The sequence below is a fragment of the Triticum urartu genome, chromosome 1A (genome assembly GCF_056163025.1).
Source record: "Triticum urartu cultivar PI428250 chromosome 1A, HENAU_Tu73, whole genome shotgun sequence".
Taxonomy (NCBI): domain Eukaryota; kingdom Viridiplantae; phylum Streptophyta; class Magnoliopsida; order Poales; family Poaceae; genus Triticum; species Triticum urartu.
Window position 1 is genome coordinate 267,213,722 of NC_141873.1, and position 144,179 is coordinate 267,357,900.

Here is a 144,179-nt window from a genome sequence, read left to right on the forward strand (position 1 = left end):
CAAAAATAATACATCTTATATTTATTTCTTTGTTCATGTATACTGCTCATATTAATCCTTTGTTGTGGACTAACTGTCTTTATTGCCAATGCAGTGCATCAATCACTACGAAAACGACGTTGATGAGATAAATTATGTAGCATTTGCATTATATCTTCAACAATTTTGTATACATACTAAACCATATATACCATTCTTAAGAAGTTGTTCTCCACTACTGTCAATCTCACTTCCGTAATAAATCATAGAATAGCCCAAAGTCTCACCGGCCCCAAGATCAGGACTGTTGGTGGACTTCCTTGATATAGATAACCAATACAAACATAATATTACATCGGGTTGAGCCAGAGTGCTCTACAGTCTGTTACAAACTTGTAACACAGGTGGCGGCGGAGTATGACATTGGGTGACGGTGATATAGCACCGACACAATAAAGTAAACCAAGCGTCAGGGTGAGACTTGACTATTTTCTTTGTGTAGCGGGAGCACTAGTGGATGATACAAGTGGTAGACTCCAAATCCACAGGTGACTGTCTGGGAACACCTCTATGTAACGCCCCGTATGTAACTTGCCATATTTGTTTTCCAACTCTTGCCATTTTCAGCACTAAGTTATGATATTCCCTTGTGGTTGGGTTTTGTCTTCGTTTTGCTTTTTTTTCCATGACATCATCTCATATCATGTCATCATGTGCATCACATTTGCATACGTGTTCGTCTAATGCATCCGAGCATTTCTCCCAATTGTCTGTTTTGCATTCCGGCACTCCTATGTCCTCCGGCGTCCCCCTTTTGCCTCTTTTCGTGTGCGGGTGTTAAACGTTCTTGTATTAGACCGAGACTTGCCAAGCGGCCTTGGTATACTACCGGTAGACCACCTGTCAAGTTTCGTGCCATTTGGACTTCGTTTGATACTCCAACGGTTAACCGAGGAAACGTAAAAGCCTCGTGTGTGTTGCAGACCAACACCTCTCCAAAGTGGCCCAAAACTCACCTAAACCCCCTCCATCCTCTCGGTCGTTCGATCACGATCGTGTGGCCGAAAACCGCACCTCATTTGGACTCTCCTAACTCCCAGAATCTATAAATAGGTGCTCCCCTCCGAAAATTCCCGCAGTCCAAACCCTAGCATTTTCCCTCGCGCCGTCGGACAACTCCTCATCCACCGCCGGACACGTCCGCCCCGCTCCCCTGTCCAATCCGCAGCCGCCACGTGGGCAGCCCGCGCCCACATCGCCGCCTGCCCGCCCGAGCCCGGGTCGGGCCCCCTAATCAGTGGTGTTAATTAGTGGTGACTAGCACAAGCATGCAAAGTAGCTCTCATGATGTTGCTGATTTTAGGGACTTAGAATACTTCTAAGTCTTTTCCCTGATGTTATTTTTATGCCATGTATTCTTGTTGGTACAGAGTGATCCATGCCTCTTTTGAGCATGTTCAGTAAGGATGATTTTGAGATATTGTTATGCTCTATCCATCCATGTCTTTGTTTGCAATTATGGAGTACCCTAGCATGACTCAATCTTGCTCTACTTTTGCTATAAAATGTTCCTGGCAGAATGTTTACGTGTTAAGCAATTTTGCTGAGGTTGTTGTAGTTGATCCATGCATGATATGAGTTTGGTCTTGCCATGGTTGGCTTATTGATCGTGTCTTCTTGCTGGGTGTATGCTTAGTTTGTCATGCAATGCCTTGTGGTGAGTGCATCGAGCTCGCAAACATGCCTACGTAGCTTTGTTTTTGCCATGTCCAGTTTTTCTCCTAAGTCTGAATCTGTTAACGAAACTTGCTATGTTTACATGGGTGCCATTGTATTTTCTGTTCCCTTTTGGCTTATGATCAGTAAAGGACTTTTGTTATATGCTTTGAGTAACTTCATGCCATGCCTTGCTTTTCCATGATATGTTCCTGTAGCATGTTTTTATCTTGCTCTAAACATTGCTTCCTGATGTTAAATCCTGACATGTTGTTATTTTCACTAAGTCTGTGAACCTGATATCTTTTGCACTTTTGCCATGCTTGTTTGAACCTGCTATTTTGTGATTTAGCCGTAGCTCAGTGTTCATGTTTTGTCAAGCATCTTGAGTGGATCACTGCAACGTGCTTTGTTGCTATGTTAGAGAGCAGTAGCTTAGTTTCTTGATGCATTTTAGATGGCATTGTGCTGTTAATCGCAGATTTGTGCCATTATTGTTTTGCTTGCCATTTGCAAACCGTGCATCCGATTCCGGTGATCTTTATATCGATTTCGACCGAAATCAACTCATCTTTCCAGCGGCGCTCTTGGTTTGCCAAGTTGAGGCCTGGTTCAACCTTTTCCTTCCGGAGCACGCATATGCATTGCATATCACATCCCGCATATCATGCCAAGTTTTGCATCATGTTGCTTACGCATTGCACCGCGGTTGATCGTGGTTCCCTTTGCTTGTGTTCTTGCTTTTGGTAGAGCCAGGAGACGAGTATGTGATCGAGGAGCCCGTTGAGTACGCTTACGAGGATCAAGCTTACGTCAACTCGGAGAACTTTGCAGGCAAGATGACCATACCCTCGAAATCACTTCTATCTTTGCTTGCTAGTTGCTCGCTCTATTGCTATGCCTATTATATGATACCTACCACATGCTTTATCATGCCTCCCATATTGCCATGTCAAACCTCTAACCCACCTTGTCCTAGCAAACTGTTGTTTGGCTATGTTACCGCTTTGCTCAGCCCCTCTTATAGCGTTGCTAGTTGTAGGTGAAGATTGGAGTTTGTTCCTTGTTGGATCATGTTTATTGTTGGGATATCATTATTATATCTTGCTTATTTTAATGCACCTATGTACTTGGTAAAGGGTGGAAGGCTCGGCCTTATGCCTGGTGTTTTGTTCCACTCTTGCCGCCCTAGTTTCCGTCATACCGGTGTTATGTTCCTTGATTTTGCGTTCCTTACACGGTTGGGTTATAATGGGAACCCCTTGACAGTTTGCCTTGAATAAAACTCCTCCAACAAGGCTCAACCTTGGTTTTACCATTTGCCACCTAGCCTTTTTCCCTTGGGTTTCGCGGACTCAAGGGTCATCTTTATTTTTAACCCCCCCCCCCGGGCCAGTGCTTCTCTAAGTGTTGGTCCAACCTGAGTTTATTCTCGAACGTGCTTTGCCTTCTCTTGTTGCTCTCATTTGCGTATGTTATCCACCATATATGCTAGTGCTTGATGCAGCTCCACCTCATACCTTTTACCTACCCATAAGCTTAAATAGTCTTGATCGCGAGGGTGTGAGATTGCTGAGTCCCCGTGACTCACAGATTACTTCCAAAACCAGATGCAGGTGCCGATGATACCATTCCAGGAGATACGACTGAGCTCAAGTGGGAGTTCGATGAGGACTCAGGACGATACTACGTTTCCTTTCCAGACGATCAGTAGTGGAGCCCAGTTGGGGCGATCGGGGATCTTATGCATTTGGGGTTGTCTTTATTTTGGTTCCGTAGTTGGACCTTGTTTGTATCTGGATGATTGCAATGCTATATTTATGTATTGTGTGAAGTGGCGATTGTAAGCCAACTCTGTACCTCTTTGTTATTCAGTACATGGGATGTGTAAAGATTACCCCTCTTGCGACATTGCCTACAATGCGGTTATGCCTCTAAGTCGTGCTCCAACACATGGGAGATATAGCCGCATCGTGGGTGTTACACTCTACGTGTTGGGCTCGCTAGCGCAGTCCTCCTCTGCAAGCTCATCCTCATCCGGGTCTAGCCAAGACAATAGCCAGGGACAAGCCTGTGAGTACGTTGGAATGTACTCGCAAACATTATGAACAAAAGGTATAACGAATGCAAATGCTCATGATGGGCTATGCTAAATGCACATGCTGACTGGAATTAGATCATGGCACGATAATGTCAACCTGGTGTGGATAAATAATCAAATAACAGTAGTGACAACCAAGAAATTTAAAGTGGAACATTGGGCGTTAGACCGCCCGAGAAATTCCAAGAAAAACGACAAACAGGTGTCTGAAAGCGACACCTTGTAAGGTCTTTGACAAGAAATGCCAGACGGGTGTCTGAAAGCGACGCCTCGTGAGGTCTTTAAAAGAAATGCCAAATGGGTGTCTAAAAGAGAATCAGGCGAGACAGGACCTCCCGAGAATTCAAGCGACGCCACGAGAGGTCTTGAAAATAAAAATGAGTATCCAGGTAGTCTAGACATCCCAAGTGACACTCAGTACAGTTGAATAATAGAAACAGGTTAGTCCACCACAACAATAATATTCATGACAGCCTCGGTGGTGACCATAGTTATCCTGCAAGATGAATCAAGCTTAATTTAATTATTTTCCTCCAAAGACTGACACCGGGTCCAATACTTGACCCTTCCCAACTGTGCTCATGACCGTGGACACGGCTATTCGAATAGATGTAACTCTGCAGAGGGTGTACTCTTTACCCACATGTATGGAATTTCTGTAGCCAATGTTTAGACCTTGACTAATTTCCATTAGAGTTTTTGGGTTGGAAACACACTTGACCAGCACACACCCGAATAACTTTCCAGATGCGAGGAATCACCCAAAGCATCTTTCAAGAAAAACTCTAAGTCCGGGAGACCATCATCTCGAATAGCATGGGATCACTATTAATACGCACGGATTACAAGGGGTGCCCCCCTCTTGTCCCAACCGGATACACCCATGCGCCTTGACCCAATGACTGACATTAGTCCATGGCCGTGGAACCCTCATCGTGGCCTCTCTAAGTGGTGTGTACACAGAACGGGGTTAACAACTTACTAAATCGCACTCCCCTTGCAGGAAGACAAGTGGCAACATGGTGTGTAGTTAGGCTTAATGGAACAAGACTCGACTCTAGGTCGACTCAGGAGGTGTTGTTATTAAGACTGGCATATCTCTCATGCCACAATGACACTGTCGTGTCATAGCACAGCCCGTGCCCATCGGCACGTCCAAGGCAGGAGATACACTCCTGGATTCTTACCACATTCATACGTTAGCAAAAGGAAATATGATGAATGCAATAATGCTCACATGACATGCAACAGGGCTCATGCAATAGTGCTCAAATTGACGTGACTGGTGCATGCTTCTACTATTACTACTATACGGTGCAAAACTACTCCGATGCAACCATGCAGGCAATTCATTATAACCCAAGTCCAATAATGCTTGCCTTGACCAAAGTAATCAGCAAGAGGTTCTTCAAAACTTCCGGTATAGTCCCCCTCTTTGTTTTCTGAAAATAAAAGTCCAACTTCAACTTTTTTGCAACAGCACAAAAAGTTGTCTCAAACTATTTTTAAATAAATACTAAAATAAACTAGAGTGAAAAACAAGAATTTCAAAAAAAAGAATCAACTGAAACTGATCTGTGGTTTAAAAGTTATTAAGGATTTAAAACCAGGGACCTCTTTGTAACAAAATAACTGCGAGCGGGTCCCTGTGGTAATAACTGAAAGCGCCTCAGATAGAAATACGCTTCCCAGAGAAGAAAGCATAAAGAGGCAAAAGACGCTTTCGACAATCTCTATCTCTACTACTATTAAATAAGCAAACATATTCATCTCTAAACGTACCCAGCCTAATTTACACATAACACTCTCAATCAATTATAGCCTCACGATCTGAATCATTTGATTATATCTAGCCGTCCATATACACTAATCGTCAGCCAAAAGTGCGTTTAGCGATTTGAGAGAGCGGACAAAAACTCTGCCATCTCGGTACGATCCGCAGCCGCGGCCCCAACAATCACACATGAAAAAAGGAAGCAGATCCAATCGAATCCCCTCACCCTCAACGGAGCGCTGCACCTCCGGCTTGTGGCGTCAGCCTTCTCTCCCTCCTCACCAGATTTTGTCTTCGCCATCGAGAGGTGTTAAGGGAGGCGCACGCGATGCGACAACGGCGGGGAGAAGCGGCGCATTGGCGAACAGCCGGACATCAGCGCATGTGCAGCACATAGCAGCGGCGGCTGTAAGGCCATGGTGGACGAGTAGGTGGTGCGGCTGAGGGCGGGAGAAGAGAGGCTGGGCGGCGCCGGAGGCGGAGCTCGGCCGCAAGCGTGGCACGCACAGGGCAGTGCCGCGCGAGCGCCCTGCAGTCGCATCACCGAGCGGCAACCCCGCCGCCACACTACTGCACGAGGGCAGCGCCACCGCATCGCCGAGCCACAGCCCGGCCGTTCCCGGCCGGAGGTCGCCGACGCCTTTCCCAACTTTTGGATTGGCACCCTGATCGGACGCCTCCCTTTTGGTTAACATGTTTCTATGAAATTGAACATTTCAGTAACATTCTGCTGTGTGTTCACAACTTCACATTAATTCAGAAATTGTATGTATGAATCGACTGCATCCGATGATGTGCTTCTCCTGTTCCCTTGAAAGGATTGCTGGATGGAAAGATGTTTTTGCTTTCAGGATTTCTGGTGTGTGTACGACCCTCTAAGTAACTCTTTTTCATCTCATGCAGCAGCAGAGGCTTAGAGGAAGGCGCTGCAGCGTGGATGCACGTGGGATGCTGCAGGTTAAAGTCATTTTAGTTTGTTGATAATTTGTCAGACGTAGATTGTAAGTTATATAGCAGAAATAGATTTTAATTTGTGTATGGTGTGGATTCCAAAACTAATCTGCTTGTACCGAATTAATGTCTTGTACATAAATTTCCATGATGAATCTTTTTGCAAGATACATGTGCCAAAGAGGAGGAGAGTATGAAAAGATAAAGGAGTCAGGAAGGACCGAAGGAGAAATCATATGTGAGCTTAATTAATGCTTCCTAATCAGTATGCTTTTCATATTGCCGTTTATTGAACTAATATACTTTGCTTTTGATTAAGGATCTTGACAAGGCACCTAGCTGTTTTTATTTTCTGTAGCTTTTGTTGATCTTCTCCTTGTTTGGATTAAATTTCTCATTGATTTCCTATCCTTTGCAGGAACATGAACCTGATGATGACCCATAGTTGGATGTATGTGAGAGGTACAGGTGTTAGCTCATAAGCATATCAGAATACAACATGACGTGTATAATTATTCAGTTATTGTTTTTATCCATGCCTCAACAGCCAGACCAAATTAAACGACAAACTGCAATTATATGAAGACCCATTACATACACGACCAGCCCACCTGTCATCGCGAGACAAGTTAAAAGTGAAGCAACTAAATGTTTGGGTCGAATGTTGTTACTATTGGTTTCTTCAAGGGTAGTAACTTTTACCCAACATATGCCACTTTTTTAGGTTAATTGACTAGCCCCTCTTTTTATAATGGTCCAGTCAATTAAGAGAAAAGGGGAAAGAAAAATGTATGACGACACAAGGGCTATCAATTACAGAGTGAATTACATAGCCTGCAACATTTGCATCCCTGGCCCTTTTTATGACCCTACAAGGCTATCTCTATGAGCTGAACAATTACAGCAGAGGACACACTCAAGTTCAGAGTTTAGAGCCTGATGAGCAATGTTGTGAGAACTTATTGATGATCTGCCTATTTTCCGTGAAATTTGGACGTGTTGGATGGTCCATGTGAGGTTCTCCAAGAATTGTTTTTCCTCATTTTTCTGTTCTGGTAGTATGATGGATTTTGATTAGATAAGAACCTGCAGTTTCTTTAGTAAGTTGGGATTAAGAGTTCCATATATATGCGCCAAGAGAGTGTGTAGGGAAATCATGATATGACCATTCTTGAGTTAGTATTTTCTTGTGCATTTCAATACCTACTATTAATTATATTGTTTTTCCTTCCTCAGGATCCACAAATTGTCAAGCACACATGCTACAACCATCAACTTCTGGGATATTAACTATCTAACTTGGCAATGTTCACAAAATGGTTTCCATCATCTATGCGATTCTGTTTCCATTATAGCTGTTTGTTTCTCCAATGACTATGTCTACTGTTACGCACGATAAGAAATCTATTCAGGCTATGTCACTGCATCCAAAAGACTTGGTACCCACGAGTTCGTTTTCCTATTATGTACATTGCTGGAAGCCTGGAACCTTTAAAAAAATTATAACCTTACAATTCAGTATTTCATATGCCATCTGATGATACAAGGTCTTCACAGGAAAAACAATGGCACTAGCCCTTTTAGAAAACAAACAGAGGATTTTTGGGCGAACCCTCACTTTTAATGCAAGTTCACTGGACGACTACCATATCTTTATGTACCATTTGATTGCTTGGATGAAGTTTTTTTGCGGGGGGTTGCTTGGATGAAGTTGAACGGGAGATCCCCATCAGCTTTTAGAAGGCATGATTTTGTTTGGTTGGTTTGGTGGACAATACAGGTATATATCCCATTAAAACTAATATAGCTCCAACCAGGGCAGAACCAAGTGGTTAAAAACTGAGTGAGCCGAGACATTTCTTGACGCGACTGGTTAAGCTTAAATTTCCATGTGATATTCATTTCTTAAGTAATAAGGAGCTCCATGCAAAGTTCTGCACCGAGCTTGAGCCAGGAAAGTTAAGTAGAACATAGTCTGATGATCCATTGACAAGGAAATTTAAGCGAACACAGTTGTTGATGGGTGGCTCTGCTGTCCCCAATGCTCTTGCTCTTGGATCATTACTCAAGCATATCTTTGTATACACTGACAAACCGTGGGCTAGGCAATATTCGGTTCAAGATGACCTGGATTAATGATATTTCCGTTATCATTTATTTCTTTAATGAAGAAGCTTTAGTCGATTTCAATACATTTTAAAGGTAGTTATTTTTTTATTGGAACTAGCAGTTGTAACGAACATTTTGTGCCTTAGTAAGAATTTTTGGTGTTGAGATTTTGCTTTAGAATATTGGCTCACTGCCATTGATATGTTTATGTGAGGCTTTTTTCAGTCATAAAAAACATCATCTTCCTTATTAACAACCAATGAGAAGACCTAATGGATGGAGTAATATATATTGTGGTCTGTATGCAACAACATGGCCACAATTGTGTCTCACCTTTGAAAATGCAACTTGAGCGACATCAAAGAATTGTGTTTCTATTGAACACTTTTGTGATACATTTATTTTGTATTTGTGGAAATCTCATTGGCTCACCGTATAAGACGTGCATTGCACGTGCAAGCTTACTAGTAACCGAAAAGAACAGAATACTGACAGGTGGGCCCCACCCGTCAGGTTTGAAATTCAAACGCCCTCTACGTGCGCGTGTACAGAGGGGAAGTGGTGGTCACCGGCATTTCAGGATGCGGCAATGGTCGGGACATGTTCGGGGTGGCATGCCTCGTCGGTGGGTGGTGGTGGTGGTGGTCACCGGCGAGCACCAGAACAACGGCGAGGTCAACTCAAACAGACGGCGGCGTCGGGTGGTTGTGGGCTTCACCGGAGAGGGCTCCGGTTGACGAATTGGAGCGCAGAAACAATCACATGGTGGATTAGTGGGCTACTAATGAAGTTTTGGTGGAGGAGATGGCCTAACGGCAATGAGAGGCTCTCGGATGCCGCGGCGGATCGGGTGGTCGGAGGTGGGGAAGATGACCCTATCGAGGTCGGGGCAGTGTGCGGGAGGTCGATTGAGTTGGTGGTGGAGTGTGTGGGTGATGAACGAGGCTCGGGGTGGCCTTTTATAGGCGATCCGAGTAGGTTAGTGGCGGAGTGGATCACACCGGAGTTAACTCCGACCGGCGAGGTAGGTTTGGACGGCGGGTGCGGTCGACGTGGAGTGGATGAGGTTGAGGGAGTCTCTCGAAGCGCCAGCGTGACGTCCATGAGCTCCACCACCTAGTCCCGATGTCGCGATCCCGTTCAACCATGGCGGGGGGCGTGTGGCTCCGGTGACTGATAGGCAGGCGCGGGGTGGTCTGGACGGTGCGCCAACGCCGTATGGGAGGCGACGCGTGGGGAGGAGATAGGTAGGGGAGCAGTAGGGGAGTGAAGGCGGCCGGTAGCCGTGCTGATCCTGTTCGGCTGCCGCTGTCGAGGGCAGTGGTAGGTGTCGTGGTTCTAAGTCTGACAGTAATGTAGGGGGTAGGTATGGAAAGGCAAGATCTTAGCTATGGAGTAGTTGTAAGCACACGAGGTTTACGAGTTCAGGCCCTTCTCGGAGGAAGTAATAGCCCTACGTCTCGGAGCCCGGAGGCGGTCGACTGGATTATGTGTGTATGAATTATAGGGGTGCGAACCCTTTACACTGAGGAGGGGAGTGGCTTATATAGAGTCCGCCAGACCCCTCCGGTCCTTAGTTATGCAGGGTTTCGAATACATTAAGGTCGGGCGTTATTGGTAACGCCCCTAATAAAGTGATATGATGACCATAAAAGCTACTTAATGACCGACCGTTAGCATGCGGAGTGACTTTAGGTCTCCTGGCCGTCGAGTGGTTGGATCTTGGTCGAGTGATTGCTTCTTGGTCGAGTGTCTTCGAGTCTGTCGAGTGGAACACCTCCAAGTCGATTGAAAGGTGATTTCTTCTAGAGATGTCTTTGGGTAGGGTAGTTAGGACAGGTCCATGACCCTACCCTAGGTACATAGCTTCATCATTAGCCCCCGAATGGATCAAGGTTTGAGTGGGGAAGGAGTTGAGAACTTCTCTGACTCATTTTTCATGCCATGAGCATATCTTGTTTCGGATCAATGAACCTGAGTGATGACAGCAACTTCCTTTTCAGTCGCCTTGATCCATTCTTAGTTTTTTGTCGAGTGAGATTCTTTACTTGAAAAGCTCCGAGTGACGGTGTGGAGGAGATCTTCCATCTGGCAAGTTGTTCTGCTGCCCGCAGATTTCGCGGGATTCGAATTTTGGGAAGCGCGCGGGACGGGGGAGGCCGCAATAATCAGATGGGATAGGGCGGAGCCGCCTCGATCTCCGCGCCACCTTTTTCGCCACGTATCGCGCGCGCGATTGTTACGGGATTTGACAGGATCGTCCGGGCCTACCAGTCAGCCACTCGGAAGCGACCTCATATAAGGCGTCGGACCGAGGTTTCTTGAATCAGTGCGTTCTCATTTCCTCTTCTCCTCTTCAGGCTTCTTCGTTGCGCTCGCTCTCGCCCCAGCGCCGCCGCTTTGTATGCGTCTCGCCAGCGACGATGGGGAAGGAGAAGACGGCGGCTCTGGAGCGGGCGAAGAAGGCGACGGCAAAGGCAAAGGGGAAGGCGACCAGTCGGGGTGGATCTTCCTCACGAGCCGGCCTGCCGAAGGGCTGGATCCAGGGCGACTGGATCCGCTCGGCGATCCGCCAAGAAAACCTTGACGACCTAGACGACGGAGGACTGATCCCCCATGGATCGGCGCGGCTTTCGGGGAAGGAATCCGAGCCGCAACCTCGGGAGGGTGAGCGCATTCTCCTTGCCACCCACGTCGACTGTGGATTTTCCTTGCCTCCTCACCCTTTCTTTCGGGGATTTCTGAATTTCTTTGGGGCACAACTCCACCACTTCACTCCCAACACAATCGTGTATCTCGCTGCTTTCGTGTCTTTGTGCAAGAATTTCTTGGGTTGTCGGCCTCATTGGGGTCTTTTCAAGCACATTTTCACCTGTCGTTCTCAGACGGTGAAAAAGGCCAATCCGAGTGACGAGAGAACACAAGTGATTCAGATGTGTGGGGGTCTTGGTGTTCAGATGAGAGGGAAAAGTTCCTTTCCGGCCATGATTCTTCCCGACTCGGTCCGCGGATGGCAGTCGGCCTGGTTTTACTGCAAAGACCAGCCGACGCCAGGGCAGTCGACTGGCCTCCCTCCTTTTACCATGGCCCGAGTGAGGAAACCCTCCTCTTTGAAGGTGCTCCCGGAGGAGAAGGCACAAGTTAGGGTGCTGGTCGAACGAGTGGTCCAGCTTATCCGTGATGGGGTCACTGGTATGGATCTCTTGGAGGTTTTCCTTCGGCGGCGCATCCAGCCTCTTCAAGCTCGAGACCATCCGATGTGGATGTATTCGGGTCTTGACGACACCACTCGGATTCACCCGGAGGAGGTCGATGATGACACAATGGAGGGGTGGCTGTCGGGCATCACCGAAACAAGGACAACCCCAGGGGAGCCAGGAGAGTCCCTCCATTCGACCAGTCCCACGAACCAGAAAAGGTCTGATTCTGAGCTTTTGATTATAATCTGAATTCACTCACGCAGCTGTCTATACTGCGTCGACTGACTTTATTCTTCCTGCTTCCTTTCAGGCCCTTATCAAAATGTACTCAGTGCCCAATGGAGAGCAAGAGCAAGATCTGGAAGGAGAGGCGAGCGGCGGCGACAGTGGCGAATGGCATTCTAACGGAGAAGAGGACGAAGAAAGCGACGACCCAAGCGACGAAGAAGAAGTCGAGTCGCCTCCTCGCAGGGAGAGGCGATCCAAGCTTGACCAAGAACGACCGAGCGCCCGTGAAAAGGCGATTGCTCAGACTGGTCAGTCTTCAAAGCGTCCTCGGACATCTTCACCAACCCCAACCAAAAAAGTGTCAAAGCATCTCAAAGTTGCAGAGCAGAAGCCTCGGAAGGCGTTGCCGAAGATTAAGATTGACATCCCCGTCGCTTCTGTGTGAGTGTCTCCCTTTGTATTCACTCGACGCTCCGTGCTGTTTATTTTTTTCTTGATTTAACCAGACGAACTTTGGAATTGGCAGCGCTGCTACTTCCGGGACCTCAGCTTACAGAGATGAGGACGAGGTAATGGAGGATGCAGTCACTTCCAATCTGGGTATGATTTCTGTCATTCTGTCTTTATTTGGTCGACTCAACTGCAATGTGTACCATTGGGTGATGTGATTTTGGCGATTGATCTTTGAACAGCTCCTAACATTATTGACCTCTCCGATGATGATGAAGAGCCTGAGAGGCTTTTGACGAGGAAAAATAGAAAAGCTCCGGCAAGCAAGGTGTCACAGTCGACGCCGATGGCGAAACCAGTCGTTCAGGACGCTGGTGATGCCAATCAGGGTTCTGTTACCTTCGCCGTACCATTGTCGAGTGCCCTGCCTTCTTCGTCGACTGCTCAAGCTCCTGCCAACCCACCTTCAGTTTTTGCGATCCATCATGTCCCAGAGGACGAAGTGAATGCTGCCAAGGAAGCCATACGCCAGGAGGGCATTATGATGGAGAAGGTGAAGATGGTGCGGGACGCCAGTCAGGCCGCCTATGACGCCAGCTCGGCTCTCCAAAGCAATGTTCAGGTTAGCTGGTCACCGCTTGTTCTGTTAGGATATGCTATCTGGAGACTCTCTTTCCGAAAATCTTTACATTTGTACACCCACTGGGTGTGTTGATTGAATTTTTGGACTAGTGGGGGCACGCTGAGTGCACCCACTGGGTGTAGTCCCCGAGACTACGGTGGACTGCTGGCAATCGACTGTAGTCTTTGTATTTTGATTCTTTCGCTCGATCTAGTCTGGCCGTGTCGAGTGTAAACTGGTAGCTTCGCTCTTCCACTCGGTCTGGGCGAGTGGGATCAGAACCGGTGGGGGCACGCCAAGTGCACCCACTAGGTGTAGTCCCCGAGATCGCGGTCGACTGCTGGCAGTCGACTGGGGTCTGAACGGCTTGTTGTCCACTTCTTTCTCTTTTTTTTACTCTCTGCACTCGACTCCGGCAGGCCGGTCGAGTGGGATCAGAACCGGTGGGGGCACGCAAAGTGCACCCACTGGGTGTAGTCCCCGAGACTATGGTGGACTGCGGGCAGTCGACCGTAGTCTTAGTATTGATTGTCTTTGTCGTTTTTCGCTTAAAATAACTTCCCCTCCCTGATTGCAGAAATCTTGTGATCTTGGAGCTCGCTTTGCTGACTTGGAGAAACAGCAAATCCAGCTAAACCTTGACTTGGAATTGGCCAAGACAGAGCTGCAAAAGGCCAAGGACGACGCCAACGGTAAGACGAGCTTGTCGACTGGTTTGTCTTAGGCTTGAGTACCCTTCTGCTCTTTCTGAATCAAGCACCATTTCTTTGCAGAAAAACTGAACGAAGCTCTGGTGAAGAAGGATCAGGATTTGGCTGCTGCTCAAAAGAAAGCTGACGACAGAACCGCTCTGTCTGAACAGAAACTGGCTTCAGTCGGCCAATTGTAAGAAGAGAACGCCAAGATGAAATTTGCCCTGAACGAAGCCAACAAGGAGTGCACGCGCTTGAAGAAGGACAATCTCAACCTGTATGAGAAGATGGAAGGCATCGCTCGTAGGAGGGACGATCTGGAGAGCTATCTGAGGAGCCTTGCCAAGAGGTTGTTCATCAAGCTTGAAGGTATACATTTTGTTCCGACTGATGTTTTTTTTGTCGACTCAGCATACGAAAATTGACTTATCCTTGGATCGTGAATGCAGAGTCTTGCCAGAACTTCAAGGAGGAGACTGGGCGGATTGAGCCAGGTTTGGACCCCATCAACTCTCCCGTGAAAGATGAAACTGCCATGAATCTGCTCCGACTGGAATCCCGCATCGACGATGTTGTGGACTACTTGGATCGACTGAAGGTCGCCACGTCACGGATCGACACAGCACTTTGGCCAGGGGCCACGCTCCAGAATGATCTCGAGTCCCTGATGACTCGACTTAATGAGATCTCTGGTCGAGTGCAGGAGTGGAAGAAATCTTCTGCCCGGTGTGGTGCTGATGTGGCTCTGTCTTTGGTTCGTGTCCACTGCAAGGAGGTGCGACAAGATAAGCTGGTAGCAATCAAGGTCGCCAACACCCAGAGGCATGACTTCCGATCTTTTATGGAGACTTTTATTGCTGCAGCCACTCAGATCGCCGACGGCGTCGACCTGGACGAGTTCGTCGAGCCTGCCAGTCCTTCTCCTGCGGAGTGAGCAAACTTTTATGACCCACCTTAAATTTGCCTCGGAATGCCAAGTGGTTTTTGTAACCGTTAAACTCTTTTGGGCTGAATGCCCGAGCACTTCGATCTGCGGTCTGGAACCTTTAGGATTTATCTGAACTTGGTTTATTGTTGAATATCTTCATGAATTCTCCGTCGAGTGGAACTCGTTCTTCACTCGAGACGACTTTTTGTATTTGTGGCGCAGCTCCGAAGGAGAAGGTAGCAGTCGACCTGCACCTCGTCGTCCTTGCGGGTCGGGATGGAGAGCACGTTGTATTTGTGGCAAAGCTCCGAAGGAGAAGGTGGCAGTCGACCTGCACCTCGTCGTCCTTGCGGAGTGGGATGGAGTGCACGTTGTATTTGTGGCGAAGCTCCCAAGGAGAAGGTGGCAGTCGACCTGCACCTCGTCGTCCTTGCGGATTGGGATGGAGCGCACGTTGTATTTGTGGCGAAGCTCCGAAGGAGAAGGTGGCAGTCGACCTGGACCTCGTCGTCCCTGCGGATTGGGATGTGTTTCGTACTTAGGCGAGTACTGGACTGCAGCTAAGCCTCCGAGTGGGAGGGTCGCTCTCCACTCGGTAGGATTTTTCAAACTTAGGCTAGTACTGGACTGCAGCTAAGCCCCTGAGTGGGAGGGTCGCTCTCCACTCGGTAGGATTTTTCAAACTTAGGCGAGTACTGGACTGCAGCTAAGCCCCCGAGTGGGAGGCTGGCTCCCCACTCGGTAGGATTTTTTCAAACTTAGGCGAGTACTGGACTGCAGCTAAGCCCCGAGTGGGAGGATGGCTCCCCACTCGGTAGGATTTTCAAACTTAGGCGAGTGCTGGACTGCCATTAAGCCTCTTAGTGAGAGAACTTAGGCGAGTACTCGACTATAGCTAAGCCCCCGAGTGGGAGGATTGCTCTCCACTCGGTAGGATTTTTAAATACTTAGGCGAGTACTGGACTGCAGCTAAGCCCCCGAGTGGGAGGCTGGCTCACCACTCGGTAGGATTTTCAAATACTTAGGCGAGTACTGGACTGCAGCTAAGCCCCCGAGTGGGAGGCTGGCTCACCACTCGGTAGGATTTTCAAATACTTAGGCGAGTACTGGACTGCAGCTAAGCCCCCGAGTGGGAGGCTGGCTCACCACTCGGTAGGATTTTCAAATACTTAGGCGAGTACTGGACTGCAGCTAAGCCCCCGAGTGGGAGGCTGGCTCACCACTCGATAGGATTTTCAAATTCTTAGGCGAGTACTGGACTGCAGCTAAGCCCCCGAGTGGGAGGCTGGCTCACCACTCGATAGGATTTTCAAACTTAGGCGAGTGCTGGACTGCCATTAAGCCTCTTAGTGAGGGAACTCAGGCGAGTACTCGACTGCAGCTAAGCCCCCGAGTGGGAGGATTGCTCTCCACTCGGTAGGATTTTTTCAAACTTAGGCGAGTGCTGGACTGCAGCTAAGCCCCCAAGTGGGAGGCTGGCTCACCACTCGGTAGGATTTTCAAACACTTAGGCGAAATGGGTTCGCAGCTAAGCCTCCGAGTGAGAAGCTGGCTCACCACTTGGTAGGATTTTCAAACACTTAGGCGAAACGGGTTCGCGGCTAAGCCCCCAAGCGAGAGGCTGGCTCACCACTCGATAGGAAATTATTTTTGCAAACTTAGGCGAAACGGATTCGCAGCTAAGCCACCCACTGGGGGATTTCTCACACAAACAAAAACAATAACAATTACTGGGAAAATTATAACGCTCTTGTCTTTGATAGATAAACTACAGAAGTTTTTCTTATTACATCTCATCCGAGTGAGAATTCAAGTATAAAAGGGGCGGAGCAGCTCTGCATTCCAGGCTCGTGGCTCATCAATCTGGCGATCGACATTATAAAGGTGGTACGCTCCATTGTGGAGGACTCTGGTGACTATGAAGGGACCTTCCCAAGTAGGAGCGAGTTTGTGTGGTTTCTGTTGATCCACTCGGAGGACCAAGTCTCCTTCTTGGAAGGCTCGACTCTTCACATTTCTGGCATGGAATCAACGCAAGTCTTGCTGATAGATGGTCGATCGGATCATGGCCATTTCTCTTTCCTCTTTCAGGAGGTCGACTCCGTCCTCCCGGGCTTGTTCTGCTTCATCTTCAGAGTAGAGCTCGACTCGGGGTGCGTTGTGAAGCAGGTCACTCGGCAAAACTGCTTCGGCTCCGTAGACCAGAAAGAATGGGGTTCTTCCAGTCGATCGGTTCGGGGTTGTCCTCAATCCCCAAAGGACTGATGGAAGCTCGTCGACCCATGCACCTGCTGCGTGCTTGAGATCGCGCATCAGTCGGGGTTTCAGTCCTTTGAGAATTAAGACGTTTGCCCTTTCCGCTTGTCCATTCGACTGGGGGTGAGAGACTGAAGCATAGTTGACTCGTGTGCCTTGAGAGGCGCAAAAGGCTCTGAATTTGTCAGAATCGAAGTTTGACCCATTGTCAGTGATGATGCTGTGCGGAACTCCATATCTGAATATCAACTCTCTGATGAAACTGATAGCAGTGCAAGCATCAAGATTGATAGGCTTAGCTTCAATCCATTTGGTGAACTTGTCGACTGCCACTAGCACATGAGTGAAGCTGCTCCTGCCCGTTCTCAGAGGTCCAACCATGTCCAGTCCCCAAACAGCGAAGGGCCAGACGAGTGGAATGGTTTTTAGGGCCGACGCGGGTTTGTGTGACATATTGGAGTAAAACTGACATCCTTCACATTTGTCGACTATCTCTTTCGCCATTTCATTCGCCCTTGGCCAATAGAATCCCGCTCGGTATGCTTTAGCCACAATGGTCCGAGAGGACGCATGATGACCACAGGTCCCCGAGTGGATATCATCAAGGATTATCTGACCTTCTTCTGATGTTATACACTTCTGACTGACTCCAGTCGCGCTTTCTCTGTACAACTATCCCTTTATGACTGTAAAGGCCTTGGATCGACGGACGATCTGTCGAGCCTCTTCTTCGTCCTTTGGGAGTTCTTTCCTTAGGATGTACGCGATGTACGGTACCGTCCAGTCCGGAGTGATGACCAACACTTCCATGATCAGGTCGACCACAGCTGGAACTTCAACTTCAATCGGATCTGTGGCACTTTTTGGCTGCGGGGCCTCTTCAGTGAAGGGATCCTCCTGAACTGATGGTGAGTGGATGTGTTCCAAAAACACATTGCTGGGAATGGCTTCTCTTTTTGAACCTATTTTCGCCAAATCATCAGCTGCTTGATTTTTCGGTCGGGGTATGTGATGAAGTTCTAACCCCTCGAATTTCTTCTCCAGCTTTCTCACTGCATTGCAATAACTAGTCATGGTTGGACTTCTGACGTCCCACTCTTTCATCACTTGATTAACCACCAAATCTGAGTCGCCATAGACCATGAGGCGACGGACGCCGAGTGAAATGGCCATGTGCAACCCATATAAAAGTGCTTCGTATTCTGCTTCGTTATTGGAGGAATCAAAGTGGATTTGAAAAACATATCTGAGCTTATCTCCTCGGGGGGAGACCAATACTACTCCGGCACCGGAACCATTCAGCATTTTGGAACCGTCGAAGAACATGGTCCAATGCTCCGAGTGAACCTGAGTCGGCAGTTGTTGTTCAATCCACTCGGCGACGAAATCTGCTATTGCTTGGGACTTGATAGCTTTCTTTGCCTCAAATCTGATATCTAGAGGAAGGAGTTCAATCGCCCATTTTGCTACTCGACCAGTTGCATCTCTGTTGTGCAGGATCTCTGACAATGGAGCGTCGCTGACGACTGTAATGAAATGATCGGAGAAGTAATGAGCAACCTTCTTTGTGGTCATATAAATCCCATATACAAGCTTATGATAATGAGGATATCTTTGCTTCGACGGGGTCAAAACTTCAGAAACATAATATACTGGACGCTGAACTTTGAATGCTTTTCCTTCTTCTTCCCGCTCGACCATAAGTACCGTACCGACGACTTGTCCCGTGGCTGCGATGTAAAGCAGCAAAGGCTCTTTGCTTATTGGAGCAGCAAGCACCGGCTGGGTGGAGAGCAGAGCTTTGAGCTCTGCAAACGCCGCATTAGCTTCAGGAGTCCACTTGAACTTGTCTGACTTCTTCATCAACCGGTAAAGAGGCAATGCCTTTTCACCGAGATGAGAGATGAATCGACTTAAAGCGGCCAAGCAACCAGTAAGCTTCTGGACGTCGTGCACTCGCACAGGATGTTTCATCCGGAGTATAGTACCGACTTTTTCTGGATTGGCGTCGATTCCCCGTTCGGACACGAGAAAACCGAGTAACTTTCCGCCAGGAACTCTGAATGTGCACTTCGATGAATTAAGCTTGATATCATACCTCCTGAGGTTGGCAAAGGTTTCAGCAAGGTCAGTCAGTAGGTCGGAACCCTTCCGTGACTTGACCATAATATCATCCATGTATGCTTCCACATTCCGACTGATTTGAGTGAGCAAACACTTCTGAATCATCCTCATGAATGTGGCTCTGGCATTCTTGAGGCCGAATGGCATGGTAACATAACAGAAGCACCTGAATGGAGTGATGAAAGCTGTTTTGATCTTGTCAGGTCCATACAGACGGATCTGATGGTACCCGGAATAGGCGTCTAAAAAAGACAGTCGCTCACATCCCGCAGTCGAGTCGACTATCTGGTCAATGCGGGGGAGAGGAAAATAATCTTTCGGGCAGGCCCGACTGATATGTTTAAAGTCAATGCACATGCGAAGTGACTTGTCCTTCTTGGGGACCATGACAACGTTGGCGAGCCACTCGGAGTGGTAAATCTCTCGGATGAACTCCGCTGCTAAGAGCCGAGCCACCTCCTCACCCTTTCTCTTCTGGACGGCGGACCGTCGGAAATGTTCTTTGACAGGTTTCACTTTTGAGTCGACTCGTAGGCGGTGCTCAGCCAGCCCCCTGGGAACACCCGGCATGTCAGAAGGCTCCCATGCGAAGATGTCCCAGTTCTCACGGAGGAACTAGATGAGCGCTTCTTCCTAGTGTTGTTGAGATATGAGTCGGAGCAGCACTGGGATCGGTCGGGTGAATGTGAACCGGCTTCGTTTCACCAGATGACTGAAAAGCTGATTCTGTAGCGGGCTTCTTGGCTCGCAACAAATCGCTCAGGTCTGCAGTCTTCTGGTACTCCTGCAGCTCCACCACTGCCATCTGAGCATCAGCAATCTTTGAGCCTTTCTGAAAACACTCTTCTGCTTTCTTCCGATTGCCCGTAACAGTGATCACACCTTTGGGACCAGGCATCTTCAATTTGAGATACACATAACATGGTCGATCCATGAAGCGTGCATAAGCTGGCCTGCCCAGAATAGCGTGATAAGCACTCTGGAAATCCACAACTTCGAACGTCAACTTTTCTTTGCTGTAATTCTTGGAATCACCGAAAACCACATCAAGAGCAATTTGGTAGAGTGACTCAGCCTTCTTCCCAGGAATGACTCCATGGAAACTCATGTTGCTGGTACTGAGTCTGGACATCGGAATGCCCATCCCTTTCAACGTCTCACATACAGTATGTTCAAACCACTGCCACCATCCATCAAGACTTTGGTCAGTCGAGTGCCTTCAACAATTGGGTCGACCACCAAAGCTTGCCTCCCAGGGGTGGCAATGTGCGTTGGGTGATCGGACTGGTCGAATGTGATGGCAGTCTGAGACCACTTCAGATAACTGGGTGTCGCCGGAGCAACCATATTCACCTCACGGTTGATAACTTTCAGTCGACTTTTTCTTTCAACATCAGCAAAAATCATCAAGGTGGAATTGACCTGGGGGTATCCATCACCACTGTCCTCCTTGTCCTCAACTTTGTCCGACTCATTTTCCTTATCTTTGGACTGTTTGCCCTGGAACTGCTGGATCAAGAGCCGACACTGTCGAGTGGTATGTTTCGGGTAAATGAGCTTACCCTCTTCATCTTTCTTGGTGTGGATGTGACATGGCAAATCCAACACATCATTTCCGTCTTGGTCTTTAACTTTCTTGGGGTTCCAAGGCCTTTTGGGTTTCCCCTTAAACTTTCCTTGAGTTACAGCCAAGGCTTCCCCAGGAGCAGCTGGCTCGGCTTTCCGCTTCTGTTTCCGATTGAAATTTCCTCCTCCGGTTTCGTGGGCGACTGACTTGTGCTTGCCACTCCGGAGTCGATCCTCATCTTCACCATTAGCATACTTGGTGGCAATCTTCATCATCCGATTCAGAGGCATGTCTCCGGTTCAACCGAATTTCAGATTCAGTTCTCTATACTTGACGCCTTCTTTGAAGGCACAGACTGCTTGGTGATCAGGCACATTCTCTACCGTGTGATGTAACATGATCCATCTCTTGATGTAATCCCTCAAAGTTTCATTCGGCTTCTGCACGCAAGACCGCAGTTCCGTCAGCCCTGTCGGTCGCTTGCGTGTTCCTTCAAATGTGGTGACAAACACTCGGGCAAGATCTTCCCAAGTGTAAATGCTGCTGGGTGCTAACTGATTCAGCCACGCTCTGGCCGAGCCCTCCAACATGAGAGGCAGGTGCTTCATGGCCACTTCATCATTGCCACCGCCAATCTGGACAGCCACTCGGTAGTCTTCAAGCCAAGTATCGGGCTTGGACTCACTAGTGAACTTACTGACTCCAGTCGCCAACCTGAAGTTGGGAGGAATCACAGCGGCCCTGATGGCTCTACTAAAGCACTCTGGCCCCGAAACATGTACTCTGCTGCTGGTAGGTGCATCTCTGTCGTGACCTTCTCGGTGAGCTCTGTTCCTGTCGACCAAACCTTGAAAGAGAATGTATCTCGCATCAAAGCCTGGTTCCCTGGGGTCGACTGGAATCCTTCGCCCAACACTATGAGGGCACCTGTCATCTTGCTATCGAGGCACATACGATCCACTCCTCGGGGGAGGGGTAGGCACTCGACGTTGATCATCACGATCGAATCGGTGATCATACTGCTCACGGTTCCCGTACTGATCACGCCGGTCCCCACGTCCCTCACGCCTCGGGGCCGATCTTGGGCTATGAGCCGACTGGACTGTGTCTGCAGCAATGGATCTGCTATGAATCCTGTTCCGTGACTGAGAAACAGCAGAATTCTGGTCTCCTGCTGCCCGGAGTAACGCTCTGATCTGCAGCAAGCCTCTACCAGCCTTTGAATGGGAAGGTTGAATCGACTCTGCTATACGGGCTGCAGCTGCTAAATTCTAAATCGGAGTTCGATATACCTGCGGGGGCGGAAAGAGCTGACGTCGACTGGATTCTGGAATCCGTTGTCGCGCACGCTCGTCGAGTGCTCGCTGGAGGTTCTCCAGTCGAGTGCGCTCAGCCAAGTTTGCCAGGCGCGCGTCCTCCAAGGCACGAGCCTTGGGGGTTTCTCCAATGATAGGAGTGTGCAGTGCATCTATGTTCCGGCGACGAAGTTCTTCTCTCTGCAGCGACGTGAGAGGCTCGGGGAGATATTCCTCATGGGGATGCGACGGGTCGCCTCCACCTGCGCCTCCGTCGGTGCGGGGAAAACTGGGAGGACTGCGCGGTCCATCGACCATCAGAACCTTCGCCGCCGGATCGCTGCTGTCGCACTCGGATGCGGTCTCTGCGGAGCCAGTCGAACAAGCCGTAGAGGGATTCGTCGGGTTCGATCGCCACGACTTGAGGGGTGGCCGACTGGCGTGCCACCGTGTGTCTCACCCACCGCTGAAGTCTCGACCGACCGGAGCACTTGCGCCAGCGGGAAACAGGGAGGGAGGACAACACAGGTGCCGACCGATAATGGGTCGACGGTTGCCGCAAGAGGATGCCGCGGACGCACGCGTGAAAGTGCGTTGCTCCGTGGACAGGGAGTGCGTCCACGTCGAGCGGAGCCTCCTGAAGCCAAGCGGAGTCGTCGGCGATGAACGTGAGCGCGCCGAGACGGATCTCGCGGCCCTCCACCAAAACTCCGCCAAAAACCATGATGATTTGGGTCGGAAAAGATCGCAACTCCTCCAACAAATCGCTAAGACACCAGCCCCACGGTGGGCGCCAACTGTCGTGGTTCTAAGTCTGACAGTAATGTAGGGGGTAGGTATGGAGAGGCAAGATCTTAGCTATGGAGTAGTTGTAAGCACACGAGGTTTACGAGTTCAGGCCCTTCTCGGAGGAAGTAATAGCCCTACGTCTCGGAGCCCGGAGGCGATCGACTCGATTATGTGTGTATGAATTACAGGGGTGCGAACCCTTTACACTGAGGAGGGGGTGGCTTATATAGAGTCCGCCAGACCCCTTCCGGCCCTCAGTTATGCAGGGTTTCAAATACATTAAGGTCGGGCGTTGCTGGTAACGCCCCTAATAAAATGCTATGATGACCATAAAAGCTATTTAATGACCGACCGTTAGCGTGCGGAGTGACTTTAGGTCTCCTGGCCGTCGAGTGGTTGGATCTTGGTCGAGTGATTGCTTCTTGGTCGAGTGTCTTCGAGTTTGTCGAGTGGAACACCTCCAAGTCGATTGAAAGGTGATTTCTTCTAGAGATGTCCTTGGGTAGGGTAGTTAGGACAGGTCCATGACCCTACCCTAGGTACATAGCTTCATCAGTAGGTGCACTGGCTAGCCACTGTTCTGGCGTCATCGAGCGGCCGACTAGAGGTGACCCGGCGACCCATTAATGAGGAGAAGAGGCGTGGACGAGGAGAGGATGCGGTGGAGTGCAGTACACGGCGTCGATCTCTCCCTCTCTATCCATTTCTGAATTTACTGAAGACACTGAAAATTGACAGTGGTGAACAGTGCATGACAGGTGTTTGATAAAATGCCAGAGAGCTCTAGGCATTTTAGAAAATTTTGAGATTTTTTGTGGTGATGTGTTGATGCATAAGAGAGTGTCTGGCAAAATTTCAGAATTGTTGGAGCAAGGAAAATTAGGTTTTGACCATGAAATGTGAATCTGGTCAAAATTTGAATTGCACTAAATTTGAAAATTTTGAACTATGGAAGCCCATGTTTTTGGTGAAATGGGTTGTGGGTACTGTCTAGTTGCTGGTGTAATTTTTGTGGATGCAGAGGAGTCACCTAGAATGCGGTTCCTTTGTAAACCAAAGAAACCTTGATAAATATAAATTCCACCTTGGGAATTTATTAAATATGAGAAAAATATTTTTTGTGAAGAGTAAAGATGTTGGACACTGTCCTAAGATGTGAGGAAGACTAGGAGAGGAATTTAGAGTGACAAAATAAATTTTTGGGAAGAGTTAAAAGTATTTGAAAGGAGTGAAGTGACCAAATCCCTGGAGTATTTTTAAATGCCACAGTAAATCCTCCTAATATGAGAAATGATTTTGATATATTAGATAAAATAACCAAACCAAAAACTCATCCAGATAAAAAAACCATTTTAAAATTTTGAAAATCCAAGGGATAATTTTGGGGTGTTACAACTACTTCCTATTCTCTCACCATACACAATATCCACATCAACGATGTGCCACGTCATTATTCAGTTTTCAAAAGTAGTCAATCAGTCTTCCACCTTAGCAAATCTGCTACCTCAGCAAAAATATATTTTTTAACGAAGTAATCTTTTTTTGACCCGAATATATTAAAAGTAAAAAGTTACAAGTTACAATGTACAAGTTACATGAAGGCCCAAGGGCCTATCCAATACCAGCTCTAGGAAACATGAACATTATATTAGAAGTTGCAACTGATCCAGTCTGATAGCTCTTGGAAGTATTTTTCTTTCACTTTGAAACGGAGAAGTTTGAGATCTTTCTTGAAGTAGAATCTCCAAGCTTGTACAGACTGTTGGTGTTGTTTGAAGATTTTATCATTTCGTTGCTTCCAAATGTTCCAACTGCCCAACATGATTATCTCTGAGGCAAAGTGCTTGGGAAGATGATCTTTTGCCAAGTTTATGTCTTCGTAGATTGATGTCCCTCTTTTTCTCCCTGGAATAATGGTATGCAAGCAGTCTTGAGCAAATTGGCAATCCCAGAATAGGTGCATTGGTGTTTCTTCAGCCCTTTGGTTGCAGTTTGGACAAGAGGCATTATCAAGGTGCATGCCCTTTCGTTGTGGTATGCAAGCAGTCTTGAGCAAATTGGCAATCCCAGAATAGGTGCATTGGTGTTTCTTCAGCCCTTTGGTTGCAGTTTGGACAAGAGGCATTATCAAGGTGCATGCCCTTTCGTTGTAGCAGGGACCTAGTATTGATTCTGCAGTGCGCCATCAGCCAGATGAAAATTTTATGCTTGAACCTGCTAGAGGAAGACCAGATCATTTTGAAGAATGGATGTCCTTCCTCATCTCCCATCAGATTATTGTACATTATCATGGAGGAGTATTTGTTGGATAGACCATTAGAAGTCCATGTATCTTTACCACTATCATCAATCTGTGGGAGAATCTCTTGCAAAAGATTGTACTGCTCATATGCTATGGCTGACATTGGCAAGTGAAAATGCCCTGTAAGATCATTGAGTATACTAAAATTATGCACTGAGATGGAGTCATCTATTGCAAATGAGTGGAGTTCCGGGAATTTGTCTTGGATGGGTTCTCCTGCCCAATTGGTCTTCTACACCGACAAAACAACCCATCTATTAATAGGAGCCGAGACGCCTGTTAATCTTCTCCCATGATTCTGTTACTCTTCCCACCAATCTATCCCCCGGACTTGTTTGCATCTTTCCCACTACCATCCATATGGTAGAAGACATGCAAGGAAAATATTTTAACGATCGGCGATGAGAGAAGATGATGGCATATTACTTTCACCGTACCACAGATCCGTCAGTTAGAGAACAACCTCTAATAAACACAAACCATGGATTCAAATAGGGTCAAAACATATAGATTACCTTCAGTAACATGTCCATGCTATGAGAGTGCATCGTTCAGAGAACTTTCATTGGTGCCATACTGCCATGGTGTACCATAGGACAGACCTGCTGCTGAGTGTGGAAGAAATAGCAAGCAATAAAAAGACCATGAACTGTAAGTTAGCAATCCTAACATTTACATTTATACTTAAATTAGCTAGGTTTGCAAACTGCGATCCGGGAGGAGGCACCCATATCTCAAAACCAATAGGGCATTTGTGTTCGAACATGAAACAAGTTGACAATAAATGGATATTTTGGAACATAAGCAGAAAACAACAGTCCGATTTACCAGCTTTAAAGACTGGAACAATGGCAGGTAGTATCGTTTTTCTTCCCCAGTTCAGCACCAGCGGTAAACCCCTAAAAATAATACCCATGACAGTAGGGAATCAACAGCAAGACAGTGCATGCATGAGATTGAAAAAGAAGATTTTACACAAGGCGTTGCTAGTGACAATTATGTTTTGATTGAAACAAAAGAGTGTGAACCCAAGTTGGAAGAGGGCAAAACTATTATGCGTTCTCTATAAGCAAACACAGCCATGCGCCGTTGCACCTGCCTACCCATCGCATACGACCAAGGGTTTGCACCACACATTTGCCTTCACTACACCCCATCGTAGTTGCTGTCGTTCCTGGGAGCAGGGTGAGCCGGCGCTCCATTCGCTGGTCCAGGCGGAGTGCCAATGGGTTTGTTATCAAGACTAACACCATTGGAAATATAAAAAAACAACAAGTAAGAGGATATGGAGGAAGAGTAGATGGCGGGTGGACCGGATGCTCGGAGGCAGTCGCGCGATAGCTCGCCCACGGCTGAACGCCGGCGCATCAAGGGCGAACAGAGAACTGCAACGGCGTCATGAGGGAAAGAGAAACCGCTAGGTTTGATAGGAGATATTTTTTTGAGACAACTCGATAGGAGAGATAGGGGTCGAACCTGTATGACGTGGACTGTTAGGAGCGAACGGCAAAGAAGTGGGCCTTCCATGGCCCGATTAAGGAGGAAAACCAAGGTCGTTCTGCGGAGAAGCGGCCCGCGAAATGGTATGTGCGTCGCGCGAGCGACCTAGGACGCCTAGAGCTGATCTGAATCGTAGATTCGAGGATCTGATGGCTGAGACAGTCAAATTGCTATGGAGGCTCCTAGCTAGCTGCGTTATAGTGTTCTCAATTCCTTGGCCTACGAACCCACACATATAAATTCACCTCTTTGTTGGGCCCAATGATTGGTGTTGCATACCTTGCAGACCCCCACCACCACCGGATTTGACATCGAGGAGTTGCGTCGTCCCTGCCATCAATGGACTCAGATGGCGAGAGTTGTGCCAGTACCATGCGTAGCCTAGCTCCACCGCCCTTCCCATATACCATCTTCAAATCTGTGTAGACCCCTCCCATGTATATGTAACTAATGCAATTGTTTTATCTTCGTTCCCATCGTCACCACAAATACGAGCACATGCCTGACGCCTTTGCTGGAGATTCACCAAGTTTCGTGTTAGCTGGGACACACATCTGCAGCCGTAGATGTCACCTCCCCTCTCTCTGTCCTAGGTTCTCCATGCAGCCTCTTTTGCTAAGGTGGAAGACTGATTGGCTACTTTTGAAAACTGAATAATGACGTGGCACATCACTGATGCGGATAGTGTGCATGGTGAGAGAATAGGAAGTAGTGGGGAGCAACTTCCTAAAAATGGTAGATTAGTTATTGACACACATATACTGCTGGTACAAAGCATGTTAGCTGGGACACATCTGCAGTCGTGGACGTCACCTCCCCTCTCTCTGTCCCAGGTTCTCCATGCAGTCTCTTCCTCACAGCATCTGTTGATTAAGCACCCGCCATCCATTGTTTACAAGTTTGTGTGGATTTTCTGTCTTGGAAAAATTCATGCCTTGGACGATGCATAGCTCAATTATAGAATTGTATCTGAGATGGAGGAGCTTGATACGCTGATTGTTTGGAGATTTTGCTCCTAAATTTTACATGCCCCGATACAAAATTTAATCTCATTTCTGTTCCTTTAGTTTCTGCATTTTTTTAACTCTATGTCAACAAGGTATTTGATCACAATCCAAGTAGGTCATAGGTCTGTTTGTATTTGTAGAAATTTTTAATCTATGTCGATCAGTGACCCTCTTCTGTTTTTACAGGCCACGGTATCCTAGGCTCCTAGAAAATGATCCACGGAATGGGAGTGCATCATAGATTCATAGCAAGATACAGTTTGCCTTGATAGTATCCTAGAGAGCATAGAGTGAATAGACATCTACTGGAATATGGTCTATTGTCTATCTCTCTTTTCTTATAAAGTTGTAAGTTTTTACGTGGAAAATAGGAACAATCGTGTTAATTTGCGAGTTATATATCAGCATATGTTGACTAGTTTTCAATTGAATTGTACAATCTTAATCTTACTTCTATATATGTGTGCGAACTGATTTTTTGTAATGAACTGATTTTGTAAATTTTGGTAATTGTCTTTGCAGCAAAAAGTTTGTTGTGATGCTTACCATTTTCTTGGCAACTCAAACATTGTGTTATGAAGTTTCAACTCATGTGTTGCCACTAATGTTATCCCATGTAAATAATAGAGTTCATTGTCCATAGCCAAATAATGAACTTATTCACTTTTATCTAGATCTAAGAACCATCCAACATAACATCAAATCCGTTGAGAACTCTCATAACAAGACCTTCACGACATAGATGTTGTAGTGACAATAAATGTCATTATTGATCACTATAAAGTTGCATCTACTTATTTGTGTTTGCAATATTTTTTTCGAGAGTACGCCAAAGGCATACTGTATTTTTATAGAAGGCAGCAGAAAATTTACAAGAAGTTTGAAACCACTGCGAACAGGGCTCAAAACCAACACCCACACCAACACCGCTAGATATGCTAAAGGACTACTCTCTCACTAAACTTATCTCTTCAACGATGCTCTGAACTAGTTGCGATGGTGTGAGTTGTTGGTCCCTCCTACCAAACACTCTCGCATTGCATTGCTTCCATAAAGCCCATGTTGCCATGATGAAGAGTGAGTCAAAGCCACGCCTTGATTGCCTACTGATCGGAGCCCTAGTATCCTTCCACCATTGCGTCAAGGTGTCATGCGCGGTCGGCGGTGCAACGTTGATTCCAAAGTGCTGCAGAGTAAGGAACCAGACCTCCCGTGAATACACACGTTGTAGGAGTATGCGATCCACGTTATCCTCGTCTTGCAGACATGTATAACATGCCAAAGTGTGATCTTGCAATCCATGCCTTGCACGCCTATCCGAGGTCCAAATGCGATACTATACGGCTAGCCAAACGAAGATTTTGCACTTGAGAGGTGCCCGGCACTTCCAGATGAAGGTTGCCGGTTCAAACACGACCAATCCCATGCATAGTCTTTTATACATAGATTTGGCTGAGTAGCTGCCTGATGCATCACACGGCTAATAGAAATCATCCTCCATCATGTTATCTATGTCTAGCTCAGCAATAGCTTGCTGCAACACATACAACTGCATGTGCATGGTGAAGTTAAGGGTTGTCTGAATATCTTCTTCCCACCTGGCCTCTCCCATCGCCTGAAACACCGTACGCCTGTTCTTGATTCGCGTGGGGACAATGCAAGCTAGGGCAGGGGCGATCTCAGCCGCAGTCCGTCCATCAATCCATCGGTCCCTCCAAAACAATACCTTCTTCCCGTTACCCACCTTGATGTGCACAAGACCGTCGAAAACCTGCCATGCATCATCGTCCATCATGAGGCCAAGTCCTTGCCATGGCCGCAACTCATCAGTTCTCCGTAACCATTCCCACCGAGTGCGCAGAGCAATTGCTTGTAATCTTAGGTTCTTCACTCCCAATCCTCCATAACAATACGGGCGACATATGGAATTCCAAGCCACCAAACATTGCCCTCCATGAGTTTTATCCTTGCCAGCCCAGAAAAAGGATCATAGCCATGAGTTGATGTCTTCAAAGACCCATACTGGCGCTTCCAAGATCAGGAGCTGGTGAATAGGCCTTGCGGCAATTACTGCTTTGACCAGAATGAGTCTCTCGGGCCTCTAGATTAGCCCACGCTGCCATGCCGGGATGAAATGCCTCACCTGATCGAGCATGGGCTGCCAATCCGGCTTGGTAAGTTGTGATATGGCAAGTTGAATACCCAGATATTTTCAAGGGAATGAACTGATAGAACATTGGAGCATCCCCTGTACCCTGTTGCAATCGATCGTCGAGCCACAGATTAGGATGGCAGAGGATTTTCTGTAGTTCATCTTGAGGCCCGAGGCCTCACCAAAGATCTCCAGAGCGGTGCGCACAAAATGCAGATCCATCTCCGTGGGCTTGATGAACAGAGCAACATCATCTGCGTAGATGGATAGACATTGATTTGAAGAGATTCCTGTGAATATGCTAATGGCACCCACCTCCATTGCCTTACTAATAAGAGCCGATAAAACCTCCATCACAATTACGAAGAGGAGGGGGGATATAGGATCCCCCTGCCTGAGCCCACAAGCATGCGTGAAGCTCCTTCCAGGTATTCCGTTCACCACAATCTTGGTAGTTGCCGTTTGCAGCAGGGTTGCAATCCAGCTAAGCCACTTGTTCCCAAACCCTTTCTGCCTGAGCACCTCGAATAGTAAAGGCCATGACAGTGAATCAAATGCTCTAGAGATGTCTAATTTGAGGAAGACCCCCTTCTCTTTTCTGTTATGCATCTTCCTAGCCACCTGACGAACTAAGAGGAAATTGTCATGTAGATTCCTTCCTGATATGAAAGTCGATTGATTAATGGAGACAATTTCCTTCATCCTTCTTCTAACTCTATTTGCAAGCAGTTTCGCAAAGAGTTTGCAAAGCTATGCGATAAGCTTATTGGCCTGAAATCTCCAAACTCCTCTACGTCAATTTTCTTAGGTATTAGCACTATGAGTGCCTTGTTGAGCATAGCAAAACCACGTCCGTCCCCCACATAGAGCTTGTGGATAGCTGCCATGATATCTTGTTTGATCACCGACCATGCCTTTTGGTAAAATACCCCTATGAATCCATCCGGTCCCGGAGCGCGATCGGTGGGCATATCCTTAATCACCTCCCACACCTCTTCCTCGGTGAACATGACCTCGAGATCCTGCAAGTCCAAAGCTTCCAAGCCCAGCTACTGCAGGTCCAAAGTGTATCTTCTAGCATAGCTGCGCCCAAGAAGACACTCAAATTCCTCTGTAATAACCTCTTGCTTCATGTCCTGATCTGTTATAATCTTGCCTTGGTGTTTGATGTGCGTTATGAAGTTCTTTGCTCTTCGGCCATTAGCCATAGCCTGGAATAGCTTGGAGTTCGCATCTCCAGCTTGGAGCCATCAGATTCTCGAACATTGCCTTTGGATAGTTCTCTCCAAGGATGCGAGCCCCAGCATGGTTTTCTTCAGCGTGCGACACAACCAAAGCTCCTCCATGGTCAACTATCTCCTCTCTTGTACTTGATCGAACATGAGAATGATCCAGTGGGCCACCGCCATGAGCAGCTTGACGTTCCCAACTTTCCTCTGCCCCCAAGCTTGCAACGCAACAACTGCATTCCTAAGCAGGGCATCTAGCCTCTTAAAGGGATCGATGATCGCCTGATCACACACCCAAGCTTGTCCAATGGCTTGCTCAAACCCATCCAACTTAGCCCAAAAGATCTCAAAACAAAAGCGCCTTTTTGGGTTGCACATGGCACTAGTGGCCAGGTGTAGCGGGGCATGATCAGAGACTCCAGTCGACATGGCATGAAGCAAACTATCCGTGTAGTGCAGCTCCCAATCTACCGAAGCGAGGACACGATCAATCTTGGTGAGTGTTGGATTGTCTCGCTCATTTGACCAAGTGAACTTCCTTCCATGCATATAGAGCTCCTTGAGCTCGTGGTCATCAACGAACGACCTAAATCTGTTCATCATGTTCCTATTGAGATTCGTGTTATTCTTCTCACTTGCTCGTAAAATCATGCTAAATTCCCCATGGCCACCCATTGTCCTGGGCACAAAGCTCTTCGTGCGCTCAACTCCTCTAGGAATGCAGCTTTATCCTCACCCCCTGTGGCCCGTAAACTCCGGTAAACCACCACATGTTCCCCTCCTTTGTAGTCACTCTGCCAGTGATACAATAAGTATCGGCCACCACATTATCCATGGACGCCACACTGGAGTCCCAAGCCAAAAGGATGCCACCACGGGTCTCTGACGCTGGCAAATAAGCAAAAACCATCAAAGGATGGCCCTATGCATTGCATAACATCATATTGATCGATTACATTGAGTTTTGTCTCCTGCAGACACACCACGTTAACTTTTGTCGAGACGACGATCTCCCTAATCGCCTTTCTTTTTGCCAGGTTATTTAAAACCCGCACATTCTAGCAGAGAATCTCCAGGTTGTGATCCATTGGCAAGATGATCACCAACACCCATCCTCCGCACAAGAGCCCTCTCAGCGTGTGAGTACGACCGTCGTGTTTGCCCTCTCCAATTCTTCCTTGTGTAGCATTTCCTTTCCGAATATTGCTGCAAAGATCCTTACGTGTTGTTCCCTCAAAGAAGAGTCGAACAGCTCCCTGGGGCCTTTCACCGTATCCTCGTCCACGTGAAGATCATCCGTACGAACTCCAAGTGCTTTTAGTAGCACATTCTCAGCCGGCGTTGCTTTGGATGGGTTTTGTGCCGTTTTTCTTCGCAACCCTGGTGGCTGGGCGTGGTGTATAAGGCTCAGTCTGGGGGCGTAGCTGTGTGGCCTGCACTTCCCGCATCAAAGGTGGGGCCAACTTCTGTATTATGCTCGTGCAAAACGCCCTCATTTTGCTGTATGCGGCAGCCTCCAGCGGGGTCATCCCTTGCACGTCCTCGCCAGAACGTGGCATGCAAGCTAGTTGCATGGATTGCTCATCCCCCGATGCATGCAGCCCAATCATGGTGGGGGCCGGTTGCATGGGTGGCTCCTTCTCCGAGGCATGCACACCAATGTTCGATTGCACAGCTGGCGTTGGCGGGTCCCCCAAGTCGCCGCACACCTGCACATGGGAATCAGTTCCCAGCTGCCCCAGGGACGCGGCCTCAGTCACATCCAAATCAGTCCCATCCCCGCGAGCCTCTTGGCTAGCCGCATCCGGACCCACATGGTCCGCACTCATGCCTAGATCATCAGCATGCATGGCCCCATCTCCGCAATCCTCCAATCCGCCCGGTGCGCGGATCGCGACACCCATTGGCCCCCCATTGTGGTGGGATCCTATGCCCGGTGTGTTAAACCACCCACATCCTTGTCCTGCTCCTGATCAACCAGCTAGATCACTGTGACGCCCCCGATTCAATCGTACACTAATCATACACGCAAACGTGTACGATCAAGATCAGGGACTCACGGGAAGATATCACAACACAACTCTACAAATAAAATAAGTCATACAAGCATCATATTACAAGCCAGGGGCCTCGAGGGCTCGAATACAAGAGCTCGATCATAGACGAGTCAGCAGAAGCAACAATATCTGAGTACAGACATAAGTTAAACAAGTTGCCATAAGATGGCTAGCACAAACTGGGATACAGATCGAAAGAGGCGCAAGCCTCCTGCCTGGGATCCTCCTAACTACTCCTGGTCGTCATCAGCGGGCAGCACGTAGTAGTAGGCACCTCCGGTGTAGTAGGAGTCGTCGTCGACGGTGGCGTCTGGCTCCTGGGCTCCAACATCTGGTTGCGACAACCAGGTAGAAGGGATAGAGGGAAAGGAAGGAGAAAGCAACCGTGAGTGCTCATCCAAAGTACTCGCAAGCAAGGAGCTACACTACATATGCATGGGTAAATGTGTAAAGGGCCATATCGGTGGACTGAACTGCAGAAAGCCAGAATAAGAGGGGGATAGCTAATCCTGTCGAAGACTACGCTTCTGGCCACCTCCATCTTGCAGCATGTAGAAGAGAGTAGACTGAAGTCCTCCAAGTAGCATCGCATAGCATAACCCTAACCGATGATCCTCCCCTCGTCGCCCTGTGAGAGAGCGATCACCGGTTGTATCTGGCACTTGGAAGGGTGTGTTTTATTAAGTATCCGGTTCTAGTTGTCATAAGGTCAAGGTACAACTCCAAGTCGTCCTATTACCGAAGATCACGGCTATTCGAATAGATTAACTTCCCTGCAGGGGTGCACCACATATCCCAACACGCTCGATCCCATTTGGCCGGACAAACTTTCCTGGGTCATGCCCGGCCTCGGAAGATCAACGCGTCGCAGCCCTACCTAGGCACAACAGAGAGGTCAGCACGCCGGTCTAAATCCTATGGCGCAGGGGTCTGGGCCCATCGCCCTTTGCACACCTGCACGTTGCGAACGCGGCCGGAAGCAGAACTAGCCCCCTTAATACAAGAGCAGGCTTACAGTCCAATCCGGCGCGCGCCACTCAGTCGCTGACGTCACGAAGGCTTCGGCTGATACCACGACGTCGAGTGCCCATAACTGTCCCCGCGTAGATGGTTAGTGCGGATAGGCCAGTAGCCAGACTCAGATCAAATACCAAGATCTCGTTAAACGTGTTAAGTATCTGCGAACGCCGATTCAGGGCCAGGCCCACCTCTCTCCTAGGTGGTCTCAACCTGCGCTATCGCTCCGCCTCAAAGTAACAGTCGGGGGCCGTCGGGAACCCAGGCCCACCACTACCTGGATGGAGCCACCTGCCCCTTCAGCCCCCATCTCCGAACAGTATCATAAGTAATGTAATAGTATAAGTATATAGCATATGCCCGTGATCACCTCCCGAAGTGATCACGGCCCAGTAGTATAGCATGGCAGACGGACAAGAGTGTAGGGCCACTGATGGAACACTAGCATCCTATACTAAGCATTAGGATAACAGGTAAAGGTAACAACAGTAGTAGCAAGGACAGGCTATGCATCATAATAGGATTAACGGAAAGCAGTAACATGCTACACTACTCTAATGCAAGCAGTATAGAGAAGAGTAGGCGATATCTGGTGATCAAAGGGGGGGCTTGCCTGGTTGCTCTGGCAAGAGAAGGGTTCGTCGTCGATGTAGTTGTACTCGGTGGCATCAGCGCCGGTCTCGGGGTCGACCAGGGAAGAAGAGGGGGGAAGAAACAGTAAATATGGAGCAAACAAAGCATCACAAAACATAATGACGCAATACACGGTGCTAGGTATGCCCTAACGCAGTAGGAAGTGATACCGACGAAGGGGGAAGACATCCGGGAAAGGATTCCCGGTGTTTTGTGTTTTCAGACAGGTGAACCGGAGGGGGAAAGTTGCGAGTTCCATAGGTTAGGGATGTGTGGCGGATGAACGGGCTGCGTATCCGGATTCGTCTCGTCGTCCTAAGCAACTTTCATGTACAAATTATTTTCATCCGACTTACGGTTTATTTTCTATGAATTATTAAAGTTTTTAAATCATTTCGAAAAAGCAGAATTAATTTAAATAGAAAATAGGGTTATGACATGACATCAGCATGATGTCAGCTGTCAACAGGGCTGTTGATTGGGTCAAACTTACATGTGGGGTCGTTCTGTCATAGACCTAACTAAACTACCAGTTTTAATTAACTAAATTAGGTAGTTAGGCTAATTTAAACAGAGTTAATTAAGTTAATTTATTGATTTGCTAATTAATTAATTGATTAATTTTATTTGTTATTAAAAATCGTTCTAAACAGGGGGTGGGCCCCTGTGGTCAGTGGCACAAGGCCACGCCCTGGCTATGGCACACACACAGGGGGCCATCTATGGCCATGGTGTGGCCAGGGGAGGCACTGGCCGCGCCGGAGAGGCCAGCGAGCGAGGGCGGAGGCGAGCGGCGCCTGGCAGCGGCGGCAGTGGCGGATGCGGCGCAGGCGGGCGGCGGCGTGCGCGTGTGGAGGAGGACGCGGTTGCCGTGGCGATGGTTGTGGCGAGCGCGAGCGAGGTGCCAGTGCAGGCCGCAGAGCACGGCGAGGTCGACGGGTGGGGAAGAGGGCGGTAGCGCGGTGGGGTAGAGCAGCAGCAGAGGGTCGGCCACGGCGCGGGTGCAGCGCGTGCAGGCTGTAGTGGTGGAGGGCGAGTGCGGCCTGGAGCGGCGGGCACGACGTCGGGCGAGGCGGACGGTGTTCGACAGGGGGAGAGGGGAAGAGGAGGCCGAGGGCCTCACCGTAGTTGTAGGGCTCATGGCAATGGGGAGCGGGGAGGAGGTCGGGGAAGACGGCGACGGTGGCGGGGAGGCGGTCCGGCGAGGGAAGAACTCCGAGCGGCAGCGTCAGGGACCGGCTCGGGCGTCAATCCAAATCGAGACGAGAGGAATCCAGCAGAGAGGCTCGGTGCGGCGACCCTGGAGGAGCGGGCGGGCGGAGGTGGCGGTCCTCAGGCATGGCGTGCCGGGTGGAGGTGTCAGGCGACGACGCGGTCGTGGGGGAGGGAAGGGAGTCGCTCCCCCGATCCAGAAACGGGGCGGAGTGGGGGAACGAGCGAGTGGGGGCGATAGGCTAGGGTTTCTGTCGGTGGGGAGGTTATGGAGGGGTTAGGTGGGCCGGCCGGTTGGATGGCCAGCTGGGCTGAGACCCAGCACGGGGGGTCCCTTACTTTTGTTATTTTTTAATTTTACCTTTTGATCATTTCTCTTTTAGTCTTTAATGTATTTTAGTTTAATTAAAGGATAAAATAAACTTCTAAATTAGTATTATCATTTAACCCACGGCTACAAAAAGTTTGACCCCTAAATAAAATGTTTTAATATTTTATAATTTAGAAAAGGCATTTAATTAATGTTTTAGTTACTGTTTTAATTATCATAGTGCATTTAATTATTTTATAGAAATGTTGTTTCTCTACCAATATTACCTATGATTTAATTGCCACAAACCGAACATTTTTGTTTTATTATTTGAAAACTTTTGTTGTATGCCATATTTGGAATTTGAATTTTGAATTGGTTTTTTTTGAACTAACGAGGGATTAGCAACAATAACGGAGGTGACGTGGCATCCTTAGCAGAGTTTTTCTGTAACCTAATTATCCGGGCGTCACAATCACATCATCCACGACCGTATCTCGCGTCGGGGATGGGATTGTGACAATGGATGCCAGCATCCTCCTCGGTTGCTGCACCGCTTCCGCCTCGCTTTGTACGCGCACATGCTGATTGGCCGGTGCCACATCCAAAGATGGGGCAACCTGATCCAAAGCGCCTGTCACAACCCCATCCTGTCCCCCATTCGAATGTTCCAACGGGCCGGTGCCACGCTGTTCCTCCACGCGTCCAGTCAAACGGTCAAAAGCGAAAGGCCTGATCGTTATCCTGTCCCTGGCATAAGAAGGCAGGCGCGGTGGGGCCACCGGCGTAGCGTCCATGGGTGGCAACCGCCAACCACGACTGTCCCTGCTCCGGCCATACCCTCCGGCGAGCCCGCGCGTGCCGGCGCCATCGCCACCACCACCATGGTGGCCTCCCTGGGAGCCGCTCCCATCGGTACCACAAGTATCTCCGATCCCAAATTGCCAATAACGCCAGGATTTTTGTACGCAGATATGCAAATCAACGGACCACAAGAAACATATGCATCACTACATCAGAAAATTACAATTTGCATGTAGCTTTTTTTATTTTACTAATCATGCATGCCTCCTTACATTTTTGCAGTCGACAAGGAAACAACTAAGCTACAGGCACTTGAGACGACACAGAGATCACACCTTGAATTGTTTTCTTAGTGTTTCCATTAACATACATTTACATTATCTCATGGATAGTTTTGTTATTGGTGAGTATATGGGTGTAATAAATTTTATAACTAGTTATCATAGTGGTCCGTTAGCATAACCGCACTCCATCAGTGTGTCTATGGTTCTATTTGTTTCCAATTTATGATCACATCTACGGTTCAACTTTGTAGTTTTACATCATGTGTTTATGAAGTTCCACAGCAATATGCGAGGTATCATCTGATCGACTCTAGCTTGGAACAACTAAGAATTATTAGAAATATTTTGCCGCCTACTTGAGATAAATTATGTAACACTGTATTATATCTTCAACTATTCTGTTGTTTATTTGAGATAAATTATTTAACATCTGTATTATATTTCAACTATTTTGCTCTTTACTTGAGATAAAACGTATAGACTGGGTGGTCTTTTCATTCCATGGAACAATGTTGTCGTTTTTGTGTATATATTACTAAAGGGGAGCAACCAAACAGGTTATGCACACAGGGATTGGGGGGGGGGGGGTGTTGGGGTTGGGTGGGGATCACCCAATCCTGAGAGGTTCACACGTGGATTCTACATTGGGCAACCGAAGAAAGCCCAAACACATGGACTCCAGCTTAATGAAGTATAAACCCTAAGAGCATCTTCAACGGTCACGCGAAACGATGTGCGCGCGGTAAACGCAGCTTTTAGCGCGTGTGGGGCGTTTTGCCGTGCTCCAGCGGTGGCGGGAGAATCACGCGCGCGGGAACCGTTTGCGCGTGCGCGAAAAGGCGCCAGCTAGCGTGCCATTTTTTGCGCACCGCTTCCGGTGCGCCTATAAAGGGCGGCGCGCGCCACGCGCCTCTCCACGCCTCCTCTTCTCCTCTTCCTCTCCCTCTCTGCCACGCGCCGTTCCAGCGCCCCGCCACCGACGCGCCTCCACCGTCCCAGCGCCCCGCCACTGACGCGCCACCGAGGAGCGTCCGGCTATCGCGGCGTCCGCCTGCGCCCCAACGGCGGCTACTACGCGGAGATACGCTCCGGCGATCTCCGGCTCGGCCTCGGCACGTACGGGACGGCGCGCGAGGCCGGCCGCGCGTACGACGCGGCGGCGTGACGCCTAGGCCGGCCACGCGGCCAGATGAACTTTCAAGATGTGTACACGCTCCAGCAAGCGCTCGACTTCGCCCCGTCGCCGCGTCTGAACACGACACAAGACCGTGCGGAGCACGCCGAGCGGCAGCGCCGCCTCCTCGTCGCCCAGGAGGACGAGTGGGTCATGGCGGAGTGGCGCCGGCGCCACCCGGAGGACGTCGCCTACGAGAAGGTCTACTGGGCAAGGCGCCACGAGGAGGACACGCGAAGACGCCGCGAGGAGCGGTTGGACAGGCGTCGGCGAAAGGCGTTGGCGAATGCGCAGTCCGACCTCGTTGCAGCAGGTGGGCAGTCGTTCTTCACGCCGAACGATGATCGGTGGCTGGACATCTGGCTAGATACCTCGGACGACACCGCCGAGGATGATAATGGTGATAATGATAGCGACTTAGAGTAGTTTTTTTTTTTGCAATCTATCTCGTTTTTTATCGTTTGTCATTTTTATTATGCAATCTATGTTTCAGATATAAAATACCTTTGTATCGTTTAAAATCTATACAATCTATCTAATTTTTACTTCAATGCTTACATTTCTAGTTTGTAAAATGAACGCGCGCTGTGCATTTTAGCCCGGCTGCTGGAGCGGGCGCAGCGTGCCGCGTCGAACCAGACGATAGACGATAGACGCGCACTAAAGCTGTTTTTTGCCCGCGCCGTGTTGGGCGCCTGGAGATGCTCTAACCCCTCTAGAAAAATAACCATTCGACGTCGCCATGGCGGCATCCAGCCCTTCCCCCACCTCCCTCCGTGAAGTCGAGCTCCGCCTCCTGCGCTGTACCTTCCCCACCGCAGCCTCCCGACCACCGCCTCATTCACCTCCCCCAGTCCACCCTCTCGGCCCCGTCGCCGCCTCCGCCCTCGCCGCTGTCGAGCTCGGGGACTACGCGGCTGCGCTCGCCTCCGCCGTCCCGCACATCCTCCGAGCCTCTGCCTCGACCGAGGCTGACGATGACTCCCCTGCGCAGTTCTACGGCCACCTCGCTGCCGCTGCCGAGGTGTTCGTCCTGGGGGATGACGGAGGAGGGGCGGCGGACGAGGGGTTCGAGTGCAGGTGCGCGCTTGTTCTCTCCGCAGCGGTGGCGGCGCTGCTCGCATTCACGCAGCAGAACGTGACAGGGTGAGTTGGTAAAGCTCAACTGTTTTCTACAGCATTTCATTATTATGGGATAACGTGTTTCAGCATATGGTTGCGTGGCTTGTAAAGTTTTGAATCGATAATTCGATTACTTGCATCTTCTCTCCTTTGTAGAAACTTCATTTAGTGTATTCGTCAAGCCTCCAGACATTTGTAAATTCTCTAGTACTATAGATGCTAATGTGGCTAATAATTATTTGAGTTTGTTTCCAACTATTTGCAGGCCTCCAAGAAAATATTCACCCTTTCCTTTCTTTAGTACTTCATCATTCGATGACGGGTTGTATAGTGATGCTGGAGGCAAGCAGGATCAATGGGCTTCCATTGATTCACATGTTCATGGGAAATTCGTTCCTTTTTGGACTTCATCATTGGATGAAAGGTGGTATAGTGATCCTGGAGGCAAATGGGAGGCATGGGCTTCTCATCATTTAGCTTCTTTTGGTTCCCATGTTCATGGGAAATTCTTGCTCTTGCAGGTATATATTTTCAGGTGGCTTGCTCTGTCCACTCATTGTAATTTTACTCGATTGGAGTTCCTTTCAGTTTTTATTTCTGTATACTCTACTTCCATCTTTTGTATGATCTGTCTGTAGACAGTTGCTTTACGTTGAAATATCTCATAATTTGTACTCCCTCCAATTCATATTAGTTGTCGCTGAAATGGACGTATCAAGACGCATTCTAGTGCTAGATACATCCGTTTGAGCGACAACTAATTTGGATCGGAGGGAGTAATACACTGGGACTATAGGTTTCTGTATGAGCTATAATATAGATTATTGTTAGCTCATTTAACGGATTTAACCATCCCGGATGAAGCTTGACCTGTCCGTATTAGTCATTTTTGCGCACATAACACGTACGGAACACATAATGACCGACACATTATATGTCTAATGACACTAGACGACAATGTGGCTATGGACATGCAAAGAAGTGTTAAGCAGGCTAAAGTTCCTTTTGATTTACAAAATTGGTGCATGTACTGTTACTCCAGTGTTTAGTACTAATTCAATTTAATTCAGTATTCCCTCCATCGCAAATGTGAGGCATATTTGATTCGTCAAGACAAGGCTATGACATATTAATGGAGTAACTGTTGGTCAAAGTCTTGTCTTAACAAGTCAAAATACATCTCTTTTTGGGTTGGAGGGGGATTATTGGATGTTAGCAGTGTTGTTGTTCCATCTCTTGGATCGCCTTTTCATTGGAAATGGGGCTTATTAAATGCATAATTTTGAAAGGTTATAACTTAGAACTTATAACTAGTGTTGTATGAGGGTACCTTTTGTTGGGCGTTGTGATTGATTTTGACATAAATTCAGAAAAATATATAGTGTATCTCATTTTTTGAGCAATCTTAGCTTTTATCTTGTTATTATTTTGCAGTTCATTGTCTTTGCGGAACTTCTGTTGACAAGCATAAAGAGCCTAGACTCTGACCTTTGCAGTGTATCATGGTGGCTGTGCAGATTATCCATGTCCCAGCAGAATATTTTAGATGAGCTATCATCCTCTTTGTTTGATCAAGTACAGGTGTACAAAAATAAAATGTTGGCCCACTTTGGTGAACTTGAAAGGGTTTCTAGCTACTGGGGTTCTTTCTTATGTGATGGAGAAGGCTCTTCTTTAGTCTCAGCTGCTCTTTTAGAAGCTGGACTTGCAGAGTATAAATAAGTATGGTCGAGTTGATGCTTCAAGGTAAGAAATCATATCACAAGTTTCCTAGAGGATATGTGTGCTTTTGTGTTCTCACAAGAACCTAAGCCTATGTCAGTATACTTGTATACTTGCCCTAAGGCAATTATTCAGGATCACTAGTGGTAGACTGAATAACAGTAAGAATGTATGAAGACATATATATGTCCAATTGTTGCTATCTAGGGCCTGTTCGGAGTCTCGCCACTCCACACGACTCCGCTCCCGGAGCGGCCCGAGCTTCAGTTGAAAATACGGAGTGGAGAAACAGATGCTCCGCAGATTCTCGTATTTCTCGGAGCGATGGATTGCCGAACAGGCCCCTAATATATCACTAGTTCATTTCTCTTAGGTTACATGTAAAACGAAGTAGATAGTTAGTGTACAAGTAGAAATAACTTAGATAGTAGATAGTTCATAAGAAGTCAAATGTCTTGTTTGTCAGACACTCAAAATACTATTTCTCACTACGTGGGATGTTCAGAAATTATTGTACAAGTAGAAATAACTTGGATAGTGGATAGTTGATAAGAAGTCATGTCTTGTATGTCAGACACTCAAAATACTATTTATCACTACATGGGATGTTCAGAGGCTGCCGTGAAGTTAAAGTGCTGGGCATAACATGTCTAGACTGACTTAAAGCACGAGCCAATAACTGCAAAAAGTTGATTACACATCCAGGGACATTTTTTCGGAAACAAATGTTCTCTATAGAAATATTTTCCATGAATGTTTGATAGCTTATCTGTGTTGTACTTCTAGATGAATACGTACCTGATTTACTATCATAGGGTACCGAAGCTTTCCTGATTTATTCAACCTGTATGCTGAATGGCAGTGGGAACAGAAAAACTGTAGCTGATCTGAGCATAATACTGTCCTAAAAGAATTATGGCGTTTGTATTTGTATAGGTTGCATCTGGATAGTGCTCAAGAGGTATGTGGGATTCATCTTTCCCTCACAGGGATTCTTGGTTTTCGAACAATACACCAGGTATATTGTGCTCGACCTCATGGCACTTCCTGTTTCTGTTTTAGCTTCTGGAGCTTGATGATAGAGGACCATGTCATTTTGCAAGAAATGCTTTTCAGTATTGACTTCCTTCTGAAAATAGACACTACCTGATTCCCTCGTAGTCTGACTTTTGAGGACCTTGTTAGAAAATGAGAGAACAATGATGTATACATCACATATATAGTTAAAAGCTACTTCATTTCTATCATTCATGTTGCTGTTGCATAACATATATGGAATCATTGTCCTTAATCTTTTTGAAATGATCAATCCTTTGGTATAGGTGGACGCGAAGTCCCAAATGGTACTTATTACAAAGACCACTAAACCAGCAGCTGATGAGGGGCAATCAACAGAACAAACAGGAGCTCCGGATGATGTTGTGGCTTTGTCAAAGACGAGGAGCTATGTTCCTGGTGAAAGTGTCTGTGATATACTAAGAACGCCTTTGCTAGCAGAAAATGTGAATTACTCGAATAGTGGAAGCACACATATATCACTAACTCCGGTCCAGCAAGCTGCTGTACTTGCACAATGTTTACATGTGAGTCGGAGGAGTCGGAGTGATGAAATGTTTGGTACGCTCATATTTTCATTTCTTCTGGACAGTACAAGATACATTTGGTCTGTTTCAAATATTAAATATGTAATATACGATCGGTGCCAAAATTTCTATCTCAGTTCACAAATAGGGTGCTCTACTACTGGGTCACAAAAATGTCCTATTTTGCTAACGATTTCAAAAATTGTTAGATGTTAAAGCATGATATGATCGGAGAGGTTCCAGCTGTTGATTATCTCGCAGTTCTCTTTTAGCTGTTCCTTTTTTGTGGTTTGCCTTTGTTCTTTTGTCTGGTTCTTGTTGATCCTTCTATTTTTCGTACTATATTTTTATATTATAATATAGGAAACCTAAGCTTAGAATAGCTTATTCCCCTAGTAAAACAGTACAAAGATCTTGAGAAGGCTTTGGATGCTTTTAGTCGTGCTGTGCAGATAGATCCTGAAAATGGAGAAGCATGGAACAATATAGCCTGCATGTATGCTCACCCTTCTATATTTATTCCTTCATTACTATGTTGTAGCTGTGATGGAATCAGGTGTCCTGTTTCTGTATTCATTCACCTCGTAGTTGCAGTTAGCTTCTCTTCCTTTGCACTGTTGATATTTCTTTATTTCAGTTGAACCCTTCAGTTCACCAGGTCAAACTAACGCCAGAACATTTTGGTTTTGACATGTTCACCTTATTGGATAGTGCTATCTGCTATGTTCTATCTTGGACTAGGAATAGCCAGCTTTCATAAAGAATGCATCGAGTTACTTTCGTATATAGTTCATTTGGAAATTATAGTGTACCAAACATGCAAGTCAAAGCTGCTACATAAGCTGCAATGCTCAGGTGGGGTTACATGTTCCGGGGAAGGAAGAACCACTCGTTTGTTTTGTGTACTTGTTGGCCCAAGAAATTTTTATGATATTTTGATTATAATGAAAGCAATACCATTTTGATCTTTGTGACATAAATTTGTTGGAAATTCTTTCTTCCTGTCGTACACTGGTATTTGGCTAGATGGTTTATGTGTGTGCTGCAAAAGCTGCAGTCCTTGTATTTCATAGTGGTATATATAGGATACAAGGTCGGTACATAGGTATGTCGGTTTGTACACTGGTACTTGGCTAGATGGTTTATGTGTGTGCTGCAAAGACGGCAATCCTTGTATTTCATAGTGGTAGGCATATATAGGATACAAGGTCGGTACATAGGTATGTCGGTTTGGACCTGACAGCCCACTAGTGGTAACCAAGATGACAAAATAAAGTTTCTTACTGCTACCTTAGTTTCTAAGGCTTACCTATTGAATAGTGGATACATAAACCTACTAGATTAAATCCTAAGCAAGGATTATTCTCACAAGATTTTCTCTTATCTGTTACTCTATCTAATAATGTCAGTTTTTCAGGCACATGATTAGAGGGAAGAGTCAAGCGTCAGTCCAGTCATTCAGGGAAGCTGTTAAGTTCAAGTGTGTATCACCTCCTATTCCATAAGTTTATTAAGTAAATTGTTTCTTATTAAAATTAAATCATTTATTTATAGGAGGAATAGTTGGCAAGTTTGGGAAAATTACAGTAAGGTTGCTTTGGACACAGGCAATATTCGACTGGTAAGAAGTATATTGATGTGGATTACTTTTCAGCTGATCACACACATCAGCACAATCCCCTTTATGGGATCTGATCCTGACTTTATACTCGTTAATTATCTTTTGTTTTTGTTGAAGGTAATAGAGCACATGAGAAACCCTTCTGTTAGTATAGTATATCTAAATAGATTAGTACTATGCATAGATAATTAAGAAGAAAAGAAACTACTCCAGCCACTGGTTGAGGTCAAAACTGACTTGCAGCGATGCTCTTCCCATGGCTTTTGGTAACTTGGCTTCTTGCATCATACTTACAGATATGCAATGGTTTGTTTCTTCCTTTACTTATTTAGTGTAATACCATTTGTAATCTTTGGTACTCAACGGTTTAATAATAGATCTTCATATTATACCAAGTTTGTTAATCTCATGAAGTAGATAGCTTTTCTCCATGTCTCCCTGTGGGGCGGAGATGTTCTCTCATTTGAATATCTGAGTATCTTAGGCCTATGCGCCAGCTATAATGTGTAGTAGAATGACAAAATATAATGCATGGTATCCTGTGCAGACACTTGAAGCTATCAAAATGGTATTAAATTTGTCCGTCAACAAGTGCTTCAATGTTGATTTACTGGACAAGGTGATGACCACCCTTGAAGAACAAGCTACTCATCTTAATGACACTCAAGAAGCTAAATCCATAGGCAACACTTCAGATGATTCAAATAAAGAGACCAGGCAATCAAGTCAATTATTAGATATAATTGGTGATATCCTTGAGCAGGTTCATAAGCTTTTACTTGGCTTTCATCTTTATTCCCGCATTGACCTGCAGTTTATCTGATTGGTTGTGTTTCTAGATTGTACAAAATGGGGCTAGCGTTCCGGAGATATGTGGATTATGTGCTAGATACCATAAGAGCAAGGGTGACCTCAAGAAATGTTCTAAAGCTTTGCTCAATCAAGTTCAATATCTAAAGGTTCATAAACTTAGTCCACACTGAATGACTCATTTATCTCTTTCTTTTTGGTTTTGCTATATGTCTTAATGTTTTACTTTGGTACATAGTACTTCTTTCCAGTAGTCCGCTTAGCCAACTGGAGATAGGGCACACACTGGGAAAATTGCATGTTTGAACATAAATATATTGAACAACACAAGTTCAACAAATAGAGTCGAGCACACTCAAATTGATATAACATGAAACCTATTAGCGCAGACACACCAGATTCTTCAAGTCGAGCACTCAAGATACATGTTCCTCTACATACAGTTCATCATCTCAAGCAATTTGAATTATATAGCTGCATCTGCACATGCTTAGGACTGCCTATTCTACACCAACACAACAGTGTGAGATGTGTCCTAAATATTCATCTTTTCTGTATTGGCGGACGGGTGAGCATCTGTGTTCAGAAATTTGGTTTTGACACAAAATCCAAATCTGGCTTGGAAGCTAAAGCCAACCAGATTCTTCTGGGATTCCCTTAAGTTTCCTCTCCTGCATGCTCTCTCTATATTTTTGGAACTTCTACATGTTATACTATTATTGACCTCTGAAGTGGCATGTGTGAAAAGTAACTTGGTATTCCTATTCCGATGTCTACTGTAGAGTCAAAAATACCAGGAATACTGAATTTCTTAACATTTTGGCCACTGTTGGGCATGCATGGTGGGTTTGTTTCTTTTGCTAATTTTTCTCGAACAAGCATCAAAATGCCTGTCGTTATGTGTTATGAAGAAGACACTGAGATTGCGCAGAAGTACAAAAGGCCAATGGCCAAACTGAAATAAAGACCTTCCAAAAAACAGAAGAGAACCAAACAAAATAACACAAAAGCTAAGCTTTATTAGAGCAGGTCAGAAAATTGGACAGCAGCGTATGCAGCTGTTCATGTGCGGTCAGGAGGGTGGCAGTATTGTGGCAACTTGCTTAACTCATTGTCTCCAGTGAGGAGAATAAGAAATGAGAGGCAATGTATAGTGTCCAAAGAAGGTGTCTGATTTTTTCTCCATAGTTTGCCCTTCAAATTGAGGTAATTGCTGTGGATCATTTCAAAGGTTAGAAATAGGATTTGTTAGCAACCGAATTCGATGAATACCAAAGTGACAATTTGGCCATCTGACAGAAAAATTGAAAAGAAATGCAAAATTTCATGTTTGAGGCATCGTCAAACATGTGGTGGGCAGTGGGCACTGAGAATTGCCAACGAGCCGAGCCAACGAGTGCACATCGTCTCCTCTCGGTCCTAGATCATTGACCAAAACATCACACACGCACTGTGTTGACGAGATACAACAACGCCTTGCCGTGCTCTCTTGTGCTGCTGTTCTGTTCTTCTGGATCATGCTGTACATCATGCATGCTGTGTGTGTAAATATCGCACGTCTTTGCATGCGAACATGGGTGTCGGAACTGACTCTGATTTAGTTTTTTGTCTTTGAATTCGGCTCAGGTGTCAAGAGTCTGATATGGCTGACTCGGCAATAAAAGTCTGCTGGCTATGCCATACAGTGCTGTGTGCAGACTAAATTGCACCCAGGTGACGGATTGGGGCATGCTGAGTCACCAGGCACACCTCTGACATAGACATTCTTGTAGCCTATAGAATGTAAGTGGCATGCTATTGGTGGTTGATGGTAAGATGCTGACCGGTGTCAGTCGCCCCATTTTGCCCGACCAACACAGCTCTTGTTCCATTGTGCTGCTCAGATGCATCGTGGCACCGCTGTCCGGGTTGGAGCTGTTGTAGTAATAGGATGGGGGCCATGGCCTTATCAAGAGTGTTATGGTCGTTGTCTGTGATGATGAGCAAGTGTGCTTGGACACTAGCATGCAGTGAGTCCTAGGGGTTAAGAGTGTGACAGAAAGCTGGCACACTAATAAGTTGGAGAAGGGGAATGGTGTGGGGAGGCACGAGAAAGAAAGAGTGGATGGTATTTACTTCCTCCGTTTAAAAATATAAGACATTTTGGCAAGATGTTTTAGCTTGCTATAAAACGTCTTATATTTTGGAATGGAGGAAGTAATTGACAGTGGCAAGATTTCCGTCTTTGCAATGGCATCTACAAATTGTGTGTGTTTGCGATATATTTGCTTTTACTGATTCTGCATACCTTGTAATAGTGTTTGTAAACCCTAATTGCTCCTTGAGCACCTTATGAAAAAAGGCCACCCACGGCAGTTGCACCATGTGTGGCCTCCCCCAAATCTCCTCTTCTCTGGTTTACAGTGTGTGTATTCGTATATCCTCACTATCTTGTTAAGTAGCACTGGCTTTAATTGATGTATAATTACTTATTCGTTTGGAAATTTTATGAATGCTGTGTAAGTGCTGACTTTATTTTCTTGTTGAATCCAAGTATTCTTATTTCATTGTTACTTTCTACTTGCAACAGACTGTGTACTGTATTTATGTTCTAGTACTCATAGTTCCACATCATCTTAGTGATTGTTATCCTCACAGGGTTCAGAATTATGTCATGACCATAAGAAGTTCAAAAAGTTTGCTCAAGCTTCTTTGCAGCTTTGCAAGTTCTACATGGAAATTTCATCCACGACAGGAAGGAAACAAGAATTATTGTTAGCTGAGATGCATCTTAAAAGCTCCTTGAAAGAGGTACCTGACTTTTGGTTTTGCTGCCCACTATATATAGTTCATGAGGAAATATCGCAAAATCTCAACCACTCTGGCACTTATATCACTTAACCACCACTTTTGGAAAAAAAATCATATGACCACCATTATAGCCAGGGGACTGTGTCTTAAAGACGAAATATTACCCCTTAGGTCTCTTAACAGCCTTGGCCCACATGTGCCGAGTAGGCAATGGTCCGTCCTGTGACGCAGCCATGTAGCAGATGGACGAGACACGAGTTGAGGCCGACCAGCCGGTGTATAGCATGCTCTCCCGCGTCTCTCGCCTCCCTGCTATTATTTTTCCTGCCAAGAAAACTTTCGAGTTGCTGCCATCCGCCGCATCCAAGTACGCCATAATGGAGAGGTGAAGAATGGATAATGTTCAGTGAGCAGCCAAGCAACTCAAGCAGCTCGATAAGTTCCAAGTTGGGGATGAAGGTCAAGAGTAATCTTTTAACAGCACGTGCTCTCAAATAGGTCAAGCATTGAAGTGTGGTGCAAAGAAATTACAACAATGATGCTACGGCTGCATAGGATCATTGCTTTGGCTGTCCTGCAGCGTGACCGATAGACCGTGCTGCTGTAACACCTGGTTTGACAGTTTGTAAAACCGATAGTTTAGCTGTATATCTTTTTCAGACCACACATTTATTGAATTTTAGGGACTCAGTGTTTGATCGGTATTGGGGATTTGCTTTGTAAGTTAGCCGAGTTGAAACAGGCTGAACTGAGTTCCACAAATGAAGTGAACGACAGCAGTACTCTCGTGTGGCTTATACTGGCTAGGTCAGGCTCAACCCGTGATTCATCGGTCTACCTTCTGGTGGTGCTTCTCTGCCTCCTCAGCACTGGCATATGGGAGCAAGCAGTCGGTAAGGCTGTTAAGAGCCTGAACGTGTGAGATCTGGGCTTTGAGACACAGGCTGCCCATAGATTGGTGGTAAAAAGCAACGTTGATACCTCAACAGTTGTGGTTTTGCAATATTTACTATTAATTCTTGAATGATCGCAAGGATGTAGAGTAGCCATCTTTAACAACAAAATTTAGTTCATGAACATGTGAAATGCAGACCAGGAATGACACGATGAAAAGAAAGCCATGCCATTTATAATAACTGACCCATTTCTCTCAGTACTGGAATTTGAGAAGTTCTCCCTGATAATATAATATTGATCTTATCTTATGTAGGCCATGGACTTCGTAGGTTCAGAGGAGTATCAAGAACTTGCTGACTGACTTGTTGAATTAAAGGACCTGATTGGTGCTGCCTAGACTTGTTGAGGTAGGTTTGAGTTTTTTTTTCTATTTTAGGCTTGAATTTTTATCTCTTTGTTTTCTTTTACTTGTGATTTCTTTCGCTGAGGCTGTTAATATTCTCCTGAGACTTGTGGGGCAGTGGGCACTGGTCTTAGAAAGTGGGAAATATGTTTCTGGGTTATCTTCGTACTCCCTCCGTTCCTGAAAGTAAGGCGTATATTTTTTTCCCAGAAGTCAAACAATACAATGTTTGACTAACTTTTTGGAAAAAACGACCAAAATCTATAATACTACATTGACATGGTATAAAAATATTATATTATGTATTTAACTGTATTGATCTGGTATTGTAGAAATTAATAGTTTTTCTATAAACTTGATCAAACTTCACTGTTTGACTTTTGAAAAAAAAACTGTTGGCCTTACTTTTAGGAACGTAAGAAGTATTTTTCCAACAATTTGTCGTGTGTGCAAATGCATTGTTTGGCATAAATCTGTAAGTAACTTGGCAAAACCATAAAGGTATAAACCAACAAATATCAATTAGGGGTGGCTACTGCCAGCAGCGCATGTATGTGTACCCATTATAATAACTTTTGTTGTAACCATGCACCACTTCACCAAATTATTGTACACAAGCTAGTTTTTATGTTTGAAGAATAAACGAGTTATCTCCAGCTGCAAAGCTTGGTGTTGATGCAATAATGCTATTTGTTTTCGCCTTTAGGCACGATACCTAGAATGTATAGCGCTGGTAGGAACCAGATCCCTACCAGGGCGTGGTCTCAGGTTGTAGGGGTGGAAGGAGGGATGGCGTGGAGGAAGGAGAGAGAGAGAGAGAGAGCAGGGGCGGCAGCTAGGGTTAGGTCTCCCGGCTCCCTAAGGAAGCCGAGCAAATATGATTGCTTCTTGCTTAATCCCAAAACAGGTCCTTACACGAGTTTACATAATCCTCTTAATAAGATAATTGGGCTAAGCCCCTAATAACGATAAAATAAACTGGGCCACAACTAACTGGGCTAAGCCCCTAATATGCCGGTCATAACATCCTTCCCGCCTGCACAAACAGCTCGTCCTCGAGCTGGAAGGCGGGGAAGGTCAACGGTCGCCAAACACCTCCGCGTCAACTAGGGCGGGCTTGTCGCCGAGCCCGACGGTGGCAGGGTCCTCCTCAATGTAGTCTGCAGCCTCCAGGTAGAAGAGTCGTGGGTAGACGTGGCCCGGTATGTAGGGCTCGTCGTAGTTGAAGCACAACCCTTGGCGGCGACACTCGAGTTGATCGTCCTGTTCGAGGGCGTAGTACTACGTTTGTGCGGCTCCTCGGAGATGATACGAGGCGATCCAGGTGCGGTCGGACGCGAGCGTGCGCTGTCCTTGGAAAAATTGGTCGCATTGGTTGAGCCAATTCAGGGGGTCGACGGTGTCGTCGTAGGTCGCGAACTCCAGCTTGGAGAATCTCGGCGGCGTCTGGACGTGGACGACGGGCGGGTGCGCCTCGTCAGCACGGAGCAGCGAGGATGACGGGGCCGAGTAGGCGGGCATCAGGATGTTGCCCTAGAACAGGGTCCCGTCGACGCTGGCGAAGGGCTCAGCGGCGCCCGAGGACTCGCCAAATTGCATGGCCGGGTGCATCGCCTGCGGGTGCGGCCCGACTGAGGCCGTCATGTAGACCGGCTCAAGGGACCCAATGAGCCAGGCCGGTAACGGAGATGGCAATGGGGGAAACCGGACCTGGTGGATGGGCACCCCCGGGCCCGTTGTTGGGATGCCCAGTGGCGGCGGCTGCAGCTGTTGCCCCTGTTGCATGGTGGAGGCGCTGGGATTCGTCGCTGGTGGTGGCAGCCGCTGCATGGCGGCGGCGACGGGGGTCGCCGAGGATGGCGGCTGCCGCAGCGGCTGCTGCGGCGGCGGGGCGGTGGCGAAGGGCACAGGCGGTTGCGGCCCATAGGATCTCGCGAGGAACGTGTAGATGCTCGTGACCGCCTGGGCGAGATCCCGGATGGCAGCCATCATCTCCTCCGGGGTGAAGACGACGGGGACGGGTGCGGGGAGGAGCGTCCCGCCGACTGCTCGTAGAGGCCGTGCCGGAAGCCGGTGCTGCTCCAATCTCATGTCGGCAGCCTCCTTGTCGTCGGAGAAGAAGAGAAGCCAATCGTCCTTTTGCATCGACGAATCGTAGCCGGCGGAGCAACAACCGAGCGATGACTGAGCCTGCACTCTACGGCCACGTGGTCATCGCCGGTGGTCAGAGGGGGCAGCTACGGATCCCATCTGTCGTGGGGAGGCTGCGGACGACTGTAATCGGGTGACGGGTCTCACATCAGCGGGTCGTGGGAGAGGAAGTTAGCTGGCGGCAATCAAGCGACGGAGGGGCGGCCTGGCCGGGGAAGGACGACGTGGGGGAGGGGAAAGGGGCGCCGATGCCGGTGAAGGACAACGGGGAAGGTTTTTCAGCGACAACGGGCGTAGTGGAGCTTTTCCTTGCCAAGACAAGAGAGCACGGGAAGGTTCCAAGTGGAGGTTCATGGCTTCGCGTGGCCGAAATTTGTTTTTAGGCACGGTGAGCGCGTTGGATATGTTACTTGCCTAGATTATGCAATACTTTGTTATCGGATTAATAACAAGGACCATGCAATCTGAATTATGTTATTGATTATGTAGGTGACATACTTACTAATAAAGAAAATAGGATTATTAGTCCGTCATACTATTTTGCAGAAAACCCTCTGATGATTCTATTAATCAACCTATAGTCCATTTTAAGTCAATTTTTCACTTTTGCATAAACCCCCTGATATTTTTGATAATCAATCGCAAGCCAATTTTTTGCTTTTGCAGGAACCCCTTGATAATTGGGTTAATCAACCGCAGTACGGAACAAATGATTTTTAAAAATATCCAAATCTTTTAAACGGTAACTCCAAGTTTAACATGTTATATATGTGATTTGATTAAAAATATAGAATCTGAATATGATGTTATTTACCTGTTAACCATTAAAAAAGCTATTTAGGGTGCAACCTTAACCAATAGCGCATGATCCGTCTTTCTTTCATACCGATGTCAATTAGGACTGAAAATGAGCACCTCGACAAAACTAGGATTGAGACGAAACAAATCTTCTATAACCGCACGTGCACACCTCGCCAAAATGTCACAAGAAAAGCATATTTCTCATCTTATGTCGAGAGAGATGTTTTAGGATTGACAATATTTAAAAGCGTTGTTATTGTGTGGGCAGTGAGGCCACCGTAGGCGATGGTGGAAAGGAGGATAAATGGCGACACCACATGGGATACCATGTGTTAAAATAATATATGTGGACCTATTGCGGTCTTGAGTTATAGTTATTGTGTTAGGGAAGTGTGGTATTTTCTTCTCCGTTGCAAGGCACAGGCTCTTTGCTAGTGTTGCTTATTTGTCTTATTGTTTCAGTTATCAAAATAACCTAGTGTGATGACTAGACTATTCTAGAGTTTCACCTCAAGACTTCCCATAGCAGATTTCCCAATAATAGTCATCAAGTTATTCAGTTATGGTCACTAGATGATTATTATTATTATTATTATTATTATTATTATTATTATTATCATTATCATTATCATTATCATTATCATTATCATTATCATCATCATCATTATTATTATTATTATTATTATTATTATTATTATTCAACAAGTTTTTAGTTACCGAATTTCCCAATAATAGTCTCTGGTTATTCGGTGAAGGTCACCAGATTATGTTGGTTATTCTAGGCACCAGATTTTCCACTTATAATCACCATGTTATTCGGTGACGATCATTGGGTTATTCTGTGATAGTCACCAGGTTATTCCAGGTACCAAATTTTCACTGTAATAAACACCTATTGGGCGTAGCTATCAGGGCATTAGCACCACACATGTCGTGGCTATCAGATAAAAAATGATGATAATTACCAGGTTTTTGGTTCGTGGCTATCATGAAAAGCTATCAAAATCTAGAAAAACAAAACACAACATGCTCAAATGTAGTGGAGGAACACCAAGGAGGAAAGTGAGGAAGGCATCAAGGCAAGGGTACTCCACTTGCTCGACGGAGAACCTAGGTTGCATCCGGACACACTATGCTGGTCACAATGCTCCCGGCAGCATGTGACGGTCGTGTGAGGACCCATACCCCACGAAGATGACCCCTGGGTTGGCAAGGGGCAGAGCGCAACGAGGAATGAGCTCGATGTCAACCTAGGTGAGGTGAATGAAAAAGAGGTTGGAATCGCTCGAGGCTTAACATGCCCACAGATCCTTCACCATGTATTTATGCAGGAAAGTACGTACTACCGGAAGCAGATGTAGAGATAGAAAGGGTTGTGATACCACCAGGCATTTACCAACTCTAATCTACTCACCTCCGTTTATAAATATAAGATGTTTTAGCTTTTTCCATATTCACATGTATCTAGACATGTTTTACTGTCTATGTTCACCCATTTCAGTCTGTATCAGTTCACATTTTAAAATTCTAAAACATCTTATATTTAGGAATGGAGGGAGTATTTTGTTACTTGTGCCACTTTTGAGCCTTGATGTTCCTTATAATTCCTTTCAAATACAACTTCATATAGTTAGCATCACTTCTTGATTCCATTTGGTTTTGTGCCATGGATGCAACAGGTCATCTAATGTACCTAAACACTTACTATTGGTCAATGCATCGTGGAACCAGCATTACAAAATATGTTCACTCATACTATTTGATTCCTTGCGCTAGGAGAAAATAGTCATCATAGATGACAAATGATTTGGATATATGGACCACCATTGCATACTGCCAACAAACCCCGTCTCGATGTGATGTGTGGATTAGTTGACTGGATTATGCTGGTTCTAGCTTCCTGTAGATATTTTTTTGTTGAAGGAACAACCTTGTATTCCATTACAAACCTTGTATTCCATTACAAAGTTAGACCAGCGAATCGCCAGCTACTGAGTTCACAACAAACTCAGGGCTCCTTTGATTCAAAGAAATTTTATAGGATTTTCAGAGGATTGAAATCCTTATGATTTTTTTCCTATATTGGTCCTTCGATTCATAGGTTTGAATCTCATAGGAATTTTTCCTATGGAATCTTTTGTACTACATTTCATAAGAAATCTAACATCCACTCCAACCTCCTTTTACAATTCTTTTGTTTTTTCTGTGTCATCGAACACTCATTGCTAATCCTATAGAATTCAATTGGGCATGCCACTCCAACCCTATACTTTTCCTATTCATATGTTCTTAAAATCCTACGAATCAAAGAGGCACTCAGGGAAATAGCCTAGCCAAGTTTCATATTCACCATCTCCTAATCTTACACCATGTGCTGCTAGGCTGTGAGCTGCTACACTACAAGATCTTGGACAAACACTAACATTTACATCATTAAAAGCCACATTCAACTGAAATTTTATTTCCTGAAACACAACACCTAAAGTCGACAAGCATACTCCTCGCTTGAGATCGCCTGCTTCAACACCACGGAGTCTATTTCAAATATCACAAGATTACATACCATTTGTGCAGTAGTATTGATTGCATTTAACATGGCCGGGGCTTCGGCGTGGAGAGCATTGGATACATGTTTCAGATTTCCTGCTCCCGCAGCCATAAACCCCATGCACGAGACAATGACGATTCATGAAAACCAAGCACCATCAGTATTTATTTTGAGGATCGCACTTGGGGGAGGAGACCAACACATGGTGGAATCTTGTTTCTGGGTGCTCCTCTGCTTCTTAAGGTTCCTGCATTCAATAAAATGGTGGTTAATTGTGACACCTCTGATTTGACCGTACACTAATCATACACGCAAACGTGTACGATCAAGATCAGGGACTCACGAGAAGATGTCACAACACAACTCTACAAATAAAATAAGTCATACAAGCATCATATTACAAGTCAGGGACCTCGAGGGCTCGAATACAAGAGCTCGATCATAGACGAGTCGGCAGAAGCAACAATATCTGAGTACAGACATAAATTAAACAAGTTTTCCTTAAGAAAGCTAGCACAAATTGGGATACAGATCGAAAGAGGCGCATGCCTCCTGCCTGGGATCCTCCTAAACTACTCCTGGTCGTCGCCAGCGGGTTGCACGTAGTAGTAGGCACCTCCCGAGTAGTAGTAGTCGTCATCGACAGTGCCGTCTGGCTCCTCGGCTCCATCGTCTGGTCGCAGCAATCGAGTATAGAAAAGAGGGAAAAGGAGGAGCAAAGCAACCGTGAGTACTCATCCAAAGTACTCGCAAGCAAGGAGCTACACTACATATGTATGCATTGGTATCAAATGGAAAAGGGGGTATCATATGTGGACTGAACTGCAGAATGTCGGAATAAGAGGGGGATAGCTAGTCCTTTCAAAGACTACGCTTCTGGCAACCTCCATCTTGCAGCAGAAGAAGAGAGTATATGGTAAGTTCACCAAGTAACATCGCATATCATAATTCTAACCGATGATCCTCCCCTTGTCGCCCTGTGAGAGAGCGATCACCGATTGTATCTGGCACTTGGAAGGGTGTGTTTTATTAAGTATCCGGTTCTAGTTGTCATAAGGTCAAGGTACAACTCCAAGTCGTCCTGTTACCGAAGATCACGGCTATTCGAATAGATTAACTTCCCTGCAGGGGTGCACCACATTTCCCAACACGCTCGATCCCCTTTGTCCGGACACACTTTTCTGGTTCATGCCCGGCCTCGGAAGATCAACACGTCGCAACCCTACCTAGGCACAATAGAGAGGTCAGCACGCCGGTCTAAATCCTATGGCGCAGGGGTCCGGGCCCATCGCCCATTGCACACCTTCATGTTGCGAGGGCGACCGGTGAGCAGACCTAGCAACCTCCATTACAAAGGAAGTTACGTTACGCGGTCCAACCCGGCGAGCGCCGCTCAGTCGCTGACGTCACGAAGGCTTCGGCTGATACCATGACGTCGAGTGCCCATAACTGTTCCCGCGTAGTTGGTTAGTGCGTATAGGCCAGTAGCCAGACTCAGATCAAATACCAAGATCTCGTTAAGCATGTTATCTTGAAGTAACCGCGAACGCCGACCAGGGCCAGGCCCACCTCTCACCTGGGTGGTCTCAACGTACCCTGTCGCTCCGCCACAAAGATCCACACAGAGGGCCTCGGGAAAGTATGTCCTTCCAGCCCCAATTCGTGAATCAACCGCGAGTACTCAACGAGCCGACCTGACTTTAGTCACAACATATATCATGTGTAGTAAGTATAGTATATACCCGTGATCAACACCCGATGTGATCACGCCCCGATAGTATAGCATGGCAGACAGACAAGAATGTAGGGCCACTGATGATAAACTAGCATCCTATACTAAGCATTTAGGATTGCAGGTAAGGTATCAGTAGTTGTAGCAACAATGACAGGCTATGCATCAGAATAGGATTAACGAAAAACAGTAACATGCTACACTACTCTAATCCAAGCAGTAGAGAGAAGAGTAGGCGATATCTGGTGATCAAGGGGGGGCTTGCCTGGTTGCTCTGGCAAGAGAGAGGGGTCGTCAACACCGTAGTCGTACTGGGTAGCAGCGATGTCGGTCTCGGTGTCTAGCGAGAGAAGAGGGGGAAAACAATAAATATTAAGCAAACAGATGCATAGCGATGCATGACATGACAAGTATCGGTGCTAGGGGTGCCCTAACGCGGTATGAGGAGGTACCGGTGAAGGGGGGAAACATCCGGGAAAATATCCTCGGGGTTTCGCGTTTTCGAACAGATGAACTGGAGGGGGAAAGTTGCGTGTTCACTATGCTAGGGATGCGTGGCGGACGAACGGGCTACGTATCCGGGTTCGTCTCGTCGTTCTGAGCAACTTTCATGTACAAAGTTTTTCCATCCAAGTTACGGTTTATTTTATATTGATTTTAAAAGATTTAAATCATTTTTAGGATTTATCTAATTTATTTAATCCAACATTATCCAGAATAGTATTTGCTGACATCAGCATGACGTCAGCAGTTGACCTGGTCAACCTGACAGGTGGGTCCCACTAGTTATAGATTGTTTAGTTAATTAACAGTAGTTAATTAGGTTAATTAGTCATTAGGTTAATTAATTAGAATTAATTAAGTTAATTAGTTTTATTATTTATTTATTTATTTATTTATTTTAATTCTTTTTTTAAAATTGTTCTGGGTGGGCTTGCCCTTGATCCCGAAGCGGTGAGCACCCTTCATTGGTGTAACTCGGAGATAAGCCTTTTCGCCAGGTTGATAGACCATGTCTTTGTTATGACGGTCATACTGACTTTTCTGACGTGACTGAGCAGTCTTGAGATTCTCACGAATAATGCGGACTTGTTCTTCGGCATGTTGGATAATATCCGGACCGAAGAGTGGACGTTCCCCAGTTTCTGACCAGTTCAGAGGGGTTCGACACTTTCGTCCATATAACACTTCGAAGGGGGACATCTTCAGACTAGCTTGATAGCTATTATTATAAGAGAACTCGGCATATGGAAGAGATTCCTCCCATTTCTTGCCGAAGGAAATTACACAAGCTTGAAGCATGTCTTCGAGAACTTGGTTGACACGTTCAACATGTCCTTGCGACTGAGGATGAAATGCAGTACTGAACGACAGATGAGTTCCCATAGCTTCTTGGAAACTCTTGAAGTGAATAAGCTACTTGTTCAACATGTCCTTGCGACTGAGGATGAAATGCAGTACTGAACAACAGATGAGTTCCCATGACTTCTTGGAAACTCTTGAAGTGAATAAGCTACCACGGTCCGAACTGATAACCAGTGGAATACCGTGAAGTGAAACAATTCTGGACATGTAGAGAGTTGCAAGCTGACTAGCCGTGATTGTTTCTTTGACCGCCAGAAAATGTGCAACTTTAGAAAGCCGGTCAATGATGACAAGAATAGCATCATTACCTTTCTGCGATTTGGTAAATCCAGTGACGAAATCCATTTCGACATGATCCCATTTCCACTCAGGAATAGAGATATGTCGCAGAGTTTCAGCAGACCTTTGATGCTCTGCTTTGATACGACGGCAAACGTCACACTCAGCAACATAACGAGAAATGTCCTGCTTCATATTAGACCACCAGAATCCCTGACGGATATCCTGGTACATCTTTGTACTACCGGGATGAATAGACAAAGGCGTATCATGAGATTCTTTCATAACCTTTTTAGTCTGATACAGGTTTTACCTCGAACATGGTACCACTAGGCGGCCTTTGAAGTACAAGGCGCCATCATCGGCGATAGTGAAGAATGAGGGCTTCCCTTCTGCTAGATGGCGTTTAATCTTCTGGACTTCAGAGTCGTAACCTTGAATAGTCTTTATACTATCTATGAGATCTGGTACGACAGCCAGGGTATTTAGCGAACCCTTAGTAACAACATGAAGATTCATCTTTTGAAACTCTAGGGGAGGGGGGGCGAGTGCTCCAGGAGAAACAATATGAAGGTTCAACTTTCTAAATTCTTCGACAAGCGAGGGCTGAACCTTGTGAACCTGGAGGTGGTTGCAGTAAGACTTGCGGCTCAAGGCATCAGCCATTACATTAGCCTTGCCGGGGGTATAGCATATACCCACGTCAAAGTCTGCAACAGTCTCCATCCATCTCTGCTGCCGGAGGTTCGGGTCTGGTTGAGTAAACAGGTACTTCAGACTTTGGTGGTCGGTGAAGATCTCGCAATGATTACCGAGAAGGTAATGTCGCCACTGCTTCAGTGCATGAATGACAGCAGCAAGCTCGAGGTCGTGAACCGGGTAGTTTTCTTCGTGAGGGCGCAGTTGACGAGAGGCATAAGCAATCACTCTGCGCTCTTGCATTAGGACACAGCCTAATCCTTGACGGGAAGCATCGCAGTAAATGACGAAGTCCTTCTTAGTATCAGGTGGAGCAAGTACGGGGGCAGAAGTCAACTTGTCTTTGAGCGCCTGGAAACTTTCCTGACACTTGTCTGTCCAGTCAAACTTGACACCCTTATGCAACAGATTAGTCAGGGGCCTGGCAATCTTGGAGAAGTTCTCGACGAATCGACGGCAATAGCTGGCGAGACCGAGAAAACTTCAGACTTGCTTGACATTCTTCGGGGGAGTCCAATCGAGAATAGCCTGAACTCGTTCAGGGTTGACGGCAATACCATCCTTGGAGATGACATGCCCAAGATAGGTTACTTCGGGGAGCCAGAATTCACACTTGGAATACTTAGCATAGAGTTGATGCTCTCGAAGCTTTTCCAGCACAAGACGAAGATGTTCAACATGTTCTTCTTTGTTCTTGGAAAATACAAGGATATTGTTCAAATAAACCACGACGAACTTGTCGAGGTAATCCATGAATATATAGTTCATCAGACGAGAGAAAGTGGCTGGAGCATTCGTTAAGCCGAATGACATGACGGTGTACTCGTATGATCCATATCGAGTCACGAAGGCGGTCTTTGGAATATCCTCTTCACGAACACGGATCTGATGGTAACCCAACCTCAAATCGAGTTTGGAGAACACTGATGAGCCAGCCAGTTGATCATAAAGATCATTAATCCGAGGAAGAGGATATTTATTCTGAATGGTAGCTTGGTTTATAGGACGGTAGTCTTGGACTAATCGGTTCGTCCCATCCTTCTTCTTAACAAAGAGAGAGAAGGTGCTCCCCAAGGAGAGGAACTAGGGCGAATGAAACCTTTGCTAAGAGATTTGTCGATTTCCTCCTTAAGCTCAATGAGTTCATGCGGCAACATCTTGTAGGGTCGTTTGGCTATAGGAGTGGTGCCTGGTTTCAAGTCGATGATGAATTCGACAGCTCTAGCATGGGGAATCCCTAGAAGTTCTTCCGGAAAGACGTCTTGGAATTCACGAACGATGGGAATGTTTCCAATACCCTCGAGTGGTGCAGTGTTCAACGCATTCAAGGCATAAAGCCGTGCATCGGTGTTCTGAACTAGATGAGCTTGGTAAGCAATTATTTCATCAGAAGGGTGTAGCAGATGGACGATCTTAGTGGCGCAAACTATAGAAGCAGTATGCGCTTTCAACCAATCCATTCCCAGAATAAGGTCGATACTACAGGACTTCAGTACGATGGGAGAGACAAGGAATTCCAGTCCTTCGATTTCAACGGGGACGTCGTTGCAAATCATGGAGGTCCGACATTGGCCCGCGGGAGTGTGTACTAATAGTGAAGTTTTCATGTCCTCGCTTTTAATGCCATGCATGAATGCAAAATCCTCTGACATGAATGAATGTGATGCACCTGTATCAAATAAAACAGATGCTGGTACTGAATTTACGAGGAGTGTACCCATCACGGTAGCAGGCTGGTCTAGAACTTCATTGAGATCAACGTGGTTGGCATGAACACGACCATAAGACTTGGCATTGTTGTTGCGAGGCTAGTTGCTTCCACGGCCAGCTGCAGGAAGGGCCAGTTGATTCTGGTTCTGAAAGCAGTTCCTGGCGAGGTGACCTGGTTGGCCACACTTGTAGCACAGACCATTATTGGGAGTGGGAACAGGAGCTCGGGGTGGAGTTGGAAGTCTTGGCTGCCTAGTTGGTGGGGGAGGCAGACGCGGTGCAACATAGGACTGTCTTGGAGCAGGTGCAGTTGGCTGGTACATGTTGTTGGGAATCAATATCCTACGCTTCTGCGAGGACGGGCCCGAAAATGAGCCCGTGTCACGGTTGCGCCTGTGAGAGCTCTGGTGTTCCTGCAGACCAGTTTCGACATTGATGACCTTGTTCACTAAGGTGGCGGAATCAATAAAGTTATGCACTAAAAGTGCGAGCTTGATGTCAGCTTGAAGGCCATCACGGAACTTCTCCTGTCTGCGTGCATCAGTTGCAATGTCTTCTTCAGCATAGCGGGACAGATTCAGAAACTCCCGCTGATAAGCTTCCACAGTTTTGTTACCTTGGGTGAGATTGCGGAACTCGCGCTTCTTCTGATCCATGACTCCCTAAGGAATGAAGCGGGTACGGAAAGCAGTTTGGAAGTCTGGCCAGGTGATGATTGTTCCAACTGGCAGAGTACGTCTGTGGCTGTCCCACCATTGAGCAGCGGGCCCTTTCAGGAAGAAGGAAGCAAAGGTGACATAGCTGGCAGGGGCTACATCAGCAGACTCCATCTCATAGGTGATGTCACGGAGCCAGTCATCAGCATCGAGAGGCTGAGTTGAGCTGCGATACACCGTTGGGTTGAGGCGCATGAAATCCTGCAGAGTCACTTGGGCTAGCTGCTGGTTCATATTGGGGCGAGGAAACTGAGCCATCATATTTTCCATAAATTGGCGGTTCAGCTCGAACTGTTGGATCATACCAGCCATGTACTCAGGCGGTGGTGGGGCATGGCCACCACGACCACGACCACCTGGTCTAACCATCCTGCTAATATATAAAAGGGGTAGTTCAGCATTGAGAAATTGCAAGGACAAGAATCATTCATGATGAAACATGCATAATGAAAAGAACATGATAAACACTACATAGTAGTTGGCATATCTTACAAAAGAGATCATGCACAGAGTTCGATACACAGAGTTCAGTACATAGCCTAAGAACATCATAGGCGGCACGCATGCTCGCGGTGATTGCATCTAACACTAACAAGCAAGCCTACATCAGTCCCAGGAGGAACTTCGAAGGTAGGTGTAGCCTGACAGCTGGTAGTGACGCGACGGGAAGTCCTCCGCGTGAGTAGCCTGGGGTCCGCGGATACTCTGGTGCGGAACCCGGCGCGCAGGTGGCAGAAGAGGACCAAGTGCGGGAGAGTAGCCTCCCACATCTGGCCAGCCGACGCCCTGGGGCATCACGGTCCTGGCAGGGTAGATCACAGAACGCGACAGATCACTAGATCGGACAGAGGGGTGCAACAGCGTCAGAGCATGGTACAGGTGCTGACGGATGGTGTACAACTCGTGGCGAAGAGCTCAGTTAGCTTTATCTAGCCCATCAGCATGCAAAACCAGGTTCTGATGGTAGAAGGGCTCTCGGTTGATAGTGGAGTAGGCATCATTGTAGTACCCCTCCGCACCAATATCGGATGCGATAGCAATGTGCCTGAAAGGGGAGGTGTTCAACTCCTGATACTCTCCACGAAGACGTGTCAGAGCAGCATAAGCAGTATCGTGGACCGCCATGTCGATAGTCACTCCAACACCATGAGCAGTGTGCAGCACGGTAGTGGAGTCATACTCCCGAGAGTAGAGGTGGATGATGGCACGGTACTGCTCCTGGTTGAAGTTCTGATACTCCTCATAGACGGTGTACTCAGGGTGCCAGCGATAACCCAAATAGGTCATCATCTCAACCAACACAGCAGGTGATCCTGAGGCACCAATGGCCGTCGTGTGGCGCACGACCTGTCTCGTGGGTTCCATCTGAAAACAAAGATGTTTCAAAGGAGTCAAATGACAGTGTGAATAATGTTCAATATACTACTCTAAAGAATAGCTAGGGCTTATCCAACTTTGGGGTGAACGTGGTCACGAGATCTTAATGTTAGAGTTAGTAAAATCATTTAACCCGAGTAGAAGAGAGTTCAGAGTCCCATAGTAAGGATCGAGGAGTTAAAGATCCTAATACCATCCAAATGGCGACGTGGACCCGTAAGGCACACAGCCATGTTAATAAAAGTTTTGTAATGTCTAGACTCGACTTCGGCCAAGGAGTGTGGAAGGGGGATTCCTACATGTAGTCGACTCTGATACCAACTTGTGACGCCTCCGATTTGACCGTACACTAAACATACATGCTAACGTGTACGATCAAGATCAGGGATGTGACGCCCCCGATTTGACCGTACACTAATCATACACGTAAACGTGTACGATCAAGATCAGGGACTCACAGGAAGATATCACAACACAACTCTACAAATAAAATAAGTCATACAAGCATCATATTACAAGTCAGGGGCCTCGAGGGCTCGAATACAAGAGCTCGATTATAGACGAGTCAGCAGAAGCAACAATATCTGAGTACAGACATAAATTAAACAAGTTTGCCTTAAAAAGGCTAGCACAAACTGGGATACAGATCGAAAGAGGCGCAGGCCTCCTGCCTGGGATCCTCCTAAACTACTCCCGGTCGTCGCCAGTGGGCTATACGTAGTAGTAGGCACCTCCCGAGTAGTAGTAGTCGTCATCGACAGTGGCGTCTGGCTCCTGGGCTCCATCGTCTGGTCGCAGCAATCGAGAATAGAAAAGGGGGGAAAGAGGGAGCAAAGCAACCGTGAGTACTCATCCAAAAATACTCGCAAGCAAAGAGCTACACTACGTATGTATGCATTGGTATCAAATGGAAAAGGGGGTATCATATGTGGACTGAACTGCAGAATGCCGGAATAAGAGGGGGATAGCTAGTCCTTTCGAAGACTACGCTTCTGGCAACCTCCATCTTGCAGCAGAAGAAGAGAGTAGATGGTAAGTTCACCAAGTAACATCACATATCATAATCCTAATTGATGATCCTCCCCTCGTCGCCCTGTGAGAGAGCGATCACCGGTTGTATCTGGCACTTGGAAGGGTGTGTTTTATTAAATGGATGGTTCTAGTTGTCATAAGGTCAAGGTACAACTCCAAGTCGTCCTGTTATCGAAGATCACGGCTATTCGAATAGATTAACTTCCCTGCAGGGTGCACCACATTTCCCAACACGCTCGATCCCCTTTGTCCGGACACACTTTTTTGGGTCATGCCCGGCCTCGGAAGATCAACACGTCGCAGCCCTATCTAGGCACAACAGAGAGGTCAGCACGCTGGTCTAAATCCTATGGCGCAGGGGTCTGGGTTCATCGCCCATTGCACACTTGCACGTTGCGAGGGTGGCCGGAAGCAGACCTAGCCTTGCAGGCGTTCCAGTCCAATCTGGCGCGCGCCGCTCAGTCGCTGACGTCACGAAGGCTTCGGCTGATACCACGACGTCAAGTGCCCATAACTATCCCCGCGTAGATGGTTAGTGCGTATAGGCCAATAGCCAGACTCAGATCAAATACCAAGATCTTGTTAAGTGTGTTAAGTATCCGCCAACGCCGACCAGGGCCAGGCCCACCTCTCTTCTAGGTGGTCTCAACCTGCCCTGTCGCTCCGCCACAAAGTAACAGTCGGGGGCCGTCGGGAACCCAGGCCCACCTCTACCGGGATGGAGCCACCTGCCCCTTCAGTCCCCATCTTCGAACAGTATCATAAGTAATGTAACAATATAAAGTGTATAATCATATGCCCATGATCACCTCACGAAGTGATCACGGCCCAGTAGTATAGCATGGCAGACGGACAAGGGTGTAGGGCCACTGATGGAACACTAGCATCCTATACTAAGCATTTAGGATTGCAGGTAAGGTATCAACAGCTGTAGCAACAATGGCAGGCTATGCATCAGGATAGGATTAACGGAAAGCAGTAACATGCTACACTACTCTAATGCAAGCAGTATAGAGAAGAGTAGACGATATCTGGTGATCAAGGGGGGGAGCTTGCCTGGTTGCTATGGCAAGAAGGGTCGTCAACACCGTAGTCGACAACAGGGGTACCGGCAGCGGTCTCGGGGTCTACCGAAAATAAGTAACAGAGGGAAACACAATAAATAACAGTGCAATCAAAGCATCACAAGGTATAACATGACAATACGCGGTGTTAGGGGTGCCCTAACGCGGTATGAGGTGGTACCGACAAAGGAGGAGAAACATCCGGGAAAATATCTCTGGGGTTTCGCGTTTTCGGATAGATGAATTGGAGGGGAAAGTTGCGTGTTCGTGATGCTAGGGATGCGTGGCGGACGAACGGGTTGCGTATTCGGATTCGTCTCGTCGTTCTGAGCAACTTTCATGTATAAAATATTTTCATCCGAGTTACGGTTTATTTTATATTAAATTTTAAAGTTTTGAACATTTCCTGAAATTTCTGGATTTAATATTAATTCGAAAATACACCTAAAATACTAGATGCACCCGGTCCAGTGAACCCAACAGTGCGTTAGAGGCTGACAGTGGGGGCAGGGGTGTGCTGAGTCAACAGGGTGAACATTCAACATTTCCTGGGTTGACTGGTCAAGACTGAACAGTGGGGCTCATGTGTCATAGGGCCATTTGTTTGACAAATTGTTTAATTAGCCTAATTAGTGGTGGGGGTCATAAGTCATACACTAATTAGTATCTAAGGTTAGTACTAATACCGGTTTGAGGTTAGCTAAGTAAGATTAAATCCTAATCTAATGGCCGGCCGTTTGGCAGTGGCTCAAGCCATGCCGGCTAGCACGCATGACACAAAGGCCACGGCGGCCATGGCTAGCCAAAGAGTGGTTGCGTGTAGAAGTGGCACTCTGGAGTGTGCGGCAACAGCAGCACTAGCAGCGTAGTAGGCAACGGCAGGGAGCGAGCGGCGGCGGACAGCAGCGCAGGCAGTGGCAAGCAGAACAGCCCGACGGCAAGCAGAACAGCCCGGCGGCAAGCAGCAGAGCAAAATAGCGGCAGCTAGCGCATGAGAGTAGCAGCAATGGCACGCAACAGTAAAGAGCAGCAGCAGTTCGCAAGGAGAAGAGGCAGAGCAGCGGCAGTACGCACACACATACACGTACGCGGAAGCTCAGGCACGATGGTGACGGCGGCCTACGGCGTACAAATCGAAGGGGAAAAGGGGGGATCCGAGGGAGGAGCTCACGTTGAGTCCGTTGGCGTGCTCGGGGAGGACCGGGGTGGACCGGAGCGACGGCATCGACGGCGAGGCCGCGGTGGCCGTGATGGAGAAAACTGATGAGGGCGGCGTTGACGTGGTTCCCCGAGCTCGATCCGGTGAAGTAGTCGAAGGAGAAGAATGTGACAGAGCTCCTGGACAGCACAGGACGGAGGACGGTGGCCGGTGGACACGCCTGCGACGGGGCCATGGCGACGACGGCGTCCGGCGAGCGTAGGGGAGAAGGAAAGCGGCGTAGGGGAAAGGGGGAAATGGTGCTAGGGTTCCAGAGAGGTGCAGGGATGACCTTAACCACGCGGGGAGGCGTCAGATGCTCGACACACGGCCATCTCGTTCAGCACGCCCCCTGTGAACAGAGATAGGAGCAAGTGCAGGGGTGGGCTGGGCCTTATACTGTAGAATTAAAGCCTAAGTGCACAGTAGGTTCTACCTTTTTTAATTTTTCTTTTTCTGTTTTGATTTCCCTCACAATTTGCATTCCTTTTGGGCACTAAATGAATTTAGTAAAATGTATAACTTGCCAAAATAATTATTATGCAATATTCTGCACTGCCTCAAAAAGTTCAAAGATTAATTGATCTCATTTGAGTTTTGTTTAAATAGAAACGATTTATTTTGGGGCTGTTTGGACCAGTTTAAAATATTTAAGGGCATTTTAATAAGTCAAATAACGTTGGATTATACATAAGAATTAGTTAGTGAATTTTTGCAACCCAGCGAACATTTTTGTTCTACCGCTTGATGAAATAATAATTTGACTTTATTTTAATTTGAGTTTGAATTCGGTTTGGATCAAAGTGAGGTTTAGAAAATTAAATGCGATGACATGGCACCATTAGGATGTGTGGTTACTATAGGTTAACTACCGGGGTGTTACAAATCTCCTCCACTACAAGAAATCTCGTCCCGAGATTTAAGAGGTAGAGTAGGGGGTAAATTTTGGTTACAAATTTCTATCAGTTCTTCTCAGTCTTGGTTGCTCTTCTTGAAGAGGTCAGTCCATTGCATTGGTGTCTTCATTTCTCTGCGTAAGGGTGTCGTGACGAAGTTGTCATCCTTTCTTTGGGAACTCCATCGTACTTACGAAAGGACAAGGGGTAACTTCGGAAGAACGGACCTCTGCAAGGTTGCTTATCTGGTAGATAACTCAGGGAAGGTGGTAGAAAGAATCTGCCGAATTGAAACTTTAAGAAAAACCATTGAGAGCAAAGTAAGAAGGTACAATAAGAAGTTTCAAGCGGGCAGACAATCGTTCGATGCCTGAAACAAAGTGTGAAATGGGTTCAGAGCAGCAGAAATAATATTTCTTTCGACACCAGAATAGAACTCTATGAGGGTGGCTCATGAATTATATATGAAGACAAGCGTGAGGAATACCTTTGGAATCAGGGGTGTACAGGAGAGTTAGGTTTCGATCCTATAGAACTATGGGTTGTGGGCCCACCATGTGGGTTAAAAGTAGGAGGACCGATGACATTTTGCATGGTCATGATAGCAAGGCAAGTCAGAGGATAGCCTGTCAGTTATGTCGGCAACAACATCGGTACCAAGGGCAAGGGACGAAGAGAACCATTTTCCTGCTCGTTGAACGAGGCGGACCAATAGGCAAAGTTCTCGTCCATCGGTGGCTACCGGAATGTCATCAACAATAGTAACAGGGTCTTACTGACAGGGTGGTACAACGAGGTGCTTACCTAAGCAGGGAATTATCACTGCTCAGCTAAGTCAGATTACAAGAAAGGTTAAACAACACAATGGAAGGAAAATGTGTTTAAACACATATTTCAGGGGTATATCCTGCTCAATGACAAGCAGAGCATGATATCCATGACAGGATATAATGTAGAAAACCCTTTAGGTAAGGGGAGAGAAATTTCATTACATTACCCATACAACGGTGTCTGGATAATTGAGCAAGAAACATTTAGCATTGGGCTTCAAATGTTCTTCTTGAAAATCGGAGTACCACAGACATGCTTCGAGATAGCATTGACATGGTCTTCAAGCAAAGGTCGGACTTCGGATACACGAAGGATCCATCAGGATAAACCTATTAATAAGTCTTACAATTTCCTCATGGAAGAATGGCTAACCTTGCTAAAAAGGAAACTATAACAATAGGCCCTCCGGGCAGGTGTGTTAGGATGACAACACCTTATTGGGTTAAAGACGAATGTTATAATTCTTGGGAATATGTTCCAACCATCGTATCTGACCGAGATTCAGGTTCGGTTGGTGTCAGGATACCCCAGACTCAAGATGTCTGAGAAGAAAAGGTGCAACTTAAATCGACGAGATGACATTATAAGATTCTCGGGAAATGAACTATAGAAGCAAGTTCCGAAACAAGAGTTCATCAGTAAACCATGGAGAGGATGAGGAGGTGGCAGATGGACACAACGGCAATTCATCGAGGTTTCCAAAAATATGGATTTCCACAATTCAGTGAACAAGGTGATAGCATTGGACACACCGAAGTATATAATGAGGTATGTTTGATGAGAACATCCACAATTAAATATTGAATGAAAATGCACCTGGAAATATGGACCAAGTAGGACGATCAAAGTTAGAATGGTGATTCGATAACGAAACTATCGTCCATTCACTTCGAAACAATAGGGTTGCTAGAAGTTTTGAATTCACACATCATAGTTCATTTGCCGGTATTCCGGTTAGCAACAACACGGGGGCCAAGAAATGAACGGAGATTGCGAGAAGTATTACCACATTAAGAATTCTTAAGAGGTGGAACAATTCTCACAACATCCTTGACGTAAAGGATGGTAATACTTCAAGGTAGAACATAATACAAGCTGGATAGCAAGTTGCATCCATGACATGAACAAGTTTGAGATGAAAGGAAGGTAAGGATGTTGTCGATGGTAACTCAATTTACCAAGGGACGAGGATGGTACTTATCACCACGAATTCGATTGATATCCTGTAAGGAGTCAAAATGTTGATGACGATCACAATACATTTGTCGAGAGGTTCCATGCAGATGTAATCGACTAGCGACGACATCAAGCAGAAGCAATGGTGAAGCGAAGGGTTATTGGAACCATGGATACGACACAAACTCGGAATCAAGCTTGCTGTTTGAGGTGGGACGATAAGGCGAGTAAATCGACGTAAGCTTAGCTCATCATCGGAAGTTGTGCTCGGGGAATAAGGACTGGGTGGCACAGTTAAAATTTAGCACGATAATGATATAGCCGATCAGGTTAGGAATAATTGAAGGATTATTAAACTCATAAGCAACGAAAATTACTTAGAGTTATTTAATCGGAGTGCGGATCGGTTCACTTATCGGTGTTCTCGAGTGACTATTAACTCAGAACCCGAGGGGGATTGGAATCAGCAAGAATAATAGTTGATGAAGAACTCATAAGAAGTTATGTAGTTCCGTGATATTCTCGAGGTACCAGAGGGTATACTCGAAGGTAGAGCAGAATAGAGGTTGGACAGGTGTATTGTCCTGCAGAAGACAAGTACTTCAACTTGTCCGAGAATGGGATCAAAGAAGAACAATATGGTCGGAACCACGATCACAAAGGACCAAACATAGATACAGGACGAACCTAGAACAAGGGGATTATTATCATTACAAGAAGCTTCGATGATAAGTTCCACATCGGGTCCATGGGTATGAATGCAAAGGCTCAAGGTCGACTCCCACTTCTTCAATGCATAACCTTTCATTTTACTTCTCACTTTTGATGAAGCTATAGTGTAGAAATTTTATCTGGCGAAACAACAGAAGAGTATGACTGGCGAAAACTTTCAGGTTCATACGGTTTGGGGAAGGCATAGGTTCAATCCATCAGGGCATCATAGAAACATATATTCAGGAGTAAATAATACAATCTCGAAAGTAGAGCATGGTTCACAAGGCAAATGATACAATTTACCAAAGGCATTATGTATCAAGGGAAGAACTCAAGGTTTTTGAGAATATGCAGGAACGGTCGGAAAATAATCCACCAAACAATCGGGCGGACCACCAAGAATCTGATGTGAGCATATATGTTCAACCAGAAGAAGAAGTAATGCAAAAGGCATCAGATTATAGAAATATCTTGCTAATTCGAGAGCTTAAATACAAGGAATTATGATTTCCAAATTGGGGGATCGGAAGAAGATGCTCTGATCAAAAGATAAGTAAGTCGAATAGACTTAGAGGCACAAACGGTGGCAATTCGATTGGTCGACAACAAGCTCATGTTCAAAATGACGTCCGAGCCGGAAGGATAGTTTTCAAGGAATACTTATGATTTGTGCATTCACACACATGCTGAATCAATAGTATCAGAATGTCGATCATAAAGTATTTTAATGTATATTGCTTGACATATGGAAGTAACCATTATGCAAGCAGGTAAAGAAGATCAAGAGCAATAGGCTACTGAGGATTTCGGAAGATCGAATGGCATTTCAAAGAATTTTGTGAAACACCTGAACAACTAGGGATGAACGAATCCCCAATGAGTGTGAGGAATTATTCATACATGTATTCATGAGGAAAAGGAGCTGCAGCAGTAAGCACAAAGGATTCTCGGAATAGCGGGAAGTAGTTCAGGGTATCTTGTACTAACAAGAGTAATCGAGAATGAAGGTATGGATGGCAAGTATAAGTAGCTATCCATAGGGATTTCTCGGTGGTAGTGAATTTACAAAGGCGGTGGGCATAAGTGTCTCGGTAAAACATCGAATAGCATCTTCGGAAACTTCTGGTGCAGCAGGCGATCATCTGTAATAAGGGGCTCTCCGGGTGGAAGTAGTTGCGAGAACCTAGAGTCAGAGTAAGTAAAATCGTTTAACCCGAATACAAGAGATGTCAGAGTCCCAGAGTATAGGTCGAGAAATAAAAGATCCTAATATCACCCAATGGCGATGTGGGCCGTAAGCCGCACAACCATGTTAGTAAAAGTTTTGCAATAACTAGAGTCAACTTCGGCCAAGGAGTGTGGAAGGGGATTCCTATAGGCAGTCGGCTCTGATACCAACTTGTGATGCCCCTGATTTGACTGTACACTAATCATACACGCAAACGTGTACGATCAAGATCAGGGACTCACGGGAAGATATCACAACACAACTCTACAAATAAAATAAGTCATACAAGCATCATATTACAAGCCAGGGGCCTCGAGGGCTCGAATACAAGAGCTCGATCATAGACGAGTCAGCAGAAGCAACAATATCTGAGTACAGACATAAATTAAACAGGTTTGCCTTAAGAAGGCTAGCACAAACTGGGGTACAGATCGAAAGAGGCGCAGGCCTCCTGCCTGGGATCCTCCTAAACTACTCCTGGTCGTCGCCAGCGGGCTGCACGTAGTAGTAGGCACCTCCCGAGTAGTAGTAGTCGTCTGGCTCCTGGGCTCCATCGTCTCGTCGCAGCAATCGAGTATAGAAAAGAGGGAAAAGGAGGAGCAAAGCAACCGTGAGTACTCATCCAAAGTACTCACAAGCAAGGAGCTACACTACATATGTATGCATTCGTATCAAATGGAAAAGGGGGTATCATATGTGGACTGAACTGCAGAATGTCAGAATAAGAGGGGGATAGCTAGTCCTTTCAAAGACTACGCTTCTGGCAACCTCCATCTTGCAGCAGAAGAAGAGAGTAGATGGTAAGTTCACCAAGTAACATCACATATCATAATCCTAATTGATGATCATCCCCTTGTCGCCCTGTGGGAGAGCGATCACTGGTTGTATCTGGCACTTGGAAGGGTGTGTTTTATTAAGTATCCGGTTCTAGTTGTCATAAGGTCAAGGTACAACTCCAAGTCGTCCTGTTACCGAAGATCATGGCTATTCGAATAGATTAACTTCCCTGCAGGGGTGCACCACATTTCCCAACACGCTCGATCCCCTTTGTTCGAACATACTTTTTTGGGTCATGCTCGGCCTCGGAAGATCAACACGTCGCAGCCCTACCTAGGCACAATAGAGAGGTCAGCACGCCGGTCTAAATCCTATGGCGCAGGGGTCTGGGCCCATCGCCCATTGCACACCTGCATGTTGCGAGGGCACAACAGAGAAGAGGCAGAGCAGCGGCAGTACGCACACACGTACACGTACGCGGAAGCTCAGGCACGACGGTGACGGCGGCCTACGGCGTATAAATCGAAGGGGAAAAGGGGGGATCCGAGGGAGGAGCTCAGGTTGAGTCCGTTGGCGTGCTCGGGGAGGACCGGAGCGACAACATCGACGACGAGGCCGCGGTGGCCGTGATGGAGAAAACTGATGAGGGCGGTGTCGACGTGGTTCCCCGAGCTCAATCCGATGAAGTAGTCGAAGGAGAAGAATGTGACAGAGCTCCTGGACAGCACAGGACGGAGGACGGTGGCCGGTGGACACGCCTGTGACGGGGCCATGGCGACGACGGCGTCCGGCGAGTGTAGGGGAGAAGGAAAGCGGCGCGGGGGAAAGGGGGAAATGGTGCTAGGGTTCCAGAGAGGTGCAGGGACGACCTTAACCACGCAGGGAGGCGTCGGATGCTCGACACGCGGCCATCCGAGCCATAGACAAGCGCTGCTCGTCCAGCACGCCCCCTGTGAACAGAGATAGGAGCAGGTGCAGGGGTGGGCTGGGCCTTATACTGTAGAATTAAATCCTAAGTGCATGGTAGGTTCTACCTCTTTTAACTTTTCTTTTTCTGTTTTGATTTCCCTCACAGTTTGCATTCCTTTTGGGCACTAAATGAATTTAGTAAAATTTATAACTTGCCAAAATTTATAACTACCGGGGTGTTACAAGGGACTCACGGGAAGATATCACAACACAACTCTACAAATAAAATAAGTAATACAAGCATCATATTACAAGCCAGGTGCCTCGAGGGCTCGAATACAAGAGGTCGATCATAGACAGAGTCAGCGGAAGCAACAATATCTGACTACAGACATAAGTTAAACAAGTTTGCCTTAAGAAAGCTAGCACAAACTGGGATACAAATCGAAAGAGGCACATGCCTCCTGCCTGGGATTCTCCTAAACTACTCTTGATCGTCGTCAGCGGGCTGCACGTAGTAGTAGGCACCTCCCGAGTAGTAGTAGTCGTCGTCGACAGTGGCGTCTAGCTCCTGGGCTCCATTGTCTGGTCGCAGCAATCGAGTATAGAAAGGGGAAAAGGGGGAGCAAAGCAACCGTGAGTACTCATCCAAAGTACTCACAAGTAAGGAGCTACACTACATATGCATGCATTGGTATCAAATGGAAAAGGGGGTATCATATGTGGACTGAACTACAGAATGCCGGAATAAGGGGGGATAGCTAGTCCTTTCGAAGACTACGCTTTTGGTAACCTCCATCTTGCAGCAGAAGAAGAGAGTAGATGGTAAGTTCATTAAGTAACATCGCATAGCATAATTCTAACCGCTGATCCTCCCCTCGTCACCCTATGAGAGAGCGATCACCGATTGTATCTGGCACTTGGAAGGGTGTGTTTTATTAAGTATCCGTTTCTAGTTGTCATAAAGTCAAGGTACAACTTCAAGTTGTCCTGTTATCGAAGATCACGGCTATTCGAATAGATTAACTTCCCTGTAGGGGTGCACCACATTTCCCAACACACTCGATCCCCTTTGTCCGGACACACTTTTCTGGGTCATGTCCGGCCTCGGAAGATCAACACGTCGCAGCCCTACCTAGGCACAACAGAGAGGTCAGCACGCCGGTCTAAATCATATGGCGCAGGGGCCTGGTCCCATCGCCCATTGCACACCTGCACGTTGCGAGGGCGACCGGTGAGCAGACCTAGCAACCTCCATTACAAAGGAAGTTACGTTACGCGGTCCAACCCGGCACGCGCTGCTACCTCTTGAGCACTGCGTTGGTTTCCTCCGAAGAAGAAGGGATGATGCAGCAAATAGCGTAAGTATTTCACTCAGTTTTTGAGAACCAAGGTATCAATCTAGTAGGAGGCTACACGCGAGTCCCTCGTACCTGCACAAAACAAATAAATCCTCGCAATCAACGCAAATAGGGGTTGTCAATCCTATAAGGCCACTTACGAGAGTGAGATCTGATAGATATGATAAGATAATTTTTTTGGTATTTTTGTGATAAAGATGCAAAGTAAAATAAAGGCAAAGTAATTGTGACGCCCCTGATTTGACCGTACACTAATCATACACACAAACGTGTACGATCAAGATCAGGGACTCACGGGAAGATATCACAACACAACTCTACAAATAAAAATAAGTCATACAAGCATCATATTACAAGCCAGGGGCCTCGAGGGCTCGAATACAAGAGCTCGATCATAGACGAGTCAGCGGAAGCAACAATATCTGAGTACAGACATAAGTTAAACAAGTTTGCCTTAAGAAGGCTAGCACAAACTGGGATACAGATCGAAAGAGGCGCAGACCTCCTGCCTGGGATCCTCCTAACTACTCCTGGTCGTCGTCAGCGGGCACCACGTAGTAGTAGGCACCTCCGGTGTAGTAGGAGTCGTCGTCGACGGTGGCGTCTGGCTCCTGGGCTCCAACATCTGGTTGCGACAACCAGGTAGAAGGGATAGAGGGAAGGAAGGAGAAAGCAACCGTGAGTACTCATCCAAAGTACTCGCAAGCAAGAAGCTACACTACATATGCATGGGTATCAAATGGAGTAAGGGTATCATATGTGGACTGAACTGCAGAATGCCAGAATAAGAGGGGGATAACTAATCCTTTCGAAGACTACGCTTCTGGCAGCCTCCGTCTTGTAGCATGTAGAAGGGAGTAGACTGAAGTCCTCCAAGTATCATCGCATAGCAATAATCCTACCCGGCGATCCCCTCCTCGTATCCCTGAGAGAGAGCGACCACCGGTTGTATCTGGCACTTGGAAGGGTGTGTTTTATTAAGTATTCGGTTCTAGTTGTCATAAGGTCAAGGTACAACTCCAAGTCGTCCTGTTACCGAAGATCACGGCTATTCGAATAGATTAACTTCCCTGCAGGGGTGCACCACATACCCCAACACGCTCGATCCCATTTGGCCGGACACACTTTCCTGGGTCATGCCCGGCCTCGGAAGATCAACACGTCGCAGCCCCACCTAGGCACAACAGAGAGGTCAGCACGCCGGTCTAAACCTAAGCGCACAGGGGTCTGGGCCCATCGCCCTTAGCACACCTGCACGTTGCGTGGGCGGCCAGAAGCAGACCTAGCCTAGTGCGTTCCAGTCCAATCCAGCGCGCGCCGCTCCGTCGCTGACGTCAAGAAGGCTTCGGCTGATACCACGACGCCGGGATACCCATAACTACTCCCGCGTAGATGGTTAGTGCGTATAGACCAAATGGCCAAACTCAGATCAAATACCCAGATCTCGTTAAGCGTGTTAAGTATCCGCGAACGCCGACCAGGGCCAGGCCCACCTCTCTCCTAGGTGGTCGGAACCTGCCCTGTCGCTCCGCCTCAAAGATCCACACAAAGGGCCGTTGGGACAAAGGTCCTTTCAGCCCCCAATCCGTGAATCACTCGCGGGTGCTCCACAAGCCGACCCGTCTTTAGTCACCACATGTATCCTGTAGAAAGTAAGTAATATACCCGTGATCACCTCCCGAGTGATCACGGCCCAGTAGTATAGCATGGCAGACGGACAAGAGTGTAGGGCCACTGATGGAACACTAGCATTCTATACTAAGCAGTAGGATAGCAGGTAATGGTAACAACAGTAGTAACAAGGACAGGCTATGCATCAGGATAGGAATAACGGAAAGCAGTAACATGCTACACTACTCTAATGCAAGCAATAAAGAGGAGAGTAGGCGATATCTGGTGATCAAGGGGGGGGGGGCTTGCCTGGTTGCTCTGGCAAGAGAGGGGTCGTCAACACCGTAGTCGTACTGGGTAGCAGCGGCGTCGGTCTCGGTGTCTAGCGAGAAAGGAGGGGGAAGAAACAATAAATATTTAAGCAAATAGATGCATAGCGATGTATGACATGACAAGTATCGGTGCTAGGGGTGCCCCATCGCGGTATGAGGTGATACTGGTGAAGGGGGGAAACATCCGGGAAAGTATCCCCGGTGTTTCGCGTTTTCGGACAGATGAAAAGGAAGGGGAAAGTTGCGAGTTCGATAGGTTAGGGAGGTGTGGCGGACGAACGGGTTGCGTATCCGGAATCGTCTCGCCGTTCTGAGCAACTTTCATGTACAAAGTTTTCCGATCCGAGCTACGGTTTATTTTATATTAATTTTAAAAGATTTAAATCAATTTTAGGATTTATTTAATTAATTTAATCAACATTATCCAGAATAGTGTCTGCTGACGTCATCATGACGTCAGCAGTCAACAGGGTGTTGACTGGGTCAATCTGACGTGTGGGTCCCGCATGTCATACACTGTTTACTCTAATTAGGATCTAACTAATCTAATCACAGTTTAATTAACTCACAATACTTAATTAGGTTAACTAAACAAGATTAATTAAGTTAATTAATTCACTAATTAATTAATTAATTAATTAATTAATTATTAATTTTTTTAATTCCCTTTTTTTTGCTCTCTTTTTTTTAACGTTCTGGGGCCGGGCCCCACATGTCAGTGGCCCAAAGGGCCACAGCGATTCGGGCGCAGGCACCCAACCCGATTGGCAAATGCCCAGATGGGCAGGGGGCGCCGGCCATGGGCACGGCAAGCCCGGCCGCCTGGGACGACAGCGGCAGCGGCGAGGCCACGTCAGGGTGGCGCCGGGGCAGGGAACGAAGGCGCGGCGCGGGCAAATGGCGGGACGGCGAGCGGCGGCGGACGCAACAGCGATCGGGGCGAGGGGAGCATCGCGAGCAAGGGGGCGGACACGCGCAAGCCGCGGACGGCGCGGGCGACCGGTGGGCGAGCACGGCGCACGCGGAGCTTCAGCACGGGGCAGCGGCGAGTGTGCACATGCATAGGGCACGGCCGGGCGTGAGGAGCGGGTCGAGCAGGCGGGTGCGGCCTTGCGTGCGCAGTCGACGCCGGCAGCGCACAGGGGCGAGGCTTGGCGGCGCGGTGGCCGGAACGGGCAACGGGGACGGGGAGAGAGGGGGGGTGCTCACGGAAGGTGCAGGGAACGGGGCAGCGGTCTCGAGCTCGAGGAGGAGGACGAGGAAGGGGGCGGCGTTCGGGTCGCCGGCGACGAGTGCGGCGGGGCGACGGGGTCGAGGGCGCGGCGCCGGAATGGCGGCCTCGGCTCGGGACGAGGAGGACGTGAGGAGGCGAGACGACGGCGTAGACGGGGCACAGGGACGAGGCGGCGGGTTCGGGCGTGCCGTGGTCGGGGGCGACGGGATCGGGGCGTCGGTTGCCCCCGATCCAGATCCACGAGAGAGGGGGGGAACGAGAGGGAGACGTGGGGAGTGGGGGGGGGGGAAGTGGGGCGACGGGATGGGTTAGGGTTCCGGCGTGAGGGGGTTAAGGGAGTGGGGTGGGCCGGCCAGTCGGGCCTTTGCCCAGTTGGGCTGGTGGGTGGCCTGGCCGGCTAGGCCGTCTGGCCCAGTGGAGGGGGGGTCCTTTTTTTTGTTTGTTTTCTGTTTTTTGTATTTTCTTTTCTTTATTTATTTTCTTTTCTGTTTTAATTCATTTTAAGTATTTAGGTCTTTTATAAAGGCATGGATCCCACACCATAAATTCCTAGGCATTTATTTGCACACCCCGAACATTTTTGTTTTAAATTTTGAAAAGTTTTTATCCCCTGGTTGATTTTGAATTTGAATTTGAATCAGTTTCGAACTAGCACGAGACTAGGAACAGTAATCGAGGTGACGTGGCATCATTAGCAGAGGTTCACTGTAGCTTAATTACCCGGGCGTTACAAAACTCCTCCACTACAAGAAATCTCGTCCTGAGATTTTAGGAGATAGAAGGAAACAGTGCGGGGTATTCGTCACGCAGGCGGTCCTCGCGTTCCCAAGTGGCTTCGTCTTCAGAGTGATTCGACCACTGGACTTTGAGGAATTTGATCGCCTTCTGACGTGTGCGGCGTTCAGCTTGGTCAAGAATGCGGACCGGATGCTCTTTATAAGAGAGGTCCTGTTGCAATTCGAGCACTTCATGATCCACCGCTCGGATTGGATCCTTGAAGCAACGGCGGAGTTGTGACACATGGAACACATCGTGAACCTGAGATAGGTTCGGCGGGAGCTCTAGTTGATATGCCACCTTTCCACGCCTTTCGAGAATAGTGAAGGGACCGATATAGCGAGGAGCTAGCTTGCCTTTGATCCCGAAGCGGTGAGCACCCTTCATTGGTGTAACTCGAAGATAAGCCTTTTCGCTAGGTTGATAGACCATGTCTTGGTGATGACGGTCATACTGACTTTTCTGACGTGACTGAGCAGTCTTGAGATTCTCGCGAATAATGCGAACTTGTTCTTCGGCCTGTTGGATAATATCCGGACCGAAGAGTGGACGTTCCCCAGTTTCTGACCAGTTCAGAGGGGTTCGACACTTTCGTCCATATAGCACTTCGAAGGGGGACATCTTCAGACTAGCTTGATAGCTATTATTATAAGAGAACTCGGCATATGGAAGAGATTCCTCCCATTTCTTGCCGAATGAGATTACACAAGCTCGAAGCATGTCTTCGAGAACTTGGTTGACACGTTCAACTTGCCCTTGTGACTGCGGATGAAACGCAGTACTGAACGACTGATGAGTTCCCATAGCTTCTTGGAAACTCGCCCAAAACCTTGAAGTGAATAAGCTGCCACGGTCTGAGCTGATAACCAGTGGGATACCGTGAAGTGAAACAATTCTGGCCATGTAGAGAGTAGCAAGCTGACTAGCAGTGATTGTCTCTTTGACCGCCAGAAAATGGGCAACTTTGGAAAGTCGGTCAATGACGACAAGAATAGCATCATTACCTTTCTGCGATTTGGGAAATCCAGTGACGAAGTCCATTTCAACATGGTCCCATTTCCATTCAGGAATAGAGATAGGTTGCAGAGTTCCAGCAGGCCTTTGATGCTCTGCTTTGATTCGGCGACAAACATCACACTCAGCAACATAACGAGCAATGTCCTGCTTCATATTAGACCACCAAAATCTTTGACGAATATCCTGGTACATCTTTGTACTACCAGGATGGATGGACAGAGGCGTATCATGAGCTTCTTGCATAACCCTCTTAGTCTTATCCAGGTTTTTCTTCGAACATGGTACCACTAGGCGGCCTTTGAAATACAAGGCGCCATCGTCAGCAACAGTGAAGAATGAGGGCTTTCTTTTTTTGAGGTCGCGCTTAATCTTGAGGACTTCATCGTCACATTTCTGTATCCATTTGATGGTGTCCACAAGATCTGGTTTCGCAACCAGGGTATTGAGAGAACCCTTGGAAACAACATGGAGGTTCTGTTTGGGGAAACCTTCGGGAGGGGGAGCGAGTGATCCCGGGGGAACAATATGGAGGTTCAGCCTTCTAAATTCTTCGGTAAGCGAGGGCTGAACTTTGTGGACCTGGAGGTGGTTGCAGTAAGACTTGCGGCTCAAGGCATCAGCCATTACATTAGCCTTGCCGGGGGTATAGGATATACCCACGTCAAAGTCTGCAACAGTCTCCATCCATCTTTGCTGACGTAGGTTCAAATCTGGCTGAGTAAACAGATACTTCAGACTTTGATGGTCGGTGAAGATCTCGCAACGATTACCGAGAAGGTAATGTCGCCACTGCTTCAGTGCATGAATGACAGCAGCAAGCTCGAGGTCGTGAACCGGGTAGTTTTCTTCGTGAGGGCGCAGTTGACGAGAGGCATAAGCAATCACTCTGCGCTCTTGCATTAGGACACAGCCTAATCCTTGACGGGAAGCATCGCAGTAAATGACGAAGTCCTTCTTAGTATCAGGTGGAGCAAGTACGGGGGCAGAAGTCAACTTGTCTTTGAGCGCCTGGAAACTTTCCTGACACTTGTCTGTCCAGTCAAACTTGACACCCTTATGCAACAGATTAGTCAGGGGCCTGGCAATCTTGGAGAAGTTCTCGACGAATCGACGGCAGTAGCTGGCGAGACCGAGGAAACTTCGGACTTGCTTGACGTTCTTCGGAGGAGTCCAATCGAGAATAGCCTGAACTCGTTCAGGGTTGACGGCAATACCATCCTTGGAGATGACATGCCCAAGATAGGTTACTTCGGGGAGCCAGAATTCACACTTGGAATACTTAGCATACAGTTGATGTTCTCGAAGCTTCTCTAGCACAAGACGCAGATGTCCAGCATGTTCTTCCTCGTTCTTGGAAAATACAAGGATATCGTCCAGATAAACCACGACGAACTTGTCGAGGTAATCCATGAATATATAATTCATCAGACGAGAGAAGGTGGCGGGAGCATTCGTTAAGCCGAATGACATGACGGTGTACTCATATGATCCATACCGAGTCACGAAGGCGGTTTTTGGGATGTCCTCCTCACGAACACGGATCTGGTGGTAACCCAATCTTAAGTCAAGTTTGGAGAACACTGATGAACCAGCCAGTTGATCGTAAAGATCATTGATCCGAGGAAGAGGGTATTTATTCTGGATGGTAGCTTGGTTTATAGGACGGTAGTCTTGGACCAATCGGTTTGTCCCATCCTTCTTCCTAACAAAGAGAGAAGGTGCTCCCCAAGGAGAGCAACTTGGGCGAATGAAACCTTTGGTAAGAGATTTGTCGATTTCCTCCTTAAGCTCAATGAGTTCATGCGGCGGCATCTTGTAGGGTCGTTTAGCTATAGGGGTAGTGCCAGGTTTCAAGTCGATGATGAACTCGACAGCTCTAGCAGAGGGGGAATCCCTGGAAGTTCTTCTGGGAAGACATCTTGGAATTCACGAACGACGGGAATGTTTTCAATGCCCTCGAGTGGTGCAGCGTTCAACGCATTCAAGGCATAAAGTCGTGCCTCGGCGTTCTGAACTAGATGAGCTTGGTAAGCTATTATTTCATCAGAAGGGTGTAGCAGATGGACGACCTTAGTGGCGCAAACTATAGAAGCAGTATGCGCTTTTAACCAATTCATTCCCAGAATGAGATCAATGCTACAGGACTTCAGTACGATGTGAGAGACAAGGAATTCCAGTCCTTCGATTTCTACAGGGACGTCGTTGCAAATCATGGAGGTTCGACATTGGCCCGCAGGGGTGTGTACTAATAGTGAAGCATCCATGTTCTCACATTTAATGTCGTGCAAGCATGCAAAACCTTCTGACATGAATGAATGCGATGCACCTGTATCAAATAAAACGGATGCTGGTACTGAATTTACGAGGAGGGTACCCATCACAGTAGCAGGCTGGTCTTGAGCTTCGCTCAGGTCAAAGTGGTTGGCATGAACACGACCATAAGACTTGGCACTGTTGTTGCGAGGCTGGTTGCTTCCACGGCCAATTGCTGGAAGGGCCAGTTGATTCTGTTTCTGGTTGCATTCCCTAGCACGGTGCCCTGGTTGTCCACACCTGAAGCACAAACCATTCTCGGAGTAGGAACAGGAGCTTGGGGTGGTGGAGCTGGAAGCCTTGGCTGCCTAGTTGGAGTCGTAGGCGGACGAGGTGCAGCATAGGACTGCCTTGGGGCAGGTGCATTCGGCTGATACATGCTGTTGGGAATCCATATCTTGCGCTTCTGTAAGGACGGGCCCGAAGATGAGCCCGTGTCACGGCTGCGCTTGTGAGAGCTCTGGTATTCCTGCAGACCAGTTTCGACATTGATGGCTTTGTTCACCAGAGTGGCGAAATCAGCAAAGTCATGCACTAGAAGTGCGAGCTTGATGTCAGCTTGAAGGCCATCCCGGAACTTCTCCTGTTTGCGTGCATCAGTTGCAATGTCCTCTTCAGCATAGCGGGACAAGTCCAGAAACTCCCGCTGATAAGCTTCCACAGTTCTGTTGCCTTGGGTGAGGTTGCGGAACTCACGCTTCTTCCGGTCCATAACTCCCTGAGGAATGAAGCGAGCACGGAAGGCAGCTTGGAAGTCTGGCCAGGTGATGATTGTTCCAGCTGGCAGAGTACGCCTGTGGCTGTCCCACCATTGAGCCGCGGGTCCCTTCAGGAAGAAGGAAGCAAAGGTGACATAGCTGGCAGGGGCTACATCAGCAGACTCCATCTCATAGGTGATGTCACGGAGCCAGTCATCAGCATCCAGAGGCTGAGTTGAGCTGCGGTACACAGTTGGGTTCAGGCGCATGAAATCCTGCAGAGTCACTGGGGTTGGCTGCTGGTTCATATTGGGGCGAGGAAACTGAGCCATCATATTCTCCATGAACTGGCGATTCATCTCAAGCTGTTGGATCATACCAGCCATGTACTCAGGCGGTGGTGGGGCGTTGCCACCACGACCACGACCACCTGGTCTAACCATCCTGCTAATATTTAACAGGGGTAGTTCAGCATTGAGGAATTGCAAAAAAAAAACAAGAATCATTCATGATGAAACATGCACAACGAAAGCAGCACGATAGATACTACATAGTAGTCGGCATATCTTACAAAAGAGATCATGCATGGAGTTCGTTACACAGAGTCTGGTACATAGACTAAGACATCACAGGCGGCACGCAGGCTCGCGGCGAATGCATCTAACACTAATAAGCAAGTCTACGTCAGTCCCATGCGGTACTGCGGAGGTAGGTGTAGCCCGACAGCTGGTAGTGACGCGAAGGGAAGACCTCCACGCGAGTAGCCTGGGGTCCGCAGATACTCTGGTGCGGAACCCGATGCGCAGGTGGCAGGAGAGAACCCAATGCAGGAGAGTAGCCTCCCACATCTGGCCAGCCGACGCCCTGGGGCATCACGGTCCGGGCAGGGTAGATCGCAGAACGCGACAGATCACCAGAGTGGACAGAGGGGTGTAACAGCGTCAGAGCACGATACAGGTGCTGACGGGTGGTGTACAACTCGTGGCGAAGAGCTCGGTTAGCTCGATCCAGCCCATCAGCATGCAGAACCAGGTTCTGATGGTAGAAGGGCTCTCGGGTGACAGTGGAGTAGGCAGCAGTGTAGTAACCCTCCGCACCAACATCGGATGCGATAGCAATGTGCCTGAAGGGGGAGGTGTCCAACTCCTGATACTCTCCACGAAGACGTGTCAGAGCAGCATAAGCAGCATCGTGGACCGCCATATCGATAGTCACTCCAACACCATGAGCAGTGTGCAGCACGGTAGTGGAGTCATACTCCCGAGAGTAGAGGTGGACGATGGCACGGTACTGCTCCTGGTTGAAGTCCTGATACTCCTCATAGACGGTGTACTCAGGGTGCCAGCGATAACCCAGATAGGTCATCATCTCAGCCAACACAGCAGGTGATCCTGAGGCACCAATGGCCGTCGTGTGGCGCACAACCTGCCTCGTGGGTTCCATCTGAAAACACAGATGTTTTCACAGGAGTCAAATAACAATGTGGATAATGTTCAAATACAATTCTAAAGAATAACTAGGGCTTATCCAACTTTGGGGTGAATGTCGTAACGGGATCCTAGTGTCAGAGTTAGTAAATTCGTTTAACCCGAGTAGAAGAGAGTTCAGAGTCCCAGAGTAAAGGTCGAGGAGTAAAAGATCCTAGTACCACCCGATGGCGACGTGGGCCCGTAAGGCACACAGCCATGTTAGAAAAACAGTTTTCATCGACTAGACTCAACTTCGGCCAAGGAGTTGGAAAGGGGATTCCTACAGGCAGTCGGCTCTGATACCAACTTGTGACGCCCCCGATTTGACCGTACACTAATCATACACACAAACGTGTACGATCAAGATCAGGGACTCACGGGAAGATATCACAACACAACTCTACAAATAAAAATAAGTCATACAAGCATCATATTACAAGCCAGGGGCCTCGAGGGCTCGAATACAAGAGCTCGATCATAGACGAGTCAGCGGAAACAACAATATCTGAGTACAGACATAAGTTAAACAAGTTTGCCTTAAGAAGGCTAGCACAAACTGGGATACAGATCGAAAGAGGCGCAGACCTCCTGCCTGGGATCCTCCTAACTACTCCTGGTCGTCGTCAGCGGGCACCACGTAGTAGTAGGCACCTCCGGTGTAGTAGGAGTCGTCGTCGACGGTGGCGTCTGGCTCCTGGGCTCCAACATCTGGTTGCGACAACCAGGTAGAAGGGATAGAGGGAAGGAAGGAGAAAGCAACCGTGAGTACTCATCCAAAGTACTCGCAAGCAAGAAGCTACACTACATATGCATGGGTATCAAATGGAGTAAGGGTATCATATGTGGACTGAACTGCAGAATGCCAGAATAAGAGGGGGATAACTAATCCTTTCGAAGACTACGCTTCTGGCAGCCTCCGTCTTGTAGCATGTAGAAGGGAGTAGACTGAAGTCCTCCAAGTATCATCGCATAGCAATAATCCTACCCGGCGATCCCCTCCTCGTATCCCTGAGAGAGAGCGACCACCGGTTGTATCTGGCACTTGGAAGGGTGTGTTTTATTAAGTATCCGGTTCTAGTTGTCATAAGGTTAAGGTACAACTCCAAGTCGTCCTGTTACCGAAGATCACGGCTATTCGAATAGATTAACTTCCCTGCAGGGGTGCACCACATACCCCAACACGCTCGATCCCATTTGGCCGGACACACTTTCCTGGGTCATGCCCGGCCTCGGAAGATCAACACGTCGCAGCCCCACCTAGGCACAACAGAGAGGTCAGCACACCGGTCTAAACCTAAGCGCACAGGGGTCTGGGCCCATCGCCCTTAGCACACCTGCACGTTGCGTGGGCGGCCGGAAGCAGACCTAGCCTAGTGGCGTTCCAGTCCAATCCAGCGCGCGCCGCTCCGTCGCTGACGTCAAGAAGGCTTCGGCTGATACCACGACGCCGGGATACCCATAACTACTCCCGCGTAGATGGTTAGTGCGTATAGACCAAATGGCCAAACTCAGATCAAATACCCAGATCTCGTTAAGCGTGTTAAGTATCCGCGAACGCCGACCAGGGCCAGGCCCACCTCTCTCCTAGGTGGTCGGAACCTGCCCTGTCGCTCCGCCTCAAAGATCCACACAGAGGGCCGTTGGGACAAAGGTCCTTTCAGCCCCCAATCCGTGAATCACTCGCGGGTGCTCCACAAGCCGACCCGTCTTTAGTCACCACATGTATCCTGTAGAAAGTAAGTAATATACCCGTGATCACCTCCCGAGTGATCACGGCCCAGTAGTATAGCATGGCAGACGGACAAGAGTGTAGGGCCACTGATGGAACACTAGCATTCTATACTAAGCAGTAGGATAGCAGGTAATGGTAACAACAGTAGTAACAAGGACAGGCTATGCATCGGGATAGGAATAACGGAAAGCAGTAACATGCTACACTACTCTAATGCAAGCAGTAAAGAGGAGAGTAGGCGATATCTGGTGATCAAGGGGGGGGGGCTTGCCTGGTTGCTCTGGCAAGAGAGAGGGGTCGTCAACACCGTAGTCGTACTGGGTAGCAGCGGCGTCGGTCTCGGTGTCTAGCGAGAAAAGAGGGGGAAGAAACAATAAATATTTAAGCAAACAGATGCATAGCGATGTATGACATGACAAGTATCGGTGCTAGGGGTGCCCTATCGCGGTATGAGGTGATACTGGTGAAGGGGGGAAACATCCGGGAAAGTATCCCCGGTGTTTCGCGTTTTCGGACAGATGAAAAGGAGGGGGAAAGTTGCGAGTTCGATAGGTTAGGGAGGTGTGGCGGACGAACGGGTTGCGTATCCGGAATCGTCTCGCCGTTCTGAGCAACTTTCATGTACAAGTTTTCCGATCCGAGCTACGGTTTATTTTATATTAATTTTAAAAGATTTAAATCAATTTTAGGATTTATTTAATTAATTTAATCAACATTATCCAGAATAGTGTCTGCCGACGTCATCATGACGTCAGCAGTCAACAGGGTGTTGACTGGGTCAATCTGACGTGTGGGTCCCGCATGTCATACATTGTTTACTCTAATTAGGATCTAACTAATCTAATCACAGTTTAATTAACTCACAATACTTAATTAGGTTAACTAAACAAGATTAATTAATTTAATTAATTCACTAATTAATTAATTATTTATTTAATTAATTATTAATTTTTTTAATTCCCTTTTTTTTGCTCTCTCTTTTTTTTAACGTTCTGGGGCCGGGCCCCACATGTCAGTGGCCCAAAGGGCCACAGCGATTCGGGCGTGCGGGTTACGGGCGCAGGCACCCAGCCCGATTGGCAAATGCCCAGATGGGCAGGGGGCGCCGGCCATGGGCACGGCAAGCCCGGCCGCCTGGGACGACAGCGGCAGCGGCGAGGCCACGTCGGAGTGGCGCCGGGGCAGGGAACGAAGGCGCGGCGCGGGCAAATGGCGGGACGGCGAGCGGCGGCGGACGCAACAGCGATCGGGGCGAGGGGAGCATCGCGAGCAAGGGGGCGGACACGCGCAAGCCGCGGACGGCGCGGGCGACCGGTGGGCGAGCACGGCGCACGCGGAGCTTCAGCACGGGGCAGCGGCGAGTGTGCACATGCATAGGGCACGGCCGGGCGTGAGGAGCGGGTCGAGCAGGCGGGTGCGGCCTTGCGTGCGCAGTCGACGCCGGCAGCGCACAGGGGCGGGGCTTGGCGGCGCGATGGCCGGAACGGGCAACGGAGACGGGGAGAGAGGGGGGGTGCTCACGGAAGGTGCAGGGAACGGGGCAGCGGTCTCGAGCTCGAGGAGGAGGACGAGGAAGGGGGCGGCGTTCGGGTCGCCGGCGACGAGTGCGGCGGGGCGACGGGGTCGAGGGCGCGGCGCCGGAATGGCGGCCTCGGCTCGGGACGAGGAGGACGTGAGGAGGCGAGACGACGGCGTAGACGGGGCGCAGGGACGAGGCGGCGGGTTCGGGCGTGCCGGGGTCGGGGGCGACGGGATCGGGGCGTCGGTTGCCCCCATCCAGATCCACGAGAGAGGGGGGGAACGAGAGGGAGACGTGGGGAGTGGGGGGGAAGTGGGGGGGAAGTGGGGCGACGGGATGGGTTAGGGTTCCGGCGTGACGGGGTTAAGGGAGTGGGGTGGGCCGGCCAGTTGGGCCTTTGCCCAGTTGGGCTGGTGGGTGGCCTGGCCGGCTGGGCCGTCTGGCCCAGTGGGGGGGTCCTTTTTTTGTTTGTTTTCTGTTTTTTTGTATTTTCTTTTCTTTATTTATTTTCTTTTCTGTTTTAATTCATTTTAAGTATTTAGGTCTTTTATAAAGGCATGGATCCCACACCATAAATTCCTAGGCATTTATTTGCACACCCCGAACATTTTTGTTTTAAATTTTGAAAAGTTTTTATCCCCTGGTTGATTTTGAATTTGAATTTGAATCAGTTTCGAACTAGCATGAGACTAGGAACAGTAATCGAGGTGACGTGGCATCATTAGCAGATGTTCACTGTAGCTTAATTACCCGGGCGTTACAGTAATTAGCAAAGGAAATAACTAAGTAGTAGGAGATTAATATGATAAAGATAGACCCGGGGCCCATAGGTTTCACTAGTGGCTTCTCTCGAGAGCATAATTATTCTACGGTGGGTGAACAAATTACTGCTGAGCAATTGACAGAATTGAGCATAGTTATGAGAATATCTTGGCATGATCATGTATATAGGCATCACGTCCGAGACAAGTAGACCGACTCCTGCTTGCATCTACTACTATTACTCCACTCATCGACCGCTATCCAGCATGCATCTAGAGTATTAAGTTAAAAACAGAGTAACACCTTAAGCAAGATGACATGATGTAGAGGGATAAACTCATGCAATATGATGAAAACCCGTCTTATTATCCTCGATGGCAACAATACAATACGTGACTTGCTGCCCCTACTGTCACTGGGAAAGGACACCGCAAGATTGAACCCAAAGCTAAGCACTTCTCCCATTGCAAGAAAAATCAATCTAGTAGGCCAAACCAAACTAATAATTTGAAGAGACTTGCAAAGATAACCAATTATACATAAAAGAACTCAGAGAAGATTCAAATATTGTTCATAGATAGACTTGATTATAAACCCACAATTCATCGGTCTCAACAAACACACCGCAAAAAGAAGATTACATCGAATAGATCTCCACAAGAGAGAGGAGAACATTGTATTGAGATCCAAAAAGAGAGAAGAAGCCATCTAGCTAATAACTATGGACCCGTATGTCTGAGGTAAACTACTCACACTTCATCGGAGGGGCTATGGTGTTTGATGTAGAAGCCCTCCGTGATCGATGCCCCCTCCGGTGGAGCTCCGGAACAGGCCCCAAGATGGGATCTCGTGGATACAGAAAGTTACGACAGTGGAATTAGGGTTTTGGCTCTGTATCTGATCGTTTGGGGGTACGTGGATATATATAGGAGGAAGGAGTACGTTGGTGGAGCAACAGGGGGCCCACGAGGGTGGAAGGCGCGCCTGGGGGGGGGGGGTAGGCGCGCCCCCTACCTCGTGGCCTCCTCTTTTCTTTCTTGACATAGGGTCCAAGTCTTGGGGGTCTTATTCGTTGAGAAAATCACGTTCCCGAAGGTTTCATTCCGTCTGATATTCCTTTTCTTCGAAACCCTTAAACAGACAAAAAACAACAATTCTGGGCTGGGCCTCCGATTAATAGGTTAGTCCCAAAAATAATATAAAAGTGGATAATAAAGCCCAATAATGTCCAAAACAGTAGATAGCATGGAGCAATCAAAAATTATAGATACGTTGGAGACGTATCAAGCATCCCCAAGCTTAATTCCTGCTCGTCCTCGAGTAGGTAAATGATAAAAACATAATTTTTGATGCGGAGTGCTACTTGGCATAATTTTAATGTAATTCTTCTTAATCGTGGTATGAATATTCAGATCCGAAAGATTCAAGACAAAATAATAATACTTCACGCATACTAACTAAGCAATTATGTCTTCTCAAAATAACATGGCCAAAGAAAGGTCATCCCTACAAAATCATATGGTTTAGTCATGTTTCATTTTCGTCACACAAGAATGCTCTCATCATGCACAACCCCGATGACAAGCCAAACAATTGTTTCATACTTTAGCAATCTCAAACCTATAAATTTTCACTCAATATATGAGCGCGAGCCATGGACATAGCACTATGGGTGGAATAGAATATAATGAGGGGGGTTATGTGGAGAAGACAAAAAAGGAGAAAGTCTCACATCAACGAGGCTAATCAATGGGCTATGGAGATGCCCACCGATTGATGTTAATGCAAGGAGTAGAGATTGCCATGCAACGGATGCACTAGAGTTATAAATGTATGAAAGCTCAACAAAGAAACTAGTGGGTGTGCATCCAACTTGCTTGCTCACGAAGACCTAGGGCACTTGAGGAGGCCCATTGTTGGAATATACAAGCCAAGTTCTATAATGAAAAATCCCACTAGTATATGAAAATGACAAGACAAGAGCCTCTCTAACATGAAGATTAAGGTGCTACTTTGAAGCACAAGTGTGGCAAAGGATAGTAACATTGTCCCTTCTCTCTTTTTCTCTCATTTTTTTGGGCCTTCTCTTTTTTTATGGCCTTTCTCCTTCTTCTTTTTCTTTGGGCCTTCTCTTTTTTTATGGTCTTTTTATTTATTTTTTTATTTTTCCTCACTTGGGATAATGCTCTAGAAAATGATGATCATCACATCTCTATTTATTTACAACTCAATGATTACAACTCGATACTAGAACAAAAGATGACTCTATATGAATGTCTTCGGCGGTGTACCGGGATATGCAATGGACCAAGAGTGACATGTATGAAAGAATTATGAACGGTGGCTTTGCCACAAATACTATGTCAACTACATGATCATGCTAAGCAATATGACAATAATGAATGTATCATGATGAACAGAATGATGGAAAGTTGCATGGCAATATATCTCGGAATGGCTATGGAAATGCCATAATAGGTAGGTATGGTGGCTGTTTTGAGGAAGATATAAGGAGGTTTATGTGTGAAAGAGCGTATCATATCACGGGGTTTGGATGCACCGGTAAATTTTGCGCCAACTCTCAATGTGAGAAAGGGCAATGCACGGTACCGAAGAGGCTAGCAAGGATGGAAGGGTGAGAGTGCGTACAATCCATGGACTCAACATTAGTCATAAAGAACTCACATACTTATTGCAAAAATCTACAAGTCATCAAAAACCTCGGTACTACGCGCATGCTCCTAGGGGGATAGATTGGTAGGAAAAGACCATCGCTCGTCCCCGACCGCCATTCATAAGGAAGACAATCAAATAACACCTCATGTTTCAAATTTGTTGCATAACGTTTACCATATGTGCATGCTACGGGACTTGCAAACTTCAACACAAGTATTTCTCAATTTCACAACTACTCAACTAGCACGACTTTGATATTATTACCTCCATATCTCAAAACAATCATCAAGCATCAAACTTCTCTTAGTATTCAAAAGGGACAATTGCATTTTTGCCCCTAGTTGGTTCCTACCCACGGGTTTTGTCCTTACTTTTCGAGCTTGCTCAGTTTTGCCCTTACTTTTTCCGTTGAGGTCCCTCAAATGCCCTTTGACCGTTTGACCAAAACTTTGAAAATTCATAACTAATTCATATGAACTCAGAAAAATGCAAATAAGATATCAAAATGTTCAGATAAACATTACCATTATGTGCATATCATTTGCATTCAGGACAAAAGCACACTTTAAACTACCTGGGGTAATTAATGTTATTAGCATTATTAAAAATAAAAATGTATAAACAATATTTTTTTCATGAATAAAAATTACATGCAAATGTAGGTGATGTTTTCTGAACATCCAGATATCTTATTTGCATTTTTGTGAGTTCGCACCATCTTGTTATGAATGTTCATACGACTTTGACCATTATTTGGAAACTTCATAACAAATTGATACGAGCTCAGAAAAATGCAAATAAGATATCAGGATGTTCAGAAAACATCACCAACATTTGCATGTAATTTTTATTCATGAAAAAATATTGTTTATACCTTTTTATTTTTAATAATGTTAATAACAGTAATTACCTCAGGTAGTTTAAAGGGTGCTTTTGTCCTGAATGCAAATGATATGCACATAAAGGTAATGTTTACCTGAACATTTTGATATCTTATTTGCATTTTTCTGAGTTCATATGAATTAGTTATGAATTTTCAAAGTTTTAGTCAAACGGTCAAAGGGCATTCGAGGGACCTTGACGGAAAAAGTAAGGGCAAAACTGAGCAAGCTTGAAAAGTAAGGGCAAAACCCATGGGTAGGAACCAACTAGGGGTAAAAATGCAATTGTCCCTATTCAAAACACTCTTGAGAAAATTTTACTAACTTTAAATACCTAGCATATTAGGATTTTAAGCAAATGACCATGCTATTAAAACTCTCAAAATAATCTAAGTGAAGCATGAGAGATCAATAGTTTCTATAAAACAAATCCACCATCGTGCTCTAAAACATATGAGTGAAGTACTAGAGCAAAACTATATAACTCAAAAGATATAAGCGAAGTACATAGAGTATTCTAACAAATTACAAATCATGTATGGCTCTCTCAAAAAGGTGTGTACAACAAGGATGATTGTGGTAAACTAACAAGCAAAGACTCAAATCATACAAGACGAAAGAGGGGATGCCTTCTGGGGCATCCCCAAGCTTTGGCTTTTAGGTGTCCTTAGATTCTCTTGGGGGTGCCATGGGCATCCCCAAGCTTAGGCTCTTGCCACTCCTTGTTCCATAATCCATCAAATCTTTACCCAAAACTTGAAAACTTCACAACACAAAACTTAAAGTAGAAAATCTCATGAGCTCCGTTAGCGAAAAAAAATAAAAGACCACTTCTAGGTACTGTAATGAACTCATTCTTTATTTATATTGGTGTTATACCTACTGTATTCCAACTTGTCTATGGTTTATAAACTATTTTACTAGCCATAGATTCATCAAAATAAGCAAACAACACACGAAAAACAGAATCTGTCAAAAACATAACAGTCTGTAGTAATATGTATCTAGCGCAAGATCTGGAACCCCAAAAATTCTAAAATAAATTGCTGGACGTGAGGAATATCTATTAATCATCTGCAAAAATAATTAACTAAATAGCACTTTCCAAATAAAGATGGCAGCAGTTCTCATGAACGCTAAAGTTTCTGTTTTTTACAGCAAGTTCAACAAGACTTTCCCCAAGTCTTCCCAACGGTTCTACTTGGCACAAACACTAATTAAACACAAAAAACACAACCAAAACAGAGGCTAGATAAATTATTTATTACTAAATAGGAGCAAAAAGTAAGGAATAAAAATAAAATTGGGTTGCCTCCCAACAAGCGCTATCATTTAACGCCCCTAGCTAGGCATAACAAGCAAGAATGGATCTAGGTATTGCCATCCTTAGTTTTCAACTTTTTAGCGGAATCAAGCTCGAATCCGGGAGGTTCTTTACGTTTCCCTTCATATTCTGAAATTTTTAGATCTAACGAATCCAGCCGCTTATTGCAAAGGGTAATCAACATATTCATGCGGTGAATATTTCCACTAATGTTCTTAAGAGGTTCAAGAGATTTCTGCAAGTTTTTAGTAACTTCACAATAATTTTCAAAAACTTGTGTCTCTTCCTGGGTAGCATGAGGCCCCTTTTGTTGAGGTAGCGTTCCCACTATACCTTCTATAATTTCAAGCGCAATATGGGGATCGATTTCAATAAAATTGCCTTTGGCAACGCAATCCAAGAGTTGTCTATGAGACATATTCAATCCAACATAAAAATTGCGAAGCAAAATTCTCATGTTTATTTCAGAGGTACAATTACGATAAGACTCCATTATTCTCAACCAGGCATCTTTTAAGTTTTCTCCTAGTCTTTGTTTAAAGTTTAGAATTTCATTCTTGGGAGACAACGGAGAAGATAAGGGACTAGCCATAATGACAAGCAAACAAACTAACACACAAGCAAACAAAAAGCAAGCGGGCAAAAAGAGGCAAATAAAGAAAGAGAGGGAGGATAGAGAGAGAGGGCGAATAAAACGGCAAGGGTGAAGTGAGGGAGAGGAAAATGAGAGGCAAATGGCAAATAATATAATGCGGGAGATAAGGGTATGTGATGGGTACTTGGTATGTTGACTTTTGCGTAGACCTCCCCGGCAATGGCGCCAGAAATCCTTCTTGCTACATCTTGAGCACTGCGTTGGTTTTCCCCGAAGAGGAAGGGATGATGCAGCAAAGTAGCGTAAGTATTTCCCTCAGTTTTTGAGAAACCAAGGTATCAATCTAGTAGGAGGCTACACGCGAGTCTCTCGTACCTGCACAAAACAAATAAATCCTTGCAACCAACGCAAATAGGGGTTGTCAATCCCTATAAGGCCACTTACGAGAGTGCGATCTGATAGATATGATAAGATAATATTTTTGGTATTTTTGTGATAAAGATGCAAAGTAAAATAAAGGCAAAGTAATTAGCAAAGGAAATAACTAAGTAGTAGGAGATTAATATGATAAAGATAGACCCGGGGGGCCATAGGTTTCACTAGTGGCTTCTCTCGAGAGCATAATTATTCTACGGTGGGTGAACAAATTACTGTTGAGCAATTGACAGAATTGAGTATAGTTATGAGAATATCTAGGCATGATCATGTATATAGGCATCACGTCCGAGACAAGTAGACCGACTCCTGCCTGCATCTACTACTATTACTCCACTCATCGACCGCTATCCAGCATGCATCTAGAGTATTAAGTTAAAAACAGAGTAACGCCTTAAGCAAGATGACATGATGTAGAGGGATAAACTCATGCAATATGATGAAAACCCCATCTTGTTATCCTCGATGGCAACAATACAATACGTGCCTTGCTGCCCCTACTATCACTGGGAAAGGACACCGCAAGATTGAACCCAAAGCTAAGCACTTCTCCCATTGCAAGAAAGATCAATCTAGTAGGCCAAACCAAGCTGATAATTCGAATAGACTTGCAAAGATAACCAATCATACATAAAAGAATTCAGAGAAGATTCAAATATTGTTCATAGATAGACTTGATCATAAACCCACAATTCATCGATCTCAACAAACACACCACAAAAAGAAGATTACATCGAATAGATCTCCACAAGAGAGAGGAGAACATTGTATTGAGATCCAAAAAGAGAGAAGAAGCCATCTAGCTAATAACTATGGACCCGTATGTCTGAGGTAAACTACTTACACTTCATCGGAGGGGCTATGGTGTTTGATGTAGAAGCCCTCCGTGATCGATGCCCCCTCCAGCGGAGCTCCGGAACAGGCCCCAAGATGGGATCTCGTGGATACAGAAAGTTACGGTGGTGGAATTAGGGTTTTGGCTCCGTATCTGATCATTTGGGGGTACGTGGATATATATAGGAGGAAGGAGTACGCCGGTGGAGCAACAGGGGGCCCACGAGGGTGGAGGGCGTGCCTGGGGGGGAGGTGCGCCCCCCTACCTCGCGGCCTCCTCTTTTCTTTCTTGACATAGGGTCCAAGTCTCCCGGGTCTTATTCGTTGAGAAAATCACGTTCCCGAAGGTTTCATTCCGTTTGGACTCCGTTTGATATTCCTTTTCTTCGAAACCCTAAAACAGGCAAAAAACAACAATTCTGGGCTGGGCCTCCGGTTAATAGGTTAGTCCCAAAAATAATATAAAAGTGGATAATAAAGCCCAATAATGTCCAAAACAGTAAATAATATAGCATGGAGCAATAAAAGATTATAGATACGTTGGAGACGTATCACGCGCCGCTCAGTCGCTGACGTCACGAAGCTCGATGCGTCATTTTAGAATGTGTATTTTCATATTAAGAGTTCTTAAAAGTTCTCAACTCAAAGCCCAACCGTCAAAAGGATGCTACAACGTTTCCTTGTCGAATTAGCAAAGATTTTGGTTCGAAATCCTTTCATTTAATTAGCCAGCCCCACCTTTTCTATGCTCTGATTTCTGAGGCCTTATTTAGCTTGGGTACCCCTTTAAATTGAATTTCTATTTTCAAAAATGGGGTTTACCAAATTTTTAATGACTCTGAGGTTCAACCCAATCCATCTTTTCTACAAGGCTTGTTAGTGCATGTCTCACTCCCTTGAGACATGCTCAGTCCTATGTTAGGAAACCTAACAATCTAATTAGCTCCCCCCTCTATTTCTGGCCATCGTATGGACGAGGGCTCCTCTCCCTCTGCTCTGCTGCCCGGAAAGGTATATATATACTTAAATTAGGAATTGAAAATGCTTGGGCTTGCTTTATTCTCTCTTTTAAGTCCTTCTATTCACTCATCCGGAATGGAGAGGGATGTTGTTGTAGGGAAGGAACGGAGGTAGATCGTTCCTCAGAACGTAGGAGAACAGGACCCACGAATCAGCTCTAGTCAGGAACTTGAACCGAAAAAAAAGAAAGGCACTTTTCCTATCTTTTCGCATGAACGCGGAGCAGTCAGGTAACGAACTGCAAACCGGCTAACGTTACTTTTCCTTTTCAGCTTCGGAGTTGCAAACCGGCAGACCTTACTTTCTGAAAAAGAAAGAAGTACGGAAACTGATCCTATTTCAGATCTCTAATTTCATTCAAACTTAGGCCGTTATGAATTGTACTTCAGTGAATAGTAGTTCATAATGTTGGTCTTATTCAAGGTTTATAAAAATCTAGCAATACCATTCAGAACAAGGTCGACGAGGAGTGACCGATCGAGGGAACGAACGAGGAAGACCGATCTTAAATAAATAGAGTTTCCGACGTTAGGAGGAATTCCCTTTAATAGCGAAGCATGATTTCAAAGGATCGGTACCTTTGGAATGGGTACCTTGCAGATCGGTACCTTTGGAAATCGGTACCTGGTATTTGCGCCCCCGGAGACCGGACTCGTAGGGGGTAAGATTCGTATGTCTTCCTCTGTTGTAAAGGGGCCACCCTTAGAGTGTAAAGGGGCCACCCTTAGAGGTGGGCTGGCTTCGGCTGATACCACGACGTCGAGTGCCCATAACTGTTCCCACGTAGTTGGTTAGTGCGTATAGGCCAGTAGCCAGACTCAGATCAAATACCAAGATCTCGTTAAGCGTGTTATCTTAAAGTAACCCCGAACGCCGACCAGGGCCAGGCCCACCTCTCACCTGGGTGGTCTCAACCTGCCCTGTCGCTCCGCCACAAAGATCCACACAGAGGGTCGCCGGGAAAGTATGTCCTTCCAGCCCCCAATTCGTGAATCAACCGTGGGTACTCAACGAGCCGACCCGACTTTAGTCACAACATATATCATGTGTAGTAAGTATAGTATATACCCGTGATCAACACTTGACGTGATCACGGCCCGATAGTATAGCCTGGCAGACAGACAAGAATGTAGGGCCACTGATGATAAACTAGCATCCTATACTAAGCATTTAGGATTGCAGGTAAGGTATCAACAGTTGTAGCAACAATGACAGGCTATGCATCAGAATAGGATTAACGTAAAGCAGTAACATGCTACACTACTCTAATGCAAGAAGTAGAGAGAAGAGTAGGCGATATCTGGTGATCAAGGGGGGGCTTTCCTGGTTGCTCTGGCAAGAGAGAGGGGTCATCAACACCGTAGTCGTACTGGGTAGCAGCGGCGTCGGTCTCGGTGTCTAGCGAGAGAAGAGGGGGAAGAAACAATAAATATTAAGCAAACAGATGCATAGCGATGCATGAAATGACAAGTATCGGTGCTAGGGGTGCCCTAACGCGGTATGAGGAGGTACCGGTGAAGGGGGGAAACATCCGGGAAAATACCCTCGGGGTTTCGCGTTTTCGAACAGATGAACGGGAGGGGGAAAGTTGCGTGTTCACTACGCTAGGGATGCGTGGCGGACGAACAGGCCGCGTATCCGGGTTCGTCCCGTCGTTCTGAGCAACTTTCATGTACAAAGTTTTTTCATCCGAGTTACAGTTTATTTTACATTGATTTTAAAAAATTTAAATCATTTTTAGGATTTGTCTAATTTATTTAATCCAACATTATCCATAACAGTATTTGCTGACGTCATCATGACGTCAGCAGTTGACCTGGTCAACCTAATAGGTGGGTCCCACTGGCCATAGACTGTTTAGTTAATTAACAGTAGTTAATTAGGTTAATTAGTCATTAGGTTAATTAATCATAATTAGATAATTTAATCAGAATTAATTAAGTTAATTATATATTTATTTTAATTACTTTTTTTAAATCGTTCTGGGTGGGCCCCGACTGTCATTGGGCCAGGGGCTTAGCGGGCGAACGGGCGCGGTTGCGGGCATGGGGTGCCGGGGCGAACGGACCCGGGCAGCCAGCGCGGGGGGGGGGGGTCCGGCCGTGGCTAGGCCGGTGGCCACAACGCCGGCCAGGCGGCCGCGGCGGCGAGGAAGCGGCTCAGGCGAGGCCACGGCGACCTGGGGAGGTAGCGAGCGGCGCGGGAGCGGCGGTTGGCGCAGCTCACAACGGCGGCCGGAGGCCATAGCGGCGGAGCCATGGGCAGGGCAGCGGCAGCGAGCGAAGGAGGAGGGGGCCGCGGGCGCGAGCGAGCGGCGGCCAGCGAGGGGGGGTGTCCGGGCGGCCGTGGTCAGCGCGAGCGCGCGTGGTGGCGCGGCTGGGCGAGGACGACGCCGAGGCGGGGGCATCCGCGCGGGGAGGTCCTAGCGGCACGGAGCGCGGTGGCTGCGCGGTGACACGGGCAGAGCCGCGCAAGAGCAGCAGCGAGCAGGGGGAGAGGCACACGAGGCACGCGGCGGGGAGGCCAGCGGAACGCGCGGCAGGGGCGCGCGAGGCGCGGGACGCGCACGTGCGGGGTGGAGGCGGTGGCCTCGGAGCGGCAGCAGGCGTGGAGGAGGCGTGGGCGCGCGCGGGCGGCGGCGGATGCGCGCGTGGGCCGGCGATGGGCAGCGAGAGCGGACGAGCGCGGGAGGACGCAGGTCGCGGCCACGGCGGCGCGGTGCGCGGGTGCGGGACGCCACGGTGGTGAGTGCGAGCACGAGCACGCGCGGGTGAGCAGGGGAGGAGAGGAGAGGCTCAGGGCATGCTCACGAGGGAATCGTAGGGACGGGGGCAGCGGGGCGTGAGGAGGAGGATGGAGACGACGCGGCGGAGCGGGAAGCAGACCGGTGAGGGATGGGCCGGCCGGGTGGAGTGGGGAGGGGGTTAAGGAGAGGAGATGGGCCGGCCGGGTGGGTTGGTCCAATGGCCAACTGGGCCAGAGCCTAGGGGGCAGGGGGGTTGCCTCTTTTATTTCCTTTTAGTTTTTTTGTTTTTTCTTTTATTTATTTTATTTTCTGTTTTAATTCATTTTAAAATACTTAGGCATTTTATAAAAATATGTTTATTATCACATAATTACATATGCAAAATATGGCACCTCCCGAACATTTATGTTTTAAATTTTGAAAAACTCTTATTGTTGACATTATTCGAATTTGAATATTTGAAACGGTTTTGAACCAACGCAAGGTTAACAACAGTAATCGTGGTGACGTGGCACCATTAGCGTGGGATTACTGTAGCTTAATTATCCGGACATTACATTATAGAAGCAATTATATCATCTTGAGATTTCATCAGATCTCCGGCATTGGCCTTATTTCTCTCATGCCACCACACCTAAAACAGAATACACACCTTCATGCGATCTTCCTTGATCAAGTGAAATATCTCATCAAACATACTTAGGGCGTGTTCGGTAGCCCTCTGTGGCCGGAAACTCCTCAACTCCGCCGCCCATAACCAGCTGTCAGCTTCTCTCCAAATCGCCAGGAGTTAGCGATCCGTTCGGCCGGGCAGCTTCTCTCCTGAGCGTATTAAAAAGGATGGAAGCCCAGAGTGAGCAATTTTGGCCCATTTGGCTTTGATGTGGCCCGGCTCGGGGGGGGGGGGAGCACCATGGGAATTGCGGCCTGCGCCATCTCCTGCAGCACGGCTGGCGCGAGCTCGCAGACCCTCTGTTCAGGTTCGTCCAGCAACAGCTCCACGAGCGCCGGCACCGCACCGGTGTCGACGATCTTGACGCGGTTCCGGCCGTACGGACGACGGAGAGGGTAGCGTGCAGACTGCCACCTTGCGGCCGAGCTCGTGCTAGTGGGGGCAGAGGAGGGCGAGAGCAGCATGGCGACTGCCTCCTCGCGGCGGCGTGCGACGCCTAGGGTTTGCTCGTCAGGAGAGGAATGGTGGCCGAGGCGCTGTGTCGGGGCTCAGGGAGAGGAATAGCTAGCGAACCGGTACGCTGCAAGTTCACTTTGCGGTGGCATACGCATGTAATTCCCTCAACTCCTACTTCCCAGTTTTTGGAGAGCACGGGTTTTTCAACTCCTCGACTCCGCAAAATTTGCACTGCGCTGATCGCCAGCTTCTCTCGCCCATAGCTGGGATTTCGACTGTTCGGCTACACTCCTCACGTGGAGTTGAGGATTTGAGAAGCGGGAGGGCTCCCGAACACGCCCTTAGTGGGTCACTGCTTTTTAGAAGTTTCTCTCCAATTTCTTTCATTTGGGCTAGCCACCAAAGCCTCCTCACCTTCTTACATTTCAGAAAGCAGTGCCCCCCATCCTCATCGTATCTGTTACAAGCTGGACATCTAGTATCCACTTCCATACCTCTATTTCTCAATTTCATTCTTAAAGGTAAGTTGTATGTTGCCATATGCCATAGGAAGTGCAAAATTTTATTCGGCAGAGGTAAGGCCCATATTTTCTTCCATTCAAAATTAGTTGTTTGTCCTCTACTTGCAGAACTAGATGACTGGCCATAACTTGATTCCCTTTCTACACAATCTCCTGCTACTTTGTATGCCGACTTCACTGAAAAAAATCCCTTTCTTGTCAAAGTGTCATGCCACACAGTCTTTTGTATGCTCATAAATGGGGATTTGTAGGATTATCTTAGCATCTTCTACATTGAAAGTTTGCCACACTAGGTCTTTATCCCAACCATTGGTTACTGGATCAATAAGTTCCGCCACCCTTGTGACTAAATTTCATCCTTGTAGTGTGGTAAGTCTTCTGGTGATGCCTCTTGGAAGCCAGGTTTTTTTCTTCAGATATTAATATTTTTTTCATCTCTAACTCGCCAAATTATGCCTTTCTTTAGGAGCTGTACACTTTTTAAAATATTGCGCCATGCATAAGACATCCCATTCTTTGGCGTCGCTTCAATTATGTTATGGCTGAGATGATATTTTGCTTCAAGTGCTCGTGCACAAAGAGAGGAAGGGTTTTGCAGTAGCCGCCATCCTTGTCTTGCAAGCATGGCCATATTAAAAGAGTACATGTCTCTGAATCCCAAGCCTCCCACTCTTCGGTTTAGATAGTTTCTCCCAACTTGTCCAGTGGATTTTATTGACCTTATCCATATGGATCCACCAAAATCTGCACATTATGGAACTAAGGTCATCACATAAGGGCTTGGTTAGGTCGAAACAAGCTTAGCACAGCTTCCTGTAGATTAAACCCGGGCAAACGTCGGGCCGGGTCGGGTTCGGGCCGGGCTTGACAAAGCCCGAAGATAAAATCCCAAGCCCGAGCCTGGCCCGGCCCGGCCTGAAGTACATGAACAGTGACATATTTTAATTAAATTAATTATTTTCAGGATATTATATTAATTTATTATACCTATATTTTGAATAAAATATATTTTTATACATATTTTGGGCTTTATTCGGGCTTCCGGCTGGGCTTCGGGTCAGAAAATGGAGCCCGAGCCCGGCCCGAATGTCGGGCTTCAGGTTTGGGCTGGCGGGCCGGGTTGTCCATGACCGGGTCTACTGTAGATATTGGCTCAAACACTAGTGCTCTGTCTTTTATTCTCTGCTTTTCAAACGAGGTTAGTAGGACGTTGGAAAGTTGGTCGGCTGAGTAGACAGATACAGTGAGCGATCGAATACACTGCACGTGCTGTATCCCTATTATACTGTCATACTACCATCACTAAGGCCCGCTGGTAGAACTAAAGCAAAATCAAAAGGTTAAACATTTGTTCCACCGCAAAAGCTTTGATTTGCGAGTTTATCTCGTTATCCTTGTGATGTTGTTCATATATACAGTACATGTTGCTGATCTAAGGATAAGATCACGATGAAGGGGTTTGTCGGTCGCTAGCTCTACGAAAGTTGAGAGTGCCTACTGTTAAGTATATTGTGTATGTGCATATTTGTGTATAGGGCCTATCTCCTGTTTCTTTTGTATAGTTGATGTTGTAGCCCTCCTCTATACTCATATACTAGATCGATATCGCGCCTTGGCGCGAGGGTGCCGGTTCCTACGTTTTGTTCAAGAATGTAATGCTAAGTTAGTAGGAATTCAAGTTTAGCATACGCATTCATGCAGGATAACAATAAATTGAAGAAGAAACATTCAATTGTGGCAGGAGAGAGGCATAACATCGGTCAATATTGGCATGAGATTATAAGGTAGAATTGATTTCAGTCTGTTCATAAGACCACAAAAAGATAGCCACTCGACTTGAAGTTTGAAACAAAAAGTGCAGCCACTCGACATGAAGTTCGATACCAAAAGCGCGATAATTGGAGAGGAAGTAATAAGAACAGGAGCATAATAAAGGAGAGAGACAACCATCGAGCCATAGCTGCTCAACATACTAATAGGTGGCTACATTCAATTTCCTTGTCGATAAATTTCGTAGGTGCCACTTCGCACAATCCTGATAGAAACAACTTATGAGATATATGGTATATCATCATCTATGTATAGACATTGCACTTGCAATCTTATACCTTACCCTTATTAAAGCCTATGGACAGTGAGCGCCGGTTCCCCCCTTTCAATCTCAAAGGCGAAGACACATATCCGAAACTCTTTAAGCCCTGCTGCCTTGGCAAACTCTCACCAATTGTTTGTTTGACACAGAACTTGCACTCGTGGTTTGGCAGGTGACATGATCGTGTTGCAAGAGAGTGCACTGAAATTTTATCATCGTTTGTTGACCCTTTCATGATGTGGTTGCTACCAGTGCTCTAGGAGAAACAAAGTTGCATGAATAGTAATTTGGCAAAACATATGTTGATTGGGAATAATAAAGTTGAGATCATATGAAAGATCAGATTCAACTCATATTCTGTGATAATTGAAAGTCTGTACATCAAGTACAAATCTTATTATCACTACTCCTCTGTTCACAAACGGATGGTAGTAAGCATACTGTTAGACCATACGAGAAACAACTCTCCCTTATATGTTATTCAGAAATCATATACACAAATTAAGGAAAGCTTTTTTGTAGTTCCCATCATTTGCAGTTTCGGCTCCTATGAAAGAGCGCGTTGCCTGCCGAATAACGGGCGACAAGAAAATGATAATCGGCTGGAAAAAAAGTTGCTTTTGGTGTTGAGTTTTTCTACAAACACATAATCTTAAACCATGCTGATGAGCAGTGAAGAGAAAGTAAAGTTTATACATAGAATACATTCAGATATACTCTCTTTAATAGCTCGTTTGCATGATCGCGACATCCCTCCAAGAAAACAGTGTCGACAAATTGAAAATTGATAAGAGAATGATACATTAACAGGCAGGTTTAAATTTAACAGAAGGACATACCAAAAGAATGATGTAGTTTACTACCGCATCCACAAGTCTAAACAAAATAGTAAGATCAAAGTTGAATTCATATTTTACACGAGTCTAAGCAAAGACGAAGGTCATACATTGAAATAGTTTATGCCAAGCTCAAATATTTGGAAAAGTATCTTCTGAATCCATGACTCCTTTGCGGTAGCACAAATTTAAACCAATATTCAGATAAGTATCTTCCGGATCCATCAACTCCTTTGCGGTGGCACACAACTTTAAACAACGCAATGCGGTAGATCCTGAGGCATATTCTAAGGATCGAAAAACAAAAAGTGCAGACCTTGCATTACACACCTGACTTTGGCGAAGTGTATTTAACAGTGCCAAAGAGTGCGAACATATTTAGAAATCAACAATCACAAAGAAAAAATAGAAATCTTGAAACAAGATGACTGAGCAATTTTACATAGGTACCTTGGATCTAGCTGCTTATTAATAGGTGTCTGCAACCTAGAGAGAACGAATTACAATTAAGGAGATGAATAAGGTTATTTCCGGAGGTGTGCGTCAATCAATCACTTAAAAGAAAATTCTCAGCAAACAACAATTTATATACCCGCCTAGATAATCTTGACAATTATCAAGTATATGCTAATAATATATATCTACACCAGAGAGGAATCGCCATGTCATTCAATATTTCAATCTTTAAAGAACAACTTCTCAGTGAAACCCCAAATAAAGATATCCCAACATTAATTTGGAGATCATACACCCGGTCCAGTTTTCACCTTTGTTATCACTATCTATAAGTATCAAATAATTTGTAGCAAGAGAGAAGTCAGCAGAAAAACATTATGGCCTTCTTTATCTCTGTGACGCCTGAGCCCCCCTACCCACCACCATACGCCCTTGCCTCTTCTCCCCATCTCAGCAACAAGACAAGGGGTCTAGGGATCATGCACACGCACCATAGACGAAGATCTGTGGATGAGCTCGCCGAAGATGGCCTGCAGCCGGCACGCATCCTTGGAGGGCTAGGGTTTCGGGCGTCTCCGTCCATGGCTGCTGCCTGGCCGGACTGGACCGCCATGGGCGACCTCGAGGACGGTCGCAGATGAGGTCGACGACGAAGCGCTGATGCCGCTGTGGATCTGGACTTTCTACTTTCAAACGCTCAACCTCGCCATCCTTTGCAATCTGCGCCATCAACAACACCAAGTGGTCAGTGCAGGAAGATTAACCAAAGAAAATGACCAGTCAACCAATGTAGCATGATATACCAAAAGGGCCAAGTTTCAATATGTTATACAAAAGAAAGCCATGATTAATCATTCATCTACTATTATCTCTCAATGATGAGTCACAGGAATGAGAACACCCATCATAGCTATACATTATTCAGCCCTCATCCATAATTCGTGTCCATTAGAACACAACATACTAAATATTCCCATCAAAAGAAACTGCATAAAATTCCAAACGATAGGCCTGAAAGCTGTACAATTAAAGGTGCTTCCTTATTCTGATACAGATGACCAAAATATATACACAGGAACTCTTGTAAGATATCATAGCTACACAAATGACCAAAATTATAAGATATCATAGCTACACATAATTCAGTCCTCATCCATAATCTCTCCAATCCATGCATCCAGAGTAATGAGAAGGAACCAAGTAGCTCATGACATAGGCTGAGTTTGAAAAGAAACTCTCCAATCTTAAAATATAGCAATATATTTCACAGCAGTGACAACCCAAGCAATTAAGATTTGCCACAGCAATAAGAAATCTTAACCAGAAGGAATTGTACAAAAGAAGAGAGAGATTATTACAGATGAAATGAATGTAACAAACACATGTAACCAACTTGATAAGAAAGGGTGCGGTATTGGACAGTTTGTCACCCCAGCCTACTCCTATGCAATCAATGATGAATTATGGCTTAGATCAGGTCATGTCCAATTTATTTGAGGACAAATGCAAATAAAGGCCAATAAAAGTTAATAGGTGCAAAAGAAGATAGAATACATTGTAAAATTATACTATCTTTTCAGTCCATCTATGTAAACCTCAAGAGCTGAGTTTTAATTAATCACGTAACAATAGATATAGTTGAGAACAGTAGTAGCATCTGGTATACCTGGATGCAGTACAGAGACGACTTGGGAGTGTCTTCTGCATGCCGGGGAGGATGGTGACAGCTGATGGTGCTTCTTCAACACGTCATCTTCATAGCCGTAGCGCTGTGTCATGCAAGGCACACTGATTTATCAATTCCAATGAGAATATATTTTAACCCTAAATGCCCGCAAGAATCCAAAGAAACACCACATACATGCTAGCAATGACATATTAGTTTTATTTCAAAGAGGCAAAGCATCAGGCTTCTAGAATCAAAAGAGAATTGAGTAAATAGACCAGCAGCACAATAATGTACACATGAAGAACTGAAAAGAAGATCACAGAGAACATGACATTTATGCTAGCGATGGCGTTACAAATGGAGAAGCTTATAGATTTGTCTTATCTTGCAAGGAAATTATTTTCTTGGTACTTGAAGCACGAGTCGCTTTCTATTTCTTGAGCCCTGTATAGAGATTAGAAGAACTGTATTCCAGTAGAAGTCGAAACCTCAACCTTCATTGGCCTACCAGACAAACAAAAGTAAATTGCAGAGCAGAAAACTTTACGTAACCAAATGACACAGGCTATGAAGACACATTACGGAGGCATATGATTAATAAGAGGAAGGGTTGCTTGTATTTTTCTTCGAAGTGGAGAAAGATAAATCCTTTATTCCAATTGTTATTCCAATTCTTGGAAAATATCTTGTATGTATGGACCAATAACCAATAATATGTGAGCAATACAAGGAAATTCGTCTACTAAACACAGTGTTATGTTATGTTATCAACCACCAATTCATAACATAATCTCACCACCATAGGATGCAGAGGACATCAAAAGGAAGAAAAATCAGTAACACAAAACATCAAAACAATTTGAAAAGGGATTCTCATTAAACAGAAAAACATGCGCACATCTGCACAACAAAAGGAAAAATTATTTGAGAATAACTACGAACTGGTTGTGAACTTCAAGCCAAGATATAAAACAGCAGCATAAGAGACATGCAGCTCACCTGCTTGAGCTTGCCGTCTTTGCGGCTGATGGCGGTACTATTGGTAAAATTATGAGACCCGTCATGGGCTTCTTTGTTTCAGTTTGACATCCCTATCTCCTGGTGTTTGCATTTTGGGAGCTTCAAGGTCTGGCAGAAGAACAAAATCAAAAGCTATTTTTAGGAGTAAACATAAGGATAGGAAAATATAATTATCTCCTCTTGACATACCGCAGCAGCACCCTACAGAAAATTTCATCGTGCATTTTGCATATATTCAGCTAATACGACCCAGAAACAAAGAAGCAAGGACTTCAACAAATGAAGTGTGAAGATCAGGGACAAGCGGCAACCATGCCACTACTTTATGGGACAGATAGGAGTCAAGTTACATGCTACCAATTGTAATTCCCTGTATAATGAATAGTTGAACTTATTTAAGACGTAGACCTTGAAAGACAAACACTGAATACTCAGGTGTCAGGTAGTCGCAGTAATTCCTTTCATGTGTAATGAAATTCATTGTTGCTCTTCAAATAAAAAATAGGAGTTTTGTAGGAAAGAAAGAACAAGTTGTATAGCACAAAATATGTGCAATGAATACTTTGGTTACATGACGACCATAATGTTTGTTTTATGTAATGAAAATGGCCGAAGGGAAACCAGCTAAACACACCTCCGACAAATAAATACACATGAAAATATTATAAGAATGCATGAATGACTCTGTTCTAACCAGATATGCATCCTAACCATACGAGGCACTGACTAACTAACAAGACCACCACATCCAGTACAAAAATAGTAAGAATCCTGAGTCCAAGGCACACCCTGAACCTTAATTCGCACGCCCGTCAGCAGTAGAAAAATAGAACAAAACAGGGAGTGTTATTCAAAGGATACTTGATGCCTTAGACATAGCAATGTTTTGTATCTACTTATTAAATATCATCAGTTATCCACAGTACCTCCACAAGAGCAACAAAAGCAGCTGCCATCATGGCAAAGCATTCAGCAGCATGAAAAGTTAGTGCTCCCCACTGGAATGGGTATGGTACAGTTATCCTGCAAATTTTAAACCAATAATCTGCTCAATAGCTGAATTCCCCAGTGTAAATTGCAGAAACCATTCATAATATGAATACAGTTATTCTATGATTGTCTTCAAATTTTACCAGGGAGCATCCCCAACAAGGCCAGATCGATCAGTGCGGCAGCGGAATTGGGTTTGAAACTCACCGTCAGAGTTTGTAGCCGAGGCCGTACTTAGAACGCCGGCGAGCTGGGCCACCAACTGGAGGAAGGACGCCAAGGAGCTCAAGCTCAAGCCTGCAGATCGGCGCCCTGCTCCGGAACAAGTACAGTGAGTACTCCAGCACAATTTGGAACTTAAACAGGAACAATCTGAGCTTACAAACTGAAATTGGATCATGAAAATTGCAGTAACAGTGATCATAAAAATTGCTTATAAACTGAACTGGAACAATTTGAGCTTATAAACTCAGATTTCAGTTAAATTATCTCGACAGTACTCTTTGATAATGCATCATACAGTATAAATTACTCATGCAAGAAGAATGAAGAACAATCTCTTGGATTACAAAAGTCATAACTATCCAAAAATTCCATTAGCAGAAATGCAGACTGAATTTTTCACACATACTGAATTCCATTAGCAGAAATACAGTGAGTACTCCTAACTTAATTCCACCGATTAGACGGAATTGCTAATTGGTTAGGAATCACTAATGAAGCACGCATGGAACTGCAGGGGGAATTGTTGATTGCTATGTTCAGGTCGCTTACCATCACACGTGATGGAGCTGCAGGGGGGTGGAGGCGCACCCCGTGGATCCCAGTGGCGGCCCTCCAGAAAGCAGCCGTGCACGCGGACGAGGTCATGGAGGAGACGGCGAACAGGGCAAAAGCTCCGGTGGTGGACGACCGGCGGTGGCCTGTCTCCACGCTGCCTCCTTGCGTCTGGTCTCAGGTCAAGCTCGCAACCGCGTCCACATCAGCCCGACCGGCGCGGGAAGGAGAAGGGTCAGGGCGAGTTGGATGGGCGACGGATCCAGGGCGTACCTCATGGGCGAGGCACACTGGTAACGCTGCGGCCAGTTGGCGCAGGCTTCGTCGGCGGGGACAGGCTCGCCGAGGAACTCTGGCTTCCTGGCCTTCTTGGTCGGCCGCGCCATTCGCCTCTTGGCCGCCACCGCCGCGTGCCCCTCCTCGTTCTGCTGCTCCCCGAAGGTGGCCATCTCGCCCTCCTCCTCGTCGGGCTCCTCCACGCACTCTCGTCCTCCACCTTCGCCTTCTTCTCCCTCGGCGCCTTGGTGGTCTTCTGCTGCTTCTTGCCCGCCGCCGCCTGGGTTCAGATGCCGGTGAAGTCACCGTGGCGGCGCGAGGGGGCGGGGCTTTGGAAGGGGAAGGGGCGGCGGCGGCTCCCCCTCCGTGAACAGGAAGAGGGAGGAAGACGATTGGGGAAAAACCCTATGGGCATTGGGCTTTTATACCCCATAGCGAAATTATGAAAATGCCCTCGGCGAGGGGCAAGATTTACGTGCGGTGGCATGGGATCTTTACAGTGGGGTGAAACTGTTCATTGCTACAGGAGCACCTCTTCGATCCAACGGGCGAGGGCAACCCAGGGCTCGATCCGACGGCCCAGATCCGATCAAGCCACCAGATCCAACGGCCAAAAACCCGAACGGCTGAGGAGGCTGGAGGATGACCGTCATCCTTATTTCTCGATATGTGTCTGGTGCACCGATCAATACATCACGATTGCACAACCCACATCTTGCCTTCTACATAGTATCTATCGCAGCACGATCCTAAACCTTAAGCCGCCGCCATCGCCACGCCTCTACGCGCCGCCGCTACTCCCCGCCGCCGCCACCAGCCGCCAACGTCCTCTCGGTCGCCGCCGTCGCCTCCCACCGCTGCGCCTTCCGCCGCTGCCGCATCTCTACGCCGCAATAGCCGTCGATCGCCGCCTCGCTTCCGCTCCTTCCCTCCACCCGCGTCGCTCTCTCGTGCCGCAGCACCCCCGCCATCCCACCCCGCGCTGCCATCCGCGCCGCACCACCTCCACCTTGCGCCGCCACGTGCTGCCAACCCTAACCCTAGCCATGAGTTCCTCCTCCTCTATCGTCTCCAACCCGTTCGCCGGTCCCGATGTCACTCTCGTCCGCGACCTTAACATCCACGAGCGCGTCCTGGTGAAACTTGATCAATCCACCGCCTCCTACTTTGCTTGGAAGCGGTATTTTTCGCTGGGGTTCCGCGAGTACCTCCTTCATGGCCACGTCGACGACACCGTGGACTCGGACCTCATGATCCATGACGAGAAGTGGATGATCCTCGACGCCATCATCATCCGTTGGTTCTACCTTACCATCTCCACCGACCTCTTCCACACAGTGGTGGATGACGACGACGAGGCCTACGCCGTCTGGACCAAGCTCAATGGCCTCTTCACCGACAACAAGCTGCAGCGCAAGGTCCTCCTCCACGGCGAGTTTTACGGGTGCCAGCAGCTTGACTCATCCATCGACGATTTTTGCATGCGTCTGAAAAATCTTGTCGATGAGCTCCGCGATCTCGGGGAGACGGTTGACGACGAGCTCCTCATCAGCACCCTCATCGCCGGTCTCAACAAGAATTTTGGGAACGCTGCGTCCAACCTCACCCTCATCCCGGAGCCTACTTTCACTAAGGTGGTGGCGTACCTCAAGCTAGAGGAGCGCCGGATGAGGATGGCACGGACTCGGGCGACCCACACCGCCCTCGTCGCCGGCACCCGCGGGGGTCAAGCCCCGCCACCTCCACGCCCGACGCCGTCCCAGCCGGCGGCGCCCGCTTTCTCGTGCGGCTTCCCTCCCGCCCCGTCTTCTCCCTTCCCTCCGCCCCAGCCGGTGGCCAATGGGGGAGGTCGTCGCGGCGGCCGCAAGCAGGAGGGCGCGGGCGCTCAGGGAGGAGCACCCCGCCCGCTGCAGCAGGCCTATCAGCCGGCCTTGTGGTACGCCGGCCAGAACCCATGGACCGGCGTTGTGCACGCCTACTCCATGCTGGTTCCCCTGCCTCGAGTATTCTCGGCGCCCGGCCACTGTCGCACCAGGCGCTCTACTGATGCGGAGCATCCCAAGGCCATCCCCATGGACCTACCTACATCTCCCACGACACCACTGGGACCCATGACAAGAGCCCGTGCGAGAGCCATCGAGAACGAGGTTAACTCTCTCCTTGTTGAACTTCCCTTTGACCCACGTGAGACATGGCTACTACCTCAATCGGAGTTTCTTTGTGTGCTTAGGTACCATGTAAGCAACCAAGGAGATGGAACGGTGCAAGATGGAGATCAAGAGCATGGAGACATTCTGCCCAGCCCTGAAGGACCGGAACAACCGCCCGACCACCGCCCGGGCGGAACAACCGGCTGACTACCGCCCAACAACCGGTCTACCTTCTGTGATCGAGCGATGCAAGGCCGACACTACACCAGATGTACCGGTAACTACCAAAAGACCGGTACTGCCGCCCCGATAACTAGTACAACCGCTGGCCCCTTCGACGTCCATCTCCGCAAGCCAGCGCCAGACCTCCCAGCGGAACTACCGCCTTCCAGGACCGGTACTTCTGCCATGCATGAGCTCCCAGCGGAACAACCGCCCCCTTGACCGTTACTACCGGCCCTGCCTGCGCGCAGTCACTTGGGCCAAGGCCCGTGTACCCTTTCGTTACCTAGACTATAAATACTCTATCCCGTACAACTTTCTAGGGTTAGCATTGGTTTAGCTCATTTGAGAGATAGAGTATTGCTCATCCATATCGGATCTACTCCACGAGAGAGACCGCGGCCCCTCTACGGAGAAGATCCACCTTGGATTCAAGACCCCTTTACGGGAAGATCCCCTTGTGGATTCAAGACCCATTTACGGGAAGATCCCCTTGTGGATTCAAGACCTCCTCACGGAGAAGAACCGGTTACTGTGTATCGTCCCTAGTTGTCCGTGGATTCGTGTATCGTCCTATGTACTTGAGGATCTAGCCCATGTGTGACTTATTCGTGTCGGTATAGTGTTTTCCTCTTGTGTTTTCCTTCCGTTCATCCCCGTGTTCTTCACGTTTTCCCCGGGTTCCGCTCCTTTCGTGAAAGATCGGGCGATTAGGGTCTCTATCCTACATCATCTTGGTATCATGAGCAAGGTTGATCACGATTTCAGAGCCTCCCCATTGTGTTTCTAGCCTAATTTTGTTGTTTTTCGTCCTAATCCGAAAATCCCCACCAAAAATAGCCCCAATTTTTTTGTGATTTGTTGGTGTGTTGATGTTTTGTTGGATCTGATCCGTGGATTTGCTTTGGTTTCAAGTGGATCTAGCATCTCCCCATTTCTCTCCACATTCCATCCTTGAAATCGCTCGAATTTCGACAACGAAATCATCCCTTTCCGTCCCAAAAACCCATCCCCGATCCAGATCTTGCGATTTTTCCGACCCCAGCGGTACTACCGCCCCCACGAGCGGAACTACCGCTAAGGCACCAACCGGTACCACCGCCTTCACAAGCGGTACTACCGCCCCACCCAGTTTCAGTTGAAACCGACTGGCATCTTTGCCAACCACTTATACACCATCACCACTTCCGCATACTACCCCCCCCTTTTGTGCCAGTTTCACCCTCCGACACGTGTTGCCACTTCGAGGTTTGAGAATTTGAGTTGCGATACCGTATCCTTTTGTGTTTCGGCTATTTAGGTATGGTTCAGCATCGACAACACCGCCGCTCATCTTCGCCACGGACGCGTCATCAACAACGACCACCTCGACTATGACTTGGTATTCGTGCCACCATTTTGACACCATACCGGAAGCAAGACCGGTAACCTCATCTTGGTAGCATCATAGCCTTACTCATTACATTGATAGCCATCATAGCCTTACTCATTTGCGTTGCTTACCCATCGAGACTATCCATTGAGTATTGCCGGCAACGAGACTTGTGCACATTAGTGATCATACTTCCCATAGCATCCATACGTCATTGTTGCCTATATTGGTATCATCTCTTGTGTCACCAAATTGTCATCGCATACTAACTTGCTATCTTGGTTCGTCAAGCATTGCATGAGGAAAGAGCTCAAACATCAAAGAGCCAAACAAGCTTTTAAGCAAAGAGGAAAGATAAGCAAAGAGCTTTTAAGCAAGAACCATAGCATCATACAACATTAAGATTGTCATACTCGATCATCTTGGATCGTATCATAGCCACACCTTGCATACAAAATATTTGGGATAGAAGTCATTGCATTTTTGCTAAGTAGGTTGTGCACAAGTTTTTGTATCCGCCTATCGTGCAATCGTGCTAGCGTCTCTCTAGTGTTGTGCAACAAGAGCATTTTTGTGGATTCCACACTTTGGCTCACCCTTGGTTGCACAACCCCACTTATCTTTTTGCGCGTGTGTTTCTGTGTACCTTATATGCTTGGTCTACTTGTTACATTGCATCTTGCGAATCTTTTCCAACATTATTGAAGCTCACTTACAAATTGCATCAAATTTTTGTGCCACCATCCTAACCAAGCTCCACCATAAGCTTTTACTTTTGTAGGTGTGAGAAACCGACGAGAATTCGTACCAATTGGGCTATTTCCTTGTCCTATATTGGAGTGATCATCGATTCACTTTCAACTTCGGTCAAGGTACATTTGGTATTCGTTCTTCTCTTTCTACCACTCACATTTGTCTTGGAATGATGGATAGGCCAAGTACTTCTACCAACCCACTCTTCATGGAGCAAGACGACGACATGACCTCCTTCGTCACCAAGAGTCACCTCTTTGGTGCACAACGTGCTTTACATCAAGAGCAACAAGCTATGAGTGAACGCATCGACAACCTTGCCGCCGACTTACGACTCTCCGAGCAATGTACGAGGGACTACTTTGACAACAAGCTCGATGATCACAAGCAAGAGAATGACGCAAGGATGGACGAAATTCGCGCTTTGTTGCTCAACCGCTCTTCCTCCACTTCAAGAAGGAGCCGTTCAAGTCGCCATTCCGACTTTACCCTCTCCGGCTCAAGTACACCGACATCGAACACTCTTCGTCGAGCCGCGCGCACCGACCGTCAAGCAAACCTCAATCCACTTCGAGACACCGACTCTCAAGAGCGCCGACGATGTCAAGCCGAAGAAGCCTTTGCGCTAGCTCGAGAACGGCAACAACAACGCCAACATGAAGAGGAAGAACGCGCGTGTCTACACCAAAATGCACAAGATGCCGAGGCTCAACGTAAAGAACAACAACTCCGTGACGCTCAAGCACTTGAGGTGCAACAAGCTCTACGCGAGGCGAGTCGAGCCGTTGCCGACCGAGGCCGTCAAGCCCGTGAAGAAGAGGAAGCACTTCGCGAAGAAATTCTCGAACGACGACTTCAAGCTCGCATGAATCGTCAAATTCCTCCTCGAGCTCGACGCGCTCCTCCACAAGCTCGCCAAGACCATCAAGTTCATCAAGAGCATGAAAACACCGGGAATACTCCGCGACAAGAGCAACACGAGGTTGACAACCCTCCGCGACAAGAGCACCACGAGTTGAACAATCAGCTACAACATCGGCGTCATCATCCCCGACCCCAACACAATGAAGAGCAACGCTACGGCAAGCTCAAGTTCACCATGCCCAAGTTCAACGGAAGCAACGATCCCGAAGAATACCTTTCATGGGCATTGAAAGTTGACAAGATCTTCCGTTTGCACAATTATGAAGAAGAGAAGAAGATCGCGATGGCATCCCTTGAGTTCCAAGACTATGTCCTCATTTGGTGGGAACAAGTCATTGAGCGCCGCGAGGCAAGAGGTGATCCACCCATCACTACTTGGGCACAAATGAAGGATGTCATGAGAGCACGCTTCGTGCCTACCTACTACAACCGCGACCTCTTCAAGAAACTCCAACAACTCAAGCAAGGAACAAAGAGCGTTGAAGATTACTACAAGGAGATGGAGATTGCAATGATAAGAGCCAACGTGACGGAAGATGATGAGCAAACTATGGCATGTTTCTTGAATGGACTCAATCACCCTATCAAGAAGATCGCCGACTTCCAACCATACTCAAATCTCATCGAGCTCGTGCACCAAGCTACCAAAGCGGAACGCCAAGTGCAAGATGACTTCAAGTACGCCAAGTTCACATCCAAGTCCTAAGGCTTCTCCAATAACCAAGCTTCAATGACTCCAACACTGACTACAAGAACGTCTACTTCCAACACCGACAAGCCGACTTCCAAGAAAGCTTCGTCAACTACAAGTCATCCTCCTATGAGCAACTTCAAGCCGAGAGCTTCATCATCATCAACCCCAACCAATGAGACCGTCAAGACAAGTTCCGTCAAGTGTTTCACTTGCGGAGGCCGAGGCCACAAGTCCTACGAGTGCACCAACAAGCGGACCATGGTCTTCAACGACGATGGCACTTATGACTCCATGAGTGAAGGTGAAATGGAAGCACTTGAGCAAGTCGCCATGCACCGCCAAGTGAACAATTAAGAAGAACAAGTCTTTTGTGATGAAGACTCGAGTCCCGCACTTGTTGTCTCCAAAGTCTTGACTCTCCAACATCACCAAGAAGAAGACCAACGATGACACATATTCCACACCAATGCCGGCATCAATGGACGATCCGTCAAGGTCATCATCGATGGAGGGAGTTGTCACAATCTCGCAAGTGAAGAACTTTGCTCCAAGCTCCAGTTGCCCAAGACGAAGCATCCACATCCTTACAAAGTGCAATGGCTTAGTGACTCCAGCACCATCCAAGTCGAGCACCGAGTACAAGTCTCCTTCAAGATCGACGCAAATGAAGACACCTTGGAGTGTGACGTTGTTCCAATGACCGTTTGTCATCTTCTCCTTGGACGGCCATGGCAATTCGATAGAGGAGTCATCCACAACGATCGAATGAACCACTACATCTTCAAGATGAAGGGCAAGGAGTACGTCCTCCGTCCAATGTCGCCAATTCAAGTGATCGCCGACAAACATACCACCCATCGTGGAGAGAATGGTGAGAGAGTGAGCCACCAAAAAGAGAGTGAGCGCCACAAGACCAAATTGAGTGCCTCCACGATGAGAGAAAACAAGAACTTCGTTCTATTTGCCACCAAACGTGAGATGAGAGAAGTGTGTGAGAACCCATCTAGTGTCCTACACTACGTCCTCGTGTGCAAGGACAATGCACCACAAACTAACACCTCTCACACTCTTTTGTCTTCTCTTTTCCAGGAATTTCAAGATGTTTTTCCCGATGAGCTACCTTCGGGACTACCTCCTCTCCGAGGCATTGAGCACCGAATCGACCTCATCCCCGGAGCACCGCTTCCGAACAAAGCTCCCTACCGCGTCAACCCCGAAGAAACAAAAGAAATTCAAAGGCAAGTAAAACATCTCATAGACCATGGACATGTGCATGAAAGTTTGAGCCCTTGTGCCGTTCCGGTCATTCTTGTGCCAAAACGTGACGACAGTTTTCGCATGTGCTCCGATTGTAGACCTATCAATGCTATCACCGTTCGTTATAGATATCCCATTCCGCGCCTAGATGATATGCTAGATGAGCTTAGCGGTGCCACTATATTTTCCAAAATTGATCTTAAGAGTGGTTACTATCAAATCCGCATACAAGAGGGCGATGAATGGAAAACCGCCTTCAAAACCAAGTTTGGTTTGTATGAGTGGTTAGTCATGCATATGGGTCTCTCGGAAGCACCGGGCACTTTTATGCGCCTTATGAATCATGTCTTTTGCCCTTACATTGGTATATTTGTTGTGGTTTACTTCGATGACATTCTTGTCTTTAGCAAATCTATACAAGAGCATGTCACCTATGCCCGCACCGTTTTGCAAACTCTTAGGAAAGAGCATCTCTATGGTAATATGGAGAAATGCCTTTTTGGTGTTGATAAGCTCATTTTCTTAGGATTTGTTGTCTCTTCTAAGGGTGTTCATGTAGATGAGTCCAAGATCAATGCTATTAAGACTTGGCCGCAACCAACCAACTTGCATCAAGTGCGTAGTTTCCTTGGCCTTGCGGGCTTCTATCGTCGCTTTGTAAAGGATTTTAGCACCATTGCTTCGCCTTTGCATGCTTTGAGCAAGAAGAATGCGCCTTTTATTTGGGGACCATCCCAAGATACCGCATTCAATGAGCTTAAGAATTTGCTTACTCATGCTCCCGTGCTTACTTTACCCAACTTCAACAAACCCTTTGAAATTTATTACGATGCTAGTGGTAATGGCATAGGAGGTGTGTTAACGCAAGAGAAGCGCCCCGTAGCTTACTTTAGTGAGAAACTTTCCGGAGCGTACCTCAATTACCCCATCTATGACAAAGAGCTATATGCTTTAGTCCGTGTTTTGCATGAATGGGAACACTACCTTCGTCCTCGTGAGTTTATCATTCATACCGATCATGAGACTCTCAAGTATCTTAAGGGACAGACTAAGTTGAACAAGCGTCATGCTAAATGGAGTGAATTTATTGAGTCTTTTCCTTATGTCATCAAGTACATTAAGGGTAAAGAAAATGTTGTGGCGGATGCGCTTTCCCGCATTTGCATGCTTGTCACGCAACTTGAGTTAGATGTCATTGGCTTCGAGCATATCAAAGACTTATATGAGCATGATACGACTTTTGCCATTCCTTATGCCAAGTGTTTGTCGAATACATCTTGGGAACGCTATTACATCAAAGATGGCTACCTTATGAGAGCTAACAAACTTTGCATTCCCGAGTCCTCGCTTCGTTTGTTGCTTTTGCAAGAATCTCATGGAGGCGGCTTAATGGGACACTTCGGACGCGACAAGACGTTCGCCACGCTCTCAAAGAGCTACTTTTGGCCAAAGATGTTTTGGGACGTCAATCGCTTCACTAACCGGTGTTCTACATGTCGCAAAGCTAAGTCCAAAGCTCAATCTCATGGTCTCTATATGCCTTTACCAATTCCATACCAACCTTGGGAAGACATTAGCATGGACTTCGTACTTGGTTTGCCTCGGACTCGCAATGGGAAAGATTCCATATTTGTCATTGTGGACCGTTTCTCGAAAATGGCACACTTTATTCCTTGTAACAAGATAGACGATGCTTCACATGTGGCTAATCTTTTTTGTAGGGAAATATTGCGTCTACATGGTGTGCCAAAGACTATCGTCCGACGTCAAGTTCCTTAGCTACTTTTGGAAGACCCTATGCGCCAAGCTCGGAATCAAGCTACTCTTCTCCACGGCATACCATCTTCAAACCGACGGCCAAACGGAGGTGACAAACCGCACACTCTCCGCTCTACTTCGAGTACTCATCAAGAAGAACATCAAGGAGTGGGAGGAGTGTCTACCCATCGCTGAGTTCGCCTACAACCGAGCAAGACACTCAACAACCGGCAAGTCCCCTTTCGAGGTCGTCTACGGATTCAACCCTTTGTCACCATTGGACATTCTACCTCTACCACTCCAAGAGCGAATCAATTTGAACGCAAGTGCTCGAGCGACCCATATCAAGAAGGTGCATGAAGATACAAGAAACACCATCGAGCGCCAAGTACAACGCCTTGCGACCAAGCTCAACGTCAACAAGCAACCTATGGTCTTCAACACTGGTGATCTCGTGTGGCTACACCTTCGCAAGGACCGCTTTCTACAAGAATGCAAGTCCAAGCTTCGACCACGAGCGGATGGACCCTTCAAGGTGCTTGCACGCTACAACGACAACGCTTACAAGATCGACCTCCCGCGCAACAAGTACAACGTGAGCGACATCTTCAACGTCAAAGATCTCTCTCCCTTCCATGGTGATGAAGAATTTTATCCGAAGACGGATCTTCCCCAAGGGAGGGGAGATGATGCGGAGCATCCCAAGGCCATCCCCATGGACCTACCTACATCTCCCACGACACCACTGGGACCCATGACAAGAGCCCGTGCGAGAGCCATCGAGAACGAGGTTAACTCTCTCCTTGTTGAACTTCCCTTTGACCCACATGAGACATGGCTACTACCTCAATCGGAGTTGCTTTGTGTGCTTAGGTACCATGTAAGCAACCAAGGAGATGGAATGGTGCAAGATGGACATCAAGAGCATGGAGACATTCTGCCCAGCCCTGAAGGACCGGAACAACCGCCCGACCACTGCCCGGGCGGAACAACCGGTCGACTACCGCCCAACAACCGGTCTACCTTCTATGATCGAGCGATGCAAGGCCGGCACTACACCGGATGTATCGGTAACTACCAAAAGACCGGTACTGTCGCCCCGATAACCAGTACAACCGCTGGCCCCTTCGACGTCCATCTCCGCAAGCCAGCGCCAGACCTCCCAGCGGAACTACCGCCTTCCAGGACCGGTACTTCCGCCATGCATGAGCTCCCAATGGAACAACCGCCCCCTTGACCGGTACTACCGGCCCTGCCTGCGCGCAGTCACTTGGGCCAAGGCCCGTGTACCCTTTCGTTACCTAGACTATAAATACTCTATCCCGTACAACTTTCTAGGGTTAGCATTGGTTTAGCTCATTTGAGAGATAGAGCATTGCTCATCCATATCGGATCTACTCCACGAGAGAGACCGCGGCCCCTCTACGGAGAAGATCCACCTTGGATTCAAGACCCCTTTACGGGAAGATCCCCTTGTGGATTCAAGACCTCCTCACGGAGAAGAACCGGTTACTGTGTATCGTCCCTAGTTGTCCGTGGATTCGTGTATCGTCCTATGTACTCGAGGATCTAGCCCATGTGTGACTTATTCGTGTCGGTATAGTGTTTTCCTCTTGTGTTTTCCTTCCGTTCATCCCCGTGTTCTTCGAGTTTTCCCTGGGATCCGCTCCTTTCGTGAAAGATCGGGCGATTAGGGTCTCTACTCTACATCATCTACGCCACGCCACAGCCCTATGCAGCGCCCTACGGCCACCAGCCGCAGCCAGGCGGGCTGCCGCTGCTGCCCTTGACGGCCCTGCCGCAGCCTCTCCCGCCGGCGCCATGGGACCCGGCCCTCCTGGCGGGTCTTCACACCGCCCCTTCACCATCTAGCTACACCAGCGTCGGTGACTGGTACATGGACAGCGGAGCTACCGCGCATATGGCCGCTTATCTCGGTAACTTCCACACCTCTTATCACGTCCACACTTCCAACCGCATCACCGTCGGTGACGGCTCCTCTCTCCCTATCACTCACATTGGTCATGCATATTTTCCGTCTAACTCCACTCCCATATCCATGTCTAATGTCTTAGTTTCTCCTGAGCTTATTAAAAATCTTGTTTCTGTTCGTTCTCTTACACGTGAAAATTCTGTTACCGTTGAATTTGATGAATGTGGTCTTTCTGTTAAGGACGCTCGCACCCGGATGGTACTCCACCGATGTGACAGCCCCGACGAGCTCTATCCGGTTCACTCCGCCACCTCCACCACTTCCGCCGCCCCTATCGCTCTCGCCACCGGAGTGGATCTTTGGCACGCTCGCTTGGGTCATCCCAATCCCGCCACCCTTCGTCATGTACTTTGGAGTTTTTATTTCACGTGTAATAAGAACGAGGATCGCTCGTGTCATGCATGTCGCCTCGGCAAACATGCCCGTCTCCCGTTTAGGGTTTCTTCTCATGCTGCATCGTACTCGTTTGAGTTAATTCATAGTGATGTTTGGACCTCTCCTGTTGCCAGTAATACGGGCTATCTTTATTATCTTGTCATACTTGATGATTTCTCGCATTATGTGTGGACCTTCCCGTTGCGCCGCAAGTTGGATGCTATATCCACTCTCGCCGCCTTCTACTCCTATGTTCTCACGCAGTTTGGTCGTCTCATTCTCGCGTTGCAGACAGATAACGGGAAGGAGTTCGACAACCTAGCTGTTTGTACTCTCCTCACCACACATGGCATGACTTTTTGTCTCACCTGCCCGTACACCTCGCAGCAGAACGGTCGCGTTGAGCGTATCCTTCGCACTCTTAATGACTGCGTTTGGAATCTCCTCTTCCACGCTAATGTGCCTCCGCGCTTTTGGTCTGACGCTCTCGTCACCGTTTCACTCCTCATTAACATCCGTCCATGTCGCACTCGCGGGAACTTTGCACCTCATCACCTTCTCTTCGGTGCACCACCCTCTTATGATGAGCTTCGCATCTTCGGCTGTCTCTGCTACCCTAGCATCGCCACTACTGCGCCTCATAAGTTTGCACCCCGCTCCGTCGCCTGCATCTTTCTCGGCTACCCACCTAACACTAAGGGCTACCGCTGCTATGATCCTGTCTCCCATCGTGTTTTCACCTCCCGACACGTTTACTTTGATGAGATGGTGTTTCCGTTGTCGCCTTGTCGTCCTTGTCGCCTCGTCGCCTCGTCGGCTGCTTCGGTGTTGCCGTCGCCTCATCGCCGCCGGCCGGCCACCCTTGTCACCTCGTCGCCGCCGGCCACCGACGGCCCTTCGGCGACTCCGTCAGGTGGACGGCCCCGCCCGGCTCTCGGACCGCCTCTGGGCTTTGGCGGTCCTCGCACCATGGGACGAGCTACATCTCGCGCCCCCACGCCAGCGCATGTCCTCTCGGCCTCCTCGGCTGAGCACGACGCCTCGGCTGGCACCCCCTTCACCCGCCGCCCATGACTCGGGCGCCGCCGGCTCTGGCGCCGCCGGCTCGGCCGCCCCTTCGGCAGCCTCGGCCGCCGCCTCTTCGGCCGCAGCCTCACCGGCCGCTGCCTCGCCGGCCACCTCACCGGCCCCGTCGCCGGCTGCCTCGCCGGCCCTGTCGCTGGCCCCGTCACCGGCCACCTCGCCGCCCGCCTCGCCGGCTGCTTCGGTGTTGCCGTCTGGCCCTGTTACACGGGCTAGGACCGGCGTTCACCGTCCGAGCCTGCGGTACTCGGGCGATGAGTACCTCCTCGCCGCCTCCACCATGGAGCCGTCTCCTCTTCCCGCACCCGCTCGCGTCGCCCTCCGTGATCCTCACTGGCTCGCGGCGGTGCAGGAAGAGTTCGACGCTCTTCAGCGAAACCGTACTTGGACACTGGTTCCCCGGCCTCCTCGCGCCAATGTCATCACCGACAAGTTGGTCTTTTGCCACAAGACCCGCTCGGATGGTACCCTTGAGCGCTACAAGGCTTGGGTGGTTCGTGGTTTCTGACAGCGCACTGGCGTTGACTTCACTGAGATGTTTGCCCCGGTTGTTAAACCGGGCATGATCCGCACCGTCCTCCAGCTTGCGGTGTCCCGATGTTGGCCAGTTCATCAGATGGATGTCTCCAACACCTTCCTCCACGACCATCTTGAGGAGCAGGTTTATTGTGAGCAGCCCACAGGTTTCGTCGACGCATCTCTTCCTGGCCATGTGTGTTTGCTGTCCCGGTCTCTCTACGGGCTCAAGCAAGCACCCCGCGCCTGGTACCATCGGATCGCCGGGTTTCTTCAGACACTGGGTTTCAGCGTCACTCGCTCGGATGCCTCACTGTTTGTCTATGGCCACAGTGACACGACTGCATATTTGCTCCTCTACGTCGACGACATCATCCTGACGGCCTCCTCCGCAGGTCTACTTCAGCAGATTACTCTTCGGCTGCATAACGAGTTTGCCATCAAGGACTTGGGTGCTCTACATTATTTCCTTGGCATTGAGGTTGTTCGGCGACCGGACGGCTTCTTTCTTCATCAGCAGAAGTATGCGCGCGAGCTTCTTGAGCGTGCTGGCATGCTCAACTGTCACCCTGTTGCTACTCCTGTTGACACGAAGGCCAAGATTTCTGCTCTTGAGGGCTTGCCAGCGTCGGATGCTTCTTTCTACCAGTCCATCGTTGGTGTTCTTCAGTATCTGACTCTCACCAGACCGGATCTTCAGTATGCTGTTCAGCAGGTGTGTCTCCACATGCATGCCCCTCGTGACTCCCATTGGACTCTCGTGAAGCGGATCCTCCGTTACATTCGCGTCACGATGACCCTCGGGCTCACCCTCACGGCGTCCACTCCTCTGGAGATGATGGCCTACTCCGACGCGGACTGGGCTGGCTGCCCAGATACTCGTCGGTCCACCTCCGGCTACTGAGTCTACCTCGGTCCTTCACTCGTCTCGTGGTCGTCCAAGCGACAACCCACGGTTTCGCACTCCAGCGCGGAGGCTGAGTACCGAGTTGTGGCTAACGCTGTTGCTGAGTGCACCTGGCTACGACAGTTACTTCAGGAGCTGCATCACGACGTCTCCCAGGCTACGGTTGTCTACTGCGACAACGTTTCTGCGGTGTACCTCTCCGCCAACCCCGTTCATCATTGCCGGACTAAACATATTGAGTTGGACATTCACTTTGTGCGCGAGCAGGTGGCCCTTGGACGTATTCGGGTTCTCCATGTTCTAACTACACAACAGTTCGCCGATGTGATGACGAAGGGACTGTCGACTTCCACCTTTAAGGAGTTTCGTTCCAGTCTTTGCGTCACTGGCGCCGCTTGGACTGTCCGGAGGGGGGGGGGGAGGTGTTGAGTATATTGTGTATGTGTATATTTGTGTATAGAACTCACCTCCTGTTTCCTTTGTATAGTTGAGGTTGTAACCTCCTCTGTACTTATATATACGTGTCTGGTGCACCGATCAATACATCGCAATTACACAGCTTATATCCTGCCCTTCTACACCTACTGCCGCTAGCTCTGCGCAGTGGCGAGTGTCACTGCAATCGCAAGCTTGCGGGCGACACCGTATCATGAACCTTGACAAACAACGGATATGTGCGCCAGGACCATCATGCGCGTAAAGCATCATGATGCAGTCACCATCTTTCTTCGTCTCTTCCTTTTGTTTCTTCATGATCAGATATACGAGGCGTCACTATCCACGATCACATGGTTTCGGTGTGGCTTTATTAACACATAAAGAGCATTGTCTAGGTGCCAATCTTTCCGGTAACGTGGACGGCCAAAGACTGGGACACGCACGCCGGCACACGTGTCTATACGCGTAGGCACAACAACACCGTGGGATGTCTGAACCTGTGCACCAGCATGCGATTCAGTCATCCAGTGCTTCTTGGGCCGTTTGATATATACAACATACTTCCTCTGTTCGAAAAATCTTGTCCCTTAAATGAATTGATGCTATATACATTCATTTGAGGAACAAACTTGAGACAAATTTTTTCGGATAAAGAGAATATATATAAAACTAAAAAATAAGCATTGGTCATGATCCTAGTCGTTCTCGGTACATACAAGCCATCAGAAGTTCGGAACACGCCACAACACTACAGTTTTCTTTTTTTAAAAAAGGGGAATGACTCCGGCCTCTGCATCAGAATGATGCATACGGCCACCTTTATTACTAAGCAACACCACGGTACAACTGAACTAATGGATCCGTCTATGTCGACACCACACGAGGCCTCCACCGACCCTCTCGCTCCGCGTTGGCCTTTGACTGTTAGGGTGGCAACATAAAAAGATGTCCGAAATGTGATCATGCCATGGGCTAATCATTGTGTAAAGTGGGTTTTTCTCGTCAGCCGTGAGTGCGCGAGAGTGGTAGCGGCCCCGGCCATCGACGGCGACGCGTCGTCGACATCGGAGCCTCGTCCGTTCCGCGAGGCGCGAGCTTATAAAATGGCTGCTGAGGAGCTTCATTTCTGCAAACGGTGCGTCCATCTCAAATCAGAAGCTATCGGATCAACGAAGAAGAGCAGTACAGCCGTGCTTAATCGAGTGCAAGGTCCCGCCCGCATCATCTCATCAAGGACCGGTGTCGTTTCTGGGAGGATCGTTGAACGTGACGAGGAGCATTGACAGCCGGAAGAGTATGGACGGGAAGAGCAGCGGCGGGTCGTGGCGGCAAGCGCCGGCGTCGGTGAGGCAGCTGTTCCGGAGGGTGAGGCGCGCCGTGCTGCGGCCGAAGCGCCGCGCCGCGAGCTTCGGATACGACCTCAAGAGCTATTCCCAGAACTTCGACGACGGCCTCGTCCCTGCCCACCGCCTCTAGCAACACCGGCTGGGAAATAGTACTATTATCTTCTTCATATTTTCATTTTTGTTACTTGCCGCGCGGCCGGACTACGCGGCTCGTGGCTGGAGAGTTGAAGCGTCGCCACCTTCTGAATTCTGATCCTCTCCTCTAGCTTAGCTGATAGCGTAAGTATTAGCCAGTACTCTTTGTACACAGGATGCCTTTTGTTTAGGTCTGAAACTAGCAATGAAATGACAGAGTGTATATATCTATGTGGTTCTATGTGCTCTGCATGCCGAAGCGAGCGGGACCACTGTCAGGTGCCTGTTACTGTCCATTTCCTTCAGTTATCTACAGTAAAAGTGTACACCTGTGATGGACGTTGCAGATGAGGCGGTACCCTCTCAGCCGTAATCAAGTTGTTACAAATGATTTAGCCTCTATTCTTCCCGTGAAAACAGTCTCAGACTGAGTTGTATTTACCTCCGTTCTGATTTATACATGTCAAAAGAGCCACAAAGGCTAACTCGAATTTATAAGGCCGTGGAAAATTAATTATTGCATTCTCCCCTGTTTTGCCGTAATTGCTACACGCCTACATCCCACGCTAGAAAATCTCTCCCTTGTGTGTGAGATCTTTTTTCTTGACGGCGGTAATTGAATATGGTGGAACGGTCGCTTGCTGGGAGCGCAAATAACCTTTTTGTCTGGTGCAAGGACGATGGAGGACGGTGACCATGGCACGAGAAGGTTTGTGCCACCCATGGCAACATCTGACACTAATGAGTAAAGGGCACACCCATGGTTCCACTACAGAAATCATGCTAGTTGCCGACGGCAAAAGGTATGCCGACGGCTTTTTATCACGGCCGTCGGCATACATAGAAATACGCCAACCGTTTTAGATAGTGGCTACAAATGATTTAGCCTGTAATCTTTTCAGGAAAATAGTCTCTGACTGAGTTCACGTAAAAAAAGGGATTGGCTATATATAAGTCATCTGAAAATATATTTTGGGCAAGTCGATTTTCTGGGTCATTAGATTAAAGATCCAACGGCCGATCTTCCTTCTTCTACCTCCAGCTTTATTTCTCCTCCAACCGTTCCTCCTCCCACAAAATTGACTTATCCAAATTGTAAATTCAATAAACTTATATATAGCTATTGTGCAAAAAAAAAGTCTCATACTGAGTTGTACTTACCTCCTCTCTGATTTACACATGTCCAAAGAGCCACAAAGGCTAATTCGAATTTACAAGGCTGTGGAAAATGGATAGCTGCATTATCCCCCATTTTACCGAAATTGCTACACGCCTACATCCCACGCGAGGAAATCTCTCCCTTGTGTGTGAGATCTTTTTCTTAACGGCCGTGATCGCACGTGATGCAGCGGCCGCTTGCCGGTAGCACAATGGACCTCTTTTCAAGTTTATAATTAATATTTATATTCTATGCTATAATTGCTATATTTCTTGAATATGCGATTTTAAGGAAAACACCAAGAGGATGTGTAGAGTTATAAATGGTAAAACAAGATTCCTAGTCTTGCCTAGAGGGCAAGCTCAAGTGTTGATTGATGATTCTTTTTCTGATCATGTGCGTGACAATAATGCCAACAACATTTAAGAGCATGATGTTGATAGAACACTTGTGTTGAGTTGAACCAAGTTATATGTTATGCTTAGAGATGAAATCATCAAAAGTCTATAGTCCATAACACGAGAGTTAACGCATGTATGATTCCTTAGACCATGAGAGTATCGAGTCACTTCATACCGGACGGTACACTTTGAGATTGTTCCAACGTCATCCGCAACAGGATGATCATAAAAGCAACTGACGGGTTCATCGTAAACGTATGACAAGGAACTAGATAGCTCGAGACTGGGATTTGCTCCTCCAGCAATGGAGAGATATTCTTAGAGCCTTCTTGGGGTGACGACATCCATCATTGTCTGGCCAAACACAACATGAATTGGTCACGGGGATGCCTAAACAAAAGAACGAGAAAAGAGAACATAATCGATAACGAGGAAGACCGGTCTAGTGAGCATATGTTGATCTCACGGGATACCGATATATCTCACCTCGGGTTTTGTAACGTATTGTGAAGCAAAAGAAATAACATATGATAACCAACGGTTCACTCGAATATCATTCGTGTGAGTATAGAAGTCAATATGGATGCCCAAGGTTCCGCCATTCGTTCATGTCTATATTTCATCAAATCTGTAGGGTCGCACGCTTAAGGGTTTATGCTCTGTTGAGTTCTATTGGAGTTTGGAATATGAGAAAATATTATCAGAACAGTTTCGGCAATAATAGAAATTGTGTCGAGAGAAAACGGAAGCGTCCCATGGTTATCGGGAGAGTTTCGGGAATACCGGGTAATACCAGATATGTGGAAAATATACCGGAGGACCTAAAATAAATATAGGAGGGCTTCGTAATTTATCGAGAGCACCCCCCCCCCCCCCCCGCCCGAGATTTATGTAGGCGCCTTGGGCTTCCCCCTCTTTGCTTATTGGACAATCTAAGGGGGAAATAGAGTTGGGGGAGGACTCCCCTTCCTTGGCCGGCGCGCCAAGGGAGGGAACCCCCAACCCCCCAAGTCAGCCTCCCCTTCCGCCACACCTATATATACATGAGGGGGGCCCTCTAGAGACACACAAGTCCCTTTGTTTCGGGCACCCCCTCTCTAGTTCTCTCTAGTTCCAAATAATAGAGAATCCCCATGTGGTTCTCTTATCCCTTCTCTAGTTCTCCGGCAACGCAAAGCTCTAGATGGCGAAGCACTGCCGTATCGTCAAGCCCGCAAGCGTGCAATATGTAGAGAGATTGTGCTTTCGATCTTCGTTTGAGGGATCGTTCGTGGGACGGTTCGAGTGGCTTCAAGAACGATCTACACCAACTCTTCTTCAGCTGGAACTCGAAGTTGGTGACGATCCAATCTAACATTGTATGCATCATCATAGTGATCCTGGGATCTTGATTGTAGGCCGATTGTTTTTGCTTTATACTACGTTTCCCAATGCTAAGGTGGGAATATGGCAACATGTATAATTCCCAGAGTTCATGATCGTCCACAAAGCCCTGAAATATTGTCATCATTCTCGTATTCAAGTTTCCTTCATTCTTCTCCGAAGCTCGAAGGATCAAATAAAAATCTCCTAGGGGTATCCATGGCCTGGAACAAATTAGTCACCGCTGTCTCAGCTCCTCCGCAAATAATGTTTTGCTTGCATCCAATTAGGGGCAGAGTTAATTGCAGAAAACTATCACATTGTGGTTAGGTTTGCATAAAACTACCTGGTCCCTATTTTTTCTATAAGAGCCACCGCATATTTAGTAATTCTTTTGCAGAAAACACTGATCGAGAGATTTGACCCGTTTGATCACTTTCTGGCACGTGGCACCTGATTGTAAGGAGCCGACTTGGCAAAAAAAGGGTATTTTCTGTTGCTCGTTACGCATGCAAGAAAAAGAAAGCACATTGCCTGTCTAGAGCAATGGATCACCTCCTCTCTCTAGTCTAGATCCTCGTTACATTTATTTAGTATGTTAAAGAAAACTGAAGTTGGATAGGCTCTGAGGTAGGCTTTCTTTCTTTTCTTTTTCTTGTATGTGCATATTGTTAATTAATGAAAATATACCGTAGAACTATTGTTCTACCGTTTCGGAGTAAAAAGGCATTTTCTTCAAATCCCTGGATCCCCCGATCCAATGGTGATCAAGCGGGCCAAATCCCCCGATTCAACGGTGATCAAGCGGGCCAAATCCCCCCATCAGTCTTTTTTGCAAAAGAATTACTGAAAACACGCTGGCTTTTACGAAAAAAACTAAGACCAAATAGTTTTCTGCAAACCTAACCGCAAACATGGTGGTTTCTTGCAATTAACTCTTGGGGGGCGCATGCCACGGTGAGTCACCATCCTTGAGCGGCACCAAACTAGTGATCGAGTTGGCGTCCTTAACCACTTGTTCAATAGAGAGAAGGGACTAATGGATTAGCCCCATACCTTATGTGATGTGTGGATTAGTCGACTGGATTATGCTGGCTCTAGCTCATGAGCATCTTTCTATAGATATCGGTTCAAACGCTAGTGCTCTCTCTTTTACTCTGCTTTTCAAACGAGATTAGTAGGGCGTCAGAAAGTTGGTTGCTGAGTAGACACATACAAAGAGCGATCGAGGGCACATCACGTGCTATATCCCTGTTATATTGTCATACTACCATCAGTAAGGTCCGCAGGTAGAAATAAAGCAAAATCAAATGCTTAAAGTTTTGCTCCACCGCCAAAGCTTTGATTATGATTTGCGAGTTTATCTTCATTATCCTTATGACGATGTTGTTACATATATACATGTTGTTGACCTAAGGATAAGATCACAATGGAGGAGCTTGTGGATCGCTAGCTCTCTACAAAAGTCGAAAGTGCATACTGCTTGTAGCTCTGCAGTGTGGTGTGTGTCACTGCAATCGCAAATTCACGGCCAACACTGTATCTTGAACCCTTAGCTGAAACAACGGATATATGCGCTACGACCAACATGCGCGTAAAGCATCCCAATGCAGTCATCTCCTCCTTTAATTTCTTTTCTGAAGATCCATCCCAAAGAAATAATAGTATATCTTCATGATCGGATGGCAAAACAAAATAAGACATCTAAAGCAATTCTTACGTGGATGGGCCAAACATTTAAGTGGGATTTATAAGACTGAAAAGGATAGCTCCTTGACCTTATTCAATCCTTAGATTTAAAGGCCGAATCCTCCATTCTAGATACCAGGGAGCTGGAAACTAAAATGGAGGCGGAATTACGACTGAAAGAGCTTCTTCAAGAGGAGGAATTGAAGTGGGCATTGCGTGCGAAAGTCCGCAAAATCGTCGAAGGGGACGATAATACCCAATTCTTCCACATGATTGCAAATGGCAAACATCGAAAGAAGAGAATCTTTCAGCTCGAACAGGATGAGGGGACGATTTTAGGCCAGGAAAATTTAAAATTATATATCACAAACTATTATAAACAGTTGTTTGGGCCTCCAGAGGATAATTTCGTTTCCTTGGATGAGTCGAGGATAGAGGATGTCTCTCAGCTTGCTGTTGATGAGAATGAAATTTTAACCGCCATGTTTTCGTAGAAAGAGGTGTTTGAGGCTATATCACAAATGAAGAATAATAAAGCTCTAGGCCTGGATGGTTTTCTGGCGGAGTTCTACGAGAAGTCCTAGCACATTATCAAAGGGGACTTGATCCCGTTGTTCCATGATTTATTCGGTGGGCAATTACAGTTGTCTCACTTAAATTACGGAACAATAACTTTGCTTCCTAAGAAAACAGACGCCATGCAGATCGAGCAATTCAGGCCAATCTGTCTTCTTAATGTCAGTTTCAAAATTTTCACCAAGGTGGGGACGAATAGGCTTACACAGATTGCGCACACTGTGGTGCAGCCTTCCCAAACAGCTTTTATGCCGGACAGAAACATCCTAGAAGGGGTTGTAGTTCTGCATGAAACGCTCCATGAGATCCACACGAAAAAACTAGATGGGGTGGTCTTCAAAGTGAATTTTGAAAAAGCGTACGATAAAGTCAAATGCCCCTTCCTTCAACAGGCTTTGCGCATGAAAGGATTTGATCAGGCCTAGAGGAAACATGTTGATTCTTTCACGCAAAAAGGGAGTGTTGGCATTAAAGTGAATGACGACGTAGGTCACTACTTCCAAACACACAAAGGCCTGAGGCAAGGTGACCCGATGTCACCGATTCTTTTCAACATAGTGGTTGACATGTTGACAATCTTAATAGGAAGGGCGAAGGAGAATGGCCAAGTAGGTGGCCTAGTCCCGCATCTAGTAGATGGCGGGGTGTCAATCCTTTAGTACGCTGATGATACTATCATCTTCATGGAGCACGATCTGACTAAAGCAAGAAACATGAAGCTTGTGTTATGTTTGTTCGAGCAATTGTCGGGGTTAAAGATTAACTTCCATAAAAGTGAATTGTTCTGTTTTGAAAGAGCCAAAGATGAACAAGATGCGTACAAACAATTGTTCGGATGCGAATTGGGATCTTTACCCTTCACTTATTTGGGTGTACCAATTCACCATCGCAAGCTTTCTAACAGAGAATGGAAGTGACTTGAAGATCGATTTGAAAAGAAACTAAGTTGCTAGAAGGGCAAGCTTATGTCATACGGAGGCCAATTAATTCTCATTAATTCGGTCCTTACAAGTATGCCTATGTTTCTTTTGTCCTTTTTTGAGATACCAGTTGGAGTCAGGAAAAGGCTAGACTTCTATCGATCTCGATTCTTCTGGCAGAGTGATGAATTAAAACGAAAATACAGACTCGCTAAATGGGATGTTATTTGCAGACCGAAAGATCAAGGGGGTCTCGGTATCAAAAACTTAGAGGTGAAGAACAGATGTTTACTCAGCAAATGGTTGTTTAAACTATCTATAGAGACGGATGCCACGTGGGCGCAGTTATTGCGGAACAAGTACCTTACTTCCAAAACATTGTCCAGGTGACAGTGAGGCCGATCGATTCACCTTTTTGAAAAGGACTGATGAGTGTGAAATCAACCTTTTTCAACAGAACTAAGTTTATAGTTGGAAACGGTACTACCACGAGGTTCTGGGAGGACACATGGCTTGGAGACACACCACTTGCACTCCAATATCCATCTCCCTATAATATTGTGCAGCGAAGAGAAGCTTATGTTGCCACAGTATTACAGTCCAACCCTCTGAATATCCAATTCAGAAGGACGCTAGTGGGAGATCGTTGGGAAACTTGGCTCCACTTAGTGAGAAGACTAATGGAGGTCGAGCTCTCTCAACAACCCGACAGGTTGAGCTGGAAACTAACAAAGAATGGAGAGTTCTCAGTTAAATCCATGTATCTGGATGTTATCAACTCTAGTGTTATTCCTTGTTCGAAATATGTGTGAAAAGTCAAAGTGCCTCTAAAAATCAAAGTGTTTATGTGGTTTGTACATAAACAAGTTATTCTAACTAAGTATAATCTGGTCAAACACAATTGGACAGGATCTACAAGATGTGATTTCTATGACAAGGATGAATCTATCAAACACCTCTTTCTTGAATGTCCCTTGGCAAAAAATTTGTGGCGGATGATGCACTTAGCTTTTAATATTACTCCCCCGAATACCATCAACACGTTATTTGGGACGTGGTTAGATGGGTTAGACCCCGAAACCGCGAGACATATCTGTGTAGGAGTATGTGCATTATTAGGGGCTATTTGGAACTGCAGAAACGATTTAGTTTTTAACAGAACAACAAAAATGCATTTCTTGCAGGTTATCTTCCGGGCCACTACACTCATCTGTATGTGGTCGCTACTCACTTCGACGGAGCCCAAGGAGCGTTTGGTTACTGGATCTATCCGATGGAAGATGGTAGCTCGGGATATCTTCAACCGGTTTGGATGGCGGTCATGTAATAGGATAGGTTTTTACGTTCCTATCTTATATTTTTGCCGTCCGGTTGTGGCTTTGATATGTCTCCATCGTATCTATAATTTTTGATTGTTCCATGCCAATATTCTACAACTTTCATATACTTTTGGCAACTTTTTATACTATTTTGGGGACTAACATATTGATCCAGTGCCCAGTGCCAGTTCCTGTTTGTTGCATGTTTTTTGTTTCACAGAATATTCATATCAAACGGAGTCCAAACGGAATAAAAACTGACGGAGATTTTTTTGGAATATATATGATTTTAGGAAGAAAAATCCACACAAGACGATGCTCGAGGGGCCCACGAGGTAGGGGGCAGGCCCTAGGGAGGCAGGCGCGCCCCTGACCCTCGTGGCCACTCCGTAAGGCGGTTGATGCCCTTCTTTCGCCGCAAGAAAGCTAATATCCGGATAGATATCGTGTCCAAAATTCAGCCCAGTCGGAGTTACGGATCTCCATAAATATAAGAAACGATGAAGGGGTAGAATCTGCGAACGCAGAAACAGAGAGAGACAGAGAGACAGATCCAATCTCGGAGGAGCTCTCGCCCCTCCCACGCCATGGAGTCCAAGGACCAGAGGGGAACCCTTCTCCCATCTAGGGAGGAGGTCAAGGAAGAAGAAGAAGAATAAGAAGAAGAGGGCCCTCTCCCCCTTGCTTCCGGTGGCGCCGGAGTGCCACCGGGGGCCATCATCATCACTGTCATCTTCACCAACAACTCCACCGCCTTCACCACCAACTCTTCCCCCTCTATGCAGCGGTGTAACCTCTCTCTTACCCGCTATAATCTCTACTTAAACATGATGCTCAACGCTATATATTATTTCCCTATGATGTATGGCTATCCTATGATGTTTGAGTAGATCCGTTTTGTCCTAATGGCTATTTGATGATCAAGATTGGTTTGAGTTGCATGTTTTATTATTGGTGCTGTCCTATGGTGCTCTCCGTGTCACGCAAGCGTGAGGGATCCCCGTTGTAGGGTTTGCAATATGTTCATGATTTGCTTACGGTGGGTGGCGTGAGTGACAGAAGCACATACCCGAGTAAGTAGGTTGTTTGCGTATGGGATAAAGGGGACTTGATGCTTTAATGCTATGGTTGGGTTTTACCTTAATGAATCTTTAGTAGTTGCGGATGCTTGCTAGAGTTCCAATCATAAGTGCATATGATCCAAATAGAGAAAGTATGTTAGCTTATGCCTCTGCCTCAAATAAAATTGTAATAATGATTACCGGTTTAGTTATCGATTGCCTAGGGACAAATAACTTTCTCTTGACAACAAGCTATCTACTAAAACTAATTTAGTTGTGTCTTCATCTAAAGAGCCCCTAGATTTTATTTACATGCTCTTTAATTTCTTGCAAACCTATCCAAAAACACCTACAAAGTACTTCTAGTTTCATACTTGTTCTAGGTAAAGCAAACATCAAGCGTGCGTAGAGTTGTATCGGTGGTCGATAGAACTTGAGGGAATATTTGTTCTACCTTTAGCTCCTCGTTGGGTTCGACACTCTTACTTATCAAAAACTGTTGCGATCCCCTATACTTGTGGGTTATCAAGACCTTTTTCTGGCACCGTTGCCGGGGAGCAATAGCGTGGGGTGAATATTCTCGTGTGTGCTTGTTTGCTTTATCACTAAGTAATTTTTATTTGCTGTTCTTAGTTGTTCTCTATCTTTAGTTATGGATATGGAACACGAAATACCAAAAAAATTAGGTGTACTTTCTGCTCATGGAGATGGTGAACCTCCTAAAACCCTCGATGCTGGTTATGTGAAATATATTATGTACTACTTTAATAATCCTGAGAAAACCCCATTTAATTATGTAATGGGAGTGATCAACGTGAATACTTTAGGGATTATCGCTTGACACAAAAAGGGAAACTATTATGGGATCAAATTCATATATTGAAGTGGTATGCTTGGCAATTATGTGTGAGTTATGATTATACTTGTTGCTCTAGGATGAAGGCTCCACACCTTCCCTTTTCATGCAAATTCAATGATAATAAAATCTTAGCTTCTTATGCTAATGGTATATATGATTACTATGGTGTGGAACAAATAGAAGAATTTGTTGCTTTTATGGGTGCTTATAAAATTGAATCTATGTGTAAAGAGTTTGAAGATTTTGATGATGCTGTTTATAGATCTGAAAATTTAGCTATCCTTAAATATTGCTATGAGAATTATGAATACAATTCCGAAATTAATGCAGTTATTGAGAAATTCTCCGCTGTCCAAGAAGAGACTAATATTTTGCAGGAGTCTATGGAAGAAGAAATTGATGAAACTGTGAGCTCATTGGATGAAAAAGATGAGGAAGAGAGCGAAGAAAAAAAGGAGGAAGAGCGGATTGATCACCCGTGCTCACCTTCTAATGAGAGTAACTCTTCAACTCATACATTGTTTAATTCCCCTTTGTGCTTACCGAAGGATGATTGCTATGATGACTGTTATGATCCCTTGGATTCTTTTGAAATATCCCTTTTTGATGATGCTTGTGGCCAAGATGCCAATATGAATTATGCTTATGGAGATGAGCTTGGTATAGTTCCTTATGTTAAACATGAAATTGTTGCTATTGCACCCACGCATGATAGTCCTATTATCTTTTTGAATTCTCCCGACTACACTATATTGGAGAAATTTGCCCTTATTAAGGATTACATTAATGGATTGCATTTTACTACTACACATGATGATTTTGATAGATATAATATGCATGTGCTTGCTGCTCCTACTTGCAATTATTATGAGAGAGGAACTATATCTCCACCTCTCTATGTTTCCAATACGATAAAATTGCAAGAAACTGTTTATACTATGCACTGGCTTTTACTATGTGTGCATGAATTGTTCTTTTATGACATGCCGATGCATAGGAAGAGAGTTAGACTTCGTTGTTACATGATATATGTTACTTTGTGCTCACTACTAAATGCTAAATCATTGTTAATTAAAATTGGCTTTGATATACCTTGGGATCCGGGTGGATTCATTACTTGAGCACTATATGCCTAGCTTAATGGCTTTAAAGAAAGCGCTGCTAGGGAGACAACCCGAAAGTTTTAGAGAGTCATTTATTTATGTTGTGTGATTTTATAAAGTTTAGAAATAAAAATAATGTGTCAAGGTTTGCCTCTAGGATGTTTACATTTGCTTGATGGTTTGTATGGTGTAGGACAGAAACTTTGGCTGTAGTGCACAATTTTACATTTTTTTACTGGAATGTCAAATGGTTCTGATTCTTTTTGCACTGTCTTCCTATACAAATTTTTTATTTTTCCTAATTTTGGCAGAATTTTTCAAGTATCAGAAGTATGGTGAATGTTCAGATTATTACAAACTATTCTGTTTTAGACAGATTCTGTTTTTGATGCATAGTTTGCTTGTTTTGATGAAACTCAATTTATATTAGTGGATTAAGCCATGAAAAAGTTATTTTACAGTAGACACAAGGCAAAAACAAAATATGAATTGGTTTGCAACAGTACTTAGAATAGTGATTTGCTTTATTATAATAACGGATCTTACCGAGTTTTCTGTTGAAGTTTTGTGTGGATGAAGTGTTCGAGATTGAGAAGGTTTCGATGGGAGAAGAAGGAAGAGAGGCAAGAGCTCAAGCTTGGGGATGCCCGAGGCACCGAAGTAAATATTCAAGGAAACTCAAGCGTCTAAGCTTGGGGATGCTGGGAAGGCATCCTCTCTTTCTTCAATAAATATCGGTATGTTTTCGGATTCGTTTCGTTCATGCGATATGTGCAATCTTGAAGCGTCTTTTGCATTTAGTTTTCATCTTTCTTTTATGCATCATGCTGGTATGAGATAGTCCTTGGTTGATTTATAGAATTCTCTATGCACTTCACTTATATCTTTTGAGTATTGCTTTATAGAATGCTTCATGTGCTTCACTTATATCATTTGAAGTTTGGATTGCCTGTTTCTCTTTGCATAGACAACCGCCATTTATAGAATGCTCTTTTGCTTCATTTATAACTGTTAGAGCGTGGGCATATCTTTTGTAGAAAGAATTGAACTATCTTGCTTCACTTATATCTATTTAGAGAGATGACAGAAACTGGTCATTCACATGGTTAGTCATAAAATCCTACATAAACTTGTAGATCGCTGAATATGATATGTTTGATTCCTTGCAATAGTTTTGCGATATAAAGATGGTGATATTAGAGTCATGCTAGTGGGTAGTTGTGGATTGTAGAAATACTTGTGTTGAGGTTTGTGATTCCCGTAGCATGCACGTATGGTGAACCGTTATGTAACGAAGTTGGAGCATGAGGTATTTATTGATTGTCTTCCTTATGAGTGGCGGTCGGGGATGAGCGATGGTCTTTTCCTACCAATCTATCCCCCTAGGGGCATGCGTAGTAGTACTTTGCTTGGAGGGCTAATAGACTTTTACAATAAGTATGTGAGTTCTTTATGACTAATGTTGAGTCCATGGATTATACGCACTCTCACCCTTCCATCATTGCTAGCCTCTTCGGTACCGTGCGTTGCCCTTTCTCACCTCGAGAGTTGCTGCAAACTTCGCCGTGCATCCAAACCCCATGATACGATACGCTCTATCACACATAAACCTCCTTATATCTTCCTCAAAACAGCCACCATACCTACCTATCATGGCATTTCCATAGTCATTCTGAGATATATTGGCATGCAACTTCCATCATCATCATATACATGACTTGAGCATTCATTGTCATATTGCTTTGCATGATCGTAAGATAGCTAGCATGATGTTTTCATGGCTTGTCCGTTTTTTGATGTCATTGCTACGCTAGATCATTGCACATCCCAGTACACCGCCGGAGGCATTCATATAGAGTCATATCTTTGTTCTAGTATCGAGTTGTAATATTGAGTTGTAAGTAAATAAAAGTGTGATGATCATCATTATTAGAGCATTGCCCCAGTGAGGAAAGGATGATGGAGACCATGATTCCCCCACAAGTCGGGATGAGACACCGGACGAAAAAATATAAAAAAATAAAAAAATAAAAAGGCCAAAAAAAGAGAAGGCCCAAAAAAGAAAAAAAGAAAAAAAAAGAAAAAAAAGAGAGAAAAAGAGAGAAGGGGCAATGTTACTATCCTTGTGCTTCAGAGTAGCACCATGTTCTTCATATAGAGAGTCTCTTGAGTTATCACTTTCATATACTAGTGGGAATTTTCATTATAGAACTTGGCTTGTATATTCCAATGATGGGCTTCCTCAAATGCCCTACGTCTTCATGAGCAAGCAAGTTGGATGCACAACCATTTAGTTTCAGTTGAGCTTTCATATACTTGTAGCTCTAGTTCATCCGTTGCATGGCAATCCCTACTCCTCACATTTGTAACACCCCCAGTGTCATGCTACAGTAACCCTCTGTGATCAAACTAATCATTTTTCCAAACAGTGCTTCATCACCTTTGATCAATATCCCATTTGGAAATTCCAGTCAAATCAAATTCAAGCGAAGTTTGAAGTTGCCCAAAAGTTGCTGGAAAAATGTTCATCTTTTGTCAAAAATTCCATAACAATGATTGTTAAGGACCACAACATCACTTTTGTCCAAAGATGGGCTTTAGCATTTATAATAGCACCAATTCAACATTTTAAAATGCTATCCTATTTATGAAAATTGTCAAATGAATTCTCTTGGTCTCCAAATTATTTGTGGCACCGTCTAAGATCACAAGGGAATAAAAGGGGCACTTCCCATATTTTTCCTAAGTAAATAGCATGCCCAATGTTTACTTATCCATCCCTGCTTATTAAAAAAACATAAAAAGAGTTAGGAGAAAAAAAGCAAAAGAAGGAGAGAGCCCCCTGTCCCCTGGGCCTCATCCTAGCCGCGCCAGCCCATTAGCCCACTCCCTCCCCGGTCATCCCCTCCTCTCTCTGTTCATCCGACCGAGCACATTCCCGCTCATCTCCATCGCACCCGGCTCGGCGCTCCACACTGCCACGTCGCCGGCGAGGAGATAAGGACCCCCCGGCGCCTCCTCGTTCCTCCCCCTGTTCCACTCCCTTCCTCCCCTCCTCAGATCCACCACACCGCGCCCGCCTGAGCGAAGCCATCGCTGCGGCCTCGCCGTGCGCATGGCTGCCGGCCGCCGCCCTCTGTCCGCACGTGTCCGGGAGCTCCCCTTGCCCCCGTCTACGCCGGTTGCGGCAATCTCCCCGAGCTCGGAGCCCCTGCCCCGTCGGCTTCAAGGTCGTCTTCGACCTTCGGTCGCTCGGGATCGCCGCCGCCGTACATCACCATCGAACCGCCCCCGAGCCCGCTGCCACCCCTCTACAACTCCGTCGTGAGCCCCCTACCTTTCCTCCCTTTCCCCTCCGTCGTAGGCGTCCCCTAGCTGCTCCGTCGCCGTGGCCCGAGCCCGCCGCCGCAACCATGAGCTCGCTCGAGCTCCCGCGGACGCCAACAGCCTCCCAGCCCCCCGACTGCCCACGCCCTCCCGTCTCTGTTTGCTACCGCTGCCGCTCGCCCTCGCTCGGGCTCGCCCGCAGCCGCCCGGGCCTGCTCATGCGCGCACGCCGCCCCTGTTCTCGTCGCGTCCCGCTGGCCCCGGCCACGCCCAGCCGTTCCCCCCACTGCCTCTGCCGCTGCTCCTTCCGGCGGTTCGCGCGCGCCCACCGCTGCCGGCCGCGACCAGCGCGCCAACCGCCCTCACGCACGGACCTGACCCGTGCTCGCTCGCCGCCATTTCTACTCATCGCCGGTGACGCTCGGGGCCTCCCCCGCTCCAGCCACTTGCACCGCTCGACTCGGCGGCTCGCCCGCATCCGAACGCACCGCTCCGCGTGCCAAACGGGCACCTGCGACGTGAACCCGACGCTCTCTGCCCCTTCTTTGGTCGCCGACGCGTCGACACCGGCGCCGTCTCCGGCCGCCCCCGACCCGGCTACCGCCCCAGTTCGATGCGGCTCATCGCCCTCGACCGAACGCACCTACCCGCGCGTCAAACGAACGACGAGGGACGCATCCCGGTGGCCGCCCGAGCCCTCCACCGCGAATAGGGCTCGCCGGAGCTCACTCCGGCGCCGGCCGCCGACGTGGCACACCTGGGGCCACCCCTGGGTCACTGCCAGTGGGGCCCCCGGTCCCCTATTGACCAGTTGACCAGTCAACTGCTGACTGGGCAGCCCCGTGTCACTGACAAGTGGGCCCCACCACACAATTAAGTTAATTAAAACTTTTTATAGATAAAACTAATTAGTTAACCTAATCAGTCACTGACATGTGGGGCCCAGCTGCTAATTAGCCATATTTAATTAAAATAACCGACTGTTAGCAATCTGTCTATGACAGGTGGGACCCATTGGTCAGTTTGACCAGTCAGGGGGTCTGTTGACCTGCTGATGTCATGCTGACACTCTACTGACGTCATTTTTCTTTTCTGTTAATTTAATTAATTACAGGAAATGTTTAAAACTTTGAAAGTTCATAGAAATTAAACCGTAACTCCGATGAAAATGTTTTCTATATGAAAGTTGCTCAGAAAAATCTAGCGAATCCGAATACGCGGTCCATTCACTATTCACATGCCCCTAGCATGCTGAACATGGAACCGTCCCCTCCCTTTCATCTGTCGGAATTCGTCTAACACCGGGGATTCATCCTCGGATATTTATCCCCTCCGTCTGCAACATGTAGTACTATGTTAGGACAACCCTAGGTCTGCCCGTCGTCATGTAATGCTTACTGATGCATCTGTTTTCTCTGTATTTACTGTTTCTTCCCCCTCTTCTCTCCGGTAGACCCCGAGACCGCTGCTGGTGCCCCTGTGATCGACTACGTCGACGACGACACTTCTTCTTTTTCAGCAGAGCTTCCAGGCAAGCAAACCCCCCTTGAGCATTCCGATATCGCCCATTTCTTTCCCTCTCATGCTTGCATTAGAACTGCTACTGCTTTCTGTATGATCCTACTCTGATGCATAGCCTATTGTTGTTACCTGATTTCATACCTTACCTGCTTATCCTAAACTGCTTAGTATAGGTTGGTTAGTGATCCATCAGTGACCCCCACCTTGTCCTAGTTGCCTTGCTTTATGTTCGATGACTCGATCAACATGATCGACGTCCAGGCCCCGACACCGCACATCACCCCTTAGTTGTATGACACTACAGAGTTACTATCGAGTGCCGAGGGTGAACCTCATACATCACTCCTGATGAGATCTCTGTAGTGTAGCTATACGGTCGAGGTCAGTGAGGGTGATTTCCTCCTTAACCACTTCCGTTACCGCTCTGTCGTGCAACCCCTCAAGTGTGAACCTCGAGGGTGGATCCTCTTACGTTCACCTTGATGATAACATCGAGTGGGATTCATCGGGGGTGATTCCTCGGGGTTTCCCCTTGGTGTTAGACACACAGTTACTATGGTTACTATGACTTTACACTGAGCCATGTTACTAAAGACGGGTCGACCCTGAGGGGTACCCGCGCGAGCTTAATTGCGAGTGATGTGGAGTCGGGTTGAACTGGAAGGTGCCCACGAGATACTTACGAGGCGTGGCCGGGCATTCTTAGCCCTTGCCGCAAGTACTTGAGACGGGGCGACGGGGTCACATCGATCGTGAGTCTCTGCTCGTTACCGCGCGTTCCTAATCCACTATTATTTGGATATTTGATCCGAGGGGCCTCTGGCCTGATAGCACTAACCATCACGTGGGCATAGTATGGGCGTTCTGCGTCGTATACATCAACCGAAGCTTAATAGACATCAGCGACTGAGCGGCATGCACCGGGTTGGACTGCGTAAGCACCTGCCTTGTTGAAGGAGGTAGCTAGGTCTGCTCACCGGCCGCCCACGCAACATGCAGGAGTTCCCGGGGAGATGGCCCATGACCCCTGGGGGCATAGGTTTAGTCCGGCATGTTGACCTCTCTATTAAGCCTAGGTCGGGTTGCGGCGTATTGTTTGGCCGAGGCCGGGCATGACCCAGGAAAGTGTGTCCGGCCGGAGTTAATCAAGCATGGTGGGTAAGTTGGTGCACCCCTGCAGGGAAGAAAACATCTATCGATAGCCTGTCCTACGGTAACGGACACTTGGAGTTGTATCCCGATCGATACAACTAGAACTGGATACTTGTGATGAGAACTGGATGCTGATGAGAATTGGATTGTGATGATAACTGGATAGTATGGCTCTGGGATTGCTTTCTCGTAGGAAGTCGAGAAAGGATCTCTGGCCGAGGTTGATAACACTACTACTACTTTACTTTATGCTACTCTACTCCCTCCTATTGCTGCAAGATGGTGGTTTCCAGAAGATGCTAGTCTTCGATAGGCTAGGCTTTCCCCTTCCCTTCTGGCATTCTGCAGTTTAGTCCACAGATACAACCCATTCCTTTGATACAGATGCATACTTAGTTTAGATCTGATGTAAGTCTTGCGAGTACTTTGGATGAGTACTCACGGTTGCTTTGCTACTTCTTTTTCCCCCATACCCGATTGTTGCGACCAGATGACGGATCCCAGGAGGCAGACGATGCCACTGATGACTACTACTACCCGGAGGATGCCTACTACTATGTGACGACCGCTGACGACCAGGAGTAGTTTAGGAGGCTCCCAGGCAGGAGGCCTTGCCTTTTCGATCGTTGCTGCTTTTGTGCTAGCCTTCTTAAGGCAATCTTGTTTAACTCATGTCTGTACTCAGATATTGTTGCTTCCACTGACTCTTGTGTTTTCGAGCTTATGTATTCGAGCCTTCGAGGCCCCTGGCTTGTAATATAAAGCTTGTATTATTTTAATTTGTGTCTAGAGTTGTGTTGTGATATCCTCCCGTGAGTCATTGATCTTGATCGTACACATTTGCGTGTATGATTAGTGTACGATTGAATCGAGGGTGTCACAAGTTGGTATCAAAGCCGACTGCCTGTAGGTAGCCCCCTTTCCAACTCCTTGGGCGAAGTTGAGTCTAGTCACTGAAAAACTTTTGCTAACATTGGTTGTGTGTCTTACGGGCCTCCGTCGCCATTTGGTGGTATTAGGATCTTTTATTCCTCGTCTATACTATGGGACTCTGATCTCTCGTCTATTCGGGTTAAACATTTTACTAACTCTGACATTAGGTTCTCGTACCCACTTCCTCTCGGAGAGCCCCGACATTACCGATGATCGCTTGCTTGGCCAGAAGATTCTGCAGATACTCCTTGATGTTTCTCGAGACCCTGTGTCCACTACCTTGCAGTTCCTGACCACCGATAATCCCCGTGAATAACATCCTTGCCGCTTGTACCTTCATACCCAGTTGCTCTTGTTATTTCAAGATGTACTCTCCGTTCTTCCGAGAATCCTTTGAGCTTACTGCCTTGCAGTTCTTCACCACATGAATACCCCTGCGGATAATTCCTCACACTTATCGAGTATTCGCTCATCCCTAGTTGTTCTTGTGTTTCTCAAAATTCTTTGAAATACTATTCGATCTTCTGAAAATCCTTAGTAACTATTGCTCTGCAAATACTTGTCTGCTTGCATTATGGATGCTTTCCATATGTGTAGCAATATTAATTAGTATCCTTTGACACCATCATTTTGATCCTATCGATTCAACATGTGTGTGAAAGCACGTGATCATCAGTTGATCTTTCTAAATTATCTTTCCGGCTCAGATGTCATTTTGAACATGAGCTGGTTCTCGACCAATCTATTTGTCATCGATTGTGCCCCTAGGTCTATTCTACTTATCCATCCTGGATCAGAGCGTCTGCTTCTGATCCTTCGTTTTGGAAATTATAATTCCTTTGTTATCTAAGCATCGAATTATTCAGATGTTCTAGAATCCGATGCCTTTGCATTCTTTCTTCCTCTGATTGAGTACCGATACTCACATCAGCTCCATTTTGGACCGGCAGGCCCATTGCTAGGTTATTATCCGATAGTATCCTTAACATTCAAAATTCTTGTGAGTTATTCCCAGGATACATAATGTCTTTGACAATTTGTATCCTGTGCTTTTGTCAAACATGCTCTACCTGCCGAGCTTGTGTTATTTGCTCTCGAAATTTAGGATATATGTTCCTAAGATGCCCCGATGGGTTGAACCTATGCCTTCCCTAATCTGTGTGAACCCGAAAGTTATGCGGGTTATACGCTACTGGCTTTTCGTCAGATAAAATTTCAATACTACAACTTCATCAAGAGTGAGAAGTAAAATGAAAGGTTATGCATTATAGAAGTGGGAGTCGACCCTGAACCTTTGTGTTCATGCCCACGGACACGGTGTGGAACTTATCACGAAAGCTTCTTGCAAGGATATTTAATCATTTGAATAATTCTTCAGGTATCGTAAATTGGATCCCTTGCAGTTATGGTCTCGACCATATTTCCTCCTTGATCTCATTCACTGGGTAAGTTAAAATTACTTATCCTCTGCAAATCATTTCCCTCGTCCAACCTCTACTCTGATTTACCTTCTGGCATTACACCTAGTACTTGATACTGGGACACTTTATACCCCATCACATCATTCCTAGCCTGAACGGCTATCTTTTATCATGACAACTTTTTAACTGTGCTACCTGGTCCTTATGCCTGGAGCAACTACCGACGATGAGCTAAGCTTACGTTGATCTTCCTCATCTTATCATTTCACCTCGAACAACAAGCTTGTCTTTGAGCTTGTGTCGAATCCATGGTTCTCATAGCGTTTCACTTCATCCTCCCTTTTCTGCTCGAGGGCATCTTCATAGAGTCTCTCGACAAACCTTGTCTTGATCACCGTCACATTTTGGCTTCTTCAGAGATGTCTACTGGATTCATGGCTAGAAATACCATCCTTGCCTCTCGATGATTTGCGTCAGCATCAACAACATTCTTGTCTCCCCCCAACACAAACTTGATCATATTGATTTTGGGAATACTTCCTTTTTGACATGTCGATGGATTGCTACTAAGCCCGTCAGCCACACCCTCATCTTTTCCTTGCTAAAATTGTATGACTTATTTTCTAAGTTGTTTCCGATGTATCCTTGGTGTATCCAAAGTCTGACCTTTGCTTGAAACCATGTCAATGCTATCTCGAAGCATGTTTGTGGTAATTCGATCTCCAACAAGGACATTTGAAGCACGATACTAAATTTTCTTTATCAGTTATCCAAACACCGTGGTATGGGTAATGTCATGAAATTATTTCCCTTTATCTAATTGGTTGTCTACTTACTATCCTGTCATGGATATCATCCTCTGCTTGTCCTTGGGAAGGATATACTCCTGATAATTGTGTTTAAACACATTTTCCTTTCCATTGTTCTGATTAATATACTAATCATATTTTTCCTTTCCATTCTTTTGTTTAACCTTTCCGGTAAACTAACTTATCTCAATAGAGATAATTTCTTGCTTAGGTAGCACCTCAATGTACAACTCTGTCAGTAAAGACCCTGCTATTATTGCTGTTGACATTCCGGTAGCCACCGATGGACGAGAACTTTGCCTAATGGCCCGCCTCGCTCAACGAGCAGGAAAATGGTTCTCTTCGCCCCTCGCCCTTGGTACCGACGTTATTGTCGACATAACTGGCAGACTACACTCTGACATGCCTTGCTATCATAACCTTGTAACATGTCATCGCTCCCCCCTACTTTTAACCCACATGGTGGGCCCATAACCCACAGGTCCCAGGATCGGAACCTGACTCTCCTGTATATCCTTTATTCCGAAGTATCATTTGCTCTTGGCTTTGTGTGTTGTCACGAGCCACCGTCCGAGAGATGATCTATTCCCGATGCTCTGAACCCCTTTCTCACACTCTATTCGGGTATCAATCGTTTGTCTATCCGTTTGATCCTTCCTGTTGTACCTTCATACATGCTCTCGAGGTCTTATTAACTTTCTACTCGAGAGATACTTCTGCCACATTCTTTGAATTGTTCACCATATAATTAACCCTATAAGGGTCAGTTCTCCCGAACTTACTTTTTACTTCCGCACTTAAATCTCGGGACAAGATTTCTTGTAGTGGAGGAGATTTGTAACACCCCCAGTGTCATGCTACAGTAACCCTCTGTGATCAAACTAATCATTTTTCCAAACAGTGCTTCATCACCTTTGATCAATATCCCA

General features: G+C 47.0%; 2 protein-coding genes and 1 pseudogene across 6 annotated transcripts; all 3 read left to right on the forward strand.

The window, feature by feature from the left end:
- Positions 1 to 5,675: 5,675 nt before the first annotated feature.
- Positions 5,676 to 14,851, forward strand: LOC125555432 (uncharacterized). 4 transcript variants are annotated; one of them, XM_087518483.1, is made up of 11 exons: positions 5,677 to 6,527; positions 6,689 to 6,759; positions 6,940 to 6,983; positions 7,069 to 7,533; positions 7,758 to 12,048; positions 12,141 to 12,499; positions 12,585 to 12,658; positions 12,751 to 13,130; positions 13,708 to 13,822; positions 13,904 to 14,191; positions 14,272 to 14,851. In XM_087518483.1, exons 6-10 carry the CDS (start codon positions 12,153 to 12,155, stop codon positions 14,017 to 14,019), a joined length of 1,032 nt encoding a protein of 343 aa, XP_087374609.1. In that variant the 5' UTR covers positions 5,677 to 6,527; positions 6,689 to 6,759; positions 6,940 to 6,983; positions 7,069 to 7,533; positions 7,758 to 12,048; positions 12,141 to 12,152; the 3' UTR covers positions 14,020 to 14,191; positions 14,272 to 14,851. The 4 variants fall into 4 exon arrangements, with proteins under 4 accessions (XP_087374614.1, XP_087374609.1, XP_087374604.1 ...); XM_087518488.1 differs by having other exon boundaries at positions 5,676 to 6,759; XM_087518478.1 differs by lacking the exon at positions 7,069 to 7,533 and having other exon boundaries at positions 5,678 to 6,527.
- Positions 14,852 to 38,477: 23,626 nt separating this feature from the next.
- LOC147990815 (uncharacterized) lies at positions 38,478 to 38,888 on the forward strand. Its single transcript, XM_087538407.1, has one exon. The coding sequence runs from the start codon at positions 38,478 to 38,480 to the stop codon at positions 38,886 to 38,888; it is 411 nt and encodes a 136-aa protein (XP_087394533.1).
- Positions 38,889 to 39,151: 263 nt separating this feature from the next.
- Positions 39,152 to 52,979, forward strand: LOC125532814 (uncharacterized; annotated as a pseudogene). The gene is made up of 12 exons (XR_015613919.1): positions 39,152 to 39,608; positions 39,850 to 40,105; positions 41,019 to 41,330; positions 42,243 to 42,324; positions 42,629 to 43,100; positions 43,286 to 43,385; positions 44,307 to 44,369; positions 44,444 to 44,510; positions 45,058 to 45,273; positions 45,350 to 45,469; positions 47,958 to 48,110; positions 49,321 to 52,979. The product of XR_015613919.1 is annotated as an uncharacterized LOC125532814 (transcript).
- Positions 52,980 to 144,179: the final 91,200 nt, after the last annotated feature.

What these genes read in the sequence shown, in the direction of transcription:
- LOC147990815 (XM_087538407.1), top strand. Translation starts at nt 38,478, where the DNA reads ATGAACTTTCAAGATGTGTACACGCTCCAGCAAGCGCTCGACTTCGCC.
- LOC125555432 (XM_087518488.1), top strand. Translation starts at nt 12,153, where the DNA reads ATGTACTCAGTGCCCAATGGAGAGCAAGAGCAAGATCTGGAAGGAGAG. An exon ending in GACATCCCCGTCGCTTCTGT is followed by an intron (nt 12,500 to 12,584) that starts GTGAGTGTCTCC and finishes TGGAATTGGCAG; the next exon opens with CGCTGCTACTTCCGGGACCT. An exon ending in GGCCAAGGACGACGCCAACG is followed by an intron (nt 13,823 to 13,903) that starts GTAAGACGAGCT and finishes ATTTCTTTGCAG; the next exon opens with AAAAACTGAACGAAGCTCTG.